The sequence below is a fragment of the Neovison vison genome, chromosome 7 (genome assembly GCF_020171115.1).
Source record: "Neovison vison isolate M4711 chromosome 7, ASM_NN_V1, whole genome shotgun sequence".
NCBI classification, from domain to species: Eukaryota; Metazoa; Chordata; class Mammalia; order Carnivora; family Mustelidae; genus Neogale; species Neogale vison.
Genome location: NC_058097.1, coordinates 32,007,430 through 32,149,375, shown reverse-complemented (window position 1 = coordinate 32,149,375; position 141,946 = coordinate 32,007,430). Strand labels below are relative to the sequence as shown.

Below are 141,946 nucleotides of genomic sequence, written 5' to 3'. Positions count from 1 at the left end.
TCTGCAGGGAGCTGGCTGCACAAGGGCTGCTAAGTAAAGTGAGATGATAAGAGTCAAGGGAGATGATCCCGAGGAAAAGGGCCCAGGGTCCTAGTGGACCCCCAGCTAAACACGACCAAGTGATAAACAGGGTCTTGAGATTTGATGGCTGAACAATTCTATCCTAGTGACTAGGTGAGAAGCCAAGTGTACCATTTTGAAAAAAAGGATGTTAAAAAACATCAAGATTTATGCCTTTCTTTTTGGAATGAATGCTTTTTTTTTTTTTTTTTTTTTTTTTTTTTAATTCTTGAATGCTTGGAACAGAAGAGCAAGTCCAGGGATGCAAGGCAGGAAATCAGTTCAAGTCTTGGCTCTTCTAGGCTAGTGCTTTGTGACCTTGAGATTCTTTCCAGTCAGCAAAGTGACCTGACTGGTTCACCAGAGTGGTTCTCAAACAGTGCTCCTTCGAGCCCCACGGGTACCCCAGGGTCTGGCATCCCAGCCTGAAGAGCTTGGCTTTGGTCTTTCTCATGTATTGGGTTTCTGTATCAAATTTCATTTGAAAAAGCCTCTGTGGCTTTAAAAGAAAAAACAAAAAAAAAAAAAACCAAAAAAAACCCCCAAAACAAAAAAAGACTTTGAAACCTGAACCGGATAGCTCAGGAGTCCCCTCCAACCCAAATACTCCCAGATTCTCTGTCAGAATGACAAACTCTGTTCCTGTACACTCCATCCTGTTTAGAAGCTATTGCAAAGCGTCCTCTCTGCTGTTTCCTGTAAGCTGGCATCTTATTTATCCACAGGAGCTATGTTCTTCTGGGACAGGATTGCTGCTGAACACGATCTTCCTGCTGGGGAACTGGGCCGCCCTAAGGACCGGGAGAAGGCAAGCAGAGGGAGGCGGGTGATCTTCCTGAGAGCCCGGAGTCACTGCGTCCTGCAGCTGGGGAAGTGCTCCTAGGGGAGCAGGTGCGGATGGGCAGAAGGATGGCACAGGAGAGAAAAGTGTGGGCTCCGACATCAGATCTCGGCTCCCTCTTACAAGCCAGTTGACCCTGGGCTGGCCAGCTGACCTCTTCACCTCAGCCTTCTTGCCTGTAAAGCAGGGTTGTGGTAAGAGCGCCTACCCCATAGGGCTATTGTAAGGGTTAAGTGGAGTAAGAGTGTAAGGGGCTAAACCAGGCACCTGGCAGGGGTGCTCTCTGCATACCAGGCATCAGGAGCCTCAGTGGCGATGGTGACGTTGAGGCTGCTTGGAGCCTGGATGAGAATCCAACAAAGACTGGGGTAGTGGGCAGACTGGCCTTGATTGCTTCCCAGCCCAGGCATCTCCTTTCAGAACCCTCTTCCAGCAAGCGCCCCAGACCCTACAGCTATCTATAGACAGTATCACAGTTAGCACAAGAAACACTGAATTCATACGTGCTGCATCCATCCGTTCCTTTATTGAAATATTTTTATCATGAGATATAATGCAAACAGAAAGCCCCTAAATACAAGTGCACAGCAGAACCATTATTACAAAACAAATATCCTTGTAACCACTGCACAAGACTAAGAACAGAACACTCCCCACGGGCTGAGATCTGCAGTGTCCCCCCATATCGCCCCTTCTCCAGAAGTAATAACCGCTATCTCGACTTTCATATTAACTCCTTCTGCTTTTTTCTTTCCTTTAGGGGTTTTGCAATCTAAGGAAGCATCCTTAAACAACCATCATTTCCTGTCTCCTCTTCTTGAACTTCATTCAGTGGAATCCCACAGGCTTTATTCTCTTGTGTCCGACTGCTCACACTTGACCTTGCTTGTGAGCTTCGACTGTAGATGTATAGATGGTGTATTGTGGCAGTTTGTTTTCATGGCTATATAATATTCCAACTTACAAATATGAATGTCAATACCCCCATCTATGGAACGGTCTCACTGTTGATGGACATTTGGGTTGTTTCTAGTTAGGGGATACCCTGGGGAGTAGTCCTGCTCAGAAATTCTGGTTCGTGTCTGCTGGTGAACATGCTTGCCTCTCTATCTGTAGGACATGCTCCTAAGAGGGCACGGGATGGGTCCTCCTGTAAGAGTTTATGCTCAGCCTCAGCAGATGGTTTTCCTAGTGCTTGTACCCACTGCCACTCAAACAAACAAGGTGGATTTTTTTTCTTTCTCCTCCCACTCTCTCTCTCTCTTCCCTCCTTCCATTCCCCTATCCATCCAAGCCACTGGTTACCAACAGCCTCCCGAGGTGGCCCTGGGTAGGTTAATTCATGGTGAAAAGAAGTCAAAGTGTGTGGTTCTTGTCCCCCGATTCAGTAGGCAGATGCATGAGAACCTCTCAGCACCAGCCTGGGCCGAAGAAGGTCGGAGGTTGCACCCTAACCCTCCCTCTTGGGAAGCCTTGTGGTAGGACTTCTGACGGTGCCTACGCCCCTCCCCCATACCTGAGAAAGGGCCCTGCCGCTGTACAGACGGAAGCTTATTCCAGCCCCGCCCCCAGGAGCCAGCAGGTTAAATGTCCCACCGCAAGGGCAGGCCACCCTATATTTTTAGGGACCTTATTTTGTTAGCAGTTGCGGTTTCATTCACTTCCTTCTGAGAGCCCGTGGAGGTGCCGGGAGCGACCACAAGGGGGCCTCCTTCCGCCCCTTGGGGTCTGTGCGCTGCGGGAAGAGCACCCCGGAGCAGAAAAGGGAAGTGAAGTCCTGAACCCCAAGTGAGGGTCGCCTGGGGACCCCCAACCAACACTGGTGGGGAAGCGAGGGAGACGGGTGGCAGAAAAGGACGCAGCGAAACGTCAGCGCCTTCCCAGCAAAACTTTCTTCTTCGTATTATTTCAAACCCCTTCGAACGGTTTTTTCCTTTTTGGAGAAACGCTCAATTTCCCTGCGCTTCCCCCGCCCCCCCCATTCTCCAGCATTGCGCGGAAGCTCCAGGAGCCGCCTGTGTGGCGGCGCCATCTGCCGGCCGCTTCTTAAATTGCGGGGTGAGATCCGGCCTCCGTCCCGCCTCCTTCCAGAAGTGCCCAGACGCAAAGGGGGAAAAAGAACCTTTCAATAACCTTCAGTACAACAACAGTGAGCAAAAACCTACACTGGATCTCCAGGCATTTGCTGCAGTGTTGCCTGTAATGAGGAAAATTACATTATAAGATGGTTAAAATAAATTAAAGATAATATGGAAATTGTTATATATTATAGGAAAGTGCTCATGATAGATACAATTTAATCAAACTCGAATCATACTTTAATTTTATTGTCCACGGTATGATACTATCATGGTGGATACATGTCAGTGGGGGTAGCGAAACACCAAGAGTGAGCCCTCATGGAAACTATGGACACTGGGTGATACTGACGTGTCCATGCAGGTTCATCAGTTGTGGCAAATGTTTCATACTGGTGAAGGATGTGATCATGGGGGAGGCTATGCTTGTGTGGGGACAGGAGCTATGAGGGAAAGCTCTATACCCTCCACTCAATTTTCTCTGTGAACTGAAAACTGATCTAAAAAAACAATAACAGCCACAAAGTCTATTTTAAAATTTGAAAAGCGGCTTACAAAACGGTATGTTGAAACTTCTTTCTGTTGAAGGCTGGTCAAGTTAACAGTGGTGGCCGCACTTTGGGGGCAGGATCTGCCTGGCCTGGCCCCTCAGGAAAGGACATGGGGGCGTTCGGTATATATCCTGCAGACCAGGGGCTTCACAAGTCCCTTGAGGGGAGCGATTGGGGTTGCCCAGGAGGGAGCCTGGGAGCCTGGTGTTGCTAGAGCCATCTTGTCACCAGGAGGAGAGCTTGTTGAGAGAAAGAGGCAAAACAGGGAAGCAGAGCAGAGAAAGCCAGAAAGTGAAAGTTAGAGACCAGATGACAGGGTTTGATTCTTCGGATCCAACTTGGCTTGAAGCTCGTCTATTCCTAGACTTTTCCCATAATAAATTCCTCCCCTGGGTTTCTGTTGCTTGTAACCAAAAGGGTCTGTGCTCCCTAAACACAAGCTCCCAGCTTGCTCACTTTGCAACGAGTCAGTCACTGGAGATGGATGACGGCACAGTGTGGCTTGCCAGGCATATCTGGCAACACTTGGAACCCTTCCTTGCAGTGGGTACTGCCTGTGCACGTCAGGGAAGAGGCATCCTGGGCCTGCCCCCTCTCTGGGCTCGGACCTCCACTAAGGGTCCCCAGGGACAGAGGGGCCTCCTGCCTTGGGGGTGCTTCTGTTTTCCCTCTACCTAAAATTCTCCCCTCCCCGTGCTGCAGTGGCCGCCTCCTTAGCCTTCTCTGTGGCTCCCTTAAACACCTCCTCCTCTGAGAAGGCTTCCCTGACTACCTGGCTGCTGAGGGAGATTCTGTCTCAGCTTCTGTTTGCTCGGTGAGTGACTCCTTTCTAACCTTGATGAGGTCAGCCCTGGGGCTGTGCCATTCACCACTGTGTCCCCAGCTCTTGGCAGAGTTTAGCAAAATAATAGGAGTGTCATCAGTCACCGTTTACTGAGAAAATGAGAATATGCACGGAGAGATGGATACAGGCCAAGAGACTATTCTGGGTGCAGACCATGATGGTAGGGCTCTGTGCATGACCTTTGTGGGGGAGCAGTGTTTTCTTGCTCATACAAAGTATACAGTGACACCAACCAGAGGACATACTATAAATTCACTAGGATTTTCTTTCCAGTTGGAGGGGGAGGCTCTGACCTGAAATCGGTTATGAAGCCAGGAGCTGGAGTGTAGGTTTTGCCTCCCAAGTGAGGTGTTGAAAGCCTAGGATGTCAGGGCACCTGAGTGGCTCAGTCACTTACTTAGGCTCAGGTCATGATCTCAGGGTCCTGAGATGGAGTCCGGAATTGGGCTCCTTGCTCAGCGGGGAGTCTGCTTCTTCCTCTCCCTCTGCTGCTCCCCCTGCTTGTGCTCTCTCTCTCTCTGTCAAATAAATAAATAAAATCTTAAAAAAGAAAGACAGACAGACAGAAAGCAAGCCAGCCAAGGATGTCTGTCAAAGTCAAAACCAGGCCCACGACCGAGGAGCTGGAAAGCCAGAAGGGCTGAATACAGGGCTGGGGGTTGGGGGACCAGGGCCCCACGCCCAGCAGCAGGGAGCAAGACCCAGATAGGAGGGGAGAATGCACAGACCACAGTGAACAATCCAGTCCACGTGGTCAGAAACTTGTTTCCTCTTGTGGTATTTTCCAGTCCTTCTGAGTAAATCAAAGACAAGTCTCAGCTTGGTGATGACAGGCCCCTAACACCTGTCTCTCTGTTTCTTTTAACAAAGAACCTCTGGCAGCCTCACATTCAAGGCCCATGGCAGACAAAGGCCTGTGAGATGTACTAAGGTCAATAGGTTTCATTGTGTTGATTTTTAGAGCTACCTTTCTAATTATAGCAGTGATTCTGATTTTCCATTTAGAGTGGTAATCGGAAGTTTCTTTTTCAAAGAAATTTCCATAAGCATAAGGGGGACTGCTGGAAGGAAAAACGGCAAGTGGATGATGGAACAGGTGGCGGCATTGTGGGGCCCCAAGGGGAGGGGGCGTGTGGCTGAGCCGGAGGATGCTGGGAAGGCAGCGCTTGGCTGAGTTGCTGCAGGAGGGACAGGAAGCATCTGGAGAGCCTCTGAGCAATACCCCTCCCCCACTAGCAGGTGGGATTGCAACTGGGTTTGCTGCAAGGGGGCGGAGTTACAGCCAAAGGAACTTCCAGAGCCCACCCTGAACTGAGCCTCCAGGCCAGCTGGCCCTGGCTCAAGTCTCCAGACTCTGGGAGCACCCCCAGGTCTGGCTGGGTGACCCCCCAATGGCCTCTTGGAATTCCAGCCCTTATTCTGTCTGTCCTGCCTGCCAGACCATGTCACTTGGAGGTGGACATCCCAGGCCTGGTGCTGGAGCTCTCCCTGTCTCCTGTGTGACCTTGAGGGAGCTCCTTCTCCAGGCCTGTTTCCACCGAGGAACAGAGATAAGTGATATGATCTTGAAGGGCCCTTAAGGATGAGAGGACCAGGAACATACCCTTAGTACCTCCTCTCCCCTCTCCCCTCCAAAGTCGGGCTCAGTGGGAAAGGCACGGGGGTGGGGGGCAGTGTCACACTGACCCGAGTTTAATTTCCTATTCTACCCATGGTAAACTGTGGGACCTTGGGCATGTTACTTCACCTGTCAGGGGTGTCTGTGTCTTCATCAGTAAGAAGGGATAAGAATATCTCCTGAGCAGAGCTGGGCGAGCAGTGATGAGGAAAGCCCGGGACACACAGCTGGGCTCTGACAGTGCTGGGAAGCTCTGGGTTTTCATGCACAGTTGGCCTGTGGCAGTGCCCCTCCTCCCATTCTGGCTTGGGGTCAGGCAAGAGACCCATATCCCGGGCACAGGGGCTCACCGGGTAATCTGATCCCAGCCTACAGGAGGCCTTCATGGGAACAAGCCCCCTCAGACTTAGGGCATGAGTCCCCAGAGTGGGGTTCCTGGATGTGGGTGAGGCTGGTATGGTGCTCCCATCTGGAGCTCCCTGGGGAGGGGACACATGGATAGGAAGAAGCCTGGGTGGGGAGAAGGCGGGTGGAGCTTATGACCTTGTAGGTTCCTTCTACCCTATATTATAGGCTTTTAAAAAACTTCTCTCTATATATTACACACGCATATCACACGCCTATTAAACTTCCCGTGTTGGGCACTTTTTCCTTCTGAGCGACTGTTTGGGACACCTGAGATCGATGGTGTTTTACATTTGATGAAATGACTTACACAGTCAGGAACGTGTTCTTCACCATTATAAAGAGAGTCACAGCCTTTTATTTTTCCACAGAACACCTTAACTTTCTCTCTCAAGAGGCCCAACATCTCCCATGCAAAATGTCCTTCTCCCGGAATAAATTGAGAGACCCGAAGCTTTCTTTGTCCCTAAGTGTCCCTAAGGAGGTTGGTTTCTCGCCTCCCCAGCAGAGCCTGGTAGGGCCATTCCAGATGCTGCCACATGGTGTCGCCGTTGAACACATTCTGGTGCAGTTTGGTCAATGCCTGTTCACCTCTAGAGTGGTCTCTTTGTCCAGCCGGATCCCTACATAGGTCAAGCTGGTGCCCCACACGAAGATGTGGAGCAACAACCTCTTTATTTCACTCTCATAAGCTCAGCCAGATGGTTTAGGTCTTCAGGGACCTCCAGCCTCAAACACACATTGCCCCAAACCAGCCTGGACCATCGGCTTCAAGCCCAGTGATGAACCTAGATTATCGGTCTGGTCTCCCCTCCACTTTGGGCTCCTGGTGTCCTTTCCTGACAGTGGACTTCAGTCAAGGGCCTTCCAGCCCATCGGAGAGGTTCCAAGAACATTGTCCTTCAAATGGGGGAGGTGTTAAGCATTCAGTCTCACCCTGCTGGGTATCACTCCCCTCCCTCGGGGCCATGTCTGTGTAACTCATGGGGCCTCGTCAAGGGCCTGATAAATGAAAACCCACTTGGACTCCGAGTTACAGCATCCTGACCAGAGAATTGTTGGCCAAGTCCCTTGCTACCAACGCCTTGTTTCACAGACTCTTGTGACAGGATGACGTTCTAGCCCAGGGTCCTCCCACCCTTGAAAGGGTGACATACAGGGACAAAGCTGGCCTCGAAGAGCCGTGGGTGAGCTTTTGTTTATCCGAGTTGGGTCTATACGCTGAGAAGGAAGAGCTGGAATGGTTAGAACCATGGTGGGGATCTTGGCAGGCAAAGGAGGAGCAGAGAGGGAAGACAGGGCAGCTGGTGAGCCTGTTTGGAGGAAGGGGCTTAAACTTTGTCCACAGCGTGCAATGCAAACCACCCCCTCCAGCGACCCCCGAAAGCATCAGAAAGCTGGATCTCACTCTCCGGCACTTAGGCAGTTGGGTTTGTGGTTTCCAGATGAGGTGAGTCTGACATCAAAGGCACCTAGGACACAGGCAGAGGCTTCTGAGGACCCCAGGGGGGTGGGGTGGGGGGAGCACTCCTGGGATCCACACAGATGCAGACACGGAGGACCAGAGGAGGGGCTTGTCCAAAGTGTCACCCAGCAAGTTCAAGCCTCAAGTGGCTCCTCCCACTAAATACTCCCCCCGCCAACAGTCCGTGTCCCCTCCCCACCACCCCGCCATGGCCACGATCCCCAGTCTCCAGCCTACCCGCCAGAGGGACTCAGTACAGATACTCCCGGACCGTGAGCTCCTTCAGCGTGAAGCCCCAGGGGCTAGGCTGGCGGAGCTGGCTCTCCTGCAGCTTCTCCTGCAGAGACACGAAGTCCTTGCCCAGCTCGTAGGCCAGGCGGATCATGGCGTCCAGCAGGGGGGCGTAGTAGCGGTGGCCCTCCCGGGCCTGCAGGCACTGCAGCGCCCTCTCCCCGGCTGCGAAGGCCTCGGCGGGACGCTCCAGGTCCCGGTGGCACACGAGCATGGCGCAGAGCGCCGGCACCAGCATCACCGGGCAGTGGGCCGTCAGCTTCTCCTGCAGGGGCACCACGCGCACCAGGATATCCAGGGCCCGGCCGTACTGTCCCCCGCGCAGGCAGCCGAACGCCTCCCGGAGCTCAGGCCGCGTGAGGAAGTCGATGAACTCGCGGGAGCGCCGCACGCAGCGGATGGCATAGAGCAGGGTCAGGTACTCCTTGAAGGCCAGCTTGCGCTCGGAGATCATCTCCTCGGTGAAGTTGCCTACCAGATGCTTCTTGGGGAAGGCGATGTCTTCAATCTCTTCCCTGAACGTCTTGAGGAGGTTTTTCTGGAGCATCTCGAAGTCTGAATAGCGCCGTTCCAGCACGGCTTTGTTGCTGTCAAAACTCCCTGTCTGGATGACGACGATTTGGTACATCTGCGTTGCAGAGACAGAGAGAGAGACAGTGAGAGAGAGAGGGCGAGCATTTGACTACATCCTAATGGGAGGTTTTTCACTGGCAGAGTGAGCCCTGGCAAATAAAAATAATGATGATCATCATTTAAAGCAGACCTCGGGGGCACCTGGGTGGCTCAGTGGGTTAAGCCGCTGCCTTCGGCTAAGGTCATGATTTCAGGGTCCTGGGATCGAGTCCCGCATCGGGCTCTCTGCTCAGCAGGGATCCTTCTTCCGTCTCTCTCTCTGCCTGCCTCTGTCTACTTGTGATCTCTCTTTGTCAAATAAATAAATAAAATCTTAAAAAAAAAAAAAAGCAGACCCCGAAAATGGGTTATCGTTCTATGTAATTCTGTTGTAAATTGCCATCAGCATCTGCCGAGCTATAAAAGCGATCGGTGACAAGAGGCCACCTGAGAATAACAAACCCAGTGGCTCGGAGGCATCTTGTGGGACAAGGAGCACCGAAGCAGGTGGCACGGGGGGGGGGGGGGGGCTTCCGGCTTTCCATCATCAAAATGGGGCCTCGGGTTCCTGACTCAGGGAGCTTGGGTTTGAGCTGTGTTTCCCCAGCGAACGACCCGTGAGAGATGGTTTGGGGCCGTAGGCGGGCGGTGAAGTTCTATGGTAAGGAAATGATTGGTTTTCAGGTCTCTTTCAGTTAGAGAATCCTGATGAAGTGTTCCAGTTCTTTGGGTTATAATTCCAGTCCTGCTGCTATCTAGCTGTGCGATCTTAGGCGGGTAATTGTACTACCGGGGACCTCAGAGTGCCCATCTGTGAAATGAGAGGGTAGTCATGGCACTTCCCTCGCCCAGTGAGGATGGAATGGATTAACACTGGGCACCCATGGGGGACTGGGTTCAACCTGCAGTCAGCACTTTAGCACCCACTGTTGGCATTCTGGTCCCAGTTAAGGGGCCAGGTGGGGAAGGAAGGTTGAGCCTGGCTCCTACTTGGACCTGAACACCGCTCCCACTGCAGGCTTAAATCCCATTTTAACGAGAGCGGCGCCCCCAAGCCCAGAGGTTGCAGCCGGCCCTGGCATAACCAGCTAGAATCTAACGACAGCACTTAGCTTTGTATTTACTTTCAGGATTACCTTTTCTTTGTGCTACCTGATACTGATTTCCCTTTGGAAGATACTGACTTCGTGTTTTTAGAAAGCGATCTGATTTATAGAAAAAGAGGTTAATTGTTATTATCTATCATTTTATGCAATATATAATTAATGATTGGGGTTATCAAAAACTGTTGAAAGGACGCAGAAGGCTGGTTCTGGCTGACATGGAATAAATCTGGGCTAGTTCCTTCTCCGGACCGGCGATCGTGATTCACTGCTCTCCAGTTCTCACAGTGCTTAACACCACACCCAAGGCGCGTGCAATCTTGCTTTTTGACCGTTGTCTCCCTTAGAATTCTGTTGGTCAGACAGCATCAGCCCATTTCACAGTGGGGAAAGTTGAGGCCCAGGGCCTGGAAGGAAGTGGTGAAAGACTCGCCCTCCCTGCCCTATCTCAGCTTACCACAAACTTGGAGACTTTTCTCTCCTCGATGCGGGCGGACGCGACCTCGAAGAGCAGCTTGACACGCCTCCAACAGCGTTTCTCCTTCCGCCAGTACTCCTGCAGCTCCCGGGTGGTCATGCTGGAGTTGGGGCTGGGGCTGCCGGGAGCGTCTGTAGGGACGGCACCCGTCAGCCCTGGCACCAGATCAGGGCGCTTTGGGGACAAGGGTCTGGGGACATGACAGGGTCTGTCGGGGATGGGAAGTCCGAATCTGGAAGCACTGTGCCTTGTGTCCTCCCCGGCCCCGCCCACCCAGACTCCGGTTCCCGCAAACCCGGCTGCAGCCATCCCACCGCCAGCAACCTGAAATAGCCCCGCGTTCCCCAGCTGGTTTCTCCATTGCGACACGCAGACGCGTGTGTTGCACCATCCACTTCCGGCCTGCAGATTGGCCACTGTGAGACCCATGCTCCTGAAAAGCGGGGATGGTGGCTTGTTCCTTTCTGTACTCCCTAGGGCACTGACACAGTGGTGGGGTTTGGGGACTGAGCACACGCATCAGCTACCAGTGGAGGGAGCTACTGAGAATGCTGGGCTCCTGGCTCCGCGTGGTGGGCCCCTCCCCGCTCTCTCATCTCCTTTTCCACATTTCCTGCTTTTGCTTGCACGTGCTACTTCTTATACCTTAAATGCCACCCTCCTATCTCCCTACCTGGAAAACTCACAGTGTCTCTTAGAGCTCGCGTGCACCCTGAGCCATTGTGATCATCTCGGGGAAGATGAAAATCCTTCCCCACCGAAATGCACTGATCATTGTGCATGTGATTTCAAGAGATATGGAGCCTTGGGTGGGGGGTGGAGGTGGTGGTGGGGATTCTCCACTGGTGTCCTTCCAGATCCAGGCCATAGGTCACTTCAACGGTCCCCTGGCATTAGAGTTAGAGCCTCCCACCTTGTCCCTACAGCCTTCTGGGTGACATCTTGAATTATTTTTCACAGATCTGTTTCCCCACCAAACTTGAGGGCCAGCAGTGTTGGGCTGATTCCTACACCTCCCCCAAGGACAGAGCGGAGAGCAGAGTTTTTATAGGGAAGTATTGAACAACTGCCTGAATGAGTAAATACATTTGCTCCAGGAGATGGCGCTCCGGTGGACACTGTCAGCGCTGGGCAGTGCTGCTTGGCACTCACTGTTCAGAAATGTCCCCACTGACTTCCTACTGAACGCACCTACGGCTCTCATGCTGGGTCTTTCTTGAGCTAAATCACCCTGTTCTGGAGCTGCTCTTGGAGGATGAAGGATGGGACTGGAGGGCTGGTGAGTAGTAGCCTGGCCTCCTTGCCTCCTGAATGGGACAAGTCTGAGATATGTTCTATAGGGTTTGCGGAGGACCCTTGCTGGGACCAAGCCCAGTTGCCCAAAGCGTCATCAACCCTTGATACTGGCTTCCTGCCCTTTCTTTCTTCGCTCCTTTCTTCAATGTACCCCTCCCCTGCTATGATTCCTGGGACCATCTCCCAGAAGAACAACGGACATCAAATACTTGTGCCAAGTTGAGAAAGCTGCTCCCTCTCCCGTGGCACCCATTGAAGGACCCAATGTTTATATTTTGAATGTCTTCCAGTCTCTATCTCTGACCACACTCCAAGCCCACCTAAGTGCCCTTCGGGTCCTGGACACGGGAGGTCTCGGCCAGTGGCTGATGCTTCCTGCCTGGGCCCTGCTGTGCCCTTGGCTGTGAGTCCTGTCCATCCAGGGCTCCCGGGGTGCTCAGGACGGGCCATGCTCCAAGGCTGCCAGGGGGACAAAAGACAACAGTGAGTTCCCGCTGACACTGGGGTTCCTGGAGGGTCCTGGGGTGCTAGGATCTGTGTCATAGTCCCCATGGCTGAGCCCTCCCCTGCCCACCTAGCTTTCCGCCCAGCTGCCACATGCGTGGCTTGCGTCTACTGCCCCTTTGCTGGACTGATTGGTCCAAGGCCTTCTGTTATTGTTACCATGCTTCTAAGATCAAGTTCTCTGAATCTTAAGTGCGGTGATTTCAAGCCAAGGTAGTAGCTTTAGGGATTACTTGGGAGAAAGATGCCAGCCTGTCCTGAAGAACATCCCAATATCCCATTTATGTCCCATGTGTAAATAAAATCTCAGTGCCCCAAGTGAGGGTCCGGGGACGTACGTAGCCTTCCCATCTGTCTCTCCCTCTTTAAGAAAACGCTTACTGACAGTTTGTGGAACACACTTCATAGGCACCTAAGGGCTTCACACCCCCTTAGTTCACACCTACAAAAATCTTCTGTGAATCCCAATCACAGAAGAGGAAACTGAGGTTTAGCCCAAGGTGATGCGGCTGGTGAGCCCGACCCACGAGCAAAGCTGAAAGTCTGTGACGTGTCAGTGCGCACGCTCTGCCCTCAACACCCACTCGCTCAATTAACCAAGTCTGTGTGCAGGAGGAGTTTTACCTCCATCTTATGATAAAGGAACCAGGACTTGGAGCTGCCTATGATCTGAAGGCTCGTAGGTGATGCTCAGGATGTATGTGGTACCCTCCTCGGGGCCGGGGGGCCGGGGGCAGCCAGGGGGAGGGAGCTAGATTATGCTGTAACTCTCTCTGCAACCCAGACCCGTGAACGGAGAGGACCGGGTGTCAGCAATTCTCTGTGCCTTAGTTTCCCATAAAATGGGTCTAAGAATGGAGCCTGCCTTCATGAGGCTGGCGTGAGGGTTAAGCTGGGGAGACCATGCTCGGAGTCTGCACAAACCAGACGCTGTATAATAAGTAGTCCCTGCTATTGCTATGGGACACATAATAGTCCTTGCAGAAATATTTGAAGATCAGTGACTCTCCACTAAGGTATAAATTGAAATAGAATTTAACACGTCTGAGACAAATTTAAAATAGGATGATGAAAAGATTAGCTTGGATGGAGCCAGGAGCTGGGGCAGCCCTTTGGCACAAAAATCCAAAATCAGGGCACCTGGGTGGCTCATCCAGTTTAGTGTCTGCCTTCAGCTCAGGTCATGATCCCAAGGTCCTGGGATCGAGTCCCACATCGGGCTCCCTGCTCGGTGGGGAGCCTGCTTCTCCCTTTCCTTCTGCCTGCCACTACCTCTGCTTGTGCTCACTCTCCCTCTGTGTCAAATAAATAAAGTCTTTAAAAAAACATCCAAAATCAGAAGGCTGAGATTTGAGGGAGCTCTAAGGGGCATGTGGGGCAGAGCTGGGACACAAATTCTGGTTGGCCTGCTCTGCCCTATTCCTGGCTCCGTGTCTGAACCGGTCCCGTGTCTCAACCCTTCTGATGACTATAGCCTTGAGGGGTGGGACTCCTGCTGCTGTAATGGAGTCCCAGCTCTGTCCCTGGGCATGACCGAGCCCATCCCAGCTCCACGACTGCGGGGCCCCCTGAACAGGCCTGGCTTGGGGAGAGCTGAGGTCAGCTGGGGCCAGGGTTCCTCCTTCGGGGGGCAGCTCTTGCTTGCTCAGGTGAAAGAAACCCTGGGCCACTCTCCAGGTGGTTTTGTGCTGTTGCCCAGTGCATGTCTCTCCAGGACCCTTCCTCCAACTTACTTTATATGGATGGGAAACTGAGGCACAGAGCAAGGGCGTGGCTGGCCCAGGGCTACACACACTTGAGCCACTAGGGCCTGCATGCCTCATTTGCTGCTTCTCCCCTTAAGGGGTCAGGACTTCCATCCTGACCAGCTGTGGGTCTGTATGCAAGTTACTCAGTATCTCCAGGCCTCAGTGTCCCCACCTGAGAAGTGTGGCTGCAGGCTCCGTCTTGCCGACTAGGCATGGAGGGTGGGGGACATGTTCTCTAGAGCCTGGTGGGTGCCCAGGCGGGGTAGTGAGTGGTCTTCATGCTCTATCACCTAAAGGACTCTGGGTGGCCTAGGTTCTTGGAAGCCCAATGCTTCCCGTGGGCACTCCTAACTCCTCAGTTGGCTCATCTGTAGAATGGGTGATGGTGATGCCTGTCCTGTTCAGGCAGCTGGTGCCAGGTCACAAGAAGGGCACAGTTTTCCCAGAGACCCCAGGAATCATGGCCTTGGCCGAACGCACCAGTCAAGACCTGGGAAAGCTGAGCACGACCCCAGGGGGCTTTGAATAAAAGTCAAATTGAGCAGTCAAAGCCACTTCCCTTATGTTTTCTCTTATAGGGTTGTCTGGGAGTCACCATGAAGCGAGTGAAAAGGAGAAAGGTATTCATTCATTGGTGCATGGACAGAGTCTTGGTCATCTTCCCCTTCCTCTCTAGGCCTCAGTCTCCTCATCTGTGAAATGGGGAAAACAGCCTGTCACTCCGAAAGCTCTTTGGGGACAATCACACATGGGGTTTTGTGGGTACTTCTCTCCTCTGTCCATACCCTGTATAGCAAAGATTTCTAGATTTCTACATTTGACTAGACAATCCTACAAATGTTGGAGTTGGGTAGGGGTCCTGTGCTTGGCCCAGGAGACAGAGAGGCTTCGCAGCCCCCTCCCCATCCTGCTGTGTGTGCAGACATTCTGTTCCTTCCCTCCCAGGCCTCTCCTCCCTCTGAGGGCTGCCTGCCATGGCTGGGCCTTCTTCTGCTGGCTATACCAGGCCACCTTGAGAGCCCATGCTACCTTCCTGAGGGGGCTGCAGAGGACTGTCCATCAGAGTGAGGGATCCCGGACACTGGGGGGCACACTCACATTTGGGACTCTCCCAGATGCTGGGAGCTTGTAACAAGCAGGTTTCCTGGCTCTTGACATAGGAGAGTCCCACGCGGCAGGTCTGGGAATGGGCCCTGGATTCTGCATTTCGCACAAGTGCCCAGAGGCTATGCTGACACAGGAGTTCCCTGGCACCACTTTTTGAGAAACACAGGTGTGTTGACTTATTCCTCTGCCTCAAGAGGGGTCATAGAAGTAGCTCAAAAGAATCGAGGTGATGGAAGTTCAGGGAGCTGCTTCCTGCTCTAACCCAATGAGCTAAGGAGAGCCCCACACAGAGCAGCTGTCACCAATCCTTCCCTACCCCGGCCTGCCCCCAACAGGTACTGAATGAGGGCCGTAGGGGGAGGGGGCTCAGACCACAGGGAGGGCAGAGCCCCACTGAGGTTGGGATCAAACACTGACCTGAAGCCTCTCTGGTCCTGTGTGGGTCCAGGGGTCTGGGGGGAGTGTCACATGGCCGCCTTCAGCCCCCCTCGGTTCCAGGCTCCAGCGAGCTGCTGTTTTTAAGTTCCCCGTTTGAAAACAGGAAATAGGCTATGTGACCCGCTCTTGGTGCCCCAGCCCATTGGCTGATGACAGACAGTATATGAACCCCGCTGACAGGTGGCCTCACAGGGCAGGGGTGGGGCAGGACGGGGCAAGGCAGGGCCAGCCCCGAGGGATCCAGTTCTGAGGGATCTAGATGGGCCTCACATAGCCTTGCAACGAGCTTGGCTGTCCCTCAGAGTCGCAGATAGTCTGGGGCATTCCAGCAGCATCCCCCATCCCGCTTTAACATTCATTATCCTCCCCTGCAAGCTAGGCCTGAGGGGGGTCTTCATGCTCCACTGACAAGTGCAGAAACAGAGGTTTGGAGCACAGAGCTGCAGGGATCAGAGCCAGTGCCTGGTATGGAAGGGAATTGGGGTAAACTCACAGTTCCACTTGGTGCCTTTCTCTGGGCAAAACTGCATTCACCTCTCCCAACAGAAAGTACCGGGGAAGTCAGAGCTCTGGGCTGTGATATGATTCACAGCCACGAGTATTTGTGACCTTGAGGGTAGGAGACTGGGACAAAACAAAACAAAACAAAAAAACCCGACCCTTGTCAAGAAGGCCACCATGTATCTCTTCTGAGCTAGGATCCCCTACTTCCCCATTAGAGGCAGTCCCACTCAGAATTCTAACCGGGGTCCCTTCTTTGCTTTTCTTTGTAAATGACAACCTATGAACAGACCCCGAAACAACAGAGCTTAATTGTACCTACCTTGGAATTTTATATACATTGAGTCACACAGAGTTTGTAGCTTTGGTGTCTTGTTTCCTTCGTTCAACATTTCTGTGCATAAGATGCATCCATTTGTGTGTGTGCGTGGCTGGAGTTTTTTCATTTTTGTTGTTGTGTTGCTTCATTATGTGAATACATCATTATTTCACCTTTTTTTTTTTTTTTTTGGTCTGTGAATATACATTTGGGTTGTTTCTGTTTTGGCCACTGTGATCAATGCTTCCGTGTTTATCCAAGCACCCATGCTTCTGAAGGTGAAATCCCTGGGTCTTAGATTATGAACTGCTGAATAGCTTTGGACTCTGCTGGATTACAGCAAACACTCCCCACCCCCCCCCCCCCGTTCCCTGTGGCTGTGGTCTTGGTGTTCCCAGGCACCACTGCAGCGCCTGTGACTTTTAGGTGCTCTGCAACACCCCCCTACACTGGATGTGGTCAGTATTTTGTTTTATTGTAGTCCTTCCAGTGGGCGTGTCGTGGCGTCTCATTATGATTTTTAAGTTGCCTTTCTCTAATGAGGAGTGACATGTAGCATCTTTTCGTGGGTTTAGTTTCTATCCTTCTATCCTCTGTTCCATTGCTCATTTTAAAAGAAGAGCGAATTAATGAATTAATTTAGGGGGGCAGGGCAGAGGGAGAGAGAGAATCACCAGCAGCGGACTCCATGCTCAGTGCAGAGCCCGACTCGAGATTCGATCTCGCGACCCTGAGACCATGACCTGAGCTGAAATCAAGAGACGGATGCTTCCCGGACTGAGCCCTTCCACATTGCGCACGGCTTCTTTTCTTCATGGTTTGTAGGTGTTTTTCATGCATTCGTTTGGATCTACGTGGTTTTCAGTATTCTGTCTCATCCTGTGGCTTGCACTGTAGGTTTTTTTTTTCTTTAAAGATTTTTATTTATTTATTTGACAGATCACAAGTAGGCAGAGAGGCAGGCAGGCAGAGAGAGAGAGGAGGAAGCAGGCTCCCCACTAAGCAGAGAGCCCGATGCGGGGCTCGATCCCAGGAACTGGGATCATGACCTGAGCTGAAAGCAGAGGCTTTAACCCACTGAGCCACCCAGGTGCCCCTGCACTGTACTTTCTAAATATGGTCTTTGGATGAACGCAAGTTGCCAACTTGAAAGTATTCAACCTTGTCAGTCTTGGCTTTCACAGGGCATGTGGTACCTTAAAACTGTGGAGAGATTTCTCTTCCATTGTTCTTTCTTATTGATTCTGCAACACCTTGGCAAGCCACTGGGAGGTTTAACACAGTGGGGACGCAGAAGGCACTTCAAACACTTCTGGTCCTTAGCAACCACGGAAGAAGGTGTTGGCCCCTTCTGATGCTCTCAACACCTTTGCAGTGTGCCTTTCTTATTTGGGGTTCTCTAATGCCCGTAGAGTAGTTGTTCATGTATGGCGTGAGGTAGGAGGCCCTGTGCTTTCCCTCCATGTTTACCGGCCTTGTTTATTGAAATGGCCTCCAGGTCCCGCGGCTGGGCAGTGCTGTCACTATGGAAAGGGTATCCGTGTATGTCAGGGTGTGGGGACGCTCGAGGGGAGTAGCCTGAACTGTGTGCCTCTGGCTGGCGGGCCGGTGAGGGGCCGTACCTCACTCACCTCTGCCCCCCACCACCCCAAAGAGGGCCAGGCATGGCTGGGGGGATGCCGGCTCTGTATCCTTCTCCCATCTGCCTGGGCCTGGAGTCTTCGGGCCTCTCACCCAGCAGCCAGCCGATGTGGGGGAGGGGTGTGTGGAAGCTGCTGCTTCCTCTTCTGGGCGCAGGAGGTGTTCTCCGGAAACCCCCGAACACGCAGGGGTGTCTGGCTGGTGTGGGAAGGGCTGAGCTGGCCCAGGGTGGCCACGGTTGGCTCCCGGCTGGCTGTTGGCTCCCCTGGGCCACACAGAGCTGTGTGTGGTAGAGAAGGGCAGGCGAGGCCCTGTTAACATGGGGGCAAAGACGGGGTGTCCCCCCGCCACTGTCGGGCTGACACCAAAGCCCGAGGAAAGGGCACCACAGGGAAATGCTGGCATCTCAGAGTCTGGGTGTCTCTTCCAGTATTCAGACAGCTTGGACCTTTTCAGTGACTTCCTCCCACAGGCAGAGTTAAGTCCAGACTCCCTCCGGAGGCCTCCTGACCTGCCACTTGCTCACTTCCTGACCTCGCCCTGTGCCACGCCCAGCATTGCCCCACGCCAGCCTGCCCGGGCTGCTCTCTTGGCCTCAGCCTGCCTGGTGTCCTGTCCTCGTGGTGCGTTCAGCCAGCAGTAGCCCTCTCTTGGTTCTTTCCACAACTGGTTCTTTCTCATGCTACGGCTCCGTTGTCCCTCCTTGGCGTGACCCTCCCTGACCCCTCTGTTAAGACCTACCATTACTTTGCTTCTTTGCCAGTCTCAAATGCCATGATGGCGGGGACTTTGCTTGTGTCAGCCTTGTGTCCCCAGTGCCTTCCCCAGTGCCTGCCACATAGTGGGTGTTCGGCAGTAGCGCGAGACATGGGCGATTGGGTGCCTGCAAAGAAGGGGCGATTGGACCCATGACTCGCGTGTGACCTCAGCAGGCCACCATCCCTCTCTGAATCTGCTTTCCCTAATTGCAACCTGCACCACTGGGCAAGAAACTGAAGGGTGGGCCCTACCTCTCACCACCGCTCCAGGTGTCTGATGAGCTTGACACTCCAACACTGACATATCCCTTTGATAAAGGTGTGTCCCCGCAAGTGTGGCAAAGAAAACCCAAACTGGTGAGGTGTTCATGAGGTGTTCATAGGTGATGCAAAATCAGGTCGTGTCTATCTTGTTTTCCTGTAGCTGGTTGGACACACAGAAACCTTTCAAAACTCTCAAAGGTTCCGGGGCACCTGGGTAGCTCATTTGGTTGAGCGTCCGACTCTTGGTTCCAACTCAGGCGGTGATCTCAGGGTCCTGAGATTGAGCCCCGTGTCGGGCTCTGTGCTTAGCTTGGAACCTGCTTGAAATTCTCTCTCTCCTTCTCCTCTGCCCCTCCCCTGTTCACACGGGCTCTTTCTCCAAATAAATTTAAAAAACAAAAAACAAGGGGCGCCTGGGTGGCTCAGTGGGTTGGGCCGCTGCCTTCGACTCAGGTCATGATCTCGGGGTCCTGGGATCGAATCCCGCATCGGGCTCTCTGCTCAGCAGGGAGCCTGCTTCCCTCTCTCTCTCTCTCTCTGCCTGCCTCTCCATCTACTTGTGATTTCTCTCTGTCAAATAAATAAATAAAATCTTTAAAAAAACAAAAACAAAAACCAAAACCAAAACAAAAACCAAAACTTCTCAGAATTTCTGCTACCGTATGACCCAGTAATTCCACTTCTGGGTATTTAATCAAAGACAAAGCGCTAATTTGAAAAAAGACCTGCATCTCCATGTTCACTGCAGCATTATTTATAACAGGAAACAACCCAAGTGTCCGTGGATGGATGAATGGGTAAAAAACTATGTAGTACCAAGATATAACGCAATATTATTCAGCCACAATAAAGAATGAAGTCTTGCTATTTGCAACAGCATGGGTCGACCTTTCACATACTACGTGGAATAGATCAGGCAAACACTTGGCAATGTCTTACATGTGGAAATGAGCAAGGAAACAAAAGCTCATAGATACAGAGAATGGATTGATGTGTGTGGGGGGCTGAAATCCGTGAAGGGGGTCAAAAAGTTCAAACTTCCAGTTACAAAATAAATAAATCATGAAGCTATAAAGTACAGTTAATACTATATACACTGTATACTGTATCATTTATTGGGATGTTGTTAAGAGAGTAACTCATCACAAGAAACAATTCTTTGGCTATGTTCTATGACTAGACTTACTGGGGTGATCATTTCATAAAATATATAAACACTGAGTCATCATGTTGTATGCCTGAACCCAATATTATTATAAAAAATATTTTTCAGAAAAAAAAACCTTCAAAGGGGCTTAATACTTTATTTATTTATTTATTTATTTATTAGTAATCTCTGCACTGAATGTGGGGCTCGAACTTGTGACCAGGAGATCAAGAGTCAGTGCTCCTCTGACTGAGCCAGGCAGGTGCCCCAGTACTGTGGGATTTTAAATCTGGGGCCACAGACTGGGCGGGGGGGCTTGCTATGGGTTTTCTGAGACATAACAGGTCACGAAGATTCACACCTATATTTACTTCTAAGAGTTTTTTATTTTAGCTCTTACATTTAGGTCTTTGACCCACTTTGAATTCATTTTTGTGGATATGAGGTAGGGGACCAAATTCATTCTTGTGCATGTGCTTGTGGCAAATGATGCAGTTTTCCCAGCACCATTGGATGAAAAGACTACTTTCCCTCCTTCGCTCGTCTTGGTGTTCCTGTTGAAAAGCAGCTAACTTTTTAAATTTAGCCATATACCACGGTGTCTCGCACAGCTAAAAAGCAAACCTCTGTAGCGTCTTTTAAAAATAAATTTCTATTGAAATACAACAAGTGTAAAGGAAAATGCAAATATTGTAAATGTCTAGCTTGATCAGTTTTCACAAGGAATTCACACCCTTGTAACCGACACTCAGATAAAAAAAAAAAAAGAACATTACTGGCACCCCAGAAATCCCCTTTGTCCCCACTGCTGGTCACTACCTCTAACCTCTTCCCCTGTTGTAAACTTTATCCTGGCTCCCATCAGCCTACCTTAGTTTTTCCTGCTTTTGAACTTTATATAAATGTTATCAGAGAGTATGATGCTTTTGCATCTGGATTCTTTCACCCAACATGATGTTTATGACGCTGTGACTCTTGTGGGCTCCAGTTTCATCCACTTTCCTTGGTTATTAGACTAGAGCATCCTTGTTGGTAGGTACATTCACTTAAATATTTATCGCATGCCAGTTCTTGTTCTAGCCTTGAGATAAGAGAGGGACCAAGACAAAAAGGTTTCTGTTACAGACTAACATCAAAGACAGTAAAACAGGAAATATACACAAGGTGTTGTATACAGAGAGGTGCGCTGGAGAAAAATACAAAATAAAGCAAGGAAAGGTATGCAGGGGGAGGGATTGCTGTTGTACTTAGAATGGTCAGGGAAGGCCTCCCTGAGAAAGTCACACTTTTAAGTAAAGGCCTGAAAGAGATGAAGGAGGGAGCCATGTAGATTTCTCGAGGAAAAACATCCCAGGCAGAAGGAATAGCAAATGCAAAGGCCCGGCGGTGGCAGCAGGCCTGGCATGTTCTGGGAACAGCGAGGAGACCAGTGTGGCTGGAGCAGAATGAATGAGGAGGTAGTTCAGGGAGGGAACTGGGGGCAAACAGCAATTTCAAGGACCTCCACTGGCTTTTCCTCTGAGATGGGACTCATCGGAAGGGTTTCAGCAGAGGAATGATGTAATTTCACTCTCACACACACATTCTCTCTCTCTTTTTTTAGACCGACTCCCTGCGGCTGGTGTGTTGAAGACTGTAGCTGGAATCATGGACAATGGCTGGGAGCTCTTGCCATAACCCAGGGGAGAGACGACGGATATTTGAACCCAGATGGTCGTGGTGGATACGGTTAAGAAGTGGCTGCATTCTGAGTCTGTTCTGAAGGTCAAGCTGAAAAATGTGTTCCCAGGTTGGCTATGGGATAGGAGAGAAGATGAATCAGTTCAGTGGCTCTGTCGGCATTCTTCAGTAATTTCACAATTACAGATAAGAGGGTGGTCAACATCCTGTAGATAGATCTGTAGACCATCGGAATGATTTTCCTGGGGTAGAGGCAGTCCTTCTAACTCAGCAGCCACCACCCTCCACCAGGCCACTGTACGCTGCCTGTGCAGGTATATACCTAGAGGCAATGCAGGGTGGTGGTCAGAGCCAGAAACTTGGTGCCGGACTCCTGGGAGCAAACCTTAGCTCTGCAGTCACTACCCATAGGTTAATTTACGTTTCTGTGCCTCCGTTTCTTCATCTATAAATTTTAAATAATGATAGCCAGTACCCCGTAGCTGAGATTGATTGGGTTAATATAGGTAAAGCCTGGCGCATAATAAGCATCATGTAAAAATGTCAGGTATTTTGGTTTACCTGAGAAAATTTCCAAATATGAGTGTTTTAAAAGGAACGTTTTAATACCTTCAACGGAAAACCAGTGTCACTTGCTCGGAAGAACTGGAAACCATAAAATGAAATACATGTAATTTAATGGAAACAAAACAGCGCTGTTAAATGCTAGTTAGACATCCTAACAGAGCCAAGGGGACCGGGCAGTGGTAGACTGAGGCTCAAGCCCCATTAGTTCCAAACACGGAGGGCTTGCTCCAGCTGAAACACAAGGCTTGCAGAGCTTTAAATGCTCTCTCTACTCTCACCTGACAGGTGAACCCATCACACTTTTGAAAACACTGTTCTGGGACTTCTCAGTATTTAAGGCTTTAGATGACTATGGGCTTACTGGTTGTCAAAGGGTAGGGCGGTTAACTCTGGCTCGCACAGCTTTCCTGGGTTTTCCTTCCACAGGATGTCTGGGGCGTGTTTCCGGAGCGGGTTTCTGGTTCCCTCTAATACAAAGGTGGCTCACTACGTGGGACACAGTTGGCCCGGGGTCCCATTGACGAGCTGCCCAGGCCTGTTCGCCCTCCTGCCTAGTCTCGGGAAACCTCTGGGCAGCCCAGGGTTGGGCGCGAGGCTGGGCCCCCGGGCCGGGGGCTAAACGGGGGTGTGGCCCACCCGGCAGGATGGGTGGGCCCATTGCGGGGCGGGGTTTGTGCGCGATGGGTGGGGTGGGTGGGTACAGCGCGGGGGAGGGGCGCCTGAACCCGGTGGCTAGGGCGTGCGGGGCGGGGTGTCCGGACCGGAGGGGTGTGGCCCGCCGGGCGGGGTGGGTGGGCAGAGCGCGGGGGCGGGGCGCCGGGACAGAAGGGGCGGGGCCTGAGAGGAGCCCGAGTGGAAGTCCGAGCCTTGAGGGTTGTGCCCAGACCGCAAGGCGGAATTGGGGCGCAGGTGATTGTGCGGTGAGTGCCCCTCTACCCTGCATGGGAGCGCAGGGAGCTGCGCCCGGGACTCGGACACTTGGCTTTTGAGCTGTCCCAGGCGTCGGGCTTGGGGGAGGGGATACCCTGGTTTTCCCTTCGGGAGTCCTGGGGTCTAAATGGAAGGTCGAAGGAAAAGGGGGAGTCTCGAGATAGCGGAGCCCCCTGGCGGACAGCGGCTACAGAGGATGAGGAGGCTTGGGGGCGTGAGCAGGGCTTCCGGACCTCCTGAAACTTTGACGTCTGGAGAGAGGCTGTGTGCTGCGATCCTGACCGGTTTGGAGGGGGAGCCTGCAGAAGGAGAAGTCCCGAGGCACAGGGATGGCCTGGGAATGAGATTTCAGTTCTTAGAGGAAGCCTCCTCAACGCTCAATTGAGACTCCTTTTTGGGCTGCAGTTTCCCCATCTCCATCATGCCTGTGAATGGGTGGGTACAGGTAGCACTGTCTGGGTGGTCTCTAACCCCGCCCAAATGGCTTTGTAACTCTTAGGGGAGCCTCCTGCCTCCTTCCTTCCCATGCCGGGTATGCAGACCTCTGCTCATCCCCATCCCTTCCCACAGGGGCCCACACCAGGGCCTGCCCAGCCTCGCATCCTCTGTGCCTTCTGCCCTGTCCTTTGGTCCTCATGTCGGGGAGCAGCCATCTGGTCCTACTGTTTGCTTTCCAGGAAACTAAAAAGCCTCCCCAAATCTCTTCCCACAGCTGGATCCCTGGCTGTGTGTCTGTTCTTGGTTGTCTCCCTCTTTCTGACCCTGTAGGCTTCTCCTTCGTGTGGCCTTGGTCTCCACATGGACTGTTCTTGTCTGCCATGTCACCTGTCCCCTTGGTGAAGATCAGAGTGACACTCCTGTTGCCTCTGCTCTCCTGTCCCCATCACTGTGCCCTTAAGTTTGTTGGCTACTCAGATCCCCTTTGCCAGTTGGGGAGCTGAGGCTGGAGGGGACCCCTATTTAGCCCACCCACCTCCCACCTGGTGCAGGACCCCTCTGGCTGCATATGGTCAGTGATGATGACTTATGGGGGTGCCTGTTCATTGTCCTACAGCTCTCGTTACACTGAGCTAAAATTGATGGCTTGCAGATTTCCACCGCTCTGTTCTACTTCTGTCTCCTGGAGCCATGCAGAGTCAATTCACTTTTTTGTTCATTCAAATGATCTTTATCGATACACTGGGTGAGACACTGGGCTGTAGCAATAAAAAACAAAAAAACTCGGAATGAAACTCCTCGCCTTAATGGATTTCATATTCTAGAAAGGAGTAGGACAGCAATCAAATAAGTACATACATGATCTATCAGGCAGTGAGAGGTGCTGTGGAGAGAAACAAAGCAGACAACGGGGGTGAGGGCTGAGCTTAAGTATCGCAGGTTTGTAAAGCATAGTGAGGGAGGGCCTCTCGGAGGTGGTGACAATGGAACAGAGCCTTGAAGGAGGTGAAGGGTGAGCGATGTGAACATCTGAAGGGAAGGACGGAGCACCTGTGGAGGGAAGAGCACAGAGTCTGTGCAAAGGCCCTCAGGCAGAGGCATGCCCGGTGGGAGCAGGTCCAGCTTGTTCCAGGAACAAGGAGGAGGTCTGTGCGGCTGGAACAGGATGGGTGAGGAGTGTGGGGTGGGGGGTGGGGTGGGGTAGGGGGGTTAGTAGGAGATGAATGCGGAGAGGTAAGGGGTCGGGAAGTGGGGGTCCATTGCCTGGGGCCTTGAAGGCCACTGTGAGGACTTAGGTTTTTACTCTGAGTGCAGTGAGAGCCACTGGAGGACTTTGAAGAGAGGAGTCACGTGCTCTGAGTCAGGGCAGGAGGTTGGGGGGGAAGGTAGTGACCTGACCGCCATTGCCATTCTGGGGAGAGACCCTGGGGGCTTGTACATATAGCATAGAGGCCATGGGAAAATATCAGATTTTCCTATTTGGGGTCAAGTTTGAAGGTGGGGTCAGGAGGTTTTTGGCCTGAGAGTCTGGAAGCTTAGAGCTGCCATCTCCTGAAATGGGGGCTGTTTAGGGGGAGGAGCTGGAGTGCTGGTTTGTGCCTACTATGTCTGAGATGCCCGTTAGGGGTTCACGGGAAGGTGCCCAGGGGCAACTGGGAAAGTTTAGTGGGGGGGGGTTGGAGCTGGAAATAAAATTTGGGGCTGGCATTTAGAGCTGTAAGAGCAGGTGAACTCACTTAGGGAGAGAGTGGTACAGAGGAGAGAGACCCAACCCAGGAGCTCTGGGGCTCACAGCAGCCGGAGCCAGCCAAGGAGACAGACAGACGGAGCGGCCAGTGGGATGGGAGAAGTCAGAGATGGGGTGTCCCCTATGGCAGGGAAGAGCGTGCTGCAAGGGGAAAGAGCCATTCTGATAGATGCCTTTGGCCTAGCCAGCTGGTCGAGGGCTGAGAACCCAGCTGAGACCAGACAGTCTGGAGGGCTGTGCCTGGAGGGGACAGGTGGGAAAGAATGGAGGACAGCAGTACAGACAACAGACGGGATTCCTGCTGTGAAGGGAGGTTGGAGAATTTGGAGTTGGAGCTGCCAGAGGAAGAGAAGGCTCTAGGTGTTGGTGGGAAATGGTCTGAACAGGTGATATAGGGGCAAGAAACAGGACTTTAGGGACAATTTTTATGAAATAGGGGATGATTGGTCATCTGTTTTCTCTCATGCTCAATTGAAGCCAAAGCAGGAGAAACTTCAGTTGGACATGATGGTGAACTTCCTGAGCTGGTTGTTTGAGGACCGCAGCAAGGTCTCTCCCAGGGACGTTTACAGCAAGAGAGGACAATGCCTGCTCAGAGACAGGGTTTTGACCAAATGCATCCTTGGGGATTCTTTCTGCTTTGAGGTTTCTGGAAGGAGGCCAGGGAAGAGTTGGGACTTTCCAGTTGCTGGGGGGGACAGGGCATCAGCCCTTAGAGCTCAGGCCTGCCTCTCTTTCTTGGTGTCTGCAGATACTTGATGTCACTGGTTGGATGTGTGTTGCCAAGCCTTTGTCAGTTGCTCCAGACTTGGGGTGTTTGGGAAGGACTCCTGTTTACTCCCAGGTTGTCCCCCGGGGGTGAGCACAACTGGGGGGGGTGTGTCTCAGGTCCAGGGAGTGTCTCAGTGCAGGTCATGGTGGACGCACAAGGCTTTATAGCAGAACTGATGAGAAGGACCTAGTTACTGCCCCGAAGCTTGGTCAACTCTGGCTTCTAGGCGGTCCTTCTGGGATTTCCCCGGGAAGTGGGGTCTGGGTGAATCCAGACCTGCCAGCCCTGTGCCACCCAGCCTTGGCCTTCCTGCTCAAGGCCGTGCCTGCTCCACCATGCCTAATGATCTTTGCAGGGGGAGTGTGGTCTAGGTTCTCTGGATACAGAGGAGGGAGGAGCTGTCCATCCTCGGGCATTAGCTAGGTAAGAGGAGCAGGTGTTGTCCAGTCTCATGTGAACTTTGCAACATCTTTAATTCCTGGCTGCACGCCTGCCCTCCAGGCATGGGTCAGAGGGAGAGTGCCCACTCCATGTCTGGGCTCTTCCCAGAGGGTGGTGGTTCTTTTCCCCAGGTCCTGGGCAGGAGTGGCAGTGGTGTTGGGGTTTCCACAGCCAAGAGTCATGCCAGGGCCAAGTCCAGAGGTCTTCCACCTGTCCTGTTCTCCCCTCTCCCATCTCTCCATATCTACCCTCCTGACTTCTCCGCCTGGCTGTGAGCCCAGGGCGGAGGCCTGCCTGGCCAGAGAGAATGGCCCTATAGAAGCTTCTAGATGGGGAATGCCCTCCTGAGCTTCCAAACATGCAGGCAACTTTGCCTTGCCTTGTCTCCTCTCTGGCCAGTCTAAGGCTTCCAACCTGAGTGCTGGCAACAGTCTGAGTTGGAGATGTCTCCTTTCCCTTCCCTTGGCTGGCATAGGAGGGCAGGCACAGAATGTTCCAGGCCCTCCCCTCTTCGGTAGATTTTAACTCATGAGCATTCCCACCGTGCCTCCCCGAGGCTCTGCCCTGTGCCAAGCTTAGGGAAGCCAGGATAAATAAGACCCAGGCTTCTACTCCGGCCGAGAAGGGGGAGAGACCCATAAACAGCAAATAGGAGAGAGACAAAAATCTCCAAGGGCCTTGGTGTCTCCTCCCTCGAGTAACTCAGAATGTCCCTGTTTTGGAAAAAGAAGGAAGTGTTCCTCTTCTGTTTCCCTTTTGCTTTCACTTTCTCTGGGCACTGCACCCGTCCATATCCCTGGTCCCTGTGACAGTCGTGGCATGGACCCACCTGAGAGACTTTCTCTGCTGCTTGGGGACCCTCCCGGGGCCTGGAGCTCAGAGAAATCAAAAACTTCCCCTCAAACTCCCAGAGCCCAGAGCCCAGAGCCTGAAGGCTGAGCCCAGAGTAAGCCACGGGCAGAGACGACAGCATTAAGTTGTGTGGTGGTGAGGGAGTGGGAGGGAAGTGAGGGCCTGGGCCAGGGGATAGTTGGGAAGGAGGCGGTTTCAACTGGGGTCTGTGCTCCCCCGAACTTTGAACTGACTTAGTGTGCACTCGGATTTTTGCTTCACCTGGGCTGAGAGTTTTACAGCAATGTTCTGGTCTGCCCCCTGGGGTCTAGGTGGGTTACCCTAGCAGGCATGGGCTTAGGGGCCCTGTGGGGTATCCCAAATGTGAGGGAATTAAGGGCATGGATTCTGGAATCACACTGCTTGGGTTCAAACCCCAGCTCCACCTCATCTGCCTGGGAATTCTTGTCCAAGTCCCTTGGCCTGTCGGTGCCTCAGTTTCTTCATCTGTATAATGGGTCGATTGCAGCACCTGTTTCAGAGTGGTTGGGCGGGTTGAATGAATTCACATGTGGGAGCACTTAGACAGATTGGCAGCCCTTTGCATGAGCTTAGTAAATATCAGCTGTTACTGGCGAGAGCCCTCAGCCTGAATCCAGCCAGCAGGGCAGAGCCTGCTCCTAGGGACCAAAAGAGAGTTAATTTCCAGATCCCTTGGGAATCCTTGCTCTGACTATCAGCTCAAGCCTTACCAAGCCTTCTTGAGCCAGGGATGAAGTGCAGATTTGGAAACTAGGAGCCATGCTTCAAACTCTCTGTAGGACCCCAAGCCCATCTTTTGCCTTGTCTGGGCCTCATTCTGTACTTCTGCACAAGAGGGAGCTTGGAATCCTGGACTGGGTCATGTCCCAGCAGAGCCATGGCCTCCTCAGAGTTGGAGTGGGGCCACTGACTCATCACTCTCCACCCCTGGCCCCACTGCCCCCTGCCTGCCTTCAGAGGAGTCCTGCACTGACCTCACTCTCCTCCCCAGGTTATGAAATGTGTACCCAGGAGGCTTTCCAGGCTCAGAGGAGCCAGCTGGTGGGGCTGCTCGTCTCGGGGTCCCTGGAGGGCTTCGAGAGCATCCTGGACTGGCTACTTTCCTGGGAAATCCTCTCCTGGGAAGACTACGAGGGCCTCAGCCTCCTGGGCCAGCCACTCTCACACTTGGCCAGGCGCCTCCTGGACACTGTCTGGAACAAGGGCACTTGGGGCTGTGAACAGCTCATTGCAGCCATCCAGGAGGCCCAGACCGACTACCAGGCTCGGGAGCTGTCCAGCTGCTGGGACCCCCACTCGCCCCACCCAGCCCGGGACCTGCAGAGTCACCGGCCAGCCATCGTCAGGAGACTCCACAGCCACGTGGAGGGCGTGCTGGATCTAGCCTGGGAGCACGGTTTCATCAGCCAGTACGAATGTGATGAAATCCGGTTGCCCATCTTCACGTCCTCCCAGCGGGTAAGGCACTTGGGTCTTGGGTAATCAGAATTCACGGGAAAAGGGTGCTTAGTCACCAGGACGGATTTGTCTCGGTGGGGGAGGGGGCTGGCCTTCCCCCTAACAAGGTCACCAGGCAGGTAAAAGTTGTTTGGGGCCTCGAGCTTAGAGGGGGTCAGGACATGCATCGAGGAGGTATTCAGATTGATGAGAAAAGAAAATAAGGTAATTATGGGCCAGAGAAGAAATCATAAGGGAAATCAGAAAATAACTTAGAACCAAACAGTAATGAGAATTTGACTTATAAAAATATATGGGGTACAGCTAGAGTGGAAGTAGAGGAAAATTTATAACCTTAAATGCTAATGTTAGGAAAGAAGCAAGGCTGCATTTTAATGAGCTAAGACTCCATGTTAAGAAAGGGTTGGGTGGACAGCAGAAGTACCTGTCGCTGGGACTGTGCAGAGCATGTGGCAACAAGACCTCTGAGGGTTATAGGCATTTCCCAAGGGACTGGGTGGCCTGAAGGTTTAAGTTTCTGGAATGTCGCTTTTCTCTAAGCTTTTTCTGAGCTCTCTGATTCTCCAACTTGATGGGTTGCCTTCTGCGGCTGAATATCTGATTCATTGTGGCTGGCATTTGTGGTATGTCCAACTGACATTTCCCCCCAACCCAGGACTGCTTTGTTTATTCTTCTAAACGGAACTTGTAATTTTCTAGAAGGAGGCGGTTGTCATAGATTGCAGGTTGAGGACTGAGAAAATGCTTCAGTGGAAGAACTAGATGCAGTGTTGCAAGAACTAGATCTAAGTTGTAGAACCAGATCCCTAAAAGACCCAAATGCTACTGTTTGCTGAGTGAGTGCCTACCACGTGCCAGGCACGGTCGATAGCCCTTGAAGGTTGTGATCTCTACGCCACACTACAACCTTCACAGTGTGTCGTGTTGGTTCTACTGTTTCTTAACAATAAAGGAACTGCCAAACCACCCATCTGGGAAGTGGCTCAGCTAGAGTTCCAATCCAGGCCTGATTGTCCCCAGAGCAAATGCTCTTCTCTTTCTGACATGAAATGTGGGGTTTCGTACGATGACCTTGCGCAGTTGGGTGTAAGAGTTGTTAGCGGACTTGAGGCTATCAAACCAGCAGTCCATCTGACTTGTGCACCTGCTCAATCTGCTAGGCCAGGGTCAGACTGAATAGCTTTACTCTTTTGTGATATTAACTGCAACACCTTTAACTTGGGAAATGGACCCATCACCCACAAAAAGACATAGAATGTTACTAGTACTTTCCTCCACTGCTACCCGTAGCCTGACTTCCACGTAAAATCATTTCTTTGCTTTTCTTCATAGTTTTGACACCTTATGCAATAATTCTCCAAACAATGTGTTTTGTTTTGGAAAAGTTCTAGCAAGCACAAGCATAACAGTGTCAAGGAAAGAGGTGTCCTGCATCTCCTTTTTGGATGCAGGCTCCCAGGGGCAGGGAAACTGAACAGGGCCTCAGAGACTTGGTCTTGGCTTTACTGTTTGGAGGCTTTCTAAGGGCTCCCACTGGGAAGTCAGTGGGCAAGGTCATTGAGTGAGTCCTGAGAACTGGATGGTCTGGTAGGGCAGCGATGAGTCAGAGGCCGGATGTCCAGGAATAGTCAGAGGAAGTGGGCTGCTCTGTATGTTCAGTTGTAAGCTTCTCCAAGGCTCTTCCAGCTCCCAGGAATAGGGCCAAGCCAGACACTTCTGAAGGGTGAAATGGGTGTCCTCAGCTGACCCAGGCCACAAGGGTTGAGAGAAAGAATGATATTAGCCTGTGGTGCAGACGAGCCAAATACAGATAAGGATTAGAGCCAGGTGTGCCTGGACATCTAGGAAATAATTCCCCTGAACATGTGTGACTCTTAAGTCACGTTGCTCCAATCTCCTTCTACTTATGGTTAGAGTCATTATCCCGAGATTTCCCTTCTTAGTCCTCTTGTGTTGGTTTTCCTCTTCCTTAGTCTTCCTTTGTCTTGGTTTATTCTATTGTGGGAGATGGTATCTTCCAGAATCTGTAAAATGAGTATCTGGGAATTCAAATTTTAACCTTGCACATAGCTACAAGTTTCCTTGCACTTGATCAACATTTTGGTTGGGTATAAAATTCTGGGTTGGTCATTATTTTCCTTCAGAATTTTGAGACTATTACTCTCTTATCTGCTCTCTTTAAAAGGAGAATTGCTAGAATCCCAGAACTCATTTATAACAAAGTTATAACATTTATAACTCTTTCTGGAAGCATGTGACATTTTCTTTTGGCCCTCTGTCATTCTGAAATGTCACAGTGATGTGCCTTGGTGTTTTTCCATTGTACTGGGCACTCAGGGGAGCTTTGGATCTGAAAACTCAAGATTCTTCTATGTTCTGGAAGATTTTCTTGATTACTGTGATTTCTTTCTCTTTTTTCTCTTCTCTCTTTAAGGAACTACTATTTGAATTTTAGGACTCCTAGACTGATTTCCTAAGTTTCTTCTCTTTCTTGTCCATTTTCTATCTCTGTGTCCCTTTGCATTAGTTTTTCTATTGTATCTTCCACTTAATCTTTAAACTTTTACACTCTTGTGTTTTTCATTGTTGCTACCATGTTTAATTTGCAAGAGCTATTATAAAATATTTCTTATTATAGCATCATGTTCTTGTATTATGGATGCAGTTTCTTAGCTTACCCAGGGACCATAAAGATACATTGGGTTTTTTGTTTGTTTGTTTGTTTGTTTTTGATTTGTTTTGTTTTGTTTTGTTTTATTTGGTGGGGTATAGATTCTTTCCCACCCCGCATAATAACCTTTTTATCCTACAAGTTGCTTTCCTTTCCCCACTTATTTGGCCTTGATCTCCCACATGAGATGCTTTCTTTGGGCATATGACGCTCCTTAGTTGGCTGCTCATGACTGAAATAGACTCCCTAAAACTTACTGGAAACTCAGAGCCTATTGGTGAAACCTGTCTACCTTGCGTTTCACTGTAGACGTTTAGGAAGTGATAGTATTCATATCTTTAGACCATTCCTCCTAGGCTGGTCTGACTGCCAGAGTTGTGGGAGCCCAGTGAGTAAGAGAGCTGGCCGGTGATTGTGGTGGAGAGAGGTCTCTGCGTTCAGCACTCATTGTGCACATGGTCATTTAAACCTTCTTTTGAGGGCATTGATGCCCACCTCCTTTATTGTGCTTGCTGCCTCCCAGTCCGGGGGCCCTGTTTTAGCCTTTCCAGATATAAATCTCCATATTCTGCCACAGCAGGGCAGGGACAGTTGCTGTTGGCTTGGAGTGGGTCAGGGGAACAAGAGATCTGTTTTTGTTTTTGTGTTTTTAAAAGATTTTATTTGCTTATTTGACAGAGAGAGATCACAAGTAGGCAGAGAGGTAGTCAGAGGGAGAGTGGGAAGCAGGGGATCCCTATTTGGGGCTCGATCCCAGGACCCTGAGATCATGACCTGAGCTGAAGGCAGAGGCTTAACCCAATGAGCCACTCAGGCACCCAAGAGATCTGTTTTATAAACCATGTTGACTCAATCCTCCTTACTTGAATCATTTCCTTTGGTTCTGGAGGTACCTGATGCTCTTAATTCCAGAGATCTTTATAAAGTCTGAGATACATGTTGTGTGGTTTTCAGCTTGCCCACTGTTGGCTTAGGATCTGGCTCTCTGGGCTCTTCTAAGTCCATTACTAGTCATTCCTTTGGCAAGTTTTTGAATGCATGCTCTGTGCCAGGCACTCTTCTAGGTGTTGAGGAAACAGCAGTGAGCAAAACAGACAACAATCCTTGTCCTGGAGATGCTCATGTCCCAGTGCAGGGCGAGGGACAATAAGCAAAAGGAAGCAAATGACAGGGTACGTTGGAAAGTGATGGATGTGCTATAGAAAATAAGTAGAGTGGGTCTGGGGCTTGAAAGTTACAGGGAGTGAAGGTAGTGATGGCAATTTTAAATAGAGTGGTCGGGGAGTTCTCAAGAAGGTGATATTTGAGCAAAGGCTTGAAGGAGGTGAAGGAAGGGGTCATGTGGACAGCTGGAGAAAGTGCATTCCAGGCAGAGGGGACAGCCCCAGCAAAGGCCTGGATGTGGGAGCATGCTTGATGTTTCCAGAAACCCTGAGGTTGGTATTCTGAGTGGAATAAGCAGGGGAAGGTCAGAGAAGTTAAGCAGGATCCCGAGGGTCACAGACAGCACTTGAGTCTGTTTGGAGCCTTATAGGTTATTGTTGACCTTGGGTTTTTACTCTGAGAAAATGAGGGACATGCTGGGACATTTGTAACAGGAGAGGTATGATCAGACTTAAAGAATGACTCTCAGCCTGTGGTGTTGAGAATAGATTCTGGGGACAGGGACAGAAGCAGGGACACCAGTTGGGCAGCATTTGCTGTTTTCTAGGTGGGCACTGATGGTGGCTTGGACAGTAGCATAGAGGAGGGGACAAGAAAGGGCTGGGCTCTCTAGCTGCATGTACACTGGGGTAGACACTGGCCCCATGTGGCTATTGAGCACTTGAAATGTGGCCATGAGATTGGGAGTTGTGGTCCATGATGGGGATTCTGCTCCAAAGACCTAATATGAAAGAAAGAATGTAAAATATCTCAGTAATTTTTAAATATTGATTACATGTTGAAATGGCAATATTCTGACTATATTTGGCTAAATAAAATATATGATTGAAATGGATTACATTGGTTTTTACTTTAAAATAATATGGATACTAGAAGATCCAACATTACAAATACGTCTCACATTTGTGTATACCCTCCGGGCAGCAAGGGTTCTACTTCAGTTGTGCTGTTCTGGATATGTGTTCATGCTCAAGCCAACAGGATTTGTTGGGCGAATTGTAGGGGAGAGGCTTCCAGGGCGATTCTGGAAGTCTGGGGCAGAGCAGCTGGAAGGGTGGCGTTGACTTTAGCTTGGGAGGAGGAAGGCTGTAGGTTTGCAGGTGGGTGTAGACGAGGAGTGTAATTGTGGATATGTTAAGTCAGAGGTGTTTTGGGGACATCTAAGTGGAGATGGTGGGCAGGCAATTTCGGGTGTGCGTGTCCAAGGTTCAGGGGAGCAGGTGAAGTTGGAGATGGAAATGTGGGCGTCGTGCTTAGGGATGGTACGCCAAGCCTCGTGTCTCCATGCAATCACCCGTCTTCCAGATGAGTTCTCGCTTCCAGAATTGTTTTTCCTATCCTTGCAGGTTTATAGATTTATGGCTTTTTTTTCTTTAAGTTGTTCCTTTTTAGTGCGAGCCAGATCGGGTATATGTGTGCTCTAGTGTTTGCTTCATCACGCAGCATCTAGTGACTTCTTTCCACTTGTCTTGCTGGTTGGGGGTTTTTCTGGCCTCTAACTGTGGTGGAAGGGAGACATCTATGAAACTCTATTGATCAGTAGAAACCTTCCCACACCATCTCCACCCGCCTTTCTAGAAAGATACTTTTTTTATGTTATTTTGCTTTCCCCATAGGCAAGGAGGCTCCTCGATCTTGCCACAGTGAAGGCGAATGGGTTGGCTGCCTTCCTTCTACGTCATGTTCAGAAATTGCCAGTCTCGTTGGCCCTGCCTTTTGAAGGTATATACTTATATGTTCTTCTCCGTTCATCAGATGGGGAAAGAAAGGCTGTACAGAGTCTTGATTAAGAGCAGAACTCTGGAGTGAGACGTGCCTTTAGAATTTCACTTCCTGGCTGTGTGGGCCTCCTTAGGACTTGGTTTCCTGATTTCAAGGGTAACACCCGCCACTAGGATTGAAAGGATTACCATGTGTAATATTAGCGTTAGCTTTTATTACTTCCCGAGCGGGACAGTGATAACTGGAGCTTCACTAGCCAAACTCTTATTATCTGTGCTGCAAAGGGTACATTTTGAGATAGGGCTGTTATCTCTTGATTTCTGCAATTTAGCTCCTCACTATCAGAAACTGCAGGACCCAACCGATTTAGATAATGCGGTATCTCTCCTTGCACACAGCCACCACCCCAACCCAGGGACGGGAGGGGCTCAGATCCCACAGCTGGAACCTGGCAGACATCCTTGCAAGGTGCTTTATTTATGGTATCTGTCCTTGACGGCAACCTTGAGAAATCAGTGTCATTTTTTCCAACTTACGGACGTGAAAACTGGGGCAAGGAGGGCGGGGGTTGAGGTGGGGAGGATGGCTCTGTTTTTAAACTGTCATCACCGCTGCTTCCCTTTTCCTTGGGAGAAGAGAGATCGCCCGTTGTAAAGAGCAGGCACGAGCCTTGTATAATTACTACTCTGAGCTCGACCCTCCGGGTGGCAAGCATTGCCTGAAGGAAGGATGGCTAGAAGCTGGTGCTTGGCACCTCGATGTGCACCGTTTCCCTGAGAACAGGGCACAGACATCAGTTTCCAACCAAGGCTGCATGGCACAGAGCACAGTTCCCCGGGTTGGGCCTTGGTTAATGTCCGCTGTTGATATCACACGTCGTAACTCTGTGACATGGTGTTAGATTCCCCAGGGTGACCAATTGACCTGTGTTTATTTTAAAAATGAAAGATCCTTGTTTTTCTGGAGAATTTTATATTGGTGGTATCTGGAGAACCTGCGTTAGAGCTCAGGGTATTAGAAAAGAAGGTGTATATTTTATGTTATCTATGTTCTATTCTCTTGGTATATCCAGAGGGCTTTAAGAGCAATGATGTTCATCAGCTCTGGGCACAGAAGATGAAACAGAAACAGGAGACAACTGCTTTGGAGGACCATGAATAGAGCGTCAGTATGCTAAGTGTGCTCTGGGAGAATTACTTGTTAGTTTTTGAGTTGAGAACAAGGGCGCCGATCTTTGGTCGGGAGCAGTGAATCCATGATGCCCCAAGGTTCCCCCACCCTGGGGGCCCTGGCCTACCACTTCCCCATTCCCTGAAAGGGGAACCAACTCCTGATACAGAAAGTAGTTTGCTCACGTTGGTTATTAGGATGGTAAAGGAAAAACAGCAGCCTTGTGGACACACCCTGTGTGCAAGCAGGTTGCCGAGGGTTAAGCGAAGAGGATGGGGAAGTGAATCTTGATCAAGGACTCTCGTCCAAGTGCTTGACCCCGGCACCCCACTGACCCTGACACCAAACAGTGCTAGGTCCACCTGGATTGTCGAGGATAAAATCCTTGTCTCTCTAGTTTAATCACAAAGTCCCTCCTTTGTAAGTAAGGTAACATACTCACAGATCCTGAGGATTGGGACATGGTACTACTATTATACCTACCAAACCCATCAGTATCATGATAACAAACACCATCTTTCAAGAGTTTACCATATGTCAGACTTTGCTCAATTCTACTGTATCTTGTTTCCTCCTGTAACAATCCTTCAAGCTGTGGATTGTCCCTAATTTTGGAGATAAGTATACTGAGAAGGGGAAGGTTAAGTGGCTTGCACAAGGTAATGAGGGAGCCAGCTTTCAAACTCAGGCATATCTGACTTCAGAAACTGGGCTGCCGGGCTCTTATACCTCGTGTTTTTCTTTAGAAAGATGCAGCTGAGGTTGAATGGTGAAGAGGCTTCTCGAAGGCCATCCTAACCAGTTCGGCTGAACAGGCGTCAGTAGGCAGGTCCTCTGACCCCAGTCTGATGCTTATTCTAACCTACAGCCCTCCCCCCCTTTTTAAAAGATTTTATTTAAAAATAAAGAGAGAGAGAGATCACAAGTAGGCAGAGAGGCAGTGAGGGGAAAGCATGCCCCCTGCTGAGCAGGGACCACCCCCCACCCCAGCCCCGATGCAGGGCTCAATCCCAGGACCCTGAGATTGTGACCTGAGCCAAAGGCAGAGGCTTAACCCACTGAGCCACCCAGGTGCCCCTAATCTACAGCTCTTCCTGATGTCAGTAGTAATAATAATACCACTAGCAAATATCTTTGGAGTACTGGGTTGGATGCTAAATGAAGCACTTGACATGAATTATCTTAATTGCTCCATGTAAACCCTAGGGACCCCCATTTTCCCACTTCAAGCCTGGGGGTGGGTGAGGGGATTCCCAGACTTAGGAAGGTTATGCAGCTGTCATCAAAGCCCATAGCTTGCGATTGCAGAAGCCGGGGCTGGCACATGCCGGCTCTTCTCTCCATGTATAACATCACATGCTTTTGTGCAGCCTTCTCTCTGCCAGAGCCCATCCTCCCCACTGTCCTACCTCATCAGCCTCTTCTTCGGTCTTCCAGATGCCGCATGTAAGAAGTACATGTCCAAGCTGAGGACCACGATATCTGCTCAGTCTCGCTTTCTGAGCACCTACGATGGGGCAGAGAATCTTTGCCTGGAGGAAATATACACAGAGAATGTTCTGGAAATCCGGACAGAGCGGGGCCTGGCTGGACTCCCACAGAAGAGCCCTGTGACGCTGGGTCTGGAGGAGCTCTTCAGCACCCGTGGCCACCTCAACGAAGATGCAGACACTGTGCTGGTCGTGGGCGAGGCGGGCAGCGGCAAGAGCACGCTGCTACAGCAGATGCACCTGTTGTGGGCCTCGGGGCGCGACTTCCAGGAATTTCTCTTCGTCTTCCCATTCAGCTGCCGACAGCTGCAGTGTGTGGCCAAGCCGCTGTCTGTGCAGACGCTGCTCTTTGAGCACTGCTGCTGGCCTGACCTTGGCCAACAGGAGGTCTTCCAGTTCCTCCTTGACCACCCCAACCGTGTCCTCTTAACTTTCGATGGCTTTGACGAGTTCAAGTTCAGGTTCTCGGATCGTGAGCGCCACTGCTCTCCGACCGACCCCACCTCTGTCCAGAATCTGCTGTTCAACCTTCTGCAGGGCAACTTGCTCAAGAACGCACGCAAGGTGCTGACCAGCCGTCCGGATGCGGTGTCCGCACTGCTCAGGAAGTACCTGCGTTTGGAACTTCACCTCAAGGGCTTCTCGGAAGAGGGAATCGAGCTGTACCTGAGGAAGTGCCACCGTGAGCCGGGGGTGGCCGACCGCCTCGTCCGCCTGCTCAAAGCGACCTCACCCCTGCATGGGCTGTGCCACCTTCCTGTTGTCTCGTGGATGGTGTCCAAATGCCACCAGGAACTGTTGTTGCATGGTGGTGGGTCCCCAAAGACCACCACGGATCTGTACCTGCTGATCCTGCAGCATTTTCTGCTGCATGCCTCCCCACCAGACTCGGTGCCCTGCGGTCTGGCACCCGGCCTGCTTCAAGGCAGTCTCCCCTCCCTGCTGCACCTGGGCCGGCTGGCTGTCTGGGGCCTGGGCACATGCTGCTACGTGTTCTCAGACAAGCAGCTCCAGGCAGCACAGGTCGACAGTGAGGACATTTCTCTTGGCTTCCTGGTGCATGCCAAGAGTGTTGTGCAGGGGGGCACAGCCCCCCTGGAATTCCTGCACATCACCTTCCAGTGTTTTTTTGCAGCCTTGTACCTTGTGCTTAGTGCTGACCTGTCGCCGTCCTTGCTCAGACAACTCTTCAGTTGTCACGGGCCACGCAGCTCGCTGCTGGCCCGACTGCTGCCCCCCATGTGCGTGCCACGCTCAGAGTACCAGGAAGGCAGCACGGCCGCTTTGCTGCAAGAGGCTGAGCTCCACAACCTCCAGATCACAGCAGCCTTCCTGGCGGGGCTGCTGTCCCGGGAGCACCAGGGCCTGCTGGCCGGGAGCCAGGTGTCCGAGAAGGCCCTGCTCCAGCGCCACACCTGCGCCCGCAGCTGTCTGTCCCGCAGCCTCCACAAGCACTTCCACTCCATCCCTCCGGCCGTGCCGGGGGAGGCCAAGAGCATGCACGCCATGCCTGGGTTCATCTGGCTCATTCGGAGTCTGTACGAGATGCAGGAGGAACGGCTGGCCCGGGAGGCCGTGCGGGGGCTCAAGGTCGGGCACCTGAAGCTGACGTTTTGTGGCGTGGGCCCCGCGGAATGTGCTGCCCTGGCGTTTGTGCTGCGGCACCTGGGGCGTCCCGTGGCCCTGCAGCTGGACCACAACTCTGTAGGGGATGTTGGTGTGGAGCAGCTGCTGCCTTGCCTCAACGTCTGCAAGGCTCTATAGTGAGTGTTGCTCGGCGGCGCTGGCTAGGTGTGGGGGAGTGCCGGCGCTGAGGTGCATTGTGGGAGCTCCGCACTGGGCCCTGGGAGTCTGGGCCCCACCGCCCCTTCTAAGCAACTCCAGCCCAGCCCCTTCCCCAGTCTGGGCCTTAGTTTCATAGTGATGATGACCCCATGCTTATGGAGTGTCCTGCCTGTCAGGCGCTGTGTTACTCACTTCCTACAATTAATTCCTTTCATCTTGGTGAACACCCTGGGCCGTCTACCCGTTATCCTCTGTATGAGGCCCAGAGAAGCAAAGTCCTTGGTATACCATGACACCGGAGATGGCAGGGCTGGTTTGAACAGATCACATCTTTCCGGTGACAAGTCCTTACTCCCCATAAGCCGCCTGCCCCAGGGATAGATTTTGGGGGCTCCACGAGAACCTTGAAGTAACCCGTCCAGTTTTGCATATTATGTGTGAGTTATTAGGAACCACCCACAATTTAGAGGTGACTGAGACCCCATGAGAGATTTTGAGATCACAATGAGATGCAAATGTCTGGATCCAAGAGCTGGAAGGGGCTGCAGAATGGCACCTGCCCTTTTATCCCTCATGTGGTGTGGCACCCCCGTGAGATGATGCTGTCATCTGTACTGCTTCTGGACCCCCGTCTGGAAGTGGGAGGTTCCCCCTTCAGAACATCTGTCTGTTTCAGCCCCCACGGGGCCTCTCTCCACATCTTGGGGCAGGTGCGCACAGAGGGCATGCCTAGGTCTGGCAGCAAGGAGGGTGCAGGCTCCCCCACTTTCCTCCCTGCCTTGAAAGGGCATGTCCTGCTCCCTATTTAAAACCTCCGAGAAAGCAGAAATGGTAGCTTAACGTTAAAATCTACTCACAGCCTTCTGGGGTTTTCGGTCTATCCTACATGACGTTAATTTGACCCTAAGCAAGGGAGGGACATACCTCTCCTTGAATATATTAGGATGGCATACCTTTCCTGAGCCAAAGCAGCCAGATTTTCCTTTTCTGTGGAGCAAACATAGGCATATCTGTTAGAAACGATGGTGGCCTGTGTTATCCCTAACATAGGGTCCATGCTCTTACGTTTATAAATATAAGGTAATAATAACACAATATGTAGCATATTTTGTAAGTGAACATGTATATTATAGATAGTCTATGTTAAAAATATATCAGGAAGAAATAGTCGACACATTTAAATTGAGTGATTTTCAGAAAGTTTAATAAAGGGACTGTTTGCAGAGGCTTGGGCAGCAATTAGGAAGAGCCTAAAGGGATACAGCAAGGTCCTGGGGCCAGTGACTGTGGGGTGGGGGTAGGGATGGAACTGTCACCCTCTGTAGGCCTGGAGAAGAAGGGCTTTGGGGGCAGGTGTGGAGAAGGCTCTCTGATAGGAGTAGAGGCTATAGAAAGCTGGGAGAATGGGGCCCTGTCCCTTCTTCCTCTTTCTGCTCATGCTTTGACCACCCAACCTGGAGTTGGGTGACTGCTGCTGTCATCCGTGGGCATCATCAGCTCCTCAGGACCGAGAGCCAGGTAGAGAGGGAAAGTGGATCTGGCCAGGCAAATAAAGATGATTCTGTTTCCCCAGAAAGGAGGAATCTCCATATTTTCACTCAAGAAGTCTGAGGCCTGTCTGTGGGAGTCATTTTCCTGACAAAATATGAACATTTTTTGGGATGGTGGAACTGTCGTTCTCAAAGGGGTCCTCAAACCCCAAGAGATCGGGGGAACCACTGGCCTGGTTGATCCTTATAGACCAGTCCACCCATAGAATGAGTGGATCCCCTCTTTTCTCAGTTAAGGAAAGCCTGCGTCCCTCCTGGGATGTGTGAAAGGGTTGAGGGGAGGCTCAAGGTCTCTCTATTTTCAGAAGAAGGTAAGGAAGGTCTGGTTCCAGTGCTCAGCCTATAGATGCAGAGGAGCTTCTGGAAATGCAGATTCTAGGACCTGTCCCCAGTGATTCTCATTCTGTGGGTCTAGGGGGGTCTGTAGGAACCAGCTTGATTTTCCATGAACCATAAAAGACCTTGACCAAGTTCTACTGCTCTTTACTCTCTGTACCGAAGTTGCCAGCGTGCGTGGGAGGGGAAAGGATGAGAAGGTTGCTGCTTCGGCCTTTCCTGTGTGTGTGTATGTGTGTGTGTGTGTGTACACGTGTGTGTGCCAGAGAGAGAGAGAGACTGAGACAGAGGCTAGTGGACGGGGGTGGGTGGGTTCCTCTCCCCCATAGCCACACTGTCTCTCTCCCACTTGAAATGTTTCCATGCCAACAGAAACTCAGCCTCCAGGAAACGTGTCTACAAAGTGTCCCCATCTAGGTTTCTTTCGACCCTGGTCTGACTCCCGGCTGCGGGCTTTCACGGTTTTTTGGCTGTGACCCACCGTGAAAGAGAAGGTACAAGCAGGCACACAGCCATCTAAAAGTGAAACAAAAACTTCACAAAATGGCTTTCCTGGGTAAACTCGGATACATTTTTGCCCTCCTCTTTTCATTTTCCCTTTTAATAAAAATGCTGCTAGACCTTCAGAGTTGATTTTATGACCCACCAACGGGTCACGACCTGCAGCCTGAAAATCGGGACTCTAGAAGCCCATAGAAGGCATGAGGGGGAGAGAAACATGAGAAACATGTGAAGTCGTGCTCAGGGGTGGGCTTTGGGACCAGACTTCCGGAGCCCTGATGCTTTAGGCGCTGAGTGACCTTTGCGTGGTCACTCCCCTTGTCTGTGCCTCAATTTCCTTCCCCTGAATAGACATCATAATAGCACCTACGCAGTGAGCTTTCCTGAGGATTAAATACCTTTACTTTTGGGAAGTGCTTAGGTGAGCGCCCACGCATCGGGTGCTGTATGCACACGAGTTGTCCTGGTTATAGGGAAGCTTCTATCTGTTTTGGGTGCTCCCAGGAGCATGCACTGTCTCTTTAAACCTGACCTCCACATCCAGGTGGGGCTGGGAATGCCATCCTCTCCCTTTTAATTTTTTTTTTTAAAGATTTTATTTATTTATTTGACAGACAGAGATCACAAGTAGGCAGAGAGGCAGGCAGAGAGAGAGAGGAAGGGAAGCAGGCTCCCTGCTGAGCAGAGAGCCCAATGCGGTGCTCGATCCCAGGACCCCGGGATCATGACCTGAGCTGAAGGCAGAGGCTTTAACCCACTGAGCTACCCAGGTGCCATCCTCTCCCTTTTACAGAGGAAGGGAACAGCAAATAGCCCGGAAATGGCTGCTAAGGATCCGAATTTCCACTGAGAGATCCCAGAGCCCAGGTCCTTAACCTTTACGTTAGGGTCTCCGGGATCTGCCTGAAGATGGGGATGATGGGCACAGCTGTTACCATACACAGGTCCTGGGGCCCCACCGTCACCCCCACCCAGGAGAGGGGTCTGAAAGTCTGCATTCTAGAGATGCTTTCTGAAGATCTGGTGATCAGGCGAGTTTGGGGGGGTGTCCTGTCCTCCAGTACCCTTCTCGGGATAGGCGCTGGCTAGCTCCCACCACACCCCACCCACCTTGGAAACTTCTGGAACCTTCCTTTCATGAGGCCACTATGGAGATCATTTCTGTGTTACAGAGCTCAAAACAGTGCCTCAGGCAAGGCCAGTGACCACTTCTTCCAGGGACCCAGTTTTCTTTAACAGGAGCTATGGGTGCCCAGCTTGCTGCGCCGTCCCCACCCAGGGCCTGATGTCGGCACCCTGATCAGGGATGGGGCTTTTCCCAGTTCTGGGGTGCTCAGGGCTTGCGGTGTTTCCCAAAAACTGGCCAGATACCAGCATTTTGGGGCCTGAGTGAAAATCTCTTTGTGGGGGGGGTTCTTGCTTCTTTGATTTTTCTCTCATCCGCTCCCTTTTCAGATTTATTTATTTTGTCTTTTTTTCAGCTTGCGGGATAACAACATCTCAGACCGAGGCGTCTGCAAGCTCGTGGAGCGAGCCCTGCACTGTGAGCAGCTGCAGAAGTTAGCGTAAGTCGGGCTTGGGCTGGGGACATCGGTCGGGGCCTTGTGCCCGCAGCCACGCTCTAGTGGCTTTGAGCTATGAGCTGTGGCCGGGGGTGTCCGCCTGGTCAGAGGGTGCGGGCGGCTCCTGTGCGGAGGGACGCGGCCACCCTCGGCTTGGGTGGTCACTGACCACTGTGCTTTGTCACCACGGCTCCTCTTTTTCGGAACCTTCCAGACTCTTTAACAACAAACTGACCGATGGCTGTGCACCCTCCATGGCCAGGCTCCTCTCGTGCAAGCGGAACTTCCTGGCATTAAGGTGAGCCCGGGCCTTTGCTAGTCCCTGGAAACTGCCTTTCTTCTGCCCGGCTGAGCCCGCTTGGTCTGGTCTTGGCCCCGGCTCGGCCTCTGCTGGGCTGGCGATCTCCCGGCTACAGACAGAGCCAGTGTGCCCTCGGAGCAGAGTTTTGCCAATGCTCTGACCTCCCCAGCAAATTCCAGACTGGCCCCCGGGGCTGAAGAGGGTTCCTTCCCTGTGTCCAAGAGTGTTATGAGCTCTCTGGGGTTACAGAGCTGTGGGCAGAGGCATGTGCAAGTCCTCTGTCATCACGGCGGTGGCAGCCAGTCATTGAAAAGCTCTCGGAAGGGACGCCTGGGTGGCTCAGTTGGTTGGACGACTGCCTTCGGCTCAGGTCATGATCCTGGATTCCTGGGATCGAGTCCCACATCGGGCTCCCAGCTCCCTGGGGAGTCTGCTTCTCTCTGACCTTCTCCTCGCTCATGCTCTCTCTCACTGTCTCTCTCTCAAATAAATAAATAAAATATTAAAAAAAAAAAAAAAGAAAAAGAAAAGAAAAGCTCTCAGAAGGTCCTGTCAGCGCTTGGTGGGTGCCGGCTTTGTACTCCAGTCCCTGACGCCTGCATTTCTGCTGCTCTTGGTCCTCCCGGCTGAACTGGAGTCTCTCTCCCGAGACCATGAAATCTCCTCTCCTGCTGGCCGCTGGCTTGGCCTGGCTTTGCTCTCTCTCTCTTTCTCTGGGAATGCCTTGTCTCCTGGATTTATGCGGCCGTGAAGGAAGGCAAAGCCATGAATTCCTTTCATCCGTTCTTTCTACGGCCTGGGCTGGGTGTGGGGATTGGGAGCTGCCATTTTAAAATTGCTAACTGTGGAGTTCATGCTCAGGCCGGGCTACAGAGGCCAACCCCAGAGGGGCCTTTCTGTATAAAGGACTCTCTTCTGCCACCTGCTCCCGGAGACTTAGAATCCAGAGACCTGCTGTGCCCAGAGGCCAGGGAGGGCTGTGGGGTAGCGGAAAGGTGTTACATGCAAACGTGAGGCCTGGGTTCTGGGCTAGAATAACAGGAGAGTGGAGAGCATGGGGCTCCGGAATGAGACCAGCCGAGGTCTGGGTCCAGGGTCCCTGGGATTCGAATCCTCGTTTGGTGCATGACCTTGGGTCTGCCCAGTGTCTCTGTGACTCTGTTTCCCCTTCTGTAAAATGTGGATAAAAAATGACAGCCTCCTCATAGGTTGTTACGATGATGAAATGAGTTAACATATGTAGAAAGCTGACAGAATAGCGTCAATACTTCAAGTAGTGAGCTAAGTGGCTAAAAGATGGAGTATCATCGCGAACGTTCTCCGTATGTATGTCCATCAGTAGTTCAGGTCTCTGAGGAGGGATTAGATGTGCCAGAAATTTGTCTGGGAAAATGCCAATGAGGAACAGCAGGGGAGGGTGCTGGGGGAGGCTGGGAGAGTCAGCGGACCACAGGGCAGGTCTGGCCCTGAGTGAGGGGGAGAGGGAGGGAAAGAGGGCTGGGAGGAAGTGTCATGGCTTTCCGTGCAGTTCAGAGAGGAAAGATGGCGGCGGCCAATCCTCCCGCCGAGTTTGCCCAATGGGTCTCAGGTCTCCCGGTCACTGGCTGGGAGCCACCCGTGGGAAGCGGGCCTTGGTACAGAGGCGACCTTGGGTTTCCCAGCCCAGCAGTAGGGCCCTTAGTTACAGGGCCTGTGGTCAGAGGTGTGAGAGGCTACCACACTCCTTCTCTAAGGGGGTGATGCTGCCTTCCCTACGGCACTGTGAGCTACAGTGGCTTCATAGGTCTGAAAGTTCTCTTGAAAGAGGAAAGTGTCTTATTAATTCCAGGAAGCCTGGGCTTGTGAGCAAGAGTTCTGGGGCCCTTGCTGAAACTCTCAGAGTCATCTAGATGTGGCTGAAGCCTCCCCCCTCCAGCCCCTGCTCAGTAGGTTCCCCTTACCTCTCCAAGCGGCCTGGGCCTACCCTCTTTCCAGAAGAGGTGAATTCTCCCACCAGCTGCAGTGAACCCAGGAAAGCTGAGGGAACACAGAGTCTAGCCCCAGCCTGTGGCTGACATGGGAGGAAAAGGTGTGACAGTGAGTCACCCTCCCTCCCCTGGGGAAACCACCTCTGAGGACACCTGCCTATTGTGCCTCCTGACTGTACCTGTCACACTGCTTTGCAAAACGGGTTTCCCCCATTTCTTTCCCTTTGCAGCTGGGAACTGAAGTAGCAGGAACCATTAGTAAGTTCCCCCAAACGGGAATAGGAAAGCACAGACACTCCCTGTTGGGCAGGCAGGAGCCAGCGGACAGGATCCTGCATCCTATAGGGAGGTCCTCAAAGCTTTTCTCCATATTCTGTGTCTGGGACACACTTTCCCCACCAGTCCCTGGCTTTCTGGGCACTCACATCCCCCTGTCCCACGCTCTCTTAGCCTCCTTGCCTTTCCTTCCAGGCTGGGGAATAACCACATCACTGCCACAGGAGCCCAGGTGCTGGCCGAGGGGCTCAGAGCCAATGCCTCCTTGCAGTTCTTGGGGTAGGTCGGATTCTGGGTCAGAGGGACCTGCGTTGGGGTGGGGGTGGGGGGGTTGGGGGACTTAGAGGTAGGTGACACATTTCAGCCAGAAGGCCCCAGAGGCGGTGGGAGAGAGTGGGTGGCCCTTGGCTGCTTTGGTGTTTGTCTTTCACTCAATAAACAGGAAGTTCAGGATGTCAGGTGGTGGCGGTGGTGGGGGTTGGTGGTGGTGGTGAGCAGTGCCTATGAGCCGGTGGCCGCAGGAAGCCCTCTGGGCCTCGCTGGGGCCAGGGCCGTGGTTCTCATCTTCATGTGTCCACCAGAACCACTTGGGAGCCTCCGAAGAATGCCATTGCCTGGGCCCCTCCCTAGACTGATTAAATGAAATGCCGAGGTGTGGGGCTTAAGAATCGGTCGTTTATAAAAAAGCTCCACAGAGGCTATGCAGCCAGAGACGGGAAGCAGGGAAAGAGATGGAGGTGGACGGGGCTGGAGACTGGCCCCAGCGTGGGAGGGGGGCTTCGCCAGGTCCTTCAGAGCAGGCGTTGCCATGGGGCTGGGTCAGGCCTTCCAGGGAGGGCAGACGAGTCAGATGCGGGCTGGGAGGGCTGTCCCACAGAACACGGGTCCCCAAGAGAGTGTTGCTGGGGTGGCGGTGGTCGGCGGGGAGGTGGTTTCCTTTGGTTGCCAGGCAGAGTGACCACCTCCCCCCAGGATGGCATCCGCGCAGCACCCCCCTCCGGTCCCGCCTCCCCTGGCATGACCTAGGGTCTGTTGGATAAGAAATGGGAGTTTGAGGACCCAAGCCTTTAAGAAGAGAGACGAAACCCTTAAGGCCCAACCCATTTCATAGGCAGGCGAGCTGCCCACAAGCTCGAGAGATCAGCTCCTTTCCAAGCTGCATGCTGAGCTCCATGGAGTCCAGCACAAAGGCAGCCCCAGCCCTACGAAGCTCTCTGGGCTTGGGGTCACCACTAGTGGATTGGAGGGAGGGGTGCATTCTCTTTCAACAGGTGTTTCTTAAGGCACCTGTCTGGACTGGGCACTGTGCTCAAACCTCCAGATGCTGCCGTCTGATGCGAACTGTTCTCAATATTGGTTTTTTTTCTTCTTGCTTAACGATAATCTTTCATACCCTAATGACCTCATTTTTGAAAGACAAGCTGCTTAGTATTCCCCCGGCTGGATGGCTATAATCTATTTAACTGGGGCCCCTGTTGAGACACACCGAGGTTGTTCCAGGGTTTTTTTTTTTTTTTGCTGCAATCTCCCTGGGGCACAGAGCCGTGTTGGTCCATAGCCAGGGCTCAGGAAATATCTACCCGATGAATGAAATTGCAATGAACCTCTTAGTTTGGCCAGCTTTGCTCCCGTGTGCCCAGCCAGGTCTGGGCTCACTTTCCGTATGTAAAACAGCCAGGTCGCAAGGTCTGAGCTGGGCGCCACCTTTTGAAAAGGGACACATCCATCCCAACCCAGGGGGTCTGAGGGGGGACGACCGTGGAAGTGAAGGAGTTTGGCACCATTTAGGAATGGGGAACGCTAGGGAGGAGCAGAGAGAGAGAGCTGGTGTGTGGGAAAAGAGTGAGACTTGTTTTGGGTGGTCCCGGAGGGTAGTTCAGGGCCTGGGAGTAGCAGTCACTGGGAAGCTGCTTTGACCTAAAGCTCAGGAAAAATGTCACAACCCTTTAAGTTGTCACTGAGAGGGAGTTCCCTGTCCCTGAGGGCATGTGCTACAGTTGTATTAATCTGACGGTTTGTAAATCTGGCTGAAAAACGTCTAAATGTAGTTTGGCCCTCCTTTCAAAAATGTGGAGGTGGGTCCACTGTGCTGGGACCTAGGAGCCCCACTGAGACCCTTCTGGAATTGAGTGGTCCTAGCGCCCCCAGCCGGGGACGTAGAGGGGAAGGGCACTCCTCATGCGGGTCTAGAACACATACATAGCAGTTACTCACAGACTGACTGACAGAATCTGTTGCCCTTTTTAGGTTGTGGGGCAACAAGGTGGGTGACGAGGGGGCCCAGGCCTTGGCTGAAGCCTTGGGGGATCACCAGAGCTTGAGGTGGCTCAGGTAAGCTTCGGGATCTGCATGGCTGTGGGGAGCCAGCATGAGGAGGGAGGAGGAACCTGGGCCAGATTTGAAAATCCTTCCTTTGCTTCAACTTTATTTTTACCCCCTCCCCCCGCCCTAAGAAAAAAAGGCCCTTGGATTTGGAATTAGGACAGTTGAGTCTTTCTGGGTGACTTTGGAGTATCCTTTCTCCTCTCAAGGGTCTTGATTCTCAAGGGCAACTAGGTGGCTCAGTCAGTTAAGCATTTGGCCCTCGATTTTGGCTCAGGTCGTGATCTCAGGGTTGGGAGATCGAGGCTCATGTCCAGCTCTCCACTGAGCATGGAGCCTGCTTAAGAATCTCTCTCTTTCCCTCTCCCTCTCCCCCTCCCCATGCTCTCTCTCCTTCTCTCTATGTCTCTCACTAAAAAATTTTAAAAAAATTCCCAAATGGGTCTTGATTCCTTATCTATAAGTTGAAGATTTGGGGCTGCCTCAGATGTATTTTATCTCAAGGACCAACTCCCGTCCATTATTAGTGGCTACCCAGGACATCCTGTTGGGAAGGAGTCTAAAGCTGCTTCCTGGGCTTCACGAAGGAGAGCATGGTAATCAATCAGTCACGTCCGAGGTGAAACGGACTAGGGAGTAGGGCCATACATGTTGTGCATTTTGCCCTTCTTGGCTAAGCTTATCTCTGCGGTCCCTCCCTGCCCTGACATGTTTTCAATCCTTGATTTCCTTCAGCCTAGTGGGCAACAACATTGGCAGCATGGGGGCTCAAGCCTTGGCGTTAATGTTGGAAAAGAACGTGACGCTGGAAGAACTCTGGTGAGTTGGGGGGGATCGCCTGCTTTGGGGAGGCAGTTAACAGCCTTTCTTCATTCCTGGGTCTCCTCCATGGAAACGGAAAAAACAGGGCTGGATAATCGAGCAGTTGGGCTTTTGGGCTTGTCTTTCTCTCTGTCCCGGGTGGCATGAAGCATATGGGTTTGTGACCTTCCTCCATGTGGCATGATGATGGGGAGCAGAGACTCTGGAATCCAGCCGGCTGAGCTTCCAGGCCTGCTGTGATCTCCTGCAAGTCAGCGAACAATCCCTGCATCCCAGGTTTCTTACCAAATGGATCTGGGGACACAGTAACATGAGGGGATGACTGCTTTGAATGGTAAAGCATATATTATTGTATGCAAAATGTTTTTATTTCTTTTTTTCATTTTTATTTATTTGATGGAGAGAGAGGATACACAAGGAGAGGGAGAGGGAGAAGCAAGCTTCCCGCCAACTGGGGAGCCTGGTGTGGGGCTCCATTCTAGGACCCCTGAATCATGACCTGAGCTGAAGGCAGTCGCTTAACCGACTGAGCCACCCAGGTGCCCCTGTTTTATTTCTTTAAAAATTTTTTAAAAAAATTTTTAAATTAATTAATTATTTTTAAAACTTTATTTGATAGACAGAGATTACAAGTAGGCGGAGAGGCAGGCAGAGAGAGGGGGAAGCAGGCTGTCTGCTGAGCAGAGAGCCCTATGGGGGACTTGATCCCAGGATGCTGGGATTATGACCTGGGCTGAAGGCAGAGGCTTTAACCCACTGAGCCACCCAGGCGCCCTGTTTTTCTAAGGCGAGTATCTAAGAACACTGGAAAGTAGAGTGAGGGTCACCTTGGAAGGTGGAGCGGGGTTTGGAGCAAGTTAAAAGGTGAACTGTAAATTGTACTTACCTTGCTGACCTGAAACTGATTCTAGGTTTCCCGTCCTTTAGATGCTGCTAGTCTGGTCTTCCTAGGACGTGTTCTAGGCAGTCCCTGATTATATCAGGGAGATCAAATGCTGCTTTCTCCAGGAAGTGGAAGGGCATTGAAACCTCTGATCATTGTCACAAAATGGATATTTTAGTGGCCTTGGCTGTCAGCAGGGCTCCATAGCTCTGCTGACGTCCCATTGGTTATATCCTGATTGACTGTACCCTTTGGAAATTCTCATTAGAGGCAGGTCTCACCCTTGGGTGTATCAGTTATGATGACATGGCTGGACTGCTGGGCAGGAAAAACTCCATGTCCAGGGGCTCAAACCAGTAAAGGATTTATCATCTTCACGTTGGACCAGTCTGGAGGCAGGGGACGTGGAGCTGGTGTAATGGCTCCAGCAGGCCAGCAGGGGCCTGAAGACGCTGTCTGTCTGTCCCTTCACATCCTCAGCCTGTGGCTTCAAGGTTGAGTGCCTCATGGTCACCAGACGGCTTCTGATACCTGCAGCACTATTTCTGTGTCCCCAGATTCAGTCTGTATATCCAGGAAGGGCAGGAGGCACAGGCAACCGAGGTTTCTGTCTTGGAAAGATGACTTCCAGAAGCCCATGTGGACATCACTGGCCAACAGGGCCATCGTGGAGAGTGGGAAATGCAGCTTTTTTTGTTTGTTTGTTTGCTTTTGAATCAAGCACAGGGCTGCCCAAATAGAATAAGGCTTCCATGAATAAGAAATGGAAAATGGCTGTTAGGTCACTGGGACATGAGGAAGCCTGGGGTGAATTCTCTCCCAGAGGCACCCCCAGAATGAAAACCTTCACCCCCCCAACTCTCCCTGTTCTCACTTTTTCTGTAAATGTAGATTTTTTCAGAAGTCGGCTTTTCTAACTGGGGGGGAAGCAGGTTAATCCTTATTGACATGACATCCTCTTCCCTAATAAACGTTACCGTATCAACCGGGTTTTCTCTCTTGCTCTTGCCAGCCTGGAGGAGAACCGTCTCCAGGATGAAGGTGTGTGTTCTCTTGCCGAAGGACTTGAGAGGAATTCCAGTTTGAAAGTTCTGAAGTAAGGACCCTGTGAGCAAGAGCTGGAATGACAATGATTGACCTGGTAGGGGGCTGGGGGTGGGTGAGTAATCTGGGCAGCTTCCCACCCAGCTAACTCAGGGATCCCCCAGACACAGAGTTGTTTACTGGGGAGGTGGTCCCAGCTTATGATGCTGAGAGGTCAGTGACCTGACATGGGGGAGGACACGGACCCAGGAACAAGTGTGTCATCAGGCAGTTATGACCCTGCTTATCACCGAGGGCAGCGGGGGCTCAGACCTGCTTGGGAGCTCCAGAAACCCCTCCCCAACCGAGGAACGAGGCAGCCGGGATATTTATCCACCAACTGCCTGTCCTACGTCCGTGTGCTTATGGGAATATGAATTTTCTAGGGTTTCTGGTTTGCCCTGCACATGGCCGAGTACACGCTGGGGGTCTGTAGAAAGTCCTCCGTCAGAGAGTGGAGGTTTTCCCAGAAAGCAGGCCCTGGAGTTAGAGGGGAAAGGTGAGGGCATATGGATGGGTTGCCGATGGCATCCACCATGGGGTTTACAGGACTTACCTGTCCCCTTTGTGGGGGCGGGGGTCATCTCTAGCTCAGGCAGATTCTTCTTCCATCATTGCCAGTGGTTTCTCTTGTGTTGTGCAGGCAGGCACGCTTGCCTTTATTCATGGGTGCGTTCATTTATTTCTTTGTTGTGCATCTATGCCTACATTCATCCATTTATGTACTGATGCAAGAAACATTTCCGGAACACTAACTGTGCCAGGCACTGTTGGAGGCCCCGAGGATAGAGTGGTGGAAAGAACAGAGCAGGCTTCAGCCCCCTTAGCTCTTCGGTTCTAGTGGGAGAGGCAGATAATGAACAAGTAAGCAGATACACAAGAGGATGTATAAGGGCTCTAAAGAGAATTCAAGGGAAAGACGTGTCTGGGAGTATCTGGAGGCGCAGGGTTGCAGCTGCCTGGGGCAAGGCCTCTCTGGGAAGGTGGCATTGGAGTTGAAACCTGAATAACCAGAAACATTGTTCTTGTAATGCTGAGGTCTCAGGAATGTGTACCCCAGGTGGCCCAAACAGCAAGTGCAAAGGCCCTGCGGCAGAACAAAGCTTTGTGGTTTTGGGAAGGGGAGGCATGACCTACAAGGTTAGAGGGGAGCGTGGAGGGAGGAAGGGGCAGGGTGGGTGGGGTACATAGGCCTCAGAGACATGGGAAGGATCTGGGGCTTTATTCTAGGGGCATTGAGAAGCCTTGGGAGGATTTTAATCTGGGCAGTGACATGATCTGATTTACATCACAACGAGATCATACTTGCTGCTTTGTGTAGAACAGATGGGAGAGGGGTAAGATGGAAGTGGGGAGACAAGGCAGGAGCTCCCGCTGTCTTCCAGGCGGCAGATGAAGTAAACTTGGATCAGGCTGGTGGTGGTAGAGAAGGCTGGTGAAGGTGGGAAGGCTCTGGTTGAAGGTCCTGCAGAGGGTCCAGGACCCACCAGGTGGAGGGCGGCTGCATTGGCCAGAAGCGGTGGCCACCCCTAGCGGTGGGCTCGGCGGGGCTTCCCCCCGCCCCCCGCCCCCAGGAAAGGGACAAAGGATGGGAGGAGGAGCCCAGCTAGGGGTCATCACCAGCTGGTGCATGGGCTTCTCGAGGATGGAGCCGTGCCTGCTGGGGCACCAATGGTCTTACTGGAGAGGGACAGCCTCAGACAGTTCCTTGTGTGACAGGAAGGGTGGCATCTGCCCTGGCAAATGTGGCCCATGGAACACGCTCGGCTTCCGAGGCGGGCAGACAGCTGCCTCTGGGAGAGTGTCTGCTTTGCTGCCAGCCCGCCAGCCACTCTGGCAATACTTGTTTGTGTTGCTTTGCAGGGGCGAGGAAGTTGCCAAATGTTTGGGGGAAAACACTTCCACTCGTCACTTGGGTGAAACGGAGCTGGGAGGACTGGGGGATGCCTGGATGGTCTAAGGGGGGGACGCCAGGCTTTGCACATGGGGGAGGGGGTCTGGCAGTAGTACCTTGGTTACTTTAGTACCAACCAGGTGTGGACCTGGCATGTTTGTCCTCCGTCACCGACACAGACTTAGCCCAGGCGACCCCAAGGGCTGCCAGGGATAGCAGCCGGCTTTGTTCCCCGCTGCCTGGTAGAATGAAGCACCCCTGAATTCCATCATCCCTCATGGTTTCCCCATTAAAGCGAGCTTCCTGGGGCACCTGAGTGGCTCAGTCAGTTAAACATCTGAGTTTGCCTCAGATCATGATCTTGGGGTCCTTGGATCGAGCCCCCCATCAGGCTCCCTGCTCAGAGAGGAGTCTGCTGGTCCCTCTGCCCCTTCCCTCTGCTTATATTCTCCCTCAAATAAATAAGTAAAATCTTTTTTTTTTTTTAAGATTTTATTTATTTATTTGACAGCGAGAGAGAGCACAAACAGGAGGAGTGGCAGGCAGATGGACAAGGAGACGTAGGTTTTCCACTTGATGTGGGGCTTGATCCCAGGACTCTGGGATCATGACCTGAGTCGAAGGCAGTTGCTTAACCAACTGAGCCACCCAGGGGCCCCTAAATAAGTAAATTCTTAAAAAAAAAAAAAAAAAAAAAAGTAAGCTTCTTATGTATCTTAGGGGGGAAAAAAAAGGAAGAAAGAAAAAAGAAAAAGAAGAAAAAAAAAAAAAGCCTGCTTCCTTCTTTTTCCAGGCAAAGTGACTACCAAACGTTGGTTCAGTGTAAGGGCTCCCGTACCTGGTGGGTTGGGTTTGGACGCCGGCTCCAACACTACCCACTGTTTCTCTTCGGATTTGTGTTTCAGTGGCACTGAGTGTAAAGGAGGGTAATAATGGGACCCTGCTCTTAGGGTCGTGAGCGTTACTGAGCTGACGGAGGTATTGGGCTGGTGTGTTCTAAGAGTTCAGCAGATACTGGCCCTTCGTTATTATCAGTGTTGGCTTTGGGGCCACTTCCTGGATCATCCTGAAATCCTGGAGGAGGCCTACACTTCCTGGAGATGTCTCGAAGGCCAAGCTGTGAGCTAAAAGAACGGCAAAGGGTAGTGGCTCTTCCCCCATTGTCCCTAACAGGGTGCCTTCTCCCCTCCCAACTGCCAACCTTGTATTTGCTCAAATCCATGTCCCTGTGTCCCCCATCTACTCCCCAAACGGAAATATTGCCATCTATTGATTATTTCCCATTTGTTGAGTACGAGGCCAAATGCATTTGGCCATTCCTTTTTTTTTTTTTTTTAAGATTTTATTTATTTATTTGACAGACAGAGATCACAAGTAGACAGAGAGGCAGGCAGAGACAGAGGGGGAAGCAGGCTTCATGCTGAGCAGAGAGCCCGATGTGGGGCTCGATCCCAGGACCCTGGGATCATGACCTGAGCCAAAGGCAGAGGCTTTAACCCACTGAGCCACCCAGGCGCCCCCATTCCTCTGTTTTAACTCTTAAACTCCACAAGGTAGGTGCTCTTTTAGGTCTTGCAGAGGAAGACCTAAAGGAAGTTGGCATTAATTTGCCGGAAATCCAAAAAGGAGAAGTATAAGCTGGATTGGAACCCAGGGAGTAAAACACACATACTTAACCCCTCATGCCAGATTGCCTTCCAGAGGGAGTAGCTACTTGACTAGATACACAAATTCGGGGAATGGGGGAGAGAGGGGTGCATTTCCTTGGGGGCCTTGAGCCTTTGTGGATGAGTTCTTTGGGAATCTCAGACAGAAGAGGGACATGTCAAGGGGGCAGGTGGGCTTCTGTACTGTAGGCTGGCCCCCTCCCAAAGATGCCTTTAATCGGACAGGCCCAAGAGGAGAACCAAGCATCCTTGAAGCTCACCCTTCCGTCTTCTTCTCCAGGCTGTCTGACAACTCCATCACCTACTTTGGGGCAGAAGCCCTCCTGCGGGCCCTGGAAAAGAATGACACCATCCTAGAAGTCTGGTAAGGCCCCTGGGCCATGCCCTTTACCTCTTTGAGCCTCCCTTTTCCAATCTGTAAAATGGGGCCAGGAGAAAGAGGAAACCTGAGCATTTTCCCCCTGGGCTCTGACATTCCATGCCATTCTGCTTGCAGTGGATCTAATTTCTGTCCAGGGAAGATGTTTTCCCATATCCCAGTGTGGACCATGTGGTTCATTTTTAAACCCTGAATATTCAGGAAGGTTTCTGTTCCCAGTGAGAGTGTAGGAAGAGGTGTGGTGGAAGATGGACATGGACACATGAACTTGGGGGCATTGCACCTGCCTTCTCAGGTCAGGGCTCTGGTCTCTGGGTGGAGGTGACATTGGGGGGTAGGGGTAGATGGGGGGAGGAAGGTGCTGCTGCCCAGTGTTTCCAGATCTTAATAATTAAAAGCTACGTTCCTTCATGTGTTTGAAAAAAACACTGAGTCTCACCTTCAGAGATGTATGCTCCTTCCTTCCACGGATGTATTTCACTCCCAGAGTAAGTAGAAAGGTTTCCCCCAGTTTGGTGTGTAACGAGTGAATGTCCCTCTGTACGTGTTTCAGGCACTGAGCTACAAGCCAACCTTTCAAAACTAGGAGATTCCCCCATGGAAATCATATTGCTGAGTTTTCTTCCCAAGGCTTCCAACTCTGGGTCCCCATGGGAAATGCCAGCAAGTAAGCAGAGTAGAGTAGGGCTAACCCTACTGAGCTGGGCAGAGCAGCTCATAACGATCGCATACCCAGAAAGTCTGGTGTCCTGGGGCACCTGGGTGGCTCAGTGGGTTAAAGCCTCTGCCTTCCGCCCAGGTCATGATCCCAGGGTCCTGGGATTGAGCCCCACATCCGGCTCTCTGCTCAGTGGGGAGCCTGCTTCCCTTCCTCTCTCTCTGCCTACTTGTGATCTCTGTCTGTCAAATAAATAAATAAAATCTTTTAAAAAAAAAAAAAAAGAAAGTCTGGTGTCCTGCACCCGGCTCCTTTGACTGCTCTTTGTGGCCTGTCTTGTCCCTGCAGACTTGTAACCCCTGCTTTACATATGCTGATGGACCGGTCCCTCCCTCAAAAATCAAAAACAAGGCAACAGCGACAGTACATATTGGATGATGAAGTTAAAAATAAAAACTTGTCGGGAAGAGATTTTTTCCTTTCCGTCTGATTGCATAAGCCTTGTAGACCGTGAGGTTCTCGGGTCCTGGGCAGAGCGTGGGTTTTTGTTTCTGTGTTTGTTTTAAACCATCACATGGTCATAGGAAATGTCACATTCTGCGTCCAGGGAGAAGCAGCCAGCATCGGGTTGATATTTTAAGGGTTCTGATGTTATTTGCCACCTGTTGACAGGACTTGGGAGGGCACAAGGGTTTGCTCATTGCATTCTTGGTAGATTCTGCTGTTGCCTTAAAAAGAATCGCCGGCCTTGGGGAGTCGGGGCCTGCCGGGTCCAGTGCGGATTTTCTCTGCAGAGTCACAAAGTCTTGCTTCATCACATACAATGATTTTGTGAGCTGCCCTGGGTGGACCGAGGCTAACCCCAGCAGGGCAGGGCTGCAGCGGGACCCAAAGGCCAGGCCATCGAGGCCCAGGTTTAGAAAGTAGCAGCCTCCCATTAAAAGCACCATCCAGGCTCAGCACTCATCCGAACCTCTCTTTGCTTTGTCCCCTTTAGGCTCCGAGGCAACACGTTCTCTGCCGAGGAAGTGGAGAGGCTCAGCCAGAGAGACACCAGACTCTTGCTCTGAAGCCTGGGGGCCAATGTTGTTCTCAGCGTGTTTGCAAACAGGCTGCGGGTTTGAACCCCTGAAGCTGGATACAGAGCCGTGTCCTGCCCAGGTCAGGGCTGGTGCAACGGGTCATCTCTGTTCCAGCAGAGGAAGGAGCAACAGGGTCCTTCACAGCATACTTTTCTGCAGCCGATTTTGCATCTGGTTCTGCCCAAGATTCAGTCCACAGAGTTTCGTGTCACTGAAGGGTAGCTCCTCCCTGCCTCCTGCTGATCTGATACAGGACAGCAGGGCCCATGGATGTTATCGTATCATTGTGGGTTCGAGACCTGGATCTGCAGGAGAGGCCCCTTCCCGCCTGACTCACAATGAGGAGGGGGACTCAGGATGCAACTTTCTGCCAGGTTTCAACTCCTGGGTGGTCATCTCTCCAGGCTGTTCCCCACATCTGGTCCCTCCCCCCATTCTGGATACCCCCTGCACATGGGAAGGATTCAGAATACTGGGTGTTTTCAGCTTTGATATTTAGAGCCACAAATGCAGGGTGGGAAGGGCTATAATTTACCTGCTGTCCTTCCCGATACTTAAGACATTATTGAAAGGGGACACATGACAGCCACTTAGTTCCCCCAGACATTCTGGATTTTCAAGGAAAATAAGACTACACTACAGCTGATATCACACACACACTTTTATTTCCAGGGAAATCAATTAGTCTTCAGTTAAGCTTTTGGAAGCCGCTCTCCACCCAAATGCAGTGTTGTAGAATCAGTCCTGGCCAGGATTTGGAGCAATTCCCCCAGGGCTCTGCCTGGTGCCTGGGAGAGGGACTCTGACAGCAGACTTCCAAAATAGATTCAGAAGAGGTGGTTCGGTGTTACGTGATAGAAAGTTATGGATCAGAAGTTTATAGGGGCAAGATCAAAGACTTTTCCTTATAAGACAGATGTTTTCCCAGATTTTTTTTTTCCCCCAAATGATGTATGTTGAAGCCTCTGTAAACTGTCAGGTGCTGTGCAAGTGTTACTACTTAAACATTATTATTTGTGAACACTGGTTAATATTTACAAACCACTTTGTTTTATTCTCCCCGGTTTGTTTTTTTATAAAAAATACAACCACGGATTTTACACTGTAAATAGTCACAGTGAAGAAAACAGTGGAGAGCCCTCCTCCCACCCAAGCTGTCTTCATTGTGACCAAATATTTAAAAAAAAAATTCCTGAATGTTGTCAGATATTAAAGCAACAGTTTTTTACTTGGAGAGGGAAGAATAATGTTTGGACCAGAACATTTATTGTTTAGGGCAAAGGCAATTCTTAGAACTAGGCCTGCAAACAAAACGCTCTGAGCTTCGGCTTAGAAAGGCCTAACCCTGCGTGAAGTCTGAGGCCGAGCGGAAGTCTCATGGTGCCCTGTGGGGTGGCAAGGCCAATGTGGGCTCCAGGAGTCTTTAGCAGGAGAAGGATGGAGAAGGTTCTGGAACAGCTCTTCTCAGCAAGCAGCCTCCTGGGAAGGTCTCGCTGAAATAATTCTCAGCTGCTTTTAATGAGCTCAAGGGGCTCCTCACCCAAGTGAGATCCGCTCCCTGGCCAGGTTTTGGGGGCCTGGCTTGCAAAATGCGGCGGCATGTCCGTGGGCTTCCGCATACAGGTTTGCCTGTGGGCTCTCTGCTCGTGGTGTTCGTTTCTGTCCAGTCCACTGTTCTGATACAGAAGATTGGGAGGGAGATGGGGATCAACTAAGCCAGCTTTCCCTGAGGAGTCAACACAGCAGTCCGTGTGTGTAGCAGCATCTTGGATTGTAAATTTCATTTTCCTGAAATTCCTTCAGCAATGATTTATGGGCCAGATATGGTAGGAGCATCGGTGGAAGAACAACAGAGACACGATCCCGGTCCTCAAGGCATGTAGGTTGGTGAGGAGGGGAGAGGTGGGCAGAAAACTAGTGAACTGGAAGATACAGAAAATAAGGTCCACTGTGATAACGGCTAGGAAGGAAATAAACAGAGGCGTTGGGGTGACTCAGTTGGTGAAGTGTCTACCTTTGGCTTGGGTCATGATCCCAGGGTCCTGGGATTGAGCCCCATGTGAGGCTTCCCCCTCAGTGGAGCACCTGCTTCTCCCTTTGCCTGTCCCCTCTACTCACGTGGGTGCACTCTCTCTCTCTCTCTCAAAAAAAAAAAAAGAAAAAAAGAAAAAGAAAAAAGGAAATGAAGGTTCTATCGATAGAGGGGAATCTTCAGATTGGGGATTGAGCAGAGACACGTAAGGGTTGGGACCCTAAGAATGAGGAGGGGCTGGCCTTGCCAGGAGTCAGGGGGCTTGTTCACCAAGGACAAGCTTCAGGAAGACCTGTCATGGAGAAGAGCCCAGTACATGTAGTAGCCTGAATGACGGCCCCAAATATTTAACTCCTTCCTTGAGCCTGAGAATGTTGCCTTATGTGGCAACAGGTACTTTAAAGATATGGTTTAGGGGCGCTTGGGCAGCTCTGTTGGTTAAGCGTCCAACTCTTGATTTTGGCTCAGGTGATGATCTCAGGGTTGGGAGATTGAGCCCCACATCAGGTTCCCTGCTCAGTGGAGAGTCTGCTTGAGATTCTCTCCCTCTCCCTCTGCCTATCCCCCATTAAGCTCTCTCTCTCTCTCTCTCAAAAAATAAAAAATAAACATGTGATTAAGATGAGGATCTTGGCTGGGGCGCTGAGTGACTCAGTTGGTTAAGCTTCTGCCTTTGGCTCAGGTCATGATCCTGGGGTCCAGGGATCAAGTTGCACATTGGGCTCCCTGCTTCTTCCCCTGCCTCTGCCTCTCTCTCTCATGAATAAATAAATAGAATCTTTAAAAAAAAGATGAGGTTCTTGGGATGGGGAGATTTTCCTAGATTATCTAGATAGGCTGTATTTGTAACCACAAGTGTTTTTATAGGAGAGAGGCAGAGGGCAATTTGACACAGAAGAAGGTGGTGTGATCACTGAGGGAAGTTGCTAGACTGCTGGCTTTGAAGGTGGGAGATGGGGCCCCATGGGGGCAAGGAGTGCAGCTCTGGAAGCTGGAAAAGTCAAGGATATGGCATTTCCCCTAGAACCTGTGGAAGGAACATAGCCCTGCTGTCACTTTGATTCTGGCCTCCAGGACTGTAAGAGAAGTAATTGGTGTCATTTTAAGCCACCAAGTTTGGGGTAATTTGTCACAGCAGTCACAGGAGACAAATACATTTAAGGCAAATGAAGGGTGTCACTACATGGGCTCCGAGAGGTAGGTAGAATCAGTTCATGAAGTGCCTAGTTGACCATGGTCAACGGCTTGGGCTTGATCTTAGAATAGTGACCAGCCATTGCAGAGTTCTAAGCAGGGTCAAATGTGACCCAATGACATTCAAAGAAGACCTCTTTTGCTCCTGGTTGGAGAAGGGACTGGAAGGCATAGGGGAGGGATGAGCAGAAAAAGTAGACAGAACCACCTAGAAGCTATTGCAGGTGAGAGAGGCAGTTGTTTTAATGTGGTGTCAACAAAGGTGGAGAGAAGAGGACAGATTCCAGAAACATCCTAGGAGGGGGAGGGGAGATTCAAGTCCCCTTGATTTTTGACTTGAGTCACTGGGGCACACCATCTTGGAGGTCAGCTGGGAAGACAGATGGGAAGCAAGCTTGGAAGTGGGAGGGACTTTGTTTTGGATAGTCAAGTTTGGGATACCTGAGCGACATCAAATGGAGACACCAAGTTATGCCCCGAGTCTGAAGCCCATGGGGGAGGTCATTGCCAGGTTTAATAGCGTGGGTGTCCTCAGCCTCTAAAGGGGGATGGGCTCATTGGGCCCGGATGTTATAACCCAGGGAGAGATTATGGAGAAGAGTTCAAGAGGGCCAGCAAAGGGTGCCACTGGGACCTGGCTATGTCCTTGCTGTCAGAGCTCAGAGTGGAAGATTCTTAAATTCCCAAAGTCCAGCAGACCCACCAAAAGCATTCTGGGCCCAGGCAGGTAACTTGCGAACAAGTTAGTTCGACTTCCAGAAATCCCTTTGCAGAACAGGAACAGATACATTCCAGATTTGTGGCTGAAAATACATAATTCTTCTGTGCAGGGGGAAAAAAAAAGGTACCAGAGTAGGAGAATTTTTTTAAAAAGAGCTTCAGAGTTTCAATTATATTCACCATCATCCTAGAAGAAAAAAAAATGTCAATCTGAGTGTTACCCCCCCGCCCCCCGCCCCCCCCACATAGTGCCAAAACCAGATACTGGAACGAATATACCCCGCAGAAAGTGTGGGAGGTGGAATCACATTCCGAGCAGGCTGAGTTGAGACTACATACAGCATCATTTCATTATTGCACCAACACATCTTCACGCCTCCATCCCCACTCAGGAGATGGGCGCAGCCCAGCGGGCGAAGCACACAGCGATGGCACACCCTGGTAGTGCCGGCACACCAGGGAGCACAGAGTCCCAGGCCCTGGGTGGCAGGTTTCCCCAGGTGAGCGGCAAGGTCATGAATGACCTGCCCAGGATGGCCCTTGGAGAATTACAAAGGGAGAGCCTTCAGCTGTGCAGATTGGCAATCCCAGATCACTGGATTCTCCAAGATTCCTTTTTTTTTTTTTTTTGGTGGCTCCAGATTTAATCCCACGTATCATCACTTCTGGAATAATCCACAAATTCAATCCTCTAGGCATCACCACCCCTCTGTTATCAATCACCGTGAAAATCTCTCCTCTCCCGTTTTTACTTGGAACACCATCCTTCTTGACATCTTCAGTTCCACATACCCGTCCTTCTCACCATCTCCCCTCCACCCCCAGGAAAGAAGGGCCTCCTAAGGGGTGCACGCTTGCCTTGCCTGGATTACTACATTAGTGTCTTAACTGGCTGGCCTGAAGCCCACACATGAGCCTGTTCACAGGTAAGTCAGATGAGCCACTGCTCTGGTTGAAATTCACCAGAACTTCCCAATCTAGCTCAAGGTGAAAGTTAAGGTCCCCTGGCCCGCCCCTGGGGTTTTCATGGACTTCCCCTTTGCCACTCAGACACCCGTTCCCTGCGCTCCAGCACACGACTTCTTTGCTGCTCCTTGAAGATGCAGAGTGCGTCCATACTTTTGCACCTGCCTATTTCCTCTTCTAGGAACACTCTTCCCTAGACAGTGGCCTGGCTGGCTTCCTCATTTACTGCAGGTCTTTGTTCAAATGTCAACTCATCAAGAGACCCCTTCCCTGAGCTGTCTTCCTCCAACAGTAGTCCCCAACCACTCTCTGCTCCCCAGCCCAGCTTACTAGTGTCCGCCCAGCACAGGCCAATTGACATACGTGTGTTTCTTCCTTCCCCTAGAATGTCAGCTCCATGAGAAGAACAAGAGTTGTGCTTGCCGCAGAGTCCTCTGGGGCTAGAATAGTGCCTAGTGCATAACTGATGCTCAAATATTTATAAACCTAATGGAGAATCAACCTGCTTAAAGGAAGCAGAACATAGAAGTTGGGCAAGATTATAAAAACAAGGGGTGCCGGGGTGGCTCGGTGGGTTAAAGCTTCTGCTTTCTGCTCAGGTCATGATCCCAGGGTCCTGGGATTGATCTCGTCATGGGGCTCTCTGCTCAGCAGGGAGCCTGCTTCCCTTCCTCTCTCTCTCTGCCTGCCTCTCTGCCTGCTTGTGATCTCTCTCTGTCAAAGAAATAAATAAAATCTTAAAAAAAAAGATTATAAAAACAAATCGCCTTTCTCCCAACACCATCAGTGTCTCCTACCTAAGGGAGGAAGTTTTCTTGCCACATGAGATCATTTTTAATGTGTTTACTGTCCCAAATGGGATCCCAGAGATAGCACAGAAGTCTCAATGAAGAGCCTTAGACCCCTTTTCTCTGTGGGTATGTTTTTCAAATCACACAGAGATCATTTATCATTGATAACAGCAAATAGCTCCAACAGAGGAGCATGTATTTTTAGTTAAGCAGGATTAGGGGAAAGATGATTAAAGTAATCACTTTTATCTTATCAAAAAGAGCTTTTGGGTAACCGGAGTAAAAGCCCCCAGACAGCATGTTCAGTTGCACCTGGAGACCCACCCCCCACCACCCCCACAGCTAAGAGACAAGCTCATCCTTGGAATGGCAGACTCATCCATGGACTGAAACACCAGGCTGGGCTGTATGGAGAAAAGGCCCATGCGGTCTCCTTGCCTGTGGGGATGCTTGGTTCAGTTAGCCCTGTGATTCAGAGCTCATTCATTAGCCCCCTGGTTTGGAGTTTATGCCGAATGCCCCTATCCCAGGAATGGGAGGGAAATGCCTGGAACCATGGGAAGCTGCATGAATAGCCAGGAGTTGCCATTTCCTGGGATGGGGAAAACAGAAGGACTTCAGGGGGAGTGGAGGAGTATCAGGAGCTCCCTTCTGGCTCTGTAGGGCGGAGATGCTAACTAAGCGGGCAGTACCATCTGCAACACTGAATTTTGTGAGGCTGGAAGTAAGAGGTAGCCTGTGGTAGCCATTTGGGGAGCACGGGGCAGCGTCTCAGAAATGACGGTTAATCGTGTTACTGAGAAGGTTTGCTGGGGGCCTGCGTGGGTGTTACTCCAAGTCATAGGTCCCTCCCAGGCCACCAGGTTTCCAGCTCTTGGGAGAAAGAGCTCCATTTAATCCAGTGGCTTTTGGTTGGGTTCCTGCTGTGTTCAATGAGAACTATGCAAGACGGTTTAGAATCAGAGCTAATTACCCTATTAAAATCCTTCAACGGGATCCTGTTCGTAAGTTAGAGATCAAAACTCGACTCTCAGGGTCCTACCTGCCGGGCTCTTTTGTGCCCCCATTTACTGTGCTCTGCCTCTTTTGGTTCCTTCAACGTCGTCATGCACAGCCTTGTTCCCTTTGCCCGAAGTGCTCCCCTTCCCCCTGGGCTGCTAGTCATCTTCCTTATTTCATCTTATAGTTGACTTCCTCGAACAGGCCTGCCCTCAGTGCCCAACCGCCTCTTACGTGTGCTCAGAACAGTTCTTGTTCTGGGGCTCACTCCAGGACGTGATCTCGGAGCTAGTCCTTTAAGGTCTGCCCTTCCTTGCCAGAGGGTATGGGTGGCCTCTCTCTCAGACGCCCCGTGTTTCTTGGTCCATGCTCGGTAGTTCAGCCAGCAGTGGAACAGGCTGTGTGGAGGTGGAGGGGATCAACAACAGGGTCTGGGGCCATCTGCAAAGACCCTTGGAAGAGGGTGGACTTTGGTTATGCCTGAAACCAGGGGAGGATTGGAAAGCAGAAAGGAGAGGCATTGCAGTTGGAGAATTTGTTCCAACAGAGCTGGAAAGATCCTGACTCAAAATCAGGACAATCAGCGTCTCAGCTCATCTCCTGGGTGACCTGGGACAAGTTATTTTCCCTCTCTGGACCTTAATCTCCTCTCTGTAAAAGGAGAGGCTGGCTTAGCAAGGATTGCAAATAATAGCACCATGACACTATTCCCCCATCTTATCCCCTGGCAGACATCTCTTTTCCCCGGAGAGCCTGAATACAGTTTTAGAATTGTTTTCAACACAATGTTCTAGGCAGTCATTATGGGAGATGGTAATTGAGATAAGCCTTGTTTATCGGGCCTGGCTTGGAAGAATATCTCTTGGATGAAGTCAGGCTTTGACACTGTCTGATTCAAGGAATGGGTCGCAGGAGGACTGAGCAAGGGCTCTCACAGCGGGCAGGTAGGGCAGAAAGCAGCAGGCTCAGCAGCACCAAGTACGATCATCAGAAAGAGCTTGAAGACGTCTTCGTCCAGGGGTGGCAAACTGATCTTTGGGGGCCAGTAGAGAAAAAGGAGAGAAATGTGCCAGGTGAATAAGCTAGGGAATGGTGAGCAGTGTGGCAAACAGGGGAAAGGGAGACTGCCCTGTCTTAAAGGATTCAAACTCTTTCTCTCCCACTCCACTCCCTCTTCTCCTTCCTCCTCCTCACTGTACAGGTCAAGCAAAAATCGTCTTCAGGCTGAATTGTTAGCCCAGACAGCCAGATGGTGACCTATGAGTCCTCCTGACTTTATTGGAGAATCTAGAGCCAGGAGGGAACAGTGTCGCCTAAGGCCACGCTGTGAGCCAGGCCTGCTGATGTCCATTTTATTGCTTTCTACATCACTGAGGTCATGAAACTCAGGACACAGGATAAGAATGAACGAGGGAAAGACAAGAGTGCATTGAGGCTTAGGTTTTCAAAAGATGTCCCTTTCATCCTCGGTGCTGAGGGCCAGGGAGGTGGGTGGCCTGTGGACTAGTACTGTTAGTAATCACTCATGTGACTTCTTTTATGTACTTGCTGGTTTAAACTGCCCAGATCTTCAGAAATGTCACTTTCCACTGGGGAAATTTTCCCTCTCATGATTAAATACACACGCCCCTCTTCTTTCCTCAGTATTAATCACCTTCTCCTATAATTGGTACTTAAAATGTCAAAGGAGAAGGAATTAATTAACAGGAGTATCCAGTGCAGCAAGGCATGCTCTGAAGCAAGGCTCTGGGACTGATTATAAAAAGCACTTCCTTAAATATTTTGAGCACTTTTGGGAATCAGAAACCTCCCTTCTAATTGAAGGATCCTTAACTACACCCCAAGTCCTGGCTGGTGGCCAGGGGTGCAGAGCTGAGTGAGGCAGCCGGTGGAAATCCCTTCTTCGCCACCCTAGGGAGACCTCCCTCCAAACTGGGATAGGTGGCGACAGAGGTTTCGAAGCAGCAGAGGTCCCGGGCAGAATCTGAGGGAGAAGAGATTCAAAACGACTGAGCTCCTGCTGTGTATCGGAAAACTTTACCTACAGGGTTTCACAGCGGTTCTGTAGGACAGGTGATGACTGTTATCTCCATTTTACAGATGGGGATACTGAGGCTTAGCGTGGTCGTGAGAATCTCACGTCAAGAGGTTACTAATTAAAAGCACAAAGCATTCACATTTAAGTCTGATTCTAAAGCTTTGCTTTTCCATGGAATCCTGAAATCCTATTCCCAGCTCGCATCACCCCAGACCCAAACTCTCTGCAGGAGTTTTGACAGCTAAGTCAAGCGCCAGGACCCGGGCCTGGGAGGTGGAGCCGGGAGTAGCACGGCGCCCCGCCCCGGCTCTGGTGTCGACCAATGGTGACGCGGCATCCGCAGCCTCTTGCCCAATCAGCCAGAGCTCCCCGCCCACCTCCCCCGCTCCTCCTTCCCTCCCCTCCGCTTTCCCTTTTGCTCGACCGAGCTTGACGGAGCGGAAAGTCCCTTCAGCCGGCTCCGGGCCGGCAGCCATTGGAGGAAGGTCTGTCACAGGGCTGCCCAATCAGAGCGTGCACAGGAACGCTTCTCGGGCTGCGATTGGTCAGTGCGGCGGTTGCCCCTCGCCCCCGCTCCCACTCTCTCTCTCTCTCTCTCTCCACACCTCCCGCCCCGGGAGGCTCGGAGGCGGGGCAGGTGGGGGCGGGCCCAGGTAGCAGGTTCGGCTGCGCCCGGGCCGCGCGTCGGAGGTAAATATTAAGGCGGTGGGTGTGGGGCGCCGGGGCCGGACTGGGACGAGGGCTAGCGAGACTGGGGAAGGGGCGACGCCCCGCTGCCGGAGGTGAGTGAGTGAGCGGGCGACTGAAGCGGCGAGAAGCAGGCGGCTGGGTCCTCTCGGGCGTCCCTCCCCGGCCTCGGGGCGCCTTCTGCCGCCGCCGCGGCCGTCGGGCCCTCGGCGCCGGCCCGTTAGTTGCCCTGGCCGGGAGCCGGCCAGGCCCGCGGGGTGCTGAGCCCGCTGACGTCAGCCCGAGCTTCCTCACCCCCGGGGTTCCCCCCCCCCCCACCCCCCCCCCCCCGGGCTTCCTGAGAGGGCTCCGGAGCGGTGGGAGCGTGGTCGCCGCCGCCGGGACCTCCGGAAGACAGAGGACTCGGGGTGGGAGCCGCGCAGGAGATCGTCTTCTCCGCCGGCCCCCATGTACAGATGGGGAAACTGAGGCACGGGCCTCCCCTGTTGGCCTCGAGAGCCCTGGGCTGTAGTATCTTCTCTCTCGTATGCCCAGGGGCGTATCGATCGGTCGCTTTGCGGGGTGTTTGTGGCTCCTGTCCAGGAGGAGCTGTCAGGGTTCTGGCCTCGTTAATGGCGTGTTCTGCTTTTTCTTTCAGTTTCCCCCTTTCCAGGGTGAGGATGGTGCTCTACAACAACCTGGCGTTGTTGAGTTGAAAGGTGTGCTCTGTCGAAACAAGGTATTCTTTTCCGTCCTCCGGTTTTCCTTTTTCATCATGTTAACGATCCGTGGGGAGATCAGGAAGTCTTGACAGAAGAGAGTGTTCCTGGATTGGTTTCTCAGCTGGGTCAGCTGCCCGGTTATTCATGTACTTGGCATCTTTTCTATTCCACCCTGTGGCATTTGCATGTTTCAGGATGGTTGTCATCTTTCAGCCACCGAGGCTTTCAATCTCTCAGCGCCCACCATCCCCGCCGCCATCCTCTTTCCCCAGTTCTCCCTGGAAAAGTTGTCTCCTTAGCTCAGCTAAGAAGCATTCCTTACCTTGCTTTTGAATTCGGGCTAATAGAGATCTTAATAAGATTGTTCCTTTGGCAGTCGTTGGCTCCCCGAGAAGAATCCGGGCCTTGAGGGAGGGTGTTCATTCAAGTGTTGGTTTTCTGCACACCCCCTCACGCCCCAAGTAGACTGAATGGCCCTGAGGATTAGGCTGCCAAGTCCCCACTGCGTGGTGGGTGGATTGGAACTAGAACAGTATTAGGAGAAAACGATTGCTGGGAATACTTGTGGAAGCTCGTGTACTGTTGAATGTTGATATCACCCAGAACGTTCTCCGAGGGTCTGCTGCGAAATGTTATAGTATTCCCCTGAAGAAGCCTTCCTGTAGGATGGCAACTTTTGTGGAAAGCTGATAAGACCAGGGCAGTATGATATAAAGCAAACATTCAGCAGCAGTGATTTCTTAGGGTCCGACATGCCTGAACTGTGATTTCGCTTGACTTGGCAAAGTCCTTATCATAAGAAGAGAGAAAGGAGTAATTATCCTATTCGTCGAATGATGAGTATTTTGTTCCTGATTGCCACAGTTTCTTCTTAAATTTGTCAAGGTATTTTCCCGGGTTACACAGAATTTATAGGCATCACACATGGTGTGAAGACCTAGGAAACCAGCGTCAGAGGAACCTCACAGCAACTTGTTTTTGTAATTGTGAAATTTGTCTTGTTTTTCTCATGTGTGTAGCAATGCAGTGGGGGTAAACATTGACTGGACTTCATTTATTCGAAGTTTTATGTATATATATACATATATATATGTATGTATGTATGTGTATATATATATATATATATATATATATATTTCCTTTTTAAGCTGGAAGATAAGCTTTTAATCACTTAAACACTTAGGATGAGGAAATGGATTTTTGGCTTTCACTTTTATCACCTGAGTTAACCAGATCATTCATTCATTTTACACGTACTGAATGCCCCTTACATGTTAGGCAGTGGTTTGGCACTAGGAATACGAAGATGAAGGACTTGTGGGAGTTCCCAGTTTGGAAGTGTAGTGGCAGGGCTTAACTCTAGGGAGACTGCGGGGTTCCCTGTTCTGCCTTGAATATACATGCAGATACGGGAGCCAGACTCTTTTTTTAAACGTTATAAATCCCGCTTGTTTTAGGAATGGAATACTTGTGCACTTGGGACATAGTAGGTGTGGAAAGATAAAGATGACTCTTTTCTGGTCATGGAATCTCTGTTTTTCTGTTTTTAGCTGTTTAGTGGTAGAACAAGTTATTCTTTTAGTGAGAGAGATTCTTCCTTAAAATGGTGATATTCTAGCTATCTAGAAGCTTTTGGAAAAAGACCTGTGTGTCTTCTTTCTTTGGCGTTCACGCTGACCTTCTGTCTCTTTGCCGCTTATAATTGGGGGCAGTATTTTCGTACTGTAAGTTTTATTCTGATTTAGATAGTCTTCTGTGGTTTTTAGTTGGGATATTTGAGAAGATGCAAAACGTTCTTGAATTAGATCTGTCTTTGTTTTCTCTAGTGAGGTTCTTTGAGCAGTATAACCTGATAGCTTGGGAATTAAAAAGACATTGTACTTTCTAGATAACCATTGTCAGTTGTATGTAGCTAATGCTGTTTGTGTGTACTGTATATTATCTTTTAGAAAGTGGTAATTCTGACCTTTAATATTTTTGTATAAAACATATTTCTTGACCATCTTTTCATTGCATTGTTAGGAAACTGATAAGTATTTGTGTCTTGGTTTAATGGCTTTATTTTAATACAGTTAAACTCTCCTTTGTTCAGAATCTAGACAAGCTCAAATAACCAGATATACTTTCAAGTCTTTGTGACCCTGAACCAGTCCCTCATCTCAGATGTTGTCAAAGGAAAGGCCTTCTTCTGTTCAATATGGTTTAGGGTTAAATATATCATTGCATTCCACCTCTTTGGTAATTTTCATTCAGTACTTAGAGTAATGATCAGGATATTCATAATCACTCAATTTTCCAGCCTGAAATAAGTGTGAAGGCATTTAGATGAATCACTTGTGGTATATTTACATTCAAAGTGTAATTAGAGGCAATTTTAAACCAATTAGACCTGAAAGGTAGTAAGAGAACATAAAGTAGGGCACTTATCAGACCTTAAAAATGCCATACTTCTCAGCATCTAACACTGTGCTGAGTGCACAAAAATACTAAACAAACTGAGAAACCTTGATCGATAAAGAACTCGTTGACAATGGCTTTTGAATTTTTCCCATGTTGTCTTTAGATTTTACTGCTTGGGGTTCTTAAGACTCAATCTAACTGTCGTGCATATCCAGTGAAAGAACGTTGTCATTCTACTCATTTCTGCAGTGGAAGAAAGTCTCTTTATTAACCTATTTCTGCTGTAATGGCAGTATATTGAGATATTCACTACCATTAAATTTATTATCTTGTATAGCTCTGGAGTCATAAAATTCTCCATTCACCTTTCTCAAACTATCAGTTGCAATGAAGAGAATCACTGTTTAACATGGTAATTCCAGTTATTCTCTCAATGTGTGCTTTCTAAAAGAGGAAATACCACAGCCTTTTTATTTTTGGATATTGCTTTTTACATGTTTTATAAACTTTTGCTCTGGCTGCTCCAGTGGTCTGACATGACCCCTGTGCTTATTAAGGTGAAGGCCTCTCCCCCTTCCGCTAATGCAGGTTAGAGCAAAGCTGCTCCCGTGTGTTTGCTGTAAAAGATGGTTCTTAATAATGATTGGTAAATTGCCTTCCACCTTTTTTTATAATCCAAAGGAGTTATATTAAATTATACTGTGGACTGTCTCTTAAACGATTAGCAAAAAACACTTCTGTAACCAAATTCATATAAACCATAGCGTCCTAATGCATTACATAGAGTAATTTAATTTCATCTTGGTCATATTTCATTACCCACTGGTTTTGTTTTTGATCATGACATGACTTGTTAAGCTGGGGAACCAACGGAGTAGAAATCATGGGCATATAATATTAAGATTCAGGGATGTTCCTATTATTTGAAGATATAATTTTTAGGAATTTTAAAAAGTAATTTCTTTTCTAAAGAGAATTACCATACTTGAAAAGCAATTTTTGGCCAAAAATATTTAAATACATTTATAAAGAGAACAAAACAACTCCCTTTTTCAGAAATTTCTTTGTGACCATCTCAGCCTTCTGGGAGTAACCCAGACCCTGTCCATGGAGCCAGGCCTCTGTGCTTCACTCCTGAAAGGCTGTTCAGAATTTATGTATACCTCTTTCAGTTATTGTTGTTTGTTCATCGCCTGGCTTCTCAGAACTGGTTAGAAGGAGTAAGGTAGAAAGCAACAAGGCCACAGAATGAGTCAAATGCACCTTGTAGGAAACCACAGAAAATGGCTGATTGCAAGGGAAAATCAGAGATTATAAATCTGTAGAAAGCAGACCCAGAAACTCAGAAAGCATAACGTCAAGCCTTTTAACAAAGTCACCAACATCTTTGCGTCTTGAGAGTACATGAGAGCTTATATTCATATTGATAATTTGATGATTCAGAAAAGAACACTTGTTGGCATTTGAGAAGAATTTTAGTCAGAAATAACAAATCAATCATTTTGGTGCTTTAAAGGAATACAGCCAAATTAAGGGTTTAGGTCTCTCGGTAGCTTTCAGTGAGGGATTTTGGGGTTTATGATGGTGCCAAGATAGGGATTTCCACAGGTGTTTTATGTAAGTGGCAAATATAAATTGATTCTGTTCCTGCTGAAGTAGACAGTGCCCTCAAGTGGAATTAAGACAAACACATTATAAAGAAAGGGGGGAAAAGAGCAAGAGAGAGCGAGAGCGAGAGAGAGAGAGAGAGAGAGAACCACTTTACACCAGCTCTGCCCCTGCCTTTATTAAGTGTTACACGATATTTCAATAATGTTGTTTTAAAGAGATGCCAAACTTTTCATCCTGTCTCAGGTAACTTGCATGTCTCATTCTGGGTTGTGGGGGGACAGACTTTTAAAAGCACTTGACCAATTCTAGAGTACATCATTATCTAAGGACGCAGTCCATGTATAGATTTGCCGGATTATTTATCATTAAGTTCAAATATTAAAGTCAAAATGTGGTTCTTTAGTTTTAGGAGTATTTATTTCTAAATTCCAAGAATAAAATAGATAAATATGGTAGTGCTCTCAACTGCTGGAGTGAAATTGAATGGAAATGGATACCTCTACCTCAAAGAAGGATGGAGGGGCACCTGGGTGGCTTAGCTGGTAAAACATCTGACTCCTAATTTCTGCTCAGGTCATGAACTCAGGGTTATGAGATTGAGGCCTGCATCGGGCTCTGCTAGGCATGGAGCCTGCTTTAGATTCTCTCTCTCTCCCTCTCCTTCTACCCCTCCCTGCCACCCTCCCCAAAAAGAAGGATGGAATGAGTAACTGTATTTAGAAACCAAATGGCCACACTCATGTGACCCAGAATACATAAAAAAATTTTTCAGTAAGATAATTAACTTAATCTTAATTTGATTTGATGAAATTGTATCATTTTTAACCATCAGTTAAAGTAGGGTTGAGAAGGTTATTTTAATTGTGAAAGATTAGTATTGTAAAAATTTTAGATGAAAATTTGAAACTGAAAAAGTAATGATCTTTTTGTATTTGTTTCAAGGATGACATAGTTAAAATTGTGGTATAAAAAGTTCGATATTTGTTACTGTATTACAGTTTTATTCCTTGTTATGTAGTCCAAGTTTTAGTGGCTACAGAATTGATTTTTAAAGACATCTTTACTATAATCAGATTTAAACTATTTGAGATTTTGAGAAATTAAATGATGGCTCTGATTAATGTGATTAACATCTGCTTATCTAAGGGCAAAATGTGCATGATGAAGGAAATGAAATTGGAGAGCAAATAAATGATCCATTATTGAAATATGGAACATAGATAAACGAATCATGGTTAAGCTTTCAGAATATGATTCATCATTTTTTTGATAAAAGAAGTTTATCATAATAATTAGGGTGGGTAACTTTTTACTTAAACTGTGTGTAGAGAATTAACAGCCTTTTTGATTTATGTGTGTTCTGCCAAAATACAAGCTTATTCATTTAAGTTAGGCAGGATCTATTAAAAATGCTATTTTTTAAAGTTAAAAATTCTATTTAAATATGTATATGTTATCTGTTATTCAAATTTGATTTAATAAATTTCATTGCCTTGGAAACGAACACTGTTGTATTATCTTTGAAGATACTTTACAATTGGCTTTCCTTAATTAAAGATGCAAAATTATGGTAGATGCAAGTACTGTATGTCTTTTAACCTTTTTAGGTACATTTGGAAGTATTTCATTTATGTGTGTGTTTTTACTAATAGAATGAGATCTTAAGAAGTCTTTAATCTTAATTTTAGCTCATGTAGAATAAAGTGTAAAGTTTCTCTTTGCTTGTCCTCTAGGCATTTTGCTTTGCTGTCTTTTTACAGCATGGACACCAAATTGCTAAAAACGTGCTTTGGGACTGCCAGTGAATTTATCTTTTGCGGTTTTACTACAAACTTAGTAGTTCCATTTTTTTTGAGTTAATATTTTGGAGTTAATGTCACAATGAGTTCAGGCTTATGGAGCCAAGAAAAAGTAACTTCACCCTACTGGGAAGAGCGGATTTTTTATTTGCTTCTTCAAGAATGCAGTGTCACAGACAAACAAACACAAAAGCTCCTTAAGGTACCAAAGGGGAGTATAGGACAGTATATCCAGGATCGTTCTGTGGGGCACTCGAGGATTCCTTCGGCAAAAGGCAAGAAAAATCAGATTGGATTAAAAATTTTAGAGCAACCACATGCAGTTCTCTTTGTTGATGAAAAGGATGTCGTAGAAATAAATGAAAAGTTCACAGAGTTGCTTTTGGCAATTACCAATTGTGAAGAGAGGTTCAGCCTGTTTAAGAACAGAAACAGACTAAGTAAAGGCCTCCAGATAGATGTGGGCTGCCCTGTGAAAGTACAGCTGAGATCTGGGGAAGAAAAATTTCCTGGAGTTGTGCGCTTCAGAGGACCCTTATTAGCAGAGAGGACAGTGTCGGGAATATTCTTTGGAGTAGAATTACTGGTAAGTTTGATAAACCGTTTTAGTGGGCTGTGTGTGTGTGTTTGTTTCTGTGTATATTTGTATGCTCACATGTATTGTTTTTTCCCCTTTAAATACAACAAAAACGTTTTCCAGAAATCTTCTGTAATTTTTAATATTCATAATTCTTAGGATTTACTTCCTAATGATAAATTGAGATGATGCAAAGATGATGCATTGAGAACTTTTTATAAAATGACCTACTATAGTAGGAAATACACCGGTCCTGTAACTATTCAAGGCTTTCACATCTTAGAAATTTTAACATTGTCTGTGTTTAAAATGAACTCTACCAGTTATAATTGAATTACTCACCCCACAAACTGTTAATTATCTTGTGACATTAGCATCTGTAGGTTTCTCAGTTTTTCTTAGTGTGTGTGTTATTAAGTAATGAAAAGTAGCTATAAGATTTTAGAAAAGTAAGGTGCAGCTACTTAAATGTGCTTTGGTCGTCCCTCATAATTATGTGAAAATCATCTTGGAATGAACTAAGGACTCTGTGATACATTTCCTTAATATTAATTCTCAAGAACTTAAATGTTAGTTACATTTTTACATTCTTGCATATAGAATCTCATGTCTTATTTAGTGATTAAATTTTTAAAACAGTGATTGTAAAACAATCAGAGGTTTGAATCCCAGTTATGCTATTTAATAGCTGGGCTGCCAGGTTACTTATCCAACCTACTTCTCTAAATCTGCTTCCTCATCTGTAAAATAGCGAAACCAGTACATACCTGGTTTTTGGATAGCGGAGGTGCTTTTGTGATGTGCTGATTCAAGAGTCAGCCTGGTGTTGGGCATATATAGTAAGTACTCAGTAAATGGAGCTAATATTATTGTTCTTTTAAAGTAAAATTTTCTTTTTATGACAAAATTATTGTTCTAATCTCAGTGTAGAATCTAGCCAGGCTCTCTCACAGTGGAATTATGATTTTAAATTTAATTAATTAGTTAATTAATTATATTTCAGCATCAGATACAGCTTCCTCTTTATTCTTTTTTAGACACTCAGTTCAACAGCAGCTGCTAATAATTATATTTCTTGTATGTGTCATTTAGAATTTTCCCAGTGATTTCCCTGAAATCCCCAGAGTGGATCTTTTTTCTTATGGGTCATCTTCCTCCATCTCTTTATCTATCAATCATTTTTTTTTCCCTCTCATTTGAAAACTAGGAAGAAGGTCGTGGCCAAGGTTTCACTGATGGGATATATCAAGGGAAACAGCTTTTTCAGTGTGATGAAGACTGTGGCGTATTTGTTGCGTTGGACAAGCTAGAAATCCTAGAAGATGATGACAATGGATTGGAAAGTGATTTTGCAGGTCCAGGGGACACAATGCAGATGGAACTTCCCCCTCTGGAAATAAACTCCAGAGTTTCTTTGAAGCTTGGAGAAACTATAGAGTCTGGCACAGTTATATTCTGTGATGTCTTGCCAGGAAAAGAAAGCTTAGGATATTTTGTTGGTGTGGACATGGTAAGAAACTTTTGGAGTGTATTCTCTTTGTGGGTCTGTCAGTTTTATGACCAATTTTAGGTACAAATTAAGCACTCTGAATATTTAAAATGGACTAATTTGGAGTAACTTAAAAAACATCTTCTAATTTATCTTCGGTAAAGGAACATTGAGATGGGGCAGGAGTCTAGATATAGAGTTATACTTACTCTTTTTTCCAACTTGAATAAACTGGAATAATGTTTCAATCCTTAAATTTGTTCTATGATAGCTGACCAGTAAACAGAAAAAAAACAAACCAACCCACGCAAATGTGTTATCCGATGCCCTTTTTTTTTTTTTTTTTTGCGAAGGTTGTTTTCTCTCCCCGCTAATCTGTGGTTCTCTTTGTATAGTATTTTTGCAAAATCTTATTGGCTGATCTGATTTTAATGAGTAGTGTAAACATCAGTTATGGAAAATAACCTGCTTAGAGGAAGAGCACATTGCTTGAGAGGAAAAGATGATTAGAGTATCTCATTATCTCTTTTCATGGTGGTAAAATATATGTAACATAAAATTTACCATTTTCACCATTTCTGAGTTCATAGTTGCATGGCATTTAATTACATTCACAGGGCTGTGCAGCCATCACCCCCGTCTTCAGAGCTTTTCATCATCCCACACTGGAACTCTGTCCACATTAAATGCTACCTCCCATTACCCATCTCAGCTAGTAATCTGCTGGTAGCCAGGATTCCACTTTACGTCTCTGTGAATTTGCCTTTTCTAGGTACCTCATATAAGTGGAATCCTACAGTGTTTTTTTGTTCATTGTTTTGTGTCATTTTTAATGTTACCTTACTGTCCTATTTGTTCATAATGGAAACATTCCAATAGGACAAGTTGAATGTTACCTGTGGGCATGAAGAGAAGGAGAAGAAAGAATCTAAGAACATTTATCATAGATTGGAACTACGGACAAGAGTTTGTTAGGTAGAAAGAACGAACTCAAACAGAATTTTTAAACACTAGAATGAGTTAGGAGAGATCGTGACTAATAGACTCTTGTACTCACGATGTTTTTGTGATTATTTTTATCTACTCAGGCATATTGTTTGGTAAGGTATGAATATTTAGCATCAGTTTATCTGGTGCTTGGAAATTCTAGGAAATGCCATTTGATACCCATTAGACAAACATTACTATGTTGTTTAAACAAACATTTACTGAACGTTTGCCATGTGAAAAGTTAGAGACAGAGGAAAATGTTTGGGTCCCTCAGGATAGCTAATGATAAAGCACACCTTTCATATTTACTTTGAGAAGAGATTGTGAGCTGGGTTGGGGGGAGGGTTAGAGAAAGAAGCCACTGGTCATTGGGGTTAGTTTCCCTTGCTTCAGGTCGTTTGGACCTCATACTTGGCGAAAACCCTGTAGGCCTTCCCCTTCCTTAGCTGGCAGTCCTGAGGGTCATCTTATTTCCTTGGGGCAGGCTGCCTAGAGTTTTGCCCCACCAGCTTCTCCACTGCCTTTGTCTGCCTTTCATTTGGTCTGTGCAACTGTACATTCCCCCCCTCTAGTATGATCCTTGAAAGGAAAGTTCTGGCAAACGCAGTATTCTTCATCTCCATCTATTTCCAGTGACAGCATGTTGTTATATATACATTGGTGCTCAGGGCACTTGTCTGACTGGCCCATCTCTTAGTCTGGCTCTGTGAACAGCACTGTACTACTTCGTGCTAATTGGAATATAAAAGAATTAAATGTAAAAATCTGTTTCGGAGGGAACTCTTGCGTATCCTTACAATGTCAAAAGAACATTAAAAAATAGATTTTCTCTGTACAGAAGGGCATACAGGGGTTCAAATGGAATATTTAAGTGCTCAGGGAGTGTAAGAGTGATTAGAACAAGCTAGGGTTAATTGGAGGCAGATTTCTGAGTGAAACAATGTATTATTAATCAATCTTCCCATGCAGATGGGTGTTATGCAGTCTAGCATGTGTTGTAAAGTATGATGATTACTTTCCATTTCTTGCTCATCTATGAGCTTACTATAACTTGATTATTCTTGGATCTCATTTTTACTAAAACCAAAACAAAAACCAAATAAACAAAAACAAACCAAAAACTTTATTACTGTGGCAATTCTTTCTGATATATTCTTTTTTCTTTTAGAAAAGATAGTTAAAATTGGCCAGGGTAAAATCTTTTGGGAGATCCTTTTCTGGAGAATGTAGATGTTCATACTCACGTTTTATTGAGAAGAGTTTAAAACTTTATTCTATTACTTGATTTCTAGGATAATCCTATTGGCAATTGGGATGGCAGATTTGATGGAGTGCAGCTTTGTAGTTTTGCAAGTGTTGAAAGTACAATTCTCTTGCACATCAATGATATTATCCCAGGTATGTTTTCTTTGTGTTTTATGTATTATATATATATTAATACAAGGCAAGGTTTCTAAGCTGTTTATTGTTATGAGAATGTAAATACAAGCTTCAAGATGCATTTTTGAAACTGGACTTTTTATATATTATGGAATTGTTATTAAAGAGAATATCCTTTCTTACCCCCAAGTGAAAACGGCACTTACAGATTTTTATTTCCAAAAGTAGGTGGGTGTGGGTTGGCATTTATACATTATCATTAACTTTTCATCACCTGGTTATTCTAAGTGGGAGAAAAAGGCCCTTTCTGATTATTAGAAGGGTCAGATAATACAGCGAGTGAGAAGCTGGTTTAAACCAGAAGAGCTTTAGGCAGAAGTTAGTCATGTAATGTGATCTGATCTACTGGGGAGAGGACTCTTGCTGGAGGTCCTATGAGATTTCTTCAGTTTTGAGATGGCGTAATTGATCAGGCTTCATGGCTGTATAGTCAGAAATAGATCACTCATCTTTACATCTTAAAAAAAAAAAAAAAGTTAAGGAGCGCCTAGGTGGGGCAGTCAATGGTGTCCGACTCTTGGTTTTGGCCTAGGCCATGATCTCAGGGTGGTGAGATGCAGCCTTGCCTTGGACTCTGTTCTTGGCATGAGTCTGCTTGAGATTCTCTCTCTCTCTCCCTCTGCCCCTCCTGCTCATACTTTCTCTTTCACTCTCAGATAAATAAGTAAATCTTTAAAAAAAAAATACCCAAACCATCAAGCAACCTTTTATTTTACCTGAAACATAGGGCACCTAATAGCTGCTGTCAACCAGTTAATAAATTCCTGTTAATGGTGAAATCAACAGCATCTTCCCTCTGCTTTTAGTAGGATCCCATTTACAGCCTAGTCAGCTGCTAGTAAGTTACTCATGAAACTAACAGGCTTTCAGAGGTGGTGCCTTTTATTGAGCACTATGCAACTATGAGTAAGTGTTAGAAAGCCTACGTTCAGTAGCCACCAATATATGAATCCATGAATTAGATAATTTGTACTTCTTTACATTCCTGACAAATTTATAGGGTCTTAATCATTCCCATTTTGCTGATCAAAAACTAGGGCTTAGCTAGGGCTAAGACTGGCTAGGATCCAGTAAGTGGTAGAGCCAGAATTCAAATCCAGGCCCGTCTGATTGTAAAGCTCTGCTTTTTAGTACCCCCTCCCCCCACATCCTGTGTGTACGCTTCGGATGTGAAGTCTTGCATAGAAAAGCATACTTCTCAGCCTCACATGGATACTTGGGAATATTGTTTCCATGGAAATATATTTTGTCTCTAATTCCATAAAAGCTGAATTTTACTATAGCAGGGATCATAGCCGAAAAAAATGATTTTTCTGCTGCCATTGTTTTTCCCTTCCTAAATTTGACACAGAACACTTTTGAGTTCCCCACAGGTCATTTCAGGTCCTCAGTATCTTTTTTGTAAAAACGAAGGGGCTAATGCTAGATGATCCTTAGGATTCCTTCAAGTCTGTCCTGTTTGCCCTTCCTGTTTCCCATTGGTTGGCAAATAATAAATGCTTGCTTTTGTTGAGTTGGGAAATGCTTTCTACTACAGCTTTTAGTTTTACAGCCAGAGAACATTAATATATTTGGGTGTATAGGATCCAAATAATAGCTTTATTTTGATTTTGGTTTGTAAAAGTCTGCCATACTTGGCTTTTCTTGAATTTTAGACGGAACATTCCTATACCTGCCACCAAGATTCTATAGTGAACGTTTTATTGTACTTGCTTTCTCATGTATCCATCCCTCTATCCGTTCACTGATCTGTCTTATTTTTGTAAGCGTTTCAGAGTAAGTTACAGACATCAGTATACTTTCTCTTTAAAAACTTCACACTGGAGAAAAGTTTAGGGTTTTTTTCCTTTGAGATAAAAGACATAAATGTAATGAAATGCATGTTGTGTCATTTGAGTTGACTAATGCATATATCTTTGACTTAGAAACCCTTATGAAGTCATTAAAATAACTTCTAATAAGAAAAAATTTCTATATCTCAAAGCAGAATTATAAAAAGTACAGTAAAATATCTCATTTCCATTCTGTCCCTCCACTTCTGTTGCCTCCTTACTCCATCCCTTGCCTTCCACTGCTATTTGTATTATTTTCTTGTGTATCTTTCCAGAATTTCTTTATACAACATACATATTTCCCTTCCATTTTTATATAAAAAATACTATTTACACTATTCTGTACCTTGTTTTATTCTCTTAAATTTATGTCTTGGAGTTCTTTGTTTATCTGAGTAGAGAAGTGCTTTTTCTGTTGTTTTTTTTTTTTTTTATAGTGCATAATTTTCCATTATATTTATTTAACTAGATTCCTACTGATGTATGCTTGGATAGTGTCTAACTTTTTACTATTACAGATAATGCTGTGATAACCTTGTCATGTATGTTTCCCACATGTGCTAGCAAATCGATCGGACAGATTCCCAGAAGTGGGGTTGCTTGGTGAAAAGGTCCATGCATTTGTATTTTTCTAAATATTATTAGATTGTCTTAAGTAGTGTATATAATAATAATTTATATTCTTTTTTAAAAAATATTTTATTTATTTATTTGACAGAGATCACAAGTAGGCAAAGAGGCAGGCAGAGAGAGAGGAGGGGGAAGCAGGTTCCCCGCTGAGCAGAGAGCCTGATGTGGGACTTGATCCCAGAACTCTGGGATCATGACTTGAGCCGAAGGCAGAGGCTTTAACCCATTGAGCCACCCAGGCACCCCAACAATTTATATTCTTATCAGGTAGAGTAGGAGAGTGACTTTTTTAATATACTTGACATGAGGCTATGTTGTTAAATTTTTCTTCTATTCTTAGAGGTGAAAAGTATGTTTCAGTATGGTTTTAATTTCCATTTCTCTTATGAATGAGGTGAAGCATCTTTTCATATGATTAAGGGCGATTTGTAATTTTCTCTGAACTGTATATTAATACCTTTGTCTTGTTAAAAATTGGATTATTGTTTTTTTTCCAGTTTCTTTTTTATGTGTTAAGGAAGTAAACACTTTTGTGATATGAGCTGCAAATGTTCTCTTCTTGGAACTCTCATTTGTCCTTAGTCCTTTTTGCCTGGTTGCCCTCATTTTTAAAAATTGTGGTAAGATTAACGTAACAGTATTTACCATTTTAAGCATTTATAGGTGTACAGTTCAGTGACATTAAATACATTTACTGTGATGTGAAACCATCACCACTATCTATTTCAAGATCTTTTTCATCATCTCAACCAGAAACTCTATACCCATTAAGAAATCACACCGCATTCCTCCCTTCTCTCAGCCTCTGGTAACTTCTATTCTCTAGTTTCTGCCTTTATGAATTTGTTTATTTGGATACTTCATATAAGTGGAATCATAGTATTTGCCCTTTGTAAACATCTCATTTTACTTAGTGTAATGTATTTTGACTTGGCTTTAGGTGTTTTTACCATGCAGAATTTTAAAATTTTTACATAGTTGTATTATCAGATTTAATGGCCTGTATATTTTGAGTTACCCCAAGGTTATAAAGTAATTTCCCCATGTTTTCTTCCAGTACTCTTGTGGTTTTATTCTCTCTCTCTTTCTGATACATTTTTATTTCATGTGCTATGTAGTGTGATTTATGGGCCAATTTAGTCCCTTCTCCCCCAGATAGTTACCCAGTTGTCCCAACATTTTTGATTAAAAAGTTTATTTCTGGGGCTCCTGGATATCTTAGTTGGGTAAGTGTCTGTCTTCAGGTCAGGTCATGATCCCAGAGTACTGGATTCAAGCCCCGCATTGGGCTCCCTGCTTGGTGGGGAGTCTGCTTCTCCCTCTTCCTGCTCATGCTTTATCTCTCCTTCTCTCTCTCAAATAAGTAAATAAAATTAAAAGAAATTTCATCGTTTCCTACTCCTTTGAGATGCCACTTTTACCATACTCAATTCCTACATATACTGTAATGTATTTCTGGACTTTTATTCTGTCTGCTTGTGTGTCATTCAGTACCACATTGTTTTTAATGATTCTTTATAAATATGTTCTTGTGTGAACACTACTAGTCTTGCCTCATTGCTCTTCTGAATATTCCTGCTATTCCACATTGTCTTCCAAAAGGTTAATAGACACATTTAAGTCTACGAGTCCACCTAGATTTGATTTTGTGTAGGATGTGAGGTACACATACCCATTTTGATCTAGCACGCTTGCTGCGTATAGACCCAGTTTTAACGTACTACACATGGATTTCTTTCGGGGCTCTCCTCTTTCCCTACATTAAGACCTCTAGGCCTTCATTATCCTAGCTTGACAAGAAGCCATTTAGCTATAAAAGTATATTTCTCCTCTTGTTCTTTTTCATAGTGAGTGTTTTGGCCTTTTCATTGTCAGTTTAACGATCGGCTTCTCAAATATTATAGGAGAGTTCCATTGGGATGTTGTTTGAAACTGGAGTTAGCCTGTAGAGTCATTTGAGGAGAACTGAAATCTTTATCATATTAAAGTTTCTAATACATGAACATTGCATTACCTTTCATTTACTTAATCTCTTTTTAGTAAAATTGTATATGTTTCTCCATTTCTTGCATTCTGATATGTTATAAAGTAAAACATTTTTTAAAATTAATATACAATGTATTATTTGTTTCAGGAGTACAGGTCTGAGATCCATCAGTCTTACACAATTCACAGCCCTCACCATAGCACATACCCTCCCCAGTGTCCATCACACAGCCAGCCATATTTTCTAATAAATAATTTTTTGTGTATATAGAAATACAGTCAACTTTAAAAAAAAAGTCCTATTGAAATCTAATTCACATACCATATAATTCCTTCATTGAAGGTGTGCCATTCAGTTTATTTTAGTGTATTTACAGATCTATCAGTATAGTCAGTTCTAGAATATTCTCATCACCTCACAAAGAAACCTTGTACCTTTTAGCTCTCCCTCCACTATCTCTTCTTCCTCTTTAGTCCTAACCGACCACTAAGCCACTTTCTGTCTCTGTATGTTTAATCTGTTGTGGACATTTCAGAGAAATAGAATCATATAACATGTGGTTTTTTGTGACTGACCTCCTGTTCTCAAGCTTCATCTATGTTGTAACATATATTAGTACTTCATTCCTTTCTATGCTCCCATTATATGGATGTAACACATTTTGTGTATCCATTTGTTTCTGGACACTTGAATTCCTTCCATCTTTAGCTATATACGGTGCTGCTACCACATTCATGTACAAGTTTTTGTATGGATATATGCTTTTGTTTTTCTGGGCATATATCTGGGAGTGGAATTGCTGAGTTGTTTGATAACTCTGTGTTTACTCATTTGCGGAACTGTCGGACTGTTTTCCGTAGGGGCTGCACCACTTTCCATTCTTACTAGCCCTGTAGAAGAGTTCTGACTTCTTCACATACTTGCCAACATTTATCATTATCTGAGTTTTTGGTTCTACCCATCCTAGTGAATGTGTTATCTCTATTAACTTTTGTCTGCTGAGTTTTGTTGCAGACAATCTTATTAAAATCTTACTAAATACTCAATTTATCCTCATTGCTTTTTTAGTAACCAGTCATTATCATCTGCAAATACCAATAGTTTAACTCCTCCTCCTAATCCTTGTATCTTTTGTTTTTAAAATAAGGTTTCTTATCTTACTGTCTTAGCTCTAAGAACCTTCTAATACATGCTGGTAGAAGCGATCATATCAGCCATCTTGGTCTTGCTCCTGCACTCAAAGGGAGTGCTTACAGCATTTCACTTTTAGGTGTGATCTTTGCCCCAGGATTTTATTGTCGTAGCCATCATTTATCAGGTTTGAGAGGTTACCTACTGTTCCCTGTTTTCTAAGAATTTTATCATGAATGGATGTTGAAGTTTATCAGACTTCATCTGTCGACATAATCTTGTATTTCTTTTCTTTTTAATCTTATTTTCCAATATTAAATCAGCCTTACATTTCTGATATCAGTCCAACTTCATTGTATTCATAAAGTGCTTGGTCCAGCTTGCTAATCTGCACCTGTTTAAAAAATTTCAAAAAACAAATTGTAAAAATAGCCTGTATTTAATTTAAAATGTTTTTTTCCCTAGTGATAAAATGCACATAGCATTTTTTCTTTAATGCACATAACATTTACCATCTTAAGCATTTTCAAAAATGGTTCAGTGACATTAAGCACATTCATCTTGTCTTGCAGCCCTTGCTACCATTCATCTCTGCAACAGTTTTCATCTTGTAAGACTAAAACTCTACAGCCATTCCACAGTAACTTCCCTATCCCCACCCTCAGTGTCTGGCAGCTGCTTAATCTACTTCCTGTCTCTATGATTTCGACTATTCTGAGGACCTCATATAAGTGGAATCATGGAGTATTTGCCTTTTTATGATTGGCTTTTTTCACTTAGTAGATGTCCTCAAGGTTCATCCCTGTTGTTACAGGAGTCAGAATTTCCTTCGTTTTCATGCCACATAATAGTCCATTATATATGTACATATGTATATATGTAAATGTATATATGTATATATGTAAATGCCACATTGATTAATCTGTTTACCTTTTGATGGATATTTGCGTTTCTCCCATGTTTTAGCTATTGATGGTAGTGCTGCTCTGAACATGGGTATAAAGATATCTCTTTGAGATCCTGTCTTCAATTCTTTTGGGGATATACCCAGAAGTGGAATTGCTAGATTATATGGTAAATAGATTTTTAGTTTTTCAAGGAAGTACCACAAGGTTTCCCACAGTGCCTGAACCATTTTGCATTCCCACCAAAAATGCACAAGTTCTTGAGTTTCTCCCCATCTTTGCCAAGATTTATTTTGTTTTCCTGATAGTGGCCATTTTAATTGGTATGCAGGTGGTATCTCATTGTAATTTTGATTTGCATATTTATTTATTTATTTATTTATTTTCAGCATAACAGTATTCATTATTCTTGCACCATACCCAGTGCTCAATGCAATCCATGCCTTCTATAATACCCACCACCTGGTACCCCGACCTCCCACCCCCCACCCTTTCGAAACCCTTAGATTGTTTTTCAGAGTCCATAGTCTCTCATGGTTCACCTCCCCTTCCAATTTCCCCCAACTCCCTTCTCCTCTCTAACTCCCCATGTCCTCCATGCTATTTGTTATGCTCCACAAATAAGTGAAACCATATGATAACTGACTCTCCCTGCTTGACTTATTTCACTCAGCATAATCTCTTCCAGTCCTGTCCATGTTGCTACAAAAGTTGGGTATTCGTCCTTTCTGATGGAGGCATAATACTCCATAGTGTATATGGACCACATCTTCCTTATCCATTCATCCTGATTTGCATTTTCTTAATGATTAGTTATGTTGAGCATCTTTTCATGTATTTATTGGCCATTTGTATATCTTCTTTGCAGATAATGTCTGTTCAAATCCTTTGCCCATTTTTTACTTTTATTTTTTGATGTCATTTTAACCATCTTTTTAAAATTAGGCATTCTTATATATTCTGTATTTAATCCATTACCAGATATGTGATTTTCAAGTATTTTCTCCCATTTTTGGGTTTACTTTTTTTTCATAGTACTCTCTTTATAATCCTTTTTATTTTGGTAGAATCAGTACTAATAAAAAAAAGAATCAGTACTAATATTCCTACTTTTATTTCTCATTTTAGTAACTCGAGTCTTCTCTCTTTTTCTTAGTCCATTTAGCTTAAGTTATCTTGATTTTGTTGATGATTTAAAAAATCCAACTTTTGACTTCATTGATTTTCTCTTTCATTTTATATTTTGTTAATCTCTGATCTAATCTTTATTTCCTTCCTTCTGCTAGCTTTGTAGAGATTTTGTAAACTAGCTTGACAAAGCCAGTTGTAGAGTTGAGTTGTTGATTTGAGATCTCTCTTGTTTTTCAATGTAAGCATTTATAGCTATGAATTTCCCTCTTAATACTGCTTTCACTGCATCCCCTAAGTTCTAGTATGTTGGGTTTTTTTTTTTTTTATTTCTACGAATTTTCTAGTTTCCCTGTGATTTCTTTGATTCATTGGTTGTTTAAAAGTGTGTTGTTTAATTCCCATAAATTATGGGTTTTCTGATTTTACTTCTGTTGTTGATGATTTCATCCTCTTGAGAAGATACTTCATAGGGTATCTGTCTTTTTAAGTCTGTTGAAAATTTGTGGCCTAACATATGGTATATCCTGAAAAATGTTCCAGGTAAACTTGAGAAGAATGTTTATATTGATGTTGGGTAGAATGTTTTTTGTATGTCTGTTCTATCTAGTTGGTTTGTTGTGTTGTTTAAGTCCTTTGTTTGCTTACTTCTGTCTGGTTCTATCCATTATTGAGAGTGGGGGATTGAAGTTTCCAACTATTATTGTAGAACTGTTTTTTCCTTCAGTTCACTCAGCTTTTACTTCATAGATTTTGCTCATTTGATATTAGGTATATAAATGTTTATAATTGTATCTTCTTGCTGCATTGAACCTTTCATTAACATGTAGGTGTTCTTCTTTGTGTCTTGTAAATCTTTTTTTAAAAAAATATTTTATTTATTTATTTGACAGAGAGAGAGAGAGATCACAAGTAGGCAGAGAGGCAGGCAGAGAGAGGGGGGGAAGCAGGCTCCCTGCTGAGCAGAGAGCCCCATGCGGGGCTCGATCTCAGGACCCTGAGATCATGACCTGAGCTGAAGGCAGAGGGTTAACCCACTGAGCCACCCAGACACCCCTTGTAAATCTTTTTTCACCTAAAGTCTGTTTTGTCTGATATCAGTAGAGCCATCACTGCTCTCTTTTGCTTACTATTTGCTTTGGATATTTGTATCTGTCCTTTCACTTTTAATCTCACTGTGTCTTTGGATCTAAAGTGAGTCTGTTACAGATAACATATGGTTGGATCATGTGTTTTTATCCATTCAAATTTCTGTCTTTTGATTGGAGAGTTTAACCAATTTATAATTAAAGTAATAACTGAAAAAGAGGAACATACTTCCATCATTTTGCTGTTTGTTTTCTATAGGCCTTCCAGTTTTTTTTACCCTTATTTCCTGTATTACTGTTGTCTTTTGTGTTTAGTTGACTTTTGTAGTGAAATGTTCCTTTTTCATTTCTTTTTGTATGTATTATAGTGATTTTCTTTGTGTTCACCACAAGATTACATTTGACATCATAAATTTTTAATGCTCTAATTTAAATTTGTACTAGATTAATTTCAACAACATATAAAGCCCTCTTCTTCTTTACAGCTTTACCCCACCCCTTTCAGTTATTGATGTTATGAAATTATATCTTTATACATTGTACACTGTAGAGCATAAACTGGTTAAGTTTTATAAATGCATTGGTTTCTTAAATTATGTAGAAAACAAAATGTAGAGTTACAAGCCAAAGTTACGATAATACTAGCTTTTAGGGTAATTGTTTTTTAAAAAATGATGACTCTCTTGAAACATGTAAAAAACAAAAAGTAGTGTTACAAACCCTTGTTACAGAAATACTGGCTTTTATAATTGCCAGTGTTTTTACCTTTATTGAGATCTTTATTTCTTCATATGTCTTAAGATTACTGTCTAATGTCCTTTGATTTCACCCTGCATGACTCCCTTGAGTATTTCTTGTAGGACAGGTCTAGTGGAAACAAGGTTTCACTCCATTTTTGTATATCTGGGAATATCTTAATTTCTCCCTCACTTCTGAACGACCGTTTTGCCAGATACAGGATTCTCGGTTCACAGTATTTTTCTTTTAGCCCTTTGAATACATTGGCCCACTGTGTACTGGCCTCCAAAGTTGTTGTTGTTGTTTTAAAGATTTTATTTATTTGGCAGAGAGAGAGAGAGACCACAATCAGGCAGAGAGGCAGGCAGAGAGAGGGTGGGGAAGCAGGCTCCTCACTGAGCAGAAAGCCCGATGCGGGGCTCGACCCCAGGACCCAGAGATCATGACCCGAGCTGAAGGCAGAGGCTTAACCCACTGAGTCAACAAGGTGCCCCATGGCCTCCAAAGTTTTTGATGAGAGATTTGTATACGTCTTTATTGAGGATCCCTTGTATATGCCAAGTCAGTTCTCTCTTACTGCTTTTAAGATTCTGTTTTTTGAAAGTTTGATTCTGATTTGTTGGTGTGGGAGTCTCTTTAAGTGATCTTACTTGGTGTTTGTGGAGCATCTTGGATGTTTGTATTTATTCCTCTCATCAGATTTGGGGTTTTTGCTCAGTATTTCTTCAGATACTCTCTGTTTCTGTCTTTCTCTTTTTTGGGATTCCTACAATGTGCATATTGCTATGCTTAATGGTGTTCCACAGGTTCCTTAGGTTCTTAATTTGCATTTCCCTGATAATTTTTTATGTTGAACACCGTTTCATATCACCTCTTGGCCATCTGTATGTATTCTTTTGAAAACTGTTCAATTCCTCTGCCCACTTTAAAATCATGTCCTTAGTTTTTTTGCTGTTGAGTTGTACAATATCTTACATATTTTGGGTATTAACCCCTTACTAGTTATAGTATTTGCAAATATTTTCTCCCATTCTGTAGGTTGCCTTTTTATTTTTATCAGTTGTTTCCTTTTTTCTGTGCAGAAGCTTTATAGTTTGGTGTAGTCTCATTTATTTATTTTTGCTTTTGTAGTTTGTGTTTCCTTTGTCCTGTCCAGGAAATTACTGCCAAGATCAATGTCAAGGAGCTTTTTCCTTTGTTTTCTTCTAGGAGTTTTACAGTTTTAGGTCTTACACTTAAGTCTTTAATTTATTTCAAGTTCACTTTTGTAAGGGCTGTGAGATAGGGATGCACTTTCATTCTGAAGTGTGTGGTTTTCCAGTTTCCCCATTACCACTTATTGAAGAGACTACCCTTTCCCTCATTGGGTATTCTTGGCTCCTTGGCAAATATTAATTGACTGTATATACATGAATTTATTTCTGGGCTCTCATTTTTTGTTCCATTGCTCTATGTGTTGATTTTATGCCAATACCAGATTTTGCAGTATAGTTTGCAGTCAGGAAATAAAATGCTTCTGCCTTTGCTCTTCTTTCTTAGGGTTGCTTTGGCTATTCAAAGTCTTTTGTGGAAGTGTTATTTTTTAATGAATTTCTCCATTTAATCTTTGTTTTTAAAGTTTTTGGCACGACATTCTTAAAATATCTGATTTTCTGTTAAATCTCAGCAGCATCTGTGGTTGTATCCTTGTTTTCATTTGAACAGTTGTTTATGTCTCTCTCTTTTCTTCCAGGAGTTTTACTAGAGGTTTCTTGCTTTCATTTATTAAAAAACAAAACAAAACAAAACAAAACAAAATATCTTATCTTTTGGCTTTCTTAATCCTTTCTAGACATTTGTTTTCTATTTTAGTAATTTGTTTCTTTATTATTTTTTCCTTTGGTTTTTTCATTTTTCTTTCTGACTACTTTAACAGTTTATTAATTTTTAGTTTTTCTAGTGTAAAGCATCTAAGGCTATTGATTTTAGGTATTCATCTACCTACATTCCACAAAATTTATTATTTAGTTATCTTGTTATTAAATTTGAAGCTTTTTAAAAAAATGTAACCCATTAGCTATTTTAAAATATGATTTTAAATTTTTAGGTGACTTTTTTTTGGAAATTATTAATTTTTAAAATTCAATTGTTCTATGGTAAAAGAATATGATACCAGTCCTTTGACATTTGTTGGGCTAACTTTATGGCCTAGTACATGATCAGTTTACAGAGATGTTCTGTGTGGACTTGAAAAGAACATGTTTGCTCCAACTGTAGCTTGCATGCATTGCATGCATATTTTATATGTCCCTTAGATCCAACTAATTTATTATGCTATTCAAATTTTATGTATCATTATTGAGTTTTAAATTGCTAGATCTATCAGTTACTGAACAAGGTGTGTCAAAACTTCCTAACACAATGATGGATTTGTTAATTTCTTCTTAATTTTATAAGTGTTTAATTTTGAAATAGTTATTTGCTGCATACAAGTTTAGAATTTTTAAGTACCTCGAGTTTGGAATTGTTTTATCTTCCAGGTAATTTGAACTATTTATTGTTAATATAGTCTGTCTCTATAGAGAGAGAATGAGAGGGAGAAGAAGAGAGAGGCAGTATCTTCATTGCTAGTAATTCTTTTTGCCTTAAATTCTATTTTGTATGGTGTGGATAGATTTTTCTTTTGGTTAGTATTTTCCAGGTATTTCTCTTTTTAATTACTTATGTTTTAGGTATGTCCCTTATAACAGCATGTAGTGGGATATCTGTTTTTCTTAATCTAGTTTGCCAATTTTTGTACTTTAACTGAAGATTTAATCTATTAATATTTATCATTACTGATAATGGGATTTATTTTTACTGCCTAATTGTTTTCTATTTGTTCTAATTTTCTGCTTTACCTCCACTGTGTTGTTAGATTGAGATGTTTTCTCTCCCTTTCCTCATTTCATTTTCACATTCATTTCCCATTTTTTTTAGACAGCATTTAGTTTAAAACATCTATTCTGATGATCTTTGTCTTCTCATTGTTGTGTAATCTATTAACACTTAGTATAATTATTGATATTATTGAGTTTAGAACTATTATTTTATTTTATTATTTTTCTTTAAAAGATTTATTTATGTATTTATTTATTTATTTACAAGCATCAGACAGGCAGGCAGGGAGAGAGGAGGAAGCAGGCTCCCTGATGAGCAGAGAGCTCGATGCGGGGCTCGATGCCAGGACCCTGGGATTACGACCTGAGTCGAAGGCAGAGGCTTTAACCCACTGTGTCACCCAGGCGCCCCTAGAACTATAATTTTATTATCTATTTTTATTTGTCTCTCTTTTTCTTTCCTCTTATACTTTTTATTTTGCCTTTTTGCAGATTGTTTGAAAAATTTTAAGAATTCTTTGTTAATCTATTGGCTTTTCAACTGCATATCATTGTCCTGTTGCTTTTAGTGCATTCTCTTAAGGATTACAATACATATTCTTAATATTTTAGGGTAGTTAGGGTTAATATTATACAACTTTATGTAAAGTGTAGATGCCTTACTACCATGTAACTCTTTATCTGTTCCCCATCCTTTATGCTATTGTCATGTATGTCACATCTATATACATTAAAAACCCACAAGAAAATGTATTTTTTGCTGAAATCATATATATTTTAAAGAAATTGAAAGATCCACATTATCCACATTAACATTTTCCTTCATCCTGAAGGACTTCTTTTGTTATGTACTGAGATACAGTTCTTCTAGAAATGAATTTCTCCTAATTTTCCTGTATCTGAAAATGTATCTATTGTGCCTTCATATTTGAAGGGTATTTTGAGTGTATATAGAATTCTGGTTTAATATTTTTCTTTTTGTTTTGTTTTCCAGTAGTTTTCTAGCATTTTCTAACCTCCATAGTTTCTGGTGAACATCAGGTGTCATTTAAACTATTATCCCTCTGTATGTCATACAGTATGTTGTTTTTATCTTAGAACTTTGATGATTTCTCCTTATATTTGGCTTACAGCAGCTTAACCAGGATGTCCATCACATAGTTTTCTTCATATTTATCCTGTTTGGAGTTTACTAAACTTCTTGGATTTGTGAATTTATATCTTTTAACAAAGTAGGAAACATTCTGACCATCATTTTTTTCAAGTGCTTTCTTTGTCCTTTTCAGTCTTCCCTCTTTCTGTGGCTTCAGCTGGATACATCTTAGAATGTATCCAATTTTTGGTATAGAGCCTGCCGTCCTTGAAGCTCTGCTAGTTTTTTCATACTTTTATGTATATGGTCTTCATATAATTTCTACTGTTCTATTTGAGTTTTACTGACTTCACCTTCTCTTGTCCACATTGTGGTTTTAGGGGTAAAATTCATTCATCCAATGAATTATTTTTTCAGATATTGCCTTTTAAGTTTTTAGAAGTATTTTTAAGACATCCATCTTGTTCTTTCTCATTTGTTTCTTTAAATAGTTTTTTTCTCTGGTGAGATATTGCTGTCTTCTTCACTGTGAGCATATTTTCTTTTTCCTCATTAAACGTAGTTATAATAGTTCCTTTAAAATTCTTCTTCTCTGCCAATTCCAAAATCAAAATAGTCTATGGATTGGTATCCATTGTGGTTTTTTCTTTTGAGAATAGGTCACAATTTTCTTTTCTTTTCCTTTTTTTTTTTTTTTAAGTATGCTGAGCAATTTTGGATTATATCCTTGTGTTGTGCCCTTTTTAAAAACCTTGGGTCTTCTTCATAATCTGCCCGTTGGGTTTTCTTTTCTTTTCTTTTTTCTTCTTCAATCTCCATTGTCTGCAGATAGTTGTTTTAATGTAATTTGTCGAAGTTTAAATTTATTATTTCAGGGGAAGAGGTCTGGTGTAAGCTTACTCCATTATTATAACTTTATTTTTAAATATATATTTTGGAATATGGAGAACATGTATTCAAGAAAAATGGGGATTTCTCTGGGTATGTATGATGGATTTTATTTTGCAGTTTTCCCCCCTTATTTTCAAGTTTTTATTTAGATGCCAGGTATTTAACATGCAGTGTACTCTTAGTTTCAGGTGTAGAATTGAGTGATTCATTGCGTCCATACAACACCCTGTGCTCATCACAAGTGCTCTCCTTCATAATACCTACCAGCCATTTAAGGTTCTGATTATTTGAAATACAGTATTGTTTCATACTATATTGAATTTTTAAAGGTTTTTTTTTTTAATTTATTTTTTATTTTCAGCATAACAGTATTCATTATTCTTGCACCACACCCAGTGCTCCATGCAATCCGTACCCTCTATAATACCCACCACCTGGTACCCCGACCTCCCACCCCCCCGCCCCTTAGAAACCCTTAGATTGTTTTTCAGAGTCCATAGTCTCTCATGGTTGACCTCCCCTTCCAATTTCCCCCAACTCCCTTCTCCTCTCTAACTCCCCATGTCCTCCATGCTATTTGTTATGCTCCACAAATAAGTGAAAACATATGATAATTGACTCTCTCTGCTTGACTTATTTCACTCAGCATAATCTCTTCCAGTCCCGTCCATGTTGCTACAAAAGTTGGGTATTCGTCCTTTCTGATGGAGGCATAATACTCTATAGTGTATATGGACCATATCTTCCTTATCTATTCGTCCGTTGAAGAGCATCTTGGTTCTTTCCACAGTTTGGCGACTGTGGCCATTGCTGCTATAAACATTGGGGTACAGATGGCCCTTCTTTTCACTACATCTGTATCTTTGGGGTAAATACCCAGGTTTTTTTTTTGTTTTTTTTTGTAATTGTTTTTAAGCTTTGGTACAAAATGTTTATAAGAAGGTCATTCCATTTCTAAGCCTAGCAGTTCTCAACGTTGGGTGACTTTGACCCCAGGGAATGTTTTACAATGTCTGGAGACATTTTTGACCATCACATGTGGGGTGCAAGTACTACTTAAATCTGGTGGTTGGAGACAGAGATGTTGCTACAAGGCAGTAGAGCGGTCACCACAGCAGAACATGATCTGGTCCAAAATGGCGGTATTGCTGAGGCTGAGAAATCCTGTCCTAAGTAAATTCTGTGAATTATGGTACTTCTATAATGTTGACTTGCTGGATGGCTAGGGAGAATCCCTTGTAAACTAAAGTTTCTTTCATTACTAAAGTCTTCTTACAGGGGTAACCAGTTCTATGCTAATGTTGTTTCTCCAAAATCACATGGATAAATGTAATTTAAGTTGTTTTACCAAATCAGATATGTTTGTGGGTTTCATAAAACAGACTCTTAACTGTAGAGAGCAAACTGGGAGATACTGGAGGGGAGGTGGGCAAGGGAATGGGCTAGATGGGTGGTGGGGATTAAGGAGGGCACTTGTGATGAGCACTGCTTATTGTAAGTGGCAAATTACTAAATTCTACACCCGAAACCAATATTACACCGTATGTTAACTAACTGGAATTGAAATAAAAACTTGCAACTACACAAAAAGTTTCCAAAGGGTGCTTTTGAAAACTCAAAATCTTATTAGTGTAACCATCCTTTTTACCTACCTTCTTCGAATTTTGCATTTTATAAGTGAATATAATTCCTTACATTGAATAAATTGGGAGACTAGGGAGAACACTAGTTTAGTATAATAATTTAAGAAAGAAAAAGATACCTGAAATATGAAGTTGGCTTCTGTATAATTGGTTATGTTTTTTTTAGTCTGCAGTAGAATAAAGATTTGAAACGCCTCCTCCCCCACCCCCCAAACTCTAGAGATGTATTACTTTCTGTATATTTTTTCCATGTCTCGGTTTGGTTTGAAATGTAAATGATCTTGGGTTCTACACTAGCACTTAACAAGAAAATGAAAGGAAGAGCTACCATTTCTATTTCTCCTGTGATGAAATTATATATGACCTGACAAAGGAATTCTTTAATACTATTGATCTTCAAAAACATTTACAATTCTGTTTTATTTAAATAGTGATGTAGGATTGAAATAATAAAAATTAGTTACATGAATCTCTTGGGAATCACCTGTCAGGCACACTTTGATCTTCTAGATCAGTGGCTCTCATTGTCATTATTATTGGCTCTCAGAGCAGTGATAAGAAAGGAAAATAATACTTTTTCTTCTCCTTTTAAAGCTTGATTTCATAAACCTTGAATAGAAGATAATTAAGAATGATGCCAGCTTTTAGAATGTAATACACAAATTATACTTTTTGCCAACAAAATAAAGCTTGCAAATAGACTTAAAAAGTAAAGTTGTCTAAATGAAAATTAGTTGCTTTGAATGGGTCTTCGTCTGTATTTCATGTCATCATTAACACCCTTTTTTGGAGAGAAAAAGAGAGTCGTAGTGTCTCCTTTAGTTCCTTAGTTTCTTTTTCTTGCCCAATTACCTTCATTTGTAGGACAAAATTAATATTCCCAGCATTTAAAGCTGTTTTGAAGCAGTTCAGCAGCTGGTATAAGATTAGGAGAGAATTCATCTCCATCAGTTGCTTCTTACAGTGGGCTTCTGGGGAATACCTTTGACTCCAAGATGCAGGAATCTTCTTAAATCTCTCTTAAAATTTTTTTCTTTCTTCATTTCTGCTTCAAATATTAAAAACTCTAACATAGTTAGTTTGACGTGTTCACATTCTTAAAGCTGTTGTGCTGGAGCGGATCATTTAGTGCTACCCCTAAATTACACATTTCTGCTTTTTCTAGTCCAGCCTGTGTCTTCTTTTTTTAGTGTTGGAGGTTGGGAATGTAATGCTAATTTGCCTTTTTACATTATGCAGTGCGTGCACATTCGCACAGAATTTTAAAAGGGGGATGTGAGATCTTTCCCTCCCAACATTGACCCCAACTACCTACTTTCTTTCTATGTCGGTCTTCTTTTTGTGTGTGCGTGTAAGTTTTTATTTGAATTCCAGTTAATGTACTGTGTAGTATCTAGTTTCAGGTGTACAACTTAGTGATTCAGCATTTCCGTACATCAGCTGGTGCTCATCACAAGTGCAGTCCTTAATCCCCTTCACCTGTTTCACCTGTCCCCCACCCCCCACTGCCTCTGCTGTGGTAACCATCAGTTTGTTCTCTGCATCTCCAGCTAAGAGTCTGTTTCCTGGTTTGCTTCTTTCTTTCTTCCTTCCTTCCTGCCTCCCTCCCTTCCTCCGGCCATTCTTCCCTCCCTCCCTCCCTCCCTCCCTTCCTCCTCCTGTTTCTTTCTTTTTCTCTTTTCTCTTTCTCTCTTTCTTCTCCCTTTGCTCATTTGTTTTGTTTCTTAAATTCACAGTCAAGATGGCTTATCTGTCACCCATAAGGATGCCCTTTGGGATTATTTCCTCCCACTTCTGCCTGCCCCATCCCCCCCCCCAAATTCACTCATCAATCCTCTTTGTATCAATATACATATGTATACATATGTTCATATTTTTTGGAATTGTACATATGTGCAGTAACTCAGGAGGTACTCTTTTTTTGTCTGACTTATTTTACTCAGTATAGTTCATTGTGACACATTCATGTGTCTTTTTTATTACTGAGAACTATTTCATTCTGTGGTAGTATGTAATTTCATGTATATGTTTTATAAGTATATTATTTAATATATAAATTTGTATATATTATTTAATGTATGTTAATATAACTATATATTAAATATATTTTATATGTATGCTCAATTCTTGCTAATATTTGGTCTTTGACCTGGATTCCTGACACAGAGCTCTTAAATCCCTTGGATTTTCGTGGGTGACAGGAGTGTCTTCTGTTCTACTGGAGATGACTCTTGGAGGGCTCCTGCAAGGGGGGGCAGGGGTGCTGGTCGCTGGAAGGACCAAGCCATGATTAGAAATTTGAATTTTGAGCTCCAGTCCCTATCCTCTGGAGAGGAGAGTGGAGGGAGGGGCTGGAAATGGAGTCAGTAATTGATCATGCCCACCTGAGAGAGTCTCCATAAAAATCCCTCAAGTAAAAGGTTTAGAGAGCTTTCAGGGTGTTCAAACCCTGGAGATGCCGGGAGGGTTTTGCTTCTGGAGAGGACATAGAAGCTCTGTGCCCCTTCCCTACACCTTGCCCTAAGTCTCTTTTTATCTGGTTGTTAATCTGTATGATTTATTACATCCTCTATAATAAAATGGTAAATGTAAGTGTTGCCCTTAGTTCCGTGAACCATTCTGGCAAATTATGGAACCCAGTGAAGGGTTCCTGGGAACACCGAGTTAGAGCTAGTCAGTCAGTAGTACCTCAGACAAACTGGTGACAGGTGTCACAATGAGAACAGTCTTTCGGATTGAGCCCTTAACTTATGGGATTTGCCCCTGATTTTCTCCCGAGTTTTATTAAAAATCAAAATAAAATTCGCACAACAGAATAGTCATCCCTTTAAAATGTACAATTCTGTGACATTAAGAACATTCAGAGTATTGTGCAGCCGTCACCACCGTCTAGTTCCAGAACTTCATCAGCCCAAATGGAAACTCTGTACTCATACTCCGTGTCTGGCAAACACCGATGTGTTGTTCTCTGTCACTGTGATTTGCCTATGGACATATGGACTGTATGCTGCTATATGGACATTTCACGTAAACAGAATAAAAATTATGGCCTTTTTTGTCTGGTCCCTTTCACTTAAGCGTAATCTTTTCAAGGTTCATCCATGCTGTAGAATGAGTACTTGAGCCCTTCAGATGGGTGGACAATATTCCATTATATAGTGCACAGTTGACTCCTGAACAACATGGGTTTGAACTGTGTGGGTCCATGGATTTTTTTATAGTACAGTAGTGTAAATGTATTTATTTTTTCTCTTCCTTATTTTCTTAATAATATTTTCCTTTCTCTAACTTAATTTCCTGGTAACAATACAGCATATGATACATAAAACATACAAAATGGGTTACATTGTTAACATTGACTATTTATGTTATCAGTAAGGCTTCCCAACAGTAGGCTATTAGTAAAGTTTTGGGGGAGTCAAAAGTTATATGCAGATTTCCAGCTGCATGGGAATCAGTGCCCCAAACCCTCCTGGTGTTCAAGGGTCCACTCTGTTTTATTTACCCATTCGTCGGTGGCATTTGTATTTCTGATTTTTGGCTATTTGTGAAAAATGTTGCTATGAACGTTCGTGTTATAAGTTTTTGTGCAGACATACTTTTCAGTTCTCTTGGGTCTATGCCTAGGAATGGAATTGCTAGGTCATATGGTAGCTGTATATTTAATTGTTAGTAGAACTGCCAGGCTGTTTTCCAAAGAGGCTGCACATTTTATGTTCCCACCAGCAATATATGAGAATTCTGATTTCTTCACATTCTAGTTCTTTCTATTTTTTAAAAAAGATTTTATTTATTTATTTGACAGAGAGAGAGATCACAAGTAGGCAGAGCAGTAGGCAGAGAAAGAGGGGGAAGCAGGCTCCCTGCTGAGCAGAGATCCCAGGACCCTGAGATCATGACCTGAGCCAAAGGCAGAGGCTTAACCTGCTGAGCCACCCAGGCGCTCCATATTTCTATTTTTTTAAAGATAAACTGTATAGTTTTTGATTTTACATTTAACCCCGTGGTTCACTTTGAGTTAATTTTTTATGTACAGGTATTTTTCTTTTTCTTTTCAATGTCTAATTGTCCCACCACCAGTTGTTGAAAAAGACTTTTCTTCCACTGAATTGTTTTTGTACCTTTGTCAAAAATCAGTTGGGTATATTTGTATAGGCCTGTTTTTGATCATTTTTTTCTTTTAAGAACTTCCTTTAGATCTGCTGGTGACAAATTATTTTAGTTGCCCCTCATCTGAGAATATCTTGCCTTCTCCTTCGTTCTTGAAGGATATTTTCACGGATTATATGATTCTGCATCAAGAATTCTTTTCTGTCAGCACCTGAAAAATTTTATGCTACTTCCTTTGGGCCTCTCTGGTTTCTGGTGAGAATTTGCTCTCATTTGAATTGCCTTTTTTTTTTTTTTTTTTTTTAATCCCTCCTATACGTTTTGTTTTTCTCTGGCTGCTTTCAGGAGCTTCTCCTTGCCTTTAGCTTTCTTAAGTTTTATTATGATGTGTCTTGGCATAGAATTTTTTTGGGTTTATTCTGTTTGGTGCTTACTCAGCTTCCTGGATTGGTAAGTTTATGTCTCTTGCCACATTTGGTCAGTTTCAATCTGCCTTTCTTTGAGTACTTTTTCAGGTCTGTCCCCTCTTTCTCTTCTCCTTTTAAGATTTTGATGAAATAAATGTTAGATCTTTTGTGAAGTCCCACAGGGACCTGAGTCTTCTTTCTTTCTTTCTTTTCAAAGTTTATTTTCTCTGTGTTGTTCATACTGGGTAATTCGTACTGTTCTATCTTCAGGTTCACGCACGATTTCCTGTGTTTCCTCCATTTTGTTATTGAGCTCATCCACCAAACTTTGTATCTGGGTTGTTGTTTTTTTTGGTTCTAAGATTTCCATTTCACTCTTCTTTATATCTTCCGTTTCTTTGCTGAGACTTTCTGTTTCTTTGTTGAGGTTTCTGTTCTATCATTTTTTTCCCTGAGGGTGTTTGTAATTGCTTATTGAAGCGTTTTAATTATGGCTGTTTAAAATCCTTGTCAGATAACTCTAACTTTCTGTCATCTCAGTATTGGCGTTTATTAGCTGTCTTTTCAAATTCTTCTTGAAGGATGCCTGGGTGGCTCAGTTGGTTGAGTGTCTGCCCTTTGCTCAGGTCATGATCCCGGGGTCCTGGGATCAAGTGCTGCATCAGCTCCTTGCTCAGCAGGGATCCTGCTTCTCCTTCTCCCTCTGCCATTTCCCCTGCTTGTGCTCTCTGGCTCTATCTCTCTGTCAAATAAATAAATAAAATCTTAAAAAAAATTTTCTTGGGATCTTCCTGGTTCTCAGTATAATGCATGATTTTTGTTTGAAACCTGGACAGTTGGGTATTACGTTTTGAGACTCTAGATCCTACTAGATCTAGAGCCAACTTTTAGTCAGCTTTCTTTGACACTGCTCTGGCCAGGGAAGAGGAGGGTACATGCCACCTTGTTACTGCCAGATGGAAGCAGAAGCTTTGCCTCCCTTGGCCTCTGTTGATACCCGAGACGTAAATTCCTTATTCCTGCTTGGTGTGTGTTGGTCTCCAGTGACACTGTCATGAATATGGCCTCATCGCTGCTGGGCTATGGTCAAAGTTCTGACTCTCCTCTAGACTCCTCTGGTCCCACCCCAGCAGGTGGACAGAGATGGAAGTCTAGGTTCTCCATGTGTTCTCCTCTGACACCAAGGAGGTGGGAGTACTTGGTTATCAGGTGGTGGCTCCAGACTTGGCTTTCTCCAGCATCCTTACATGAGAGGAAGTCTAGGCTCCCCATTTGGCCTTTGTGGAAGTGGGTGGGGCCACCGTTTTTTTCTGTGGTGTTTGGCTAATGTTAAATGATTATTATCTAATATCTTTCTGTCTTACTGGGTTTCCTCTTTTCTCATCCTTTGGCTAGAGAGAGGTCACTTTTTGGGGCTTTCATCTGTCTGTACTCTGGCATTTCCAGTTTACTGGCTTCTTCAGCTCTAAGAGGGATACATGAGGTAAGAAGAAAATCCAGGGAATTTTCCACCGTGTTCTTCCATAGGTCTGGAGCTTCCCACTTCATCTGCCTTCTCCTCTCCACCTTCCAGGGTCTTCTAATTTTTGTTTTGCAAGTTATGTCCAGAATTTTTAGTTGTACTTACGAGGAGGAATAGGAAAAGGTATGTCTAGTCATCTTTCCAGAAGTGGAAGTTGTACCTGTTGTTGTAAGTTAACAATAATAAATCTTAGGCCTCATTTCATTCAGTTTATGAATTGCATACTTAATCTTTAGTTTAAATTATGCATTGTGTTTCATTTTATGAATATACCATGTTTTTTTTAACCAGCTCCCTATGGATGGGCATTTAGGTTGTTTGCAGTCTTTCACTCTTACAAACAGGGCTTCAGTGAATACCTTCATGTGTATGTATTGGTTTACATGTGTTCCAGTGCAGCTAAAAGATAGCTTCCTGTCTTACTATCCATATCTTCTTAGAGAACTGTGTATTTATTTGATAGAAGAGTCACTGTCACCTAAAGGAAATCAGACTATTTCTTTTTAGATGGATCTGATTGTGAAAAAGGCACTCCTTGTATGATGTGTGCTAAGATCTACTTTCCTACAACTTCATGCATTGATTCTAGTTTGGAGCTGGTGATTAAGACAGGACAAATCCAGTTCTTCTTTTTTACAACAACCCTTAGATATTAAAAGCTGAGTGTCTTCATCATCCTAAAAAGTTCGAGTCCCTTGAGCCATTTTCCTGTGGCATGATTTCCAGATACTCTGAATAAGACCTGATTTGTTGATGTTCTTTAACAGTTGCGCATCTAGAGGGAAGTGGAATACTATAATTGACATGTGGGCCAATGGTTGGTAATGACAAAAAATAATTGACCCAAAAATTTGGGGGACAGCCCACTGTCACAGTCTGAATTGTATTCCCAGAGATCATGGTAATGCCGTGCTTGCATTATGGATAAATGTTTGCATTTATTCTCAGTAAATTAATAGATACTGTACTTATTCTTGACTTAAATCCCCAGTTTTGTTCTTGCATATGTCTGCTTCTGAGCTGTGCTTGTACAGTTGATTTGGAGGGTCTCAGCTGGACTTTGTCTTTGTCTCTGTGAAATTTTATGTCATCAGAGCTATCCAGTCTTCCAACATTTTCAGATCATTTTGGATACTAATTCTGTCTTTGCATGTATTGTTTCTCTCTCTCAACACCATGCCATCTGTACTCATCTGACTACTTAAGTGGGATGTATTTTGCTCATATTCATATCAAATATTCATAAGATATTTTTTTAAAAAGGTAACTTCCTGGAAGTAGAGTTGTGAGGTCAAAGGCTATGTGTATTTACATTCTGATTACATTCTGATAGAGAATGCTAGATGGCCTTCCACAGAGATCGATTGTCAGTGTGAATCACCTTGCATGTTTTCTGTATAGACAGGACTCCTGCTCATAAGAGACAGAGCCCAGAAGGTTAATTTGAAGGACTAGATCTGAGTATGTAACTCCACTGTCATCTGATGGGACCTTCTAGCTTTTTTCCCAAAAAATTTTCATATAAAATAATCTAAAATATAAGAAAGGCATTTATTTTGATCAGCAATCATGCCTCATAGATATCTTTGTGTAGTTGTTAAGTATAGTCCGTTGGTATCTGGTTTTATAATACCTCATTTTACCCAAGTAAACTCATATTTTCTCTAGTAGCTTTCTCTGTGGATACTAAACTCTCATTTGGGTCTGAATTATGCTCTCGTGGCTGATGATGTTAAGCAGTACATCAGTTAAGTCATTTTTCTCAATTTAATGGGTCATTTGAATTCAAAGACATCTCTTGTGGTTTGATTGTTATCGTTCATAGTTTATTGTCGTGATTTTCTTTTTTTTTTATTTTATTTTATTTTTTTCCAATTTATTTATTTTCAGAAAAACAGTATTCATTATTTTTTCACCACACCCAGTGCTCCATGCAAGCTGTGCCCTCTATAATACCCACCACCTGGTACCCCAACCTCCCACCCCCCCGCCACTTCAAACCCCTCAGATTGTTTTTCAGAGTCCATAGTCTCTCATGGTTCATCTCCCCTTCCAATTTACCCAAAAGCACATACCCTCCCCAATGTCCATAACCCTACCCCCCTTCTCCCAACCCCCCTCCCCCCAGCAACCCACAGTTTGTTTCGTGAGATTAAGAGTCACTTATGGTTTGTCTCCCTCCCTATCCCATCTTGTTTCATGGATTCTTCTCCTACCCACTTAAGCCCCCATGTTGCATCACCACTTCCTCATATCAGGGAGATCATATGATATTTGTCTTTCTCCGCTTGACTTATTTCGCTAAGCATGATACGCTCTAGTTCCATCCATGTTGTCGCAAATGGCAAGATTTCGTTTCTTTTGATGGCTGCATAGTATTCCATTGTGTATATATACCACATCTTCTTGATCCATTCATCTCTTGATGGACATCTAGGTTCTTTCCATAGTTTGGCTATTGTGGACATTGCTGCTATAAACATTCGGGTGCACGTGCCCCTTTGGATCACTACGTTTGTATCTTTAGGGTAAATTCCTAGTAGTGCAATTGCTGGGTCATAGGGCAGTTCTATTTTCAACATTTTGAGGAACCTCCATGCTGTTTTCCAGAGTGGTTGCACCAGCTTGCATTCCCACCAACAGTGTAGGAGGGTTCCCCTTTCTCCGCATCCTCGCCAGCATCTGTCATTTCCTGACTTGTTGATTTTAGCCATTCTGACTGGTGTGAGGTGATATCTCATTGTGGTTTTGATTTGTATTTCCCTGATGCCGAGTGATATGGAGCACTTTTTCATGTGTCTGTTGGCCATCTGGATGTCTTCTTTGCAGAAACGTCTGTTCATGTCCTCTGCCCATTTCTTGATTGGATTATTTGTTCTTTGGGTGTTGAGTTTGTTAAGTTCTTTATAGATTTTGGACACTAGTCCTTTATCTGATATGTCGTTTGCAAATATCTTCTCCCATTCTGTCAGTTGTCTTTTGGTTTTGTTAACTGTTTCCTTTGCTGTACAAAAGCTTTTGATTTTGATGAAATCCCAAAAGTTCATTTTTGCCTTTGCTTCCCTTGCCTTTGGCGATGTTCCTAGGAAGATGTTGCTGCGGCTGAGGTCGAAGAGGTTGCTGCCTGTGTTCTCCTCAAGGATTTTGATGGATTCCTTTCTCACATTGAGGTCCTTAATCCATTTTGAATCTATTTTTGTGTGTGGTGTAAGGAAATGGTCCAATTTCATTTTTCTGCACGTGGCTGTCCAATTTTCCCAACACCATTTATTGAAGAGGCTGTCTTTTTTCCATTGGACATTCTTTCCTGCTTTGTCAAAGATTAGTTGACCATAGAGTTGAGGGTCTATTTCTGGGCTCTCTATTCTGTTCCATTGGTCTATGTGTCTGTTTTTGTGCCAGTACCATGCTGTCTTGATGATGACAGCTTTGTAATAAAGCTTGAAGTCCGGAATTGTGATGCCACCAACTTTGGCTTTGTTTTTCAATATCCCTTTGGCTATTCGAGGTCTTTTCTGGTTCCATATAAATTTTAAAATTATTTGTTCCATTTCTTTGAAGAAGATGGATGGTACTTTGATAGGAATTGCATTAAATGTGTAGATTGCTTTAGGTAGCATAGACATTTTCACAATATTTATTCTTCCAATCCAGGAGCATGGAACATTTTTCCATTTCTTTGTGTCTTCCTCAATTTCTTTCATGAGTACTTTATAGTTTTCTGAGTATAGATTCTTAGCCTTTTTGGTTAGGTTTATTCCTAGGTATCTTATGGTTTGGGGTGCAATTGTAAATGGGATTGATTCCTTAATTTCTCTTTCTTCTGTCTTGTTGTTGGTGTAGAGAAATGCAACTGATTTCTGTGCATTGATCTTATATCCTGACACTTTACTGAATTCCTGTACAAGTTCTAGCAGTTTTGGAGTGGAGTCTTTTGGGTTTTCCACATAGAGTATCATATCATCTGCGAAGAGTGATAATTTGACTACTTCTTTGCCGATTTGGATGCCTTTAATTTCCTTTTGTTGTCTGATTGCTGAGGCTAGGACTTCTAGTACTATGTTGAATAGCAGTGGTGATAATGGACATCCCTGCCGTGTTCCTGATCTTAGTGGAAAAGCTTTCAGTTTTTCTCCATTGAGAATGATATTCACGGTGGGTTTTTCATAGATGGCTTTGATGATATTGAGGTATGTGCCCTCTATCCCTACACTTTGAAGAGTTTTGATCAGGAAGGGATGCTGTACTTTGTCAAATGCTTTTTCAGCATCTATTGAGAGTATCATATGGTTCTTGTTCTTTCTTTTATTGATGTGTTGTATCACATTGACTGATTTGCGGATGTTGAACCAACCTTGCAGCCCTGGGATAAATCCCACTTGGTCGTGGTGAATAATCCTTTTAATGTACTGTTGAATCCTATTGGCTAGTATTTTGGTGAGAACTTTTGCATCTGTGTTCATCAAGGATATTGGTCTATAGCTCTCTTTTTTGATGGGATCCTTGTCTGGTTTTGGGATCAAGGTGATGCTGGCCTCATAAAATGAGTTTGGGAGTTTTCCTTCCATTTCTATTTTTTGGAACAGTTTCAGGAGAATAGGAATTAGTTCTTCTTTAAATGTTTGGTAGAATTCCCCCGGGAAGCCATCTGGCCCTGGGCTTTTGTTTGTTTGGAGATTTTTAATGACTGTTTCAATCTCCTTACTGGTTATGGGTCTGTTCAGACTTTCTATTTCTTCCTGGTTCAATTTTGGTAGTTTATATGTTTCTAGGAATGCATCCATTTCTTCCAGATTGTCAAATTTGTTGGCGTAGAGTTGCTCATAGTATGTTCTTATAATAGTTTGTATTTCTTTGGTGTTAGTTGTGATCTCTCTTCTTTCATTCATGATTTTATTTATTTGGGTCCTTTCTCTTTTCTTTTTGATAAGTCTGGCCAAGGGTTTATCAATTTTATTAATTCTTTCAAAGAACCAGCTCCTAGTTTGGTTGATTTGTTCTATTGTTTTTTTGGTTTCTATTTCATTGATTTCTGCTCTGATCTTAATGATTTCTCTTCTCCTGCTGGGCTTAGGGTTTCTTTCTTGTTCTTTCTCCAGCTCCTTTAGGTGTAGGGTTAGGTTGTGTACCTGAGACCTTTCTTGTTTCTTGAGAAAAGCTTGTACCGCTATATATTTTCCTCTCAGGACTGCCTTTGTTGTGTCCCACAGATTTTGAACCATTGTATTTTCATTATCATTTGTTTCCATGATTTTTTTCAATTCTTCTTTAATTTCCCGGTTGACCCATTCATTCTTTAGAAGGATGCTGTTTAGTCTCCATGTATTTGGGTTCTTTCCAAACTTCCTCTTGTGGTTGAGTTCTAGCTTCAGAGCATTGTGGTCTGAAAATATGCAGGGAATGATCCCAATCTTTTGATACCGGTTGAGTCCTGATTTAGGACCGAGGATGTGATCTATTCTGGAGAATGTTCCATGTGCACTAGAGAAGAATGTGTATTCTGTTGCTTTGGGATGAAATGTTCTGAATATATCTGTGATGTCCATCTGGTCCAGTGTATCATTTAAGGCCTTTATTTCCCTGTTGATCTTTTGCTTGGATGATCTGTCCATTTCAGTGAGGGGAGTGTTAAAGTCCCCTACTATTATTGTATTATTGTTGATGTGTTTCTTTGATTTTGTTATTAATTGGTTTATATAGTTTGCTGCGCCCACGTTGGGGGCATAGATATTTAAAATTGTTAGATCTTCTTGTTGGACAGACCCTTTGAGTATGATATAGTGTCCTTCCTCATCTCTTATTATAGTATTTGGCTTAAAATCTAATTGATCTGATATAAGGATTGCCACTCCTGCTTTTTTCTGATGTCCATTAGCATGGTAAATTCTTTTCCACCCCCTCACTTTAAGTCTGGAGGTGTCTTCGGGTTTAAAATGAGTTTCTTGGAGGCAACATATAGATGGGTTTTGTTTTTTTATCCATTCTGCTACCCTGTGTCTTTTGATTGGGGCATTTAGCCCATTAACATTCAGGGTAACTATTGAGAGATATGATTTTAGTGCCATTGTATTGCCTGTAAGGTGACTGTTACTGTATATTGTCTCTGTTCCTTTCTGATCTACCACTTGTAGGCTCTCTCTTTGCTTAGAGGACCCCTTTCAGTATTTCCTGTAGAGCTGGTTTGGTGTTTGCAAATTCTTTCAGTTTTTGTTTGTCCTGGAAGCTTTTAATCTCTCCTTCTGTTTTCAATGATAGCCTAGCTGGATATAGTATTCTTGGCTGCATGTTTTTCTCATTTAGTGCTCTGAAAATATCATGCCAGCTCTTTCTGGCCTGCCAGGTCTCTGTGGATAAGTCAGCTGCCAATCTAATACTTTTACCATTGTATGTTACAGACTTCTTTTCCCGGGCTGCTTTCAGGATTTTCTCTTTGTCACTAAGGCTTGTAAATTTTACTATTAGGTGACGGGGTGTGGGCCTATTCTTATTGATTTTGAGGGGCGTTCTCTGAACCTCCTGAATTTTGATGCTCGTTCCCTTTGCCATATTGGGGAAATTCTCCCCAATAATTCTCTCCAGTATACCTTCTGCTCCCCTCTCTCTTTCTTCTTCTTCTGAATCCCAATTATTCTAATGTTGTTTCGTCTTATGGTGTCACTTATCTCTCGAATTCTCCCCTCATGGTCCAGTAGCTGTTTGTCCCTCTTTTGCTCAGCTTCTTTATTCTCTGTCATTTGGTCTTCTATATCGCTAATTCTTTCTTCTGCCTCATTTATCCGAGCAGTGAGAGCCTCCATTTTTGATTGAACTTCATTAATAGCTTTTTTGATTTCAACTTGGTTAGATTTTAGTTCTTTTATTTCTCCAGAAAGGGCTTTTATATCTCTGGAGAGGGTTTCTCTAATATCTTCCATGCCTTTTTCAAGCCCGGCTATAACCTTGAGAATTGTCATTTTGAACTCTAGATCTGACATATTACCAATGTCTGTATTGATTAGGTCCCTAGCCTTCGGTACTGCCTCTTGTTCTTTTTTTTGTTGTGAATTTTTCCGCCTTGTCATTTTGTCCAGCTAAGAGTATATGAAGGAGCAAGTAAAATACTAAAAGGGTGGCAACAATCCCAGGAAAATATGCTTTAACCAAATCAGAAGAGATCCCAAATCGTGAGGGGGGATTTCTCCCCTCTCACGATTGAGTGAGGGATCTCCTCTGATTGGGATCTCCTTTGATTGGGATCTCCCAATCTCTTCTGATTGGGATCTCCCAATCTCTTCTGATTGGGATCTCTTCTGATTTGGGGATAAAAAGAGGTTCAAAAAGAAAGAAAGAAAAAAAAGAAAAAAAGAATTAAAAAAAGAGATTGAATTAAAAATTCAATCAAGAATTTAAAAAAGAATTAAGAAAAAAAAAGATTGAAGAGATTAAGATCTCTTCTGATTTGGGGATAAAAAGAGGTTCAAAAATAAAGAAAGAAAAAAAAGAAAAATAAAGAATTAAAAAAAAGAAAATGAATAAAGAAAAGTATAAAAAAGAAAAAATATATATATATTAGATAATCTAGTTAAAAAACATTAAAAAAGAAAAGGGTAAAAGTTATAAAAAATTTTAGCAGAAGAAGAGAAAAAAAATGAAAAAGAAAAAAATTAAATTAACTGCAAGACTAAAAAATCACAGGCAGAAAATCATGAGTTCCGTGGTTTGTTTTCTCCTCCTCTGGAATTCTGCTGCTCTCTCCTTGGTATTGAAACTGCACTCCTTGGTAGGTGAACTTGGTCTTGCCTGGATTTCTTGTTGATCTTCTGGGGGAGGGGCCTGGTGTAGTGATTCTCAAGTGTCTTTGCCCCAGGCGGAATTACACTGCCCTTACCAGGGGCCGGGCTGAGTGATCTGCTCGGCTTTGCTCTCAGGAGCTTTTGTTCCCTGAGCGCTTTCCGTAGAGTTCCGGAGGACGGGAATACAAATGGCGGCCTCCTGGTGTCCGGCCCGGAGGAGCCGAGAGCCCGGGGCCCCACTCCCCAGCGCGCCCTCAGCGAACAGCTCCAGTAACTTGCATCTGCCTAACCTCCCGCCGCGCTCCGAGCTCACCGAGCTTGCGACCGGTTCAAGGCAACTCCGAGCTGCGAGCTTACTGTCGGCTCTGTCTCTGCAGCCGGCTTTCCCGTTCCAATATCCGCAAGCTCTGCGACACTCAGACACCCCCGATCCTTCTGTGACCCCGCGGGACCTGAGGTCACGCCGACCCCGCGTGGGCTTCGCCCCAGTTTAGCCTCCGGAGCGATGTCCCTCAGCGGAACAGACTTTTAAAAGTCCTGATTTTGTGCTCCGTTGCTCCGCTGCTTGCCGGGAGCCGGCCCCTCCCCCCGGGGTCTATCTTCCAGTCGCTTTGGATTCACTTCTCCGCCAGTCCTACCTTTCAGAAAGTGGTTGTTTTTCTGTTTCTAGAATTGCTGTTCTTCTTCTCTTCGATCTGCCGATGGATTTGCAGGTGTTTGCAATCTTTAGATGAGCTCTCTAGCTGATCTCCTGCTAGCTGAAGTAGTCTCAGCCTGCTACTTCTCCGCCATCTTGACTCCTCCTATTGTGATTTTCAACCCAAGATTCTCCAAGAGATTTTTGTTTTTCTGATTAAATTAACAGGAGTGATGGATGAGCTCCTACTTTATAACTTTTTATTGAATTATAATTGATATAGAATATTACATTAGTTTGAGTTGTACATGATAATGATTCGGTGTTTTTATACATTATAAAAAAATGATTGCCATGATAGGTCTAGTTACCATCTGTCACCCTACAAATTTATTACAGTATTATTGACTTTGTTCTCTGTGCTGTATATTACATCTCTGTGATTTTTTTTTTTAATAACTGGAAGTTTGTACCTCTTAATCCCCTTTACCTATTTTGTCTGCCCACTTCCCCTTGCCCCTGGCTACTGCCAGTTTGTTCTCTGTATCTAAGACTGTTTCTTGTTCGTTTTATTTGGCTTTTTTAGATTCAACACATAAATGAAATCATATAGTATTCTTCTTTCCCTTTCTAACTTAACTTAGCGTAGTACCATCTAGATCTGTTCATTTCATTGCACATGGGGATTTCATTCTTTTTTTTATGGCTGAGTAATATTCCCGTGTGTGTGTGTGTGTGTGTGTGTGTGTGTAACAGATCTTTGTCCATTCATCTGTTCATGGACTTTGATCCAAATTACTTTGGATATTGTAGGGACAATAGCCAAATTACTTTGGCTATTGTAGGGACACATGCCTACTTTTATCATTTTGAATGTCATTCTGCTGTGTATATATAATGGATATTCTTTGTCTGGTTTCTTTCACTCAACCCAGTCTCTGTGTTGTACACATCAGTAGTTTATTCAGTTTTTATTACTCTGTAGTACTCTGCTGTAGGAACAGATTTGCTTAGAATGGATTGTTTCAGCTTTTGGTTATTCTGAGGCTGCTGTGCACACATTTGTACATGCCATTTGGTGGACAGACCACACTATCTCTTAAGCAGAATTGTTTTAATTTCATAGAATTGCCTGCTGGATCAATTCCTTGTTACTTTCTCATACCGTGCTCGCTTTGGCAGCATTAAATACTTTCCTGAGATGGTAATCTCCTAAAATTCATTTAAGGTAGAAGGCTTTGGTTTTGGATCATGAACATAGTAATGGCAGAGAAACAGTATTTGGCATGTCATTGCTGGAGGGCAAATTAGATGTGACATGTGACCCTTCACCTGAATAGATCTATTCCTCAAAATCAGTATTTGACATTCTCTCAGGCAAAGTCTTTGGCCGAAGATAACCACTGTTCACAACTCCAGTGCTGTGTCCCCTATAGCCCCAGCAGAATAGCCACCAATGGCTCTTCCATGTGGCCCTCTGGTTCCACTGGGCTGCCTCAGTTAAGACCATTTGCTGACTTTGTGGCCATCATCATTCACTGCATCATGTCTGTAGGGTCTTGTGTGCATGTGCTTATCTTTGGAACATGGACGTACATGTTGCTAGTTACAATTAACAGTGGGAATTCGCTTTCTTTAGTCCATGTATGTGCTGTCATTTGGGAACTTTTGCCAGTGACTGAGGGATTTTACCTTTCACAGTAGCTCTCCTGTGTACTTGGAGACACTCAAATGGCATCATCAGAGTATCACTAAGCAGCTTTTACTGTATCACTTGGTTGAAGTCATGGCTACTTAGTATAATTTTTGAATTAAAATAATTTTTCATTTGATCGTATTCTGACCCATGTAAGATCTAGTTTAACACTGAAATCTTTCCCCCCTCCAATCATGATTTATAAACCTTACCAAGCATGATTTATATATAATTAATTCAGTATTATTTTCTTTTTCTAAAAAAGTGTCTTTTTCTTATGTTTAAAGTGTAAAAATTTTCCCATTTTTTTCTTTCTGTTCTCAAAAATCCACTGTGGGTGTTATCGTTTTTGCTGACACAGCTTTATCAGGTATGATTCCTAAGTGTCATGTTGGACTTTACAGATATGTTGTTGAAATTTCCAGGAGAAAAACTTTCCAGATTGGCTTTCTACATTTGCTTGACCAGTATTTGTGAATATCTTATGAAAGTTGTTGGCCTTTAAGGTATAGAGTGGTCTGTAAAAAAACAACTTTGCCTAATTTATTACACCTATATTCCAAAAAGAAGTTTTGAAGTGTTTTCTTCAAAAATATTGGTATTTTTCTCTGGTTTTCTTCACCATTAATCTGTGTGTAGTTCTCTGCCTTTGTCCTGTTTATATGTGTACATGTTAGTATACTCATCAGTGTTTCTTAACATACATGATTTTTCAAACTGCTCCATATTTTTGACCAGATTTTTTCCAAATTGTGTTCCATGAAATACATTAATCTGACATGCTAAAGAGAATGGGACAAAAAATATTATAAAATGATTACTGTATTCCTCTTTGAGAGATTCACAGTTCACATTGGCATGTTAAAGGATTTGGTGTTATGCATTAAGGAAATTTGTTTACCTTTGTTGATCTCAGCATCTTCTAGAAATATTTGAGTGTAGAACACTTCATAACACACTGGGTGTCATTGGGATACCCATTGGGGAACTGTTACAAAAGACAATGGAGTTTTCTCTGTAGTGTTTCAACACATCAGATAATACTGATAAAAAGTGACTAAATTTTCAAAAAGTTAACAATACTTAGCTGAATTCTATTTGGGTTTTATTTTCTTATGGTAATTACATTCTGAAATACAGCATTGATTTTTTTTTTTCCCAGTAACTCTCAGTACTTGTGTCGACCTTTAAACATTTGTAAAACTATTGTGAAAATGTTGCTGTCTTGTAGGAAAGAGACTTTTTTGGTTGCTGTTGTCATCGTTTGTTTGTTTCTCTTCTGTCAGAATTTGCTTTTATCCTTAAAACATATGTTTACTGTTTCAGATAGCGTGACACAGGAAAGGAGGCCTCCCAAACTTGCCTTTATGTCAAGAGGTGTTGGGGACAAAGTTTCATCCAGTCATAATAAACCAAAGGCCACAGGTACGGGTCAGGAGACTACAGTTCATAGATATTAACATGGTGTCTGATTTGCCATGGCACTGAACGAAGGTTGAAAGGTTTTATTCGAAGCACATGTAGGTTCTCTTCTTCCAAACGTTTTTAGTATTTCACTAAAATTTTTTTTTTTTAAAGATTTTATTTATTTATTTGACAGAGAAAGATCACAAGTAGGCAGAGAGGCAGGCAGAGACAGAGGAGGAAGCAGGCTCCCTGCCAAGCAGAGAGCCCGATGCAGGACTCGATCCCAGGACCCTGAGATCACGACCCGAGCCAAAGGCAGTGGCTTAACCCACTGAGCCACCCAGGCGCCCCCTAAAAATTTTTATAGATGCTCTTGGTTAAGCCAAGAGTTCCCAACCTTTTTTAAGTTGATGAAAAGCTTCCCGGGAGGACCTGTGTCTTTCGTTGGTTTATATCGCTGTTTTTTGGACCCCCCCTACCTGCAACATTTGTATGTAAAGTTTAGAGGTGCAACTGTACAAAAACACCTTATTTGGATAATGTTATAGAGGGTAAAGTATATAGAGAGTAATTATGTGGATTTTGCTAACACAATGTGGCACAAGATAAATTCCAAACTGCTAAGCAAACATTTTTGTCTCTCTTCCAAAAACTCCCTCACAATGCATGTGGAGTTCTTAGCTTTTTTTTCTTTAGCTTCCACATATTTCATAGTTTTAAAGGACGGTGGTTACACAAGCTAAACAGCTCATTTAAAAAGCTGTAAGAATGTTTGTTAACTCAGATGTGGGTTAGGAGCAGAATATTTTTTCCTCATTTATCTGGTGGACAAAACTACTTCAGCTCATTTTAAAGGAAATTGTATTTTAAGACATATTTTATGTGACTTTGGACCCTGGGAGACTTAGGATTAAATAGGATACACAAGTAATAGTTATTTTTTGTGTTAACTTATGGATCTAGATAAGATAGCTCACACTTGTTATTCTCACTTAAATATAAATAGCCTACAGATTTTCTGCAGACATGTGCATTACTTGTTTTGTAGCCGATCTTAGCTATAAGCATAAAATACAGCGTTATCTGCTTTAAATTGGAAAAAAAAATCAGATTCTGTATGGGTTCTAGAAACCCCCTGCTCTAACCTACAGTGTGTCCTCTTAGTACTGAGGCAGGGTAGGGTCTTGAAATGTCTGTGATAGGGCCACACTAACTTTAATTAATTTAATATGGAAAAATAATACTGCTTGAACATTTCAAAGGTATGAAGAAATGAAGCAAGGAATTTGATGACAAAGATTCCAAACTGTTTACATTTTTTAAACTCAATTGGTATGCTGATTTGTGTATACAAGATTTGAAGATAATCTTCTGAAAGGAACAGTTTTAAAATAATAGGTTAAACTTGGGAGCCAAGAGGTTTATCACATGAAATTGGGGAATGGTGATACTGACACTTGGAAATAAGTCAGAGAAGACGAAAATAATTTTTAAAAGCAGTTTGTCTTAAAAAAAAAAAAAAAAAGCAGGCTCTTCTTTTAACTTCCTCCTGTTTCCCTCCTATATTGATTCTTGGGTGGAAGAGTTTTTTTGACATTGACAAAATGGTTGAAAATACTAATAAAATACATTGTGTTTGTATACATCTGTTGCTTTCTTAAGCAATTGTTAACACTGCTTGCATGTTAATTTCTCTTAGGGAAAAGCTTTCACACCATATTGACTTTATTTTTAAAAGGAACTTTTCTTGATCCATAGGATCTACCTCAGACCCTGGAAATAGAAACAGATCTGAATTCTTTTATACTTTAAATGGATCATCTGTTGACTCACAACCACAATCCAAATCAAAAAACACATGGTACATTGATGAAGGTAATCCATAATTTTAGTGTCTTTTATTAAGATCCTCTCCTTTTAGCTCATCAGGGAAACTAAAAGGGTTTTTCACCGGTATATCTCATTTTTGGAAACAGAATGAGTAGGCCATTCTTCAGTACTGTGACTGAACTAAAATACTGTATACAATTTGAACTGCACTGCTGTTAGATTAATACAACATTCAGAAAAATGTATTAGTACCTTGTTTTCTTCCCTTCTCTGATCTTTAGGGTAAGATGTCTAGAAGAAGTTGAATCATTTAAAGTTTTCCCGGTCTGGGTCTTTGTTTGCCCCTTTCACACTCTCCCTTTTTTACCTTTCTTTGGTTCAGGGGCATCATTTTCTTCTGGTTTATTATTTTCTTTTGTTCATCCCTTCAGTAAATACTCACTGAATGCTTACTATGTGCCAGGAACTCTTCTAGGCCCAGAGGTTACAATGCTGAGCGAACAGACAGGCTCCTTGCCCATTCTGACTTTATGATCAAGTCATTAAAACGGACATTGCTCAGACCGTAACAGAAACAGACCTGAAATTGCAGTCATGGTGCGTGCAGGGAAGGCACATGGTGCCGTCAGAGCATAGAAAGATGGGTTTTACTTACGGGGGCTCAGAGCTGTTTCTCTGAGGAAGCAGCGTGAGCTTAAATTTACCAGAGGCATGCGAGATAATACAGGGAAAGGGACAGAGGCCCTTTTAGGCAGCATACTTAAGGCCTCCTGGAAAAATGGAGCTGGTGTTTGCCAAGGACTAAAAAGAGTCCGAGTAGCTAGAACAAAGAGAGAGGCATAACATTTTATGAGAAAGACATACAGGACCAGGCCATGTGGAGCCTGGTGTGCCCTAGTTAAAGGAAATGGGAAGCTGCTGAAGGATTTCCAGCAAGGGGTGACATGACCAAGTTTGCCTTTTGAAAATCATTCCGACTGCACGGTGGACAGTGGATTGAAGCAGGGACCATGCGGATATGAGGGCACCATAGAAGGTGGTTGCAGGGCCCAGAAATAGATTATAGCAGCTGGGGCGAGCCTTTTTGGGGAAAGGGATGGAGGGGGGCAAGTGGATGGCGTAGAAGACATTTAGGAAGTGAATTGATAAGCCTCACAGATAGACTGAAAGTGGAAACTGAGGAAGAAAGAGGTGTCAGTGTATACGCCGTGATTGTAGAGGAAGGTGATGAATTTGATTTTGAATACTTGAGCTCCAGGGGCCTTTTCAACTTCCCAGAGGTGATTGGTGTCCAGGAGACAGCTGGATATACAGGTCTGGAGCGTAGAAGAGAGTTAAGAGCTAGAGAAGTAAATTTGCAAGATGCCCCTGCGTATTTGGTGATTAAAGTCCTGTGAATCATATCACCTGAGTTAAGAGTGGGCCGGGGGTGCGGTGGAGGGTGTAGGATAAGACTGAGCCCTAAGGACCTCAGTGGTGGAGACAGAGGAGCCTGAGAAAAAGCGACAGGAGGGAGGTGAGGGAAACCAGGAGGTTATTGAGTCAAGAAGCTGAGGAGCTAGTGGAGAGCAGTATTGAATGCTCCTGGGAGGGCAGGTATTTAGCCACTGAATTTAGCCACCGGAAGCCATCGATAACCTCAGTTGGCTATGCTTTTGTGGAGATGTGTGGAGATAAGAGACATGAGTCCAGTTGCTTGAAATGGAATTTGGGCTTCATCCTGGACTTCTCTCTCTCTCATTAGTCACATCCAGTTGTTACCGGGTCGTCTGGAGTTCCTCTTTTCAGTATCACTACTCTTTCCCGTCTTCTTCATTTCTGCACCCACTGCCTTAGTCCAGATCCTTCGTTGCTGTCCAATTGACATAACAGCCTTCCGACTGGTTCGTCTGCCTCAGCCTTGGTCCTTCTGAATTCATTCTCAACACTAATAACCGCCCTCACCATCATCCTTATCATCGCTGCCGTCCTCACGGTGGCTGACGTTTCTTGACGCTGTACTGCACCAGGCGCTATGTTACACGCTTTATATGCACTACTTTGCCCTCATACCAACTTCATGAGATAGGTATTTTTACTTTCTCTTTTGTTACAGTGGTTAAATGCCTTGCCCAAGGCCACACAGCTATTATGAGTGGTGCCAGGATTCCAACCCAAGTCTGCTTAACCCCAGAACTGCCGCTTCTGATTACTACACTGTGCTTTCTTCACATTACTTTCTGGTTGGTTTTTCTGAAGATATATCTTCTCATGTCTCTCCTTTATTGTAGATCTATTAATTTTCTCCTAGTCCTTGATGATAACAATCTAGATTCCTTCCTTTGGCCTGTTGGACTCTCTTACGGCACGGCTTCTTCCTTGTCTCTCTCATGTGTCCTGCATTCCTGCTCTCGCCATGCTTGGAGGGGGGCCATTTTGGAACGTGCCATCCTTTTCTCTTTTCTTGGCGCCTGTTGTTCCTCTTGCCTGGAAATCCTTCTTCCTTTTCCTCCCACTCCGTGCTCAGGCTTACTTCTATCCATCTGTTCAATCTCAGCTTGGGTATTATTTTCTCCTGGAAGCCTTTCCTGTCTCTCCTGGGTTAGGTGAGGTGCCATCATAATTGTTTGCCGCCTGTCTCTTCTGCCAGACTGGAATTCCAAGTGCCTCTCACAGGGCTTGGCATGGAGTACATTTAGTAATTGTTTGCAAATTGAATCAAAATAAGAACTCTGTAATGGCTTTTTAGCTATGATATGGATCATCTATATAATACATAAACAAATGAAACAGTCCAAGTCTGCTGCTACCTCACTTGGGCTATGATACTCACTTGGGCTTAGATACTTAACATATTCACTTAGATACTCTTAGCAAATTATTTGAGTGAGCTCTCTGATTTTGCCTTCTCTGTGCCTTCGTTTCTACTTGGGGTAGGTTGTTGCAGGGATAGGCAGGCACAGGGCCTCATCCCCAAGAATCCTTCCTAGCCGTAAAACAGGAAGCTTCCTTCAGTGGCGCCTCTCCAGGAAGGTTCTGTCTCCTGATGGACCACTTTTGTTACATTTTGGGCCATATGTTAGCAGTTAGCCATTCTCTCAAAGATCTTGGGAGTGCTGAGACGGCAAGGGCCTGGCAGGGTGCTGTGGTGAGTCACAGCCCTCCTGGCCTCTGCACGAGCACAGGGACTCATGGGGACTATCCACGGTGGTTGGGGTGCAGCCCCGCTCTCTCCCTCTGTCGTTACTGGTAGCTTTGGGAATGTTTTTCCTATGAGCTGCTTTCTTTCTAAGGAAAGGAAACTGGTAAGACCGTCGGCTTGTCATAACCTAGGTGACATTAATTCTTTAAGTTTATGCTATGATTTTATTCTTACTCAGTTTCTGTAGTGTGGTAGAATATTTTTAACTTCTTGACTATAATCTAATGTTGTATACTAAGTGTATATAAGAACGTGGATCCCAAACAGGATATATAAAGTCAGGAAATCTATGTGGAGTAGGCCTTCATCCTTAAATTAGAAAATAGAAGTAATTTCAGTGTAAAAAACATTTCTTGTCTATAATTAATTTCACTTATATATCTAAAAAGCTTTCCCCCCCCCTACAGCATTTGATTCATGTATTCACTTAAGAAAAAAAAAGATTTTATTTATTTATTTGACAGAGAGAGAGAGAGATCACAAGTAGGCAGAGAGGCAGGCAGAGAGAGAGGAGGAAGCAAGCTCCCTGCTAAGGAGAGAGCCAGAGAGCCTAATGCGGGGCTCGAGCCCAGGACCCTGGGATCATGACCTGAGCCGAAGGCAGAGGCTTTAACCCACTGAGCCACCCAGGTGCCCCTCTTCACTGTTTTCTTGAATGTTGAGTATTTTCTTGTGTTAGTGGCTGTACCAAGTTCTGTGGGTTCAACCATGAAGCCTCATGAAAAACCATGAAAAAGACTAACAGAATTGCTGTTCTTATGAAGCTTATGGTCTGGTTGATATGGCAGATAGTAAATATGTGGACAGGTAATAATTGATGGTGATATGTTCAGTGAAGGAAGTGAACAAGGTGTGACAGCACATCCGGTGGGAAGCCAGCTCCCATAGAGTATTGTGGGGAGGTCTCTTTGAGGAAAGGATATTTGGGTTGAGATCTGGATGATGTGAGTGAACCTGCCAGAGAAAGAGCTTGGGAAGAACATTAGAGGCAGAGGAGGAAAGGTTGGAGGTGAGAAACAGCCCTTGAGGCCAGGGTGGCTAGAGCATGGTAAGCAAGGAAAACAGGGGTATAAAAGGGATTTGGACAGGTAGGTAGGAGCTAGATCATCCAGTTATAGATCTCTGTGAGAAATTTAGTGTTTATTTTAAGAACACTGGAAAGCCATTGGAAGCTTTTAAATAGGGGAATGCCAGAAGATCATGGAAGATCTTTAGATCTTAAAAGGTTTCTCTTAGAGTTGTATGGTGAATAGTTTGGAGAGGGACAAGAAGAGGGTCAGACCGGGGAAGAGACTGGTTACAGGGTGAAAGATGATGGTGGCTTAAATTATGGAGACAATAGGGGGAAGAGAAGAGGATGAATTTGAAATATATTTTAGAGATAGAACCAAATGCTTTATGGATTTGGGTTTTGGGCTTGAGGGTTTGAGAAAGAAAAGAATAACTTTTAAAATTCCTATGTTAAGGGGCACCTGGGTGGCTCAGTCAATTAAGTGAGCCTTTGGCTCAGGTCTTGATCCTGGGGTCCTAGGACCGAGCCCCATGTTGGGCTCCCTGTTCCGTGGGGAGCCTGCATGTCCATCTCCTTCTGCCTGCTGCTCACCCTGCTTGTTCGTCCTCTCTCTGTCAAATAAATAAATAAAACTTAAAAAATATTCCTGTGTTAAATATCATTACTGAAGAATCTTAAATGGGTAAGGTATATAGAATACTAAGGTACGAAGTACAGTGAACACCTATGTAGTCGCTCCTACTTTAAGAAAAAAACCATTCTTATCACCTTTGAAATTCCCTCGGTGCTTTTCATAGAACCCTTCCCTTCCCACTCTCCTCTGAGCTTCTGTCATGTCTAATTTAGTGTTTATCATTCTCTTGGTTTTCATGATAGCCTTATAAGTTTGTATATCTAAACAGCATACTGTTAGTTGTGCAGGTTTCTGAGCTTCCGATAAAGGAATCATACTGTACGTATGCTGTAGTTTCCCCTCAATATTACGTTCCAAAGAGTCACCGCAGGAGTGGTGTATGATTACAGTTTATTTGTTTTCATCACTGTGTAGCATTTCATTCCATTTCATTCACTGCTGTGAAATGTCTAAATATAGCACAGTATACCTCTGTAGTCAACCACCGATGGACATTTGAATTGTCTTTATTTTCTTGCTACTATTGACAGCTCCACTATTGTTAACAGCTCTGCTGTTAACATTCTTACACGTGTCGAGACTGTATACCTAGAAATGGATTCACTGGGACATGTCCTATGCATGTCTTTCCTTTACTAGATCGTGCCACACTGTGCCCAGGGTAGTTGTACCAGTTTACGCTCCCATCAGCATTGTGTGAAGGTATCATTTGCTCTTCATCCTGATCAATAATGTTCTAAAACCTTGAACTTTTGAAATGATATCTCACATTGCTTTCGACTTTTTTTTTTTCTTATCTACTTACTGTTCAGGGCAAGAATCTTTTCACTGATGTGTTGGTAATTTGGGTATCTTCTTCTGATTCGCCTTTCAAGCCCTTTGTCCATTTTATCTTAGGTTTTTTTTTTTTTTTTTTTGGTCTTTTTTGTATTGATTGATAGTCTTTTGTCCAATTTTAATCCTGTGTCAGAAATATGTATTATAAGTGTGTTTTCTCCTTGCTCAGCTCATATTCTCACTCTTGTTATGTTGCCTTTTAATGAATAAGCTCAATTTGAATGTCATATTTGTCAGTCTCTTCCTTTATGGCTTGTATATTTATGTTCAAGAAATTTTTCTCTGCCCTAAATCATAAAGAATGTTTTTCTAAATGGTCTTCCAGAAGCTTAGAGTCTTGCCTTTCACATTTGTCTTTAAACTACCCGTAAGTATTTTTGTGTAGATCAGGTAGTACAAGTTCAATTTAATTTTTTTTTAAATTTCTGATAACTGATGATCTCAGTATGGCTTATTGATAAGTTCATTCCCTGAGGTCCACCTCTGATCTGTAGTGGCCGCTTGGTATATGTATTAGTTATCTTAAGGAAATAGCTTTTAGCTTTGGTTCTCTTTTTGTATGTTTGTTTTCTCTTAAATTATTTCCTGCTTTTGTAAATTTATCTGGTTTTGATTCTCTTTACTGTATGTTTGTCTTCTCTTTCATTAATTTCTGTTTTGTGTTTTTCTTTCCTCTTGACTGTTTTTTTTGGAGGTTAATCTGTTCCTCTAACTTCCTAAATTCTGAGTTCATTAATATCCTTTTTTTTCTAAAATAAACTATGAAGTCTATAAATTTCCTTTGTAAGTACTAATTTAGCTGTGTTCCACAAGCATTTGTTGCTTCTTTCTTTATTTTAAAAATTTACATAATCATTTCTTTTTTGGTCCTTTAATTATTTAGAAGTGTCTTTCTCATTTTTTGGTTATTTTTTGGTACTGTTTTCTAACTTAATTATATTATGGATGAAGAGTAAAACCTATTTAATGCCAGTCAATAATGGATTTTTTTGGTTTGAGCAATTGGGTGCCATTTACTGAGGGAGAAAAATCTGGAGGTGGGAGGAAAATCTAGAACACTGTTTGGAGAGATGAAGTGTGTAATGCTTACAAGAATCCTTTTAGAGTCAAAATGGGCGGTTAGACTGGACGTGTGTATTAATTTTCAGAGATGTGGGCATATTTAATATCCTTGAATGCATTTCTCTAAATAACAATAATTTTTTATAGTTGCTGAGGACCCTGCAAAATCGCTTACAGAGGTATCTCCAGACTTTGGACACGCTTCACCACCACTGCAGCCTCCTTCTATGAACTCATTATCCACTGAGAACAGATTTCACTCTTTACCATTCAGTCTGACAAAGATGCCCAATACCAATGGAAGTATTGGCCACAGTCCACTCTCACTGTCAGTTCAGTCCGTGATGGGAGAGTTAAACAATGCACCTGTCCAGGAGAGTCCACCCTTGGCCATGACTTCTGGGAACTCCCATGGTCTGGAAGTGGGCTCTCTGGCTGAAGTTAAAGAGAATCCTCCTTTCTATGGGGTAATCCGTTGGATTGGTCAGCCGCCAGGACTCAACGAAGTGCTAGCTGGACTGGAACTGGTAATTTCATTTGACTTAAAAATTGCAGTTCTTCTCTGTCTGGCGTTTTGTGTAGTTTTCTCCCTATTATGCTTTTTTGTCAAAATGTTTTGTCCAAAAAGGCGTCACGAGAGACAAATTTTATTACCGTGTCGCCTGACTTCTTTGCCACCCATGAAGCATCCGACCCACTTGTTACTGATGTTAGTTGATCTACGTACGTTCAAGTAATGAAAACAGATTTTTAGACTAATGTGTTTAGGCTCATTACATTAAACAGAATACAGTAAGGAAAGCAAGTCCGCTATCAGCTTTCCTTTTCTTCCTCAGTCTCCCTGCCCCAATCAGTTCTTATATATCATCGGTTTTAAGATTAATTGCCGTTTTTAGAGATTTTTTTGAGATCTCTATAGAGGGAAAGATCTTCCCTTTGGAGATTAGGAAAGCATTTGGCCTTTCATGATCTGGAAGGGATAATTTGAGTACATTTAACTTTGATTTATAAAATATATTTCTTAAAAAATTTGTTTGCATGCTAGTGAATGCTACTTTTAGGGAGGGGAAAGTTGTTAAAATAAATCACCTCTGCTCGTTAGTTTCAGTACCTGTGGAAATGGTTAGTCAGTTAACGAGAGGAGGTTTAAGCACACAATTTGGAAGGAAATACATTGAGAACTTCACACTGGATTAAGGAATTAGTTTCTGAAATGATGAGCTGTGGGCTGCAGCACTGGTTAGTCGATCCCTTTTTCCTGATGGGGTTCTCAGGACAGGCGTGATGGGGGAATTCTGAGAAAGGCTGAGCCAGAAACACATCTTAGCAGCCTTTCTTCCTTGTGTGCTCTGTTGTAAGGTGCAGAATAACACCTACTGAAACATTTCTTTTTCAGGAAGATGAATGTGCGGGCTGTACGGATGGAACCTTCAGGGGCACTCGGTACTTCACCTGTGCCCTGAAGAAAGCGCTGTTTGTTAAATTAAAGAGCTGCAGGCCCGACTCTAGGTTCGCGTCTCTGCAGCCGGTCTCCAATCAGATCGAGCGCTGTAACTCTCTAGGTATTCCAATGCCTTTCCTTTACCTACCAGTCTGGGGTGACCCTGCTTCTGATCTCAGGCCATTTGGCCATAGGGGGTAGTGACAGCGTTTAAATATATTTCTTGCCCGTGTTCATCAGGCATGTAAATCAGTAAAAATTGCTACTTGGTGTGTAGGAAGGTTACAGTTGTCCCAAGAGGGGAATTTTGAAAAGAAAGTATCAGGAATAAAATGAGATTTGGAAGGTGAAAAATAGTGGGACTTATTTTCTTCCTCCTGTTTGTCACCAGCATTTTAAAAAATGTTTTTAAAATGTTTTATTATTTATGTATTTATTTGACAGAGAGAGGGAGAGGGCACAAGCAGGGGCAGCGGCAGGCAGAGGGAGAGGGAGAAGCAGGCTTCCAGCTGAGCAGGGACCCTAATGCCGGACTTAATCCCAGGAGCCTGGGATCATGATCTGAGCCGAAGGCAGATGCTTAACTGACCGAGCCACCCAGGCACCCTGGTTGCCAGCATTTAATTTTTAAATACACAGAGGTAGAAATTGAAATGTGACCTCTCTTGAAGTATTAAGTAGACCAATAAGTATCGCTTACCAAGGAGTCAGCATTATTATATGAAGTAGTTTTAGATTGATTGATAGAGGACAGATCCCCTCTTCATTCTTAACAGGTGACAGAGGGACAGGTGATGCTGTCCCTCTCCAGTTTTGGATAATAGTTGTGAAGCATCTTTTTTTGTTTGTTTGTTTTGTTTTTGTTTTTTCTTGTTTTTGTCAGAGAGAGAGATCACAAGTAGGCAGAGAGGCAGAGAGAGAGGGGGAAGAAGGCTCCCTGCTGAGCAGAAAGCCTGATTGGGGCTCGATCCTAGGACCCTGGGATCATGACCCAAGCTGAAGGCAGAGGCTTTAACCCATTGAGCCACTCAGGTGCCCCAGTTGTGAAGCATCTTGACAGTTAAGCAACTATCATAAAATCATGTTTATGAAAAACATTTTTCATTACAGTTGAAGTAGTACTGTGAAATTTTTTTTATAATTTTTTTAAAAGATTTTATTTATTTATTTGACAGAAAGCGATCACAAGTAGGCAGAGAGGCAGGTAGTGGGGGGGGGACAGGCTCCCTGCTGAGCAGAGAGCCCGATCCCCAGAACCCTGAGACCATGACCTGAGCCAAAGGCAGAGGCATTAACCCACTGAGCCACCCAGGCACCCCAGTACTGTGAAATTTTTTTGTTTTCTTTTTTGACTTGAGGATATAATATCTCAGACAAATTATAAAATATTTGGGGAACAAAATATTTTACTTGGCAGATACTTTTTATACAGTACTTAATATCTTAAAGTGTTTTTTTAAATGGTGGAGGAAGTGACGTTGAAGTGGACAATAGCATTTTTGCAAGCCAAGCTGAAGAACAATAAACCCAAACCTACCTTTTACTTAGTTTTATGTCATGAAACAAATTTTGCCTCTGAATACAAAAATGTATTTTACAATGAAGAGCTATATGGGAGTACCTATTGGAAGAGTTAAAAGGGTACTTTCCATTTTCATTTTTATGTTTGCAGCATTTGGAGGCTACTTGAGTGAAGTAGTGGAAGAAAATACCCCACCCAAAATGGAAAAAGAAGGTTTAGAGATAATGATTGGAAAGAAAAAGGGTATCCAGGGTCATTACAATTCTTGTTACTTAGACTCAACCTTATTCTGGTAAGTTTCAAATGAATGCAATAGGGGTATAGTTCCATGGGCGCAGAGATGCGTGTGCGAGCCGCATGCTTGTTGCATGTGCGTGAAAAAAACTGCTACGTGCCTTTGGGTAAAGAAACCAGGTGGCTGGGGAACAGGAAAGAAAGGGAGATTGACACTTCTTAATACCCTTTAGAAACTATGGAACATGCTTTTGTGCTCGTATCCAAAAAACTACTATGAAAGTAATGCCGTGAGTGAGGAGGTCGGGGGGCAGGGGACAGATATCCCGACGGTGTCTGGGAAATCATGTGACTGAAGAGGATTAAGAGAATCTATTTTTAAGAACTATTTTCAGTAGAAGCACAGTTGCCCTCATATATGTAGTTTATTCCAAAGTGAACGACTTAATGTGGCAGAAAGTTTTACACTGAGATCGAACCAAGTATGCGGCCAGTTAAGTTGAGGGTAACTGACCAGCTCCATACAGCCGCGTTGTAAGAGTTAGAAAGTCAGTGGGGTGTTAACATTTTAAAAGTGGGGAGAAGAATTAATGTGGTCGGCCATTCTTTTTGGCAGAATACTTTGCATCTCTGAGGTGTGTGGACAAAAACAAGCCCAACAGAATTGATACAAGACTTTTAGATTTCCTGAGAAAAATTTGTATTAGCCAAATTTCCTTTTTCTTTGATCTCAGCAAGTCACTGCTGTTAGTCACTCAAGTGATTTTTGGCACAAGTGATTTTGGCATTTAAAAGAAACTTCTATCTCTGCAGAGGGCTGTGTGGGGAGAGGAGTATGATATCTGGAGTGGGTTATATATTGCGTGTGTGTATGCCTTGGGAAGTAGTTTCGAACTTCCTCCTCTGTTATCTTGGACTCAGATGCGTAGGACCCTTTTCAAAACCTTTTACAAAAAAGTTCTCTTAATATGCTTGAGGCATGTTTTTGCCCTTTAACACTGTCAATCTATAGTTTGTTTTCTTTATATTGGTATTTTTAACTTAGAAGGATCTCTAGACCCTGATGATTAAATGATGGGGACCTTAATGGTGTCTCTGGTACCTGTATTAATGGAAAGCACTAATTTGTGCATTCCTTGCTCTCCAGACTTTGCGTGCTTTCTCTTCACATTCTTTTTAGTCTCTGTTTCCCAGAAAATATGGTTTTAGTATCTATTTAGTATCTTTTTAGTATTCTGTTTAGTATCTGTAATACATGTATGGCATGAGGAAAAATATTCCTTTTATTTTACAGCTTGTTTGCTTTTAGTTCTGTTCTGGACACTGTGTTACTTAGACCTAAAGAAAAGAATGATGTAGAATATTATAGTGAAACTCAGGAGCTACTGAGGACAGAAATTGTTAATCCTCTGAGAATGTAAGTAGATCTGTAGTTATTTTGCCTTTAGATGGTGTCCCATTTGCTGTTTTTTGGTGTAGTAATTAATTTATACCTGCTTGCATTTTTAAGGAATGGGTGCAGATTTGTTCTCTTGATGAAGTATAATGATTGACCCTTTGCGGCCTTTACTTTTTTTTTTTTAAAGATTTTATTTATTTATTTGTCAGAGAGAGAGAGAGAGAGAGAGAGCACAGGCAGAGTGGCAGGCAGAGTCAGAGGGAGAGGCAGGCTCCCTGCGGAACAAGGAGCCCGATGTGGGACTCGATCCCAGGATGCTGGGATCATGACCTGAGCCGAAGGCAGCTGCTTAACCAACTGAGCCACCCAGGCGTCCCTGCTGCCTTTACTTTTTAACATTTACTGCCTTTACTTATTTAATTTCTTAAATCTGGTTAAGGGTAGCACATAGTGTGTGCCATAAAGAGGTAAAACCATTTTGGTTGAGAATAGTCATTTTAGTAAGGGCAGTAGGTTTAGAAAAGCTGATACAAAGTACGTGGTACTCTTATCTTCTGTTATAGCTGATTCTAGCAGTTACCGTAACAGTGATTGTGCTCTCTGGTCCAGCTGGCCTAGTCTGGCTTCTTAATTTTATCTGGAAAAAAAAAAAAAAAGGAGCAAAGAAAAATTTTAATTTGCAGAGTAGCTGGTATTTAGTATTCTTGTATTAGCAAAAGATGCGATGTATTTTACTAACACATTTCTTAGTTACAGGAATATATTTAGGCCTCCCTGCACATCCCGTAAAATTGTGTTTGGTTATGTCTTAGTTTATGAATTATAAATATGTCTTTCTTTAGTCACAGGAAACAATTTGTGATGGTACAAGCCCAAGTGACGAGACATCTAGTAAAGACACTTCGTAAATGGTAGTAGTGATGTGTGACAATGTCACATTATAAAATTTAAACTGTGAAGTGTTAGGACCCTAGACTATAAAGGAAATCTGTTCACTTGGGAATGTAGGGAACAAACTATCTAATTTAAAGTCCATATTAATTTAAATCTTGGGACCCTTTTCTTATTTAACAATTAAAATTTAAAAATAGTTTGATCTAAGAGTTTGAGACAAAAATGCAGAAGATTGAATAATAAAGGGCATCCAGAGTGGCGTGTTGTATAACATGGCTAAGAAAGTAAATTATTAGCGAATAAATCTCCCTCCTTATATCTTTTCTTTACATTCTGTAATGATGAAAATGGCTCTTGTTTTCACCCTTTAAGATGATTATGAGTCTTGATTTCGACAACAGTTATTTTATGAGGCAAATTTTTAAGTTTACTGTCCATTTCGTTTCCCAAGACAGATCAAATCCAAAACTCTACACCATTTCCTTCTTTGCTCCCCAAACATCTTTTTTTTTTTTTTAAGATTATTTATTTATTTATTTGAGAGAGAGACAGTGAGAGACAGCATGAGTGAGGAGAAGGTCAGAGAGAGAAGCAGACTCCCCGTGGAGCTGGGAGCCCGATGCGGGACTCGATCCTGGTCCCGGGATCATGACCTGAGCCGAAGGCTTTCGTCCAACCAGCTGAGCCACCCAGGCGTCCCTGTCCTCCCCCAAACATCTTAAGTCCAGCCATTATTTGGATGCTGTCATCCAGCCAGTTAAGAATCATGCTTAACCAGACTCTGTCACCCTGTCCATAGCAAGGACCTTGGCAGGTGCCTTGTTGTGATCAAAATTCCCTGTGTCTGCAGCGTTCCTCTCTCTAGTATAGCTGACTGGTTTCACTTAGTACTGAAGCCTCTGCTTTCTCTTTTCAAGCTCCTCAAAGGCAGAGACCCTGTTTTATCACCTTATTCATTTTTGTATTCCCAGTGGCTCACAGGTTAGATTACTGTGTGAAGTGGCGGATGCTCAGGGTACGTTGGTTACAGAGAGTTAGCGAGTGAATGAATTGTCAATATACAAAATGGATATTCGATCAGCTAGTTTTGACTTGCTCTTGTTAAACTTGTGCTGGCCTCTCAGCTTTCTTCCAAAGGCATTTTTAGCATTAGAATTTTGTCAGATCCCCGTGGAGTGTACCGAACGTGTCCTGTATTCAGATAAAGATGGGAGACTGTGTCATGCACATGGTGACCTCCTTGACTGCACATTTTCAATTTTTGGTTTCTTATCCAGGCCCTTTACCATTCCCTTTGGCAGCTTTTTCAGTGTCTGGTATTAAAAGGACTGTCTCTCAAAGTTTGTTTTTTTTAAGTAAATGCTTTAATTTCTTTAAGCAAATAGAACCAGAAGACCAGTCATCGTAATTTAAAAATGCTTTTTCTTACATTAGTGTATGATATTTGCTAGTCAGGCATGGTAATATCTGGGGTTATTCTGGTGCTAGATTTTTAATTTACAAACCTCAAGAAGCAGCCTATAACTGTGATTTTGAGAATAATTGTCTAGCCTAAGAGTTTATCTATGACATATTGAAATTATATAAGAACTGTGTGATTATCAAAATGGGTTATATTAATTTAATATATATGCCAGTATTAATTAATTGTTTTTTACTAACTTAGATACGGATATGTGTGTGCAACAAAGATTATGAAACTGAGGAAAATACTTGAAAAAGTTGAGGCTGCATCAGGATTTACCTCCGAAGAAAAAGGTGGCTCTTAATTTATAGGATATGCAATAAAAGTAACTTGAAAGTGTATACTAAATTATTGGTGGAAATGTGTGTCTATGTGGTTTTGGGGATTTTATTTTAAACTAAAAATTCCTTTCTGTGTGATGTACAATTTTTTTAAGTTCTTTTTTTAAAGTTTTTACTTAAATTCCAGTTAGTTAACATGCAGTTTAATATTAGTTTCTGTGTAATGGACAGTTTTGCCCCCTTTTTGTAAATGCTTTATCTCTTCTAAAAGTGAGCGATGTATAGGAAAATGACCCCCTTTGAGAAGCTGTCCAGTTGTAGTACATTGAATTCATAAATAGTTTTTGTCTTTCCTTCCAGCAATGGTATTCACTTGGGTTGCATAGGGTTCATCCCCATTTTTCCAGTTAGCTTTCCTTGTTACAAAGGGCATTAACACAGCAAACTAAAATTAGGTTTATGGTCAGAGACCGTGTTTTAATCTATTCTTCACTAATGGATTTTCTCAGAGATTCAGCTCCTGACTCTGAATGTGTTAGTTGCCTATTGTAACCAGCTATGATGTGTAGAGACTTGGTAGTCATTCAAATAACAGGAAGAAACAAGATTATATTTCCAGTTTTATTCTACTTAACCGCCAGAAGAAATTCGAATTATTATACCTTTTCATACACAGTAAAGTTTTTAATAACAAAATTGGACTGTCCTACTTTGTTATAACTATTAAATATTTTTTATAGTTTTTATTAGGGAGGGAAACTTGAGATATGCTTTTAATTGAAAAAAGTATCAATTATGAAAGTGAATTTAGAATCAGAATATAAGTATTATAAATAAAAATGGAATGATTTAAACATTTTGTCTGTGACTTATTTTTTTATTTTCTCCTAGATCCTGAAGAATTCTTGAATATCCTGTTTCATCATATTTTAAGGGTAGAGCCATTGTTAAAAATAAGGTAACTTTTAAAATTGTTACAGAAGCATTGGAAAATAGGCGATCTTCATTTTCTCTGCCATCATTCCATAGAAATGATTTCTTTAGTGATTATGTAAATTGTATTTGTTTAGGAATCTTAATATGCTAGGTTCCTACAATGCAAATTAATTTAACTATTTAATTATGTAATTAATTAATTTAATTATTGTCCTCCCCATAGTATCATACTTAACTGGAAGAGTGAATCCAGTGTAAATTTGTGCTTTTAATTTTAACCCTGGTAATCAATATTATTACAAATCATTTTCTTACAAAACTGTACCTAAATATTTTTGTAATTTAATTAATGAAAGATTCTAAGGGAAATTAAGATTCTAAGAGAATCTTATTCTAGGAGTGCATGTGTGGCTTAGTCCGTTAAACGTCCAATTCTTGATTTCAGCTCAGGGGATGATCTCAGGGTTCTGGGATGGAGCCCAGGTGTCTGGCTCTGCACTCAGTGGGGAAGTGGGGAGTCTGCCTGAGATTATCGCCATCTGCACCCCCACACCTCCCCTGGTCAGCTTACTTTCTCTGTCTCTCTCTCTAAAGTGGATAGATTAATCTTAAAAAAAAAAAAAAAGAGGGAGAGAGAGAGAATCTTATTCTAGCCTAGTCAAATACCATGAGAATGCTGTTTTTGATGATCTGTCCCTCAGAGAATTAGCTTAGCCTCATATTAGCTCTCTTGTTCCCAGTTTTGTGACTTAGCCTTTTTTTCCTCCTCCATCTTGAATGAAAGTCTCTAATCTAATGCAAATTAAGGGTAGAGCCAAGACTCTAATCTAATACTGAAGTTGTTAGCGAGATAGTCTAAATGGATGAATTTTCCAGATGGTTTAACGTTCCCAGTCTAAATGCTGGACCGTTTTATACTTCAGCTTGGGTTCCTCTGTTGAAAATCTTGCTGATTTATTCTTTACTTCCTAAGAGTTGGTCACAGACAAATACTCTTACACGTCTTTGTGTTGTAAGTGATATTGTTTGATGCCAGTTTGCTAGGAGGGAGGGAAAGGAGGATAGTGCCACAATTACAGTTTGGTATTGTTTGGAAGTTTTCATTAATGAAAGAAGACATAATGCATAAACATCAAGAATATGTATCTATTCTCTATTCAAAGATAGTAATAGCTATATGTACATTTAGAAAATCCTAGAGAATTGTTCAGAAACTACTGGAATTAACATAAGAATTTGTAATTTGACTGTGTAGACAATAATCATGGAGAAATCAATAGCATTTCTGTATACCTTCTAGCAAATATGAAAAAGAGATTCTTTCATACTTCATGGAAGTTTAAAATGCCAAGAAATCAATTTTATTGAGATGGGTTTTTTTAAAGACTTGCCCAGAGCTCAAAGGTGATTTGATTAATTAGTGAGAAAGATTGTGTTCCAGGTAGGAATAGTAAATTACTTTGAGACGTTAATTTTTTACAGAGTCATTTGTACCTAAACAGAATCTTAACTTTTTTTTTTTGAACTCAGTGAAGTGATTTTAGGGTTCTTTACAGGATGAAATGGGTGAAAACACTGAAGTTTGAAAGTTTTTTTAAAAAAAGAATTCTATTATAAGCTATAAGGCAAAGCAATAGACATTAAACAGTGTGATACTATATAAAAGTAGACCAATAGACCTGAATAGGGAGCTCAAAAATAGAATCTCAGTATAAGTCAGCTTTTAGACACAAATGAGGAAAGAAAGCTGTGTTTAATATATGATGTGGGAAATGTCACAGGCTGTTTGGGAGAAAAAAGTCATTTTTGTTTTCCTCTGGAAGAGTTAAATTTCAGATGATGAAAACAATTGTCTTTATTTCCCCCCCTGTAGCCCAACACCCTTTGAGAATGTCATAGACTCTCAGTAATAACAAGGATGAAAACAGCTGTGAATCTCAGGGGGTGAGGAGGGCTGGATACATGTAGGAGTGCGTCTTGGTGCTTGAAGGTCTTGACGGGTTTGGAGAGGGTTCTGGGAAGTTCTGCCACCCCTCAGAGGGGTCACCGCTCCCCTCCCCTTTCAGTGGCCTCTTTGTATGGGGAGGCACTCCTTTAAAGATTATAAGAAGATATAAAAAGATACTTTGGACATTAGCTTTTCTTTTCCAAGTGTCATTCTTTACCTGCACGAGCTTTCTTTCTGAGGGAGAGCCTGCTGATGTAACAACTAGGGAGAGGAGTACGGTGAACTCCGAAATAGTGGAACAGTCTGAGAGACTGCACAGAAGTCTTATAGGACTGACGAGACGAAGGATGTAGCCACCTGGGAGGATAAATGCGGATTTGATAACAAACGAAATCAAATAAACGAAAATAGAATTCCCAGCAATAGAGTTTAAAAGTGTCTATGTCTGTATATATGCTTTCTGGCTGGGAGGGGGTGTGTCACTGGATGCAGTATGTACAGCTGAAGAGAGAATTGCTCGTTTGGAAGGTAGATCTGAGGAAAGTACTTGGAATGTAGCCCCAAGGGAAAGAAAATGGAAAACAAGAGAGGGTAAGAGATGTGGAAGACAGATTCTAAATGCAGTTCTAGGAGACATTAGAGAGAATGGGGAAGAAGCAATATTTTGATAGATGATAGCCAAAAAATTTCCAGAATTTTTGGCAGACTTAAGTTCTAAGAAGAAAGGTGCACAGGATTCCTGAGCAGGAAGCACAGGACTAAATTACCTAACTCAGACACTTACTACAGACAGTACTTTAGAAAGACAAAGCTGCATTTAGAACAAAGGAGTAGTCTTTAGAAACAACAAAGAATTAAGATCAGAAATGTAGGTTAATTAAGCCTCCATATTCAAAAACCAATAACAGTAGTACTGGCAATGATGGTTCCTGTGGGGTGTTAAAGAGAAGGTGAAACTGAAGTCATAGCCACTGGTAATAGGATAGTGCACGGGGGCAAAGAAATAAAAATTCCAAGAAAAAGAAGGAAATAAAATCGGCAACAAGAAGCAAAGGTGCAGGCAGTGTTACTGAATGCCTCTCATTGTAGAACATGGCCTGCGTGTTCTATCCCACGGTGCTAGATGGTGCAGAATCGGTAAGGAATTTTAGCGGCTACCCGTGAAGGTCTGTGTTATGAAGGTAGACAGACCAATTATCATACAGTTCCATGAATGTTTTTATCTCCTCCATAGATAATATCTTTTCTTTTAGGGTCAATGCTGCATTTGTACCCTTTTGCTTTTAGATTTTCCTAGTGGAAAATGGCAATCCAAATTGTACAGTTTTGTACCATCCAGCTTTGTACCAGTTTTGTACCATTACAGACAGCTTCGTTGTAATTTTTGTGTATGGCTTGCTAATTACTCCAGCGTTTTAGCCTTCTAAAAACGGTGGTAATGAGACTTGGGTGCTTGTTTTTTTTTTCTCCGCCACATCCCAACCAGGCTCCTAATCTGTCTGCCTCAGTATCGCAAAGCTGTTGGTCATCTCCTCATTTCTGGCTCCCACTCTTGATGTCTGCCTCCTGGGTTCCCGTCAGCCACGATTCCTCTTCCCCCCACCATTATTATTTCTAATTGTTGCAGCTTCTGACCTCTACCACTTTATGCTTTCTTAGTTTCCTGTCCTATTTTTTTTTCCCTTTTACCTATTGCATTTTTTTTTTTTTAATGCTTCTGGCTTTCACAGAAAAATGCTGGTCTTTTACAGTCATCAACAACCAAGTAAAATATTGATCTAGCATAACCTTCAGGTTTTTTGGTTATCATTTGTTTTTATTTGTTGTGGGTTTTTGTGAATCTCCTGGCTCTGTTAACAAGTAAGTTTGGTTTATTTCAGGAGATAAGTTGCTTTGGAAAGCTGAGGGCTTCTGAAGGTTGGTCTCTGAACAGCTGTTCCATTATGAACACTATGTTAATAAATTTCTATAAAAATTTTGAAATCTAGCTGTAAATAGTTTGATTGTATACCCAGAAACTCTGCTGAAAAAGTAAATAGTAAAGATTATCAGTCCTTTTGTTAGAGTTAGTTTTTTAAATATTAATGACAATCTGTAGTAAGGTAATTAGTTAGTTAGTTAATTTAAGGTTTTATTTATTTAAAGAGGAGAGAGAGCACATGTGCGAGTGGGGGAAGGGCCAGAGAGAGGGAGCGAGATCTCAAGCAGACTCCACACTGAGTGCTGATCCCGACATGGGGCTTGATCTCTCAACCCTGAGACTATGACCTGGAGTGGAAATCAAGAGTTGAACTCCCAACAGACCGAGCCACCCCAGGCGCCCCTGTTGTAAAATATTTAAAAGGTCAATGTGAGTAAATTGGTAACACTGTGACGGGCGTGTAGTAGGAGCTTACTTGGTATTTGTTGAATAAATGAATGATGGTCTAAAGAGACAGCATGCTTTCACGGAAAGAACAGTCAGTGGTTGATATGACGCCGGGTCTCTACACCTAGCTCTGCTTTAAGTTGCTGGGAAGCAATGACCATTCTTTAATAGAACTCAGGGCCTTCATTTTAGAAGTGAAACATTGGGTCTGTCCCATTCAGAGACATAAGAATTTATTTTCCTGTTTCAAGCACAAAATGCTTTTTAGATTTTGAACAGTTCATCAATTGTTTAATGGGTTGTTGATTAAAAATACTTTTTAAATTGGGACAGTTAAGTTGAACCAAACAATTTTAGCTTCTGGTTATTATTGTTTGGACAGTGCTTCTCACTGCAAATGTTATTCCTTTATTTTTCTGCTGACCACTAAGGGGACTTTTGGATATGAAAACTAAGATAAGAACTCATTTTTATGGTTTTATGCAATTTACATGTAATTAATTAATCTGCATTCTTGTCTTTACCTGTTGTTCGCAATGACCTGGGGACACTGTCAATGTCATAGGATTTTCTGTCCTCAAATACTGCTGGGACAGCTTCATGTTCTGACTGAAGCATTTTGTAGAGAAATCATCTGTTTCTTTCTGCATGTTTTTAGATCAGCAGGTCAAAAAGTACAAGATTGTTACTTCTATCAGATTTTTATGGAAAAAAATGAGAAAGTTGGAGTTCCTACAATTCAACAGTTATTAGAATGGTCTTTTATCAACAGTAACCTGAAATTTGCAGAGGTTAGTGATCTTATATTTTGTGGGACAGTGCTTAGTAATCTTGAAACTACTACTAGATTTAATAACTGTTAATTTTACCCTACTGAGAACACAGGAACTGTTAACAAAACACAAATTAAAAAAAAAAAAAAGTTCAGTGTTTCAGTTGTGTCCTTGTAGAAAATGCCTTAGAATTAAGATTGGACTTTCTGGATTTTTGGTGCCAAAGAAAATATAAAGTTAATTTGTAACTTGAAAACTTTTAAGTAGTTTTTGAGGGAAAAGAAGAATTGTGTTTTTTTTTTAATGTCATTTTACCCAGTTTAACGTTTCACCTAAGCATATTAGCCAAACCTCAAAAAAGAATGTTTACTTTTCCTTCAACAAGAGACAAAATAAATTCACTTATATTGGTTTGTTAGTGAACAAGTGATAGAAATTATTTTTCTTTTATTGTTTTCTGTGTCTTCATGATCTTAGTGGTACATGCTTGTGGTTTATTTTTATTGAATTTATTTCTGAAAGAATGTTCTGGTAAAGCTTTAAACGGCTACAGTTATTTGTTGAAATAGAAGGAATGGTGTCCTTGGGTGACCACAGTTTCTTTATTATACTTGCCAAAACAATTTTTCTAAAATGTTTATTTTAAATATAAACCCACAGTAGAGTGTTACTCTAGATTGTCATATTGTTAGAGCCCCAGGGTTGTTGACCTGCCCGACCTCTGGGTGTCCATGTAACGGATCCTGGACCACTTGAGAACTTGTGGCTCAGTGGTGCTCTGGCCATCGCATTCATGTTCGGATCCCGTGTACAGGCCATCCGTGTTACGGCAGAACCACTACTTGGCATGATGACCAGGACTGCTTTGGTTTCAGAGGGAAATTTTTTTTCAGCACTTCGATTCTAAAAATACGTTTATCTTGTTTTTAGGCACCATCATGTCTGATTATTCAGATGCCTCGATTTGGAAAAGATTTTAAACTGTTTAAAAAAATTTTCCCTTCTCTGGAGTTAAATATAACAGATTTACTTGAGGACAGTAAGTATAAGATTTTTTAGTTTGTTTTGTTTATTTTTCTCAAATAGGCCAGTCTCATTAATTATGAGCCAGAGTCTAACAGGATGCGGTTCTTCTAAGAGGCATTTCAGTATCTGAAGAGCCTAGAAATATTAAGCTAGTACTTCCAGTTCTAGGTGTTCCAAGAAAGTAATCAGAGATGCAAGTCAATATTCTATATGCAAATGTAATTATTGTCACATGATGAAGAAATTAGGAACAAGTTATTTGAGAGAAGAGTGGTTAAGTGAATTATGGTGTATCTACGCAATGAAAGCACTGCGGTTAAACTTCACGTTTGTGAAGACCACACAGCATGGAGGTAGTTATGACATAATATTAAGTGAAAAGGGAGGTCGGTCCTTTCTATAAGAGGACCACCCCCCCCAACACACACGCGCGCGCACACACACACACACACACACACACAGGGTTACATAAATCTGCAGATATAAAATTACTGGAGAAAATTCACAATGTTGTGACAGTGGTTATCTCTTGCTAACTGAAATTGTAGATGCTTACAGTTTTCTTCTTTATGTTTTTTTGATTCTTTGAATTTTTATCAGATGTTTTCACACAGTTCATAATTGCGTGAAAACATTCTAGAATACAGTGTTTTTAAAAAACTGTCACTTGTCACTGTTTTTAAACAGTTGAGCACCTGGGTGGCTCATTTGGTTAAGTGTCTGCCTTCAGTGCAGGTCATGATCCCAGGGTCCTGGGACTGAGCCCTACGCCCCGAATCAGGCTCCCTGCTCAGTGGGAAGCCTGCTTCTCCTTCTCCCTGCCTCTGTCCCTGCTCTCTCGCAGTTGCTCTCTCTCTCAAATAAATCTTAAAACACAAAACAAAACAAAACAAAAAGCCAACTGTCACTTGATCATAGAAAATGTCTTTTAAAGATATCCTGAGTCCATGGAAATACAGCATAACATTTATGGGGACAGACAGGGGTGGACTTGTTGAGTCTAAGTCCTCAATGAAGCTTACCTTTTCCTTTTAATTTTTTTAATGGAAGAATGCATGTTTAGAGGCCCCGTAACCTCTCTCCCACCCCTGCCATTTCAGCCCCCAGGCAGTGCCGGATATGCGGGGGGCTCGCCATGTACGAGTGTAGAGAGTGTTACGACGACCCTGACATCTCCGCCGGAAACATCAAGCAGTTCTGTAAAACCTGCAACACTCAAGTAAGTTGGACTTCCCTGAATGGAAGTTCTCTCCTTAAACGGGAAGTTACTGGTAGTTGGAAACATTGCAGGTTTTGGAGAGTTTTCAAAACCATGATTAACTTGAATTCATAATCAAGAGGTGTGGCTCATGTGTCTTCTGAGTCCCCGGGGGGCTGTTGAGAAGTACTCGGTTGCTGTTTCTAGGGTTGAGTTCAGTTAGAGGAGGTGGGGCCCATCTGCTGGAGACACTGAGTCTGGCTCACCAGTGACTTTCTCTTTATGGTCCATCTCAGGTCCACCTTCACCCCAAGAGACTAAACCACAAATATAACCCGGTGTCACTTCCCAAAGATTTACCTGACTGGGACTGGAGGCACGGCTGCATCCCCTGCCAGAAGATGGAATTGTTTGCCGTTCTCTGCATAGAGACGAGCCACTATGTCGCCTTTGTGAAGTACGGGAAGGACGACTCGGCCTGGCTCTTCTTTGACAGCATGGCTGATCGGGATGGTATTTTATTTTATTTTTATTTATTTACTTTTTAAGATTTTACTTACTTATTTGGGAGATAAAAGAAGAGAGAGAAAGGGAGAGCACCAGCGAGGGGAGCGGCAGGGGGAAAGGGGGGGTGCAGACTGCCCGCTGAGCAGGGAACCTGACCCAGGGCTCAATCCAAGGACCTGCGACCATGACCTGAGCTGAAGGCAGATGCTTAACCGACTGAGCCACCCAGGTGCCCCCAGGATGGTACTGTAAGAACTTCTCTTCGACGTGTGGCACCGTTTTAGTCTCTAGTGGGATAGAGTTCAGAGAGCATAGTCTGTTCTGAGTAACAGAAGAGTGTCTGTGGAAAGCCTCTCAGGAGTATGCTGGTGCGGGAGTCTTTCTATCTTGAAATGCATATGCAGCCCTGTCACTGAATTGAGGAATAATCGCATTGTGCTGTTTTGACACACCTGTGGTTTTTATTAAAGTAAGAATCCTAAACTACTTATTTTAGTGCTGAGAGGTTTTCCTTTCAGCTTCGTCTCCTTTTACTCTCAGGCTCCTCTCCTTGTCCATACCCACCATAGTCGCTGCGTTGTCTTCTAAACGATGAAGCAAAGAATAGAAATTAATTTCTTCTTTGGAAAAATAAGCCTATTACGCATGTAATGTTTCTTCCCGAAATGGGGAGTGTGCTGCATCTTCTGGGCCGTGTTCGAGGATGCTTCGGCATAATTTAACAAGCACCTAATGAGCGCGTGTGCAGGAACAGGGGCTCTCACATAGCTGGAAAGCATCCAGGGGTCAGACATTTGGAAAAACCTTTGAGAGGCCAGGCTGGGAGAGCCTTTCTGAGAGCCCCTAAAACCACCCCAGCATCCTCCTTCAGTCTGATGATGTGTGAGAAACAAAGCCTTGCGAGCCTGGCACAAATATGTGTTTAAAATTTAGGGATGTGACATATCATTCATTTCGCTACATGTGCCCTAAACCTGATGATCTCATGGTGGAGCGTCCAGGTCCTTCTGTCTGGGAAGGGACACGGGACGTGAGGAGTTGGTTGTTGTGTGATTACGTATATGGAACGCTATTCCCTCACTAAATGCAGAGAAGCCGATAAAGTAGGTTTTGGACTTCACTCAGGATATGCTTCCTTTTACTAATTTTATTCCATTGGCCCCAGGATCCTTTCAGAAACCAAGAAGTGAGAACACTAAGACTTAAAAGGACCCTTGAACTTCTAGGAATCAGAAGTAAAATACGGTCCTTCAGATCTTGGAAGGCAGCCTCCGCTAAATTTAGAGTTGTAAAATCACTTTGGTAGGTCAGGGCGGCCAAGGGGCTTAGAACTCGCCTGCCCTAAATAGGGTTCTTCCTCTTTTCCTCAGGCGGCCAGAATGGCTTCAACATTCCTCAAGTCACCCCGTGCCCAGAAGTGGGGGAGTACCTGAAAATGTCTCCCGAGGACCTGCACTCCCTGGACTCCAGAAGGATCCAAGGCTGCGCACGAAGACTTCTCTGTGACGCGTACATGTGCATGTACCAGAGCCCGACCATGAGTCTGTACAAGTAATGGGGCATCTGGGCAGGGGCGGCGGCCGGAGGCGTGGTGGTCCGCTCTCATTTGCCCCGAGCTGGCGGTTTTGTTCCGCGTCCATTGCCGGCAATGGATGTCTTTGTGGTGGTGATCCTGCCGAAAAGGAGTCCTGTGTTTAAAAATCCCATTGCTTTTGTGTTACCGAAGTATTTAATAAGAAGCATTTTGCACTCTAGAAAGTATGTTTGTGTTGGTTTTTTAAGAAGTCTAAATGAAGTTATTAACACCTGAAGCTTTAAGTTAAGTGCATCGATCCTACAATATTTTTGGAAGCATAAAATTTTAATTGTGACAGTTTAAAACCTCTTTTAGTCCATTGAGGATGTAAATAAATGTGTCTTCTTTATGGACCAAGAATATGAAATCATTTTCCCTTTTAGCTATTGGTTGCCTTGAGGAAGAAATATGTTGGCTTTATTAAGAGTCTGCTTTCAAACCAGTTAAGATAATTGTGCCGAGTTTGATTTGTTAATTCTCTCTTCTATAGTGCTGAGTCCCGCATGCACATACCCCGCTGAGCTCCTGTGTCTCTGCCAAATAGTGGCCAGAAGAGTACTTCCATCCCTTTAATGGTGGTGTTTTCTATTTGTTCTGGTTTTGAGGCATCTCAGTGATTTTTGTCATAAAACATCTATTTTTGATGTAATTTTCCTGGGGGATTTGAATATACAGCAATTGAAGCTCTTCATTCACACCAGTAACTGTCAGCTGAGAAGTTTGGTTGTTGTTGTTGTCGTTGTTGTTAAGGCTCTCTAACTATTTTATGGAACAGGGCACAATGAATTTAATGAAAGGGTCGGGGTGATAAATAGATTTCTACACAAATATATGGCTCATCAGAAAATAAATTTGAATCTGGAAAACTCATGAAAATCTCCCTGAAGAGATGTATTGGCTTTCTCAACCTCTCCTGTTGTGAGGACTGTCCAGAACGTAAGTGAGGTCGGCCAGTCTGCTCACTGAATCCGGCTTGATTTTTGCGAGAGGTCATGGCAGTTACAGGTCCGATACGTTACTGAAATGTTCGCAGCAGCTTCGTCATCCTCCTGGTGAAATACATAGAACATGGATGTGTTCTTAGCTCATGTCCACGGCATGTGCCTAGAGCACAAGTGGATGTTGTAGACTAGAACTGCAGATTGTAAACGTCCGTGCCATGGAACGTGCTGTGGTCTGTGTTTTCTCTGAGTGTCCTTTTGTGGTATTGTTGTCCTTCTGGAAAGACTTCCTAACCACGCAGAAAGACAGAAGAGTTGTCATGTGTATATAGCATATGACTTCCTAAAACATTTAGTGTCAAATGAAAGTAGAAAGAGTCTTTACAAACCCCGCAGTTAGTTTCTTTTAAGTCACGTTTACCTTTGGTCCTGTCATTCCATTTTGCTAATATTTATTAGCTTTATAAATTGTAGTAAGGTACAAAAACCCTTTCTTTCATCTTGTAATTTTTTCATTTTTGAAATGAAAAAGCACATAAATTTTGCAGGAGGTTTTGCTGAATGCTGGAGTGGGGCTGGGAGGTGGGTACTGGGTCAGGGGTTGGGGGTGCGGAACCCAGGCCAATGTGGCCGGCGCCTCTCCTGTCCTCCTTGGGAAACAAGGGAGTGGCCTGGGGAGCACGATATCTGAGGTCTCCTCCGGCTCTGACCTTCTGCAAGACGGATCACCCCTCAGTAAGGTGGTGTTGAGTGAATAAATGGATGAATGAGCTTATCAATGTGATTTTTAAAAAATTATCTGGAGGAATGACCAGGAATCTCTGTCTAGGTAAGAATGGATTTAACAGTTAAAAAAGAGATAGTTCCTTTTCTTTGAAACAAAACACACGTTCAAGAAGGTCTGTCCTGCCCAGCCTCTTGTGGCAGAAGGCTTGAAGAAGACTCCTCTGGATGCGTGCATGGGGTTTCCCCCAGGATGTGGAGGCTCTTTCCTGGGGGAGGGGCCGCATCCGTTAATGATTTCTAAGATCTCCTTCACGTGGAACCTTATGTCCTTTCACTGTTACCTGGGGGAGGGAGCACTCAGTAAGGGGAAGCTGGGGCCAGGCGTGGTGTTCTGTGTGCAGGGGTGAGGCTCTTCCCCTGGCCCTGGATGGTCCTTCTGGGTGGTCCCCTCCTCTTCCCTGTCTCAGCAGAGCCTATGTGGCAAGTGGGCACCCTCAGGACTGGCACCTGTATGGCACCGGTGGCTCATGTACCTGGTGATTTATTTAATTTTTAGCCTTAAATTTCCTTTAATATTTTCCTGTTGGCTTCTAAAATGTTTTGGTTATCCCTTTTTCCAAATCCTATCTAAAATCTAGATGGCAATAGAGTAGAATTATTTATAACATGGTTTATGCTTCACAGCTACAAATAGAAAATGTAACAAGTCCTGTTCGCCCACCTCCCAACTAAATTCACACTTATAAGTGTGTGTGTGTGTGTATGTGTGTGTGTGTGTGCGCGCGCACGCGTGTGGGCACGCATGTACGTGCAGGCTTAAGGGGGAAGAGAGGGAAATGGAGGGAGGGGGAGGGAGAGGAACCCTGTCATGAGGTAGAGGCTAAGTGTGTTTGTCTCTCAGAAGCAGCTTTATAAAGGAGTTACAGTTTGACTCCATCCCTGAAAGAATGTTTTGTAAGACAGAAAACACATGGAAGGCCAAGAGAAACAGTAACAGAAGTCAGTGACATATAGTTGTTAGAATTGCTAAGGATGACCTCCTTAGAATAGTTTAGGATTTTTGTAATTCGTATTTGCCAAAGCGTCATAGGTGAATGGCTTCTTTCTGTCCCTTGGATTCATTTATTTTTTCACCTAACCCATAATTCAGTAACAACAGAAAGGCATAGTAATTAATTTATGCAACTTGTATTGTCATGCCGAGTCCTGTTGTTTGAACTTGGTGTCTTCTTAAGTTCAGGCTTTACTCCCCCTAGCCAGCTAGATTAAGCTGCACCTGCTCGGCCAGTCGGAGACAGAGAGGTGAGCCGAGAATACAGCATTAGGCCTTAGCTAAGCAGCTGCCCGCCAGTGAGTACTTAGTGGACGTTTATTACTGAGAACTGTGCCAGAAGGGGTAGGAGACATCATTCCTGCCGTTGAACAGCTTAGCACCTACTTCTGACTACAAGGTTCCTACTCCTGGTTGCTTCAGTGTAAGGACACCAGGTCTGGGACTCAGTAACAGAAAAAGAAGTGATCCGGGTCCACCCCTATCTCTGGCTCTTGCTCTGTTAGCCTTAGATGACTGCTTCCCTACTTTGGATCTTCATGTCCTCTGTATAACAAGGAGGTTGGACTATCACATTTTATGGAAAAAAATACAAACTTCTGGGTCCCAGGCCATACCCGCTGGATCGGACTCTTCAGGAGTGGTGTCTAGGGGGGTTGTGATTAAAGGCTCCACCAGGTGAGCCCGATGACCAGTCAGATTTGAAAACTACTGAGCTAAAAGATCTCAAAAATAGCTTTTATGTGGCTGTGTGGCTGTGTAATGTTATATTCATTATTTTACATAAATGTGGGTAATTAGATGTTTATCACATTGTTTATCTGTGTTTACGTATGAATTTATATAAGAGATACATTTGAGTATATATATATATATACCTCAACCTACTGTTTCCTAGAAGTGTTAGCAGTCTTTGGAACACACACACATCTTAAGGGGATATTTGATATTATTTACGTGGATGTTTGTCTTCCATTTTATTTCTTTAGGGGAAACTGAGGCTCTCTGTGGGTACCAAAGAAATGGAAAAACAAAACTCTTGTGCAAAATTAAAACATTATTTCGTACTATCTGCGACTTGATGAAAATTTGAACGTCATATGAGAAGATTTTTTCTCTGGGGTAAAAGTCCTCTTATCATGAAGCAAAATGTCCGTGTTAAAGTAGGTGGAGTATAATGTTTCAAATTAAAAATAAGATCTCCTTCCCTGGGAGTTAGTGATGTTAACAGCACACCCACGGTTCCCCGTCAATGAAAATAATACTTGAGTCCCCCAAGGCATGCTGGGGGCGTGGAGGAGGAGAGCGTATTCAAATGGAAACCAGCGTGCCCACGGGAGGGTGGAGGCTGGAGGAAGACGGAAGGTAACCCCCTCCAAGCCGAAGTGGTGCATGGGGCCCCACGAGAAGGCAAGGCCTGGTCTCTGTGTGCCTCCTGGGGTCCTTGTCACTTGTCAGAGACTAGGCTTGTCTAGGGCGAGGCTCCCTGCAGGGGATTTCCCTTGCACTTGTCTGTGCTCCTTCCAAAAGTCTCACTGGAGAGAAAAGAGAAGAAAGGATGCTTCATCTTACTGTACATCCTGGGGCAGCGGCAGGGTCTCTCTTGAGTCAGGGAGCACTGCTGAGCAGCGGCCAGCAAACGTGGCCGAAGGCAGGGGAAGGAAATGCAGGGGGAAGGAGCCATTCCTTCTCCCCGATGCTGGTCAACACCGGCGTTTGCGGGCCGTCACTCCGGAGCCCGGCTTGATTTCCTGACCCCGGCTTGATTTCCTGACCCTCAGGCTGGACCATGTTCATTTGCTCACCTGTCAGAGCCTCTCATTTGCTCACAGACGCCGGTGGGGAGGATTGGGGAGGGCTGAGGCCAGTGACGGGGGTGCTCCTCCCAGGGACTGCACGCCTCCCCTCTCTCTTGCAGTCCTAAACACTGGCCTCTCCTGTTTTGTGCTTTTTTCTGGAGAGATAATGTTGGAGACTCCACCGTCCTTGGTTTTGTTTTGTGAAATGGCCTATAGTACTGTCGAATTTTAACTCGAGAGAGTGCAATGTCCTGTCACAAACATTCACTTTTTTTTTTTTTTTTAATCCCATTTGAAACTTCCCAGGGAAGTTGTGGTTATTCATAAATTTGGTGTAAAGGAGCACATTTTGTACTGCATTTCGCATATCTGGTGTCTTGTTCAGCATTTTTTTTTTTTTTTGGTCTAAGGAACATGCTGTATTTATGAAGATATTCTTTAAAAAATAACACCCCATAAAATATCCCTTTACTATCAGATTGTTCTGATTTAGCCTTAATTTTGTTAAATTTTTTAGAGATGAATGAAGTGCTGCTGTGGAAAGAAATGTACTATATATTATTTCTGTATCATTAAAATTAAATTTTTATGGTTCCTTTTCCTCGATTTCTTTGGGGAAGAGTTTCGGGTTACGGGAAACCGGGATTGAGTACAGCCTCTTATGTTGTTGCCAGTGCCAGGCGGGTGCCCCCTTTGGGGGGAGAAGCTGTACCTGGAAGTGCAGCCTCTGCCCTCATTATGGCCGTTCTAGAAAACCTCACAGACTTTTCCTGCTCTGGGCCATGTGCCAGTGGGTCGCCTCCTGGCATCACGGTTCCCAGTAGCCTCTTGAAGTACCTGGGCATTTCCGAGCTCTGGCCCTGATGAGGGCTGAGTTCCGCCAGTCTCTAAACCACTCCAACTAGCAGTTGCCCTCCTGAGCCTCGTCGTCTCTAAGCATGGGCACAAAGCTGTCGACTGGAATAGTGCGTCCCGGTCCCCTACGGCTGCCAAGGAGGCCATTCAACACTCTGCTGTCCTCTCTGACCCAGAGAAGTGATCACAGGTTGGGACGCGGGCTGACACTCTCATCTTGTAGAACAAGGCTTCCTCAAGAATTCCTTGGAGTTCATTCAGGTCCTTTGCTGCCAAGGTAG

The 141,946-nt window shown here is 44.5% G+C and overlaps 3 protein-coding genes across 11 annotated transcripts; 2 read left to right on the top strand and 1 right to left on the bottom strand.

Moving 5' to 3' along the window:
• Positions 1-6,722: 6,722 nt before the first annotated feature.
• SNX20 (sorting nexin 20) lies at positions 6,723-15,531 on the bottom strand. Of its 2 annotated transcripts, none has more exons than XM_044260419.1 (5): positions 15,419-15,531; positions 11,963-12,101; positions 10,326-10,477; positions 8,100-8,781; positions 6,723-7,869 (listed from the first exon to the last, which is right to left on the bottom strand). In XM_044260419.1, the coding sequence occupies exons 2-4, from the start codon at positions 12,090-12,092 to the stop codon at positions 8,113-8,115; spliced, it is 951 nt and encodes a 316-aa protein (XP_044116354.1). In that variant the 5' UTR covers positions 12,093-12,101; positions 15,419-15,531; the 3' UTR covers positions 6,723-7,869; positions 8,100-8,112. The 2 variants fall into 2 exon arrangements, with proteins under 2 accessions (XP_044116354.1, XP_044116355.1); XM_044260420.1 differs by lacking the exon at positions 15,419-15,531 and adding an exon at positions 14,375-14,573.
• A 7,633-nt stretch (positions 15,532-23,164) lies between these two features.
• On the top strand, positions 23,165-57,304 carry NOD2 (nucleotide binding oligomerization domain containing 2). Of its 2 annotated transcripts, none has more exons than XM_044256177.1 (12): positions 23,165-23,236; positions 28,509-28,975; positions 34,427-34,532; positions 37,140-38,955; positions 42,846-42,929; positions 43,141-43,224; positions 45,666-45,749; positions 47,718-47,801; positions 48,528-48,611; positions 50,510-50,593; positions 54,422-54,505; positions 56,176-57,304. In XM_044256177.1, the coding sequence occupies exons 2-12, from the start codon at positions 28,517-28,519 to the stop codon at positions 56,246-56,248; spliced, it is 3,042 nt and encodes a 1,013-aa protein (XP_044112112.1). In that variant the 5' UTR covers positions 23,165-23,236; positions 28,509-28,516; the 3' UTR covers positions 56,249-57,304. The 2 variants fall into 2 exon arrangements, with proteins under 2 accessions (XP_044112112.1, XP_044112113.1); XM_044256178.1 differs by lacking the exon at positions 56,176-57,304 and adding an exon at positions 55,527-55,581.
• Positions 57,305-65,637: 8,333 nt separating this feature from the next.
• On the top strand, positions 65,638-141,406 carry CYLD (CYLD lysine 63 deubiquitinase). 7 transcript variants are annotated; one of them, XM_044256169.1, is made up of 19 exons: positions 65,638-65,690; positions 66,325-66,405; positions 72,133-72,784; positions 73,983-74,285; positions 76,547-76,652; positions 109,124-109,132; positions 110,089-110,187; positions 111,928-112,044; positions 118,873-119,252; positions 120,122-120,287; positions 121,839-121,980; positions 123,217-123,339; positions 125,882-125,973; positions 126,853-126,919; positions 131,872-132,004; positions 132,917-133,025; positions 134,113-134,231; positions 134,507-134,723; positions 136,088-141,406. In XM_044256169.1, exons 3-19 carry the CDS (start codon positions 72,281-72,283, stop codon positions 136,270-136,272), a joined length of 2,871 nt encoding a protein of 956 aa, XP_044112104.1. In that variant the 5' UTR covers positions 65,638-65,690; positions 66,325-66,405; positions 72,133-72,280; the 3' UTR covers positions 136,273-141,406. The 7 variants fall into 7 exon arrangements, with proteins under 7 accessions (XP_044112104.1, XP_044112108.1, XP_044112109.1 ...); XM_044256170.1 differs by lacking the exon at positions 65,638-65,690 and adding an exon at positions 65,696-65,782; XM_044256173.1 differs by lacking the exon at positions 109,124-109,132.
• Positions 141,407-141,946: the final 540 nt, after the last annotated feature.

Bases quoted from the DNA above. Each gene is read 5' to 3' on its own strand.
- CYLD (XM_044256169.1), top strand. From the start codon at position 72,281: ATGAGTTCAGGCTTATGGAGCCAAGAAAAAGTAACTTCACCCTACTGG. The intron at 121,981-123,216 runs GTAAGTTTCAAA...TTTATTTTACAG, and splicing joins TTAGACTCAACCTTATTCTG to CTTGTTTGCTTTTAGTTCTG. The intron at 125,974-126,852 runs GTGGCTCTTAAT...ATTTTCTCCTAG, and splicing joins ATTTACCTCCGAAGAAAAAG to ATCCTGAAGAATTCTTGAAT.
- NOD2 (XM_044256177.1), top strand. From the start codon at position 28,517: ATGTGTACCCAGGAGGCTTTCCAGGCTCAGAGGAGCCAGCTGGTGGGG. The intron at 42,930-43,140 runs GTAAGTCGGGCT...GGAACCTTCCAG, and splicing joins GAGCAGCTGCAGAAGTTAGC to ACTCTTTAACAACAAACTGA. The intron at 50,594-54,421 runs GTAAGGACCCTG...CTTCTTCTCCAG, and splicing joins TCCAGTTTGAAAGTTCTGAA to GCTGTCTGACAACTCCATCA.
- SNX20 (XM_044260419.1), bottom strand. From the start codon at position 12,092: ATGGCCCGTCCTGAGCACCCCGGGAGCCCTGGATGGACAGGACTCACA. The intron at 10,478-11,962 runs GTGGGCTTGGAG...CCGTCCCTACAG, and splicing joins AGGACCCGAAGGGCACTTAG to ACGCTCCCGGCAGCCCCAGC. The intron at 8,782-10,325 runs GTAAGCTGAGAT...TCTGCAACGCAG, and splicing joins GAAAAGTCTCCAAGTTTGTG to ATGTACCAAATCGTCGTCAT.